Source organism: Nuphar pumila, chromosome 1 (genome assembly GCF_984573655.1).
Source record: "Nuphar pumila chromosome 1, dmNupPumi1.hap1.1, whole genome shotgun sequence".
Lineage (NCBI taxonomy): Eukaryota > Viridiplantae > Streptophyta > Magnoliopsida > Nymphaeales > Nymphaeaceae > Nuphar > Nuphar pumila.
The window spans coordinates 19341489-19446520 of NC_143249.1; the positions used below are offsets into that span (position 1 = coordinate 19341489).

Here is a 105032-nt window from a genome sequence, read left to right on the forward strand (position 1 = left end):
ACTAGATTTTTTTTGCGAAAGATCAAGCAAGTTGAGAACCATAAAGAAACCCTAGAAAATGCAAAAATAGCTTTGGGGTGCAAACAATCACTTTTTATACCACAAAAAATTACAAACATGAAAGAACATTTCATTATATGGGTATCATATATTTGCATAGTTAGTAATATATTTGCGTCTTTCTGCACAATTAGATATGTGATTTTACTTTGTTATTTGTTAAGTTACAATTAAAGGAGTTTCACATAAGTTATATTTGCATTTTGTGATCTCAAAAAAATAATGTAAGAATATACATTTAAGTGAGGCTTACAGAAAGGAGGTTCACACGGTATTCAGTGACTTTGGTATAAAATATATTATTTTACTAAGGTATTTATGAAATTGTGATCATAAAGAGGTTAACAAAACTTGTTTTTGCATGCTTTGTGAAGACCAAAAAAAATATGTGCAAACATGCATTTAAGTGATAATTAAAGAAAGAAAAAAGAAGGTTCGAACTGTTCCTCAAGATTTTGGTATAAAATATATGATTTTAATAGGTATTTATGATTTTATGATTAATAGAAAAGACTGCATAAATAACAAAAATTTTATGTACTTTTTGAGGACCAAAAAAATGTGTGAATATAAGATTTAAGTGAGGTTTTGCCTTAGCCGATAGGCAAAAAGATATATCGCACGAACTTCATAAAATTTGCTTGTCTGAAGAGTAAACAGATCCTAAAAGGTTTCTTAATTTATGGTTTTGAGCAGCAAGCTGATTTCAAAAATTTTAAAGCATTTGAGGAAATGTGTCATATTTGTCTTACATTAAGATCATTTTTAGTTTTTATTTCTACCTTCCCAATTTAAACAGGAAGCGGTAGGCAATTTTATCTTGAAAAGAGATACCCAATCAAAGCTAAACCGTAATTGATCAATTGGATAGTGAACCAAACCCGAATCATTGGCATCACTAGCATCAACTGGCATATGTTTCCAGCTTTAACCCAGTTCTTCAAGATTCAAAGTAAATTGAATGGCTCATATCATAGCAACAAGCACACTAGTTGGCACTTGAATGCTATTGTGCATATGAGTGTCGTCCTTGTCCTTGACCTAAACCCTCATTGCCCTGGAAGTGTACAATGGCAAAACTGACATCTCTCTATATATTTTTCTATATACTTCCATGTAAAAAATGACCAATATTCTCTCTCTCTCTCTCTCTCTCTCTATATATATATATATATATATATATATATATATTCTCGTGTTCCCATCTAAAAATTGACCCCTCTCTTAATATTCTCCCATGTAAAAATTGACCAATATTCTCTCTCTATATATTCTCTTGCGATATTCTCCCATGTAAAAATTGACCAATATTCTCTCTCTATATATTCTCTTGCGTTCCCATGTAAAAATTGACCAATGTCTCTCTCTCGATATTCTCCCATGTAAAAAAAATTGATGGTTACCCATTGAGGTCTTTCAAGCTGAAGGCCAACATTGAATGTGCTGGCGCATGAAGCTGCTGTTGCTTTAATATAGTTGGGTCATGTAAGGTTGCGTGTCATCAACTCAGAGTTTTACCTTGCACAGAAGCCGGTTCAACTCGGTTCTTGCTGAGGGATTTCTTTCGTCATAAAAAAAAAAATAACCACCATATATATTTATCACTTTCTCAGGCAAAAATTAACACCGTCTCATGTAAAAATTGACCAATCTCCTGGGATCTAGGGCATTTTGAAAAAAAACCGTACCAATGAGCTGATGAAGGCCAGCGTTAAAATCTCCCTACTCTCCTGTCTCCTGATCCTAAGTTCCCAGAAAGTTAACGAGTGTAGTCACCTTGCTGACCCCTTGTCCTGAAATACCACCTTCCCACTATCCCTACACCCCAAGCCACCATCACGACCCCCACTCGCATCTCCAACCTTAAATGCCTCCCCAATCCCCACTCGCATCTCCAACCTTAAATGCCTCCCCATTTCTTGTTTCCCAATTTGGTGACCTTCTGACAACTCGCCCATCTACCCTTCATTGTTTCCATCCACTCTCTCTCTAGGTTTTCTCTCTCTAGAGGCTTCTCTCTTCCTCCTTTTCTCTCTCTAAATGATTGATGTGGGCTTTGTTAACTAATGGATTCCTTGAGCTATGATGGTTTTGGAAGGAGCAGAAGGGCAGGGATGGATTGGGATTTGAAACCCACCTCTGATTTTCAGAACCCTATCCCCCCTTTGGAGAACGGGAGTGGATTCTCGGGGAAAGATGGGGAGCTGGTCATAGATTTGCATCTGGGTAGGCTGGCGGAGCGCAAATCGGCCAAGGAGAAGGAGGCTAGGGCCTCGGTGGTGGCGGCGAAGAGGGGCCGCGGCGCCTCGTCGCCGGTGGCGGCGTTGAGCTCCGGCAGCCAGGTTCCGCGGTGCCAGGTGCAGGGGTGCAATTTGGATTTGAGCTGCTCCAAGGACTACCACAAGCGGCACAAGGTATGTGATGCGCACTCGAAGACGGCTAAGGTGATCGTCAATGGCATCGAGCAGCGGTTCTGCCAGCAATGCAGCAGGTTGAATTTTGTTGGTCGTGTTTCTTTTCGCTTTTTTTTATGCCTGGGTCAAAGAATTGGTTGATTCTTGCACTTCCATCTTCACTCCCGTTAGAATCTGATTGCGTACTGTATGCTTGGTTTTTGGGTTAATTGGTATTTCTTTGATGATACTTTCATTTGGTTGTGGGTGTGGTAGTTGTATATGTGGTGTTGCTTGTTAGAAAATCCGTGTTTCTTTCTCATTCCTCCGTTTTTCCTTCCCTTTTGTTTTTTCCCCTCCCTTGTGTAGTGCTTCTGTGCTGATCTTCTAGTGATCCATTTAGTGGGCATAAACCAGTTTTCACTAGAATGTTTAACCAAATAAACTAGCAAGATCTGGAGGGTTTACCATTTTTGTCCATTTTCAACCACATCTTTTCATGACCTGGTTCTGTAGATTCATGTAGATGTATGTTCTTGTGGGATTCATCTGCACCTAGAGTTATGCTTTTCTTAATTCATGTGGGTTTCCAGAACCAATTCAGCCATTTTCCTTACCTCATGCGACATTTGATTATAGTGCATTGCTGGTTAGCAAGTGCAACCTTGAAGTAGCCTGGGTCATCATTGAGTGTCTAGAATCACAGGATGCTGTGATTCTTGTACATTCGCAGGGCAAAGCAAACATGCCCTATGTTGACTTTCAAAATAAGGTTGAAATATGTGAGTAAATGAGTTCTTATGGGGTCATCTATCTCTTAGCAGCCTCACATGCCAAGGTAGAAAGCGTATATTAACTTTTTCTTTTGCATTGTTGTTTGGTGTTGATTTTATGTTTTTGTCTCTGCCATTCATGCAGGCCTATCTTTGTTATTATGTAGTTGCTACTATACTTTTGGAACTTTTGAATTCACTTGTTCGGCTTGTTCTTCAAGATTGTTGACTTCAATTGTTGTGTGCAATTAGCATGCTTGTTAAGTCATTGTCCCATATGTAACACATGATAAGAATCACTTTTCTGATTCGCATAACTTACAAGAATATGATGAATATATTTTGTTTGCAGATTCCATTTTCTTGTTGAGTTTGATGAGGCAAAACGAAGTTGTCGTAAACGTCTTGCTGGTCATAATGAGCGGCGTAGGAAACCACAGCTTGCAATGTACTCTGGAAAATCTGGCAAGCTGCTTCCACTATATCAGGGTATTCTGTCAATATTTTTGAATAGTTTAATATATTTTAGAATAATCATCATATCTTTGTCATTCATGTGAGTAAAATTAATGAAAATGAAAAAAACAAAAATTGGCTCAAACCATAGATTGCTGGTTTCTAGATGCTAGATTTCTTTTCCATGCTGTCTTTCTGTTGGTCATCAGCTTCTACAATGGTGATTTGATTTTTCTATTATGTTTCTTTTAGCTGTGTTGTCTCGTCTTTTATTCTTAGAAGTTTTGTGCAGTCTAGTTTGATCCAATGATATGCTATATCCAAAAGACTGTTGATGATTCTAGCAGTTACCACACAGTATCTGAAACAATATTTGGTTCAAACTTCAAACTGTATCTGCTGACATTTGTGATTGAGATTGTCAGCGACATTTACATGAGCACCAAGGCTTAAGCTGGTGTTTAGATCATGCAATACAATTATAGTACTATAGAAAGATGGCAAACATGTTAAAGAATGGTTGAGTGACCAGTGTCCCTACACTCCGCCCTTGCCAAAAATAGCTTATGGTGACACCAAAAGGAACACAGAGTTGGAGGAAACTTTTTACAGAAATGGTATTGCATTGATGCTTCAAGTATAATTTTAAAGGGTATTTCTTTCTGCTGCATGTAGTCTATTGCCATTAAAACTTGATGCCAAAAGAACCTCTGGGCTTTCGCATTCTATTTCATGAGACGATAATGTCTTATGAACAGACTTAAGACTTGATATCCAACATTGTCACTGACATTGTTATTGGCGCCCATTCTCCCATTTGTTTGTGGTAGCTTGACATTTATACGCCTGCAATTGGACACAATTAATACAAAACAGTTAGTGAAATAATATTTGTTTGCTACAGGGAAGGATCACTTACCAAAGGTTTGGATTTGAACCGGTTATAGTTAGTATTTTTCTAGCCTGCCATGTTCCATCAGTCGGTTAACTGAGTACATGATTGTCAATATTTCTAGACTTTGATCATATTTATTATCTTTTCAGTTTTCAAGGACCACTTCGTGTTTTTCATTTAGTCTCAATTGCTGACTGATTTTGATAATCAGTTTCTTGATTGCATATGTACAGTAATTGCATGTGTATATTGTAACTCTTGTATTTCTTCAAGTTTATTTTATGTTGACATTATTCTATAATTCCATTATATTGTATATCTCAATATTTCTCTTCTGCGTTAGTTAAAACTCGGTTGTTTTCAAGGCTTATGGGCCTTCTGCCTCAAAGTTTAGCTTAGTCTGAGGTGGCCTGAGCTCCTTGAATTTTATTTTACCTTTTAAAGACCTAGCTTCCTGGTATATGGGTATGAAATGATGATGCCAAGTTGCTTTGTTTTGAACAAGGTACCAATCTTGATATGTTTTGGTGTGCTTATTGAAGATATGATGTTTTTGATATGTCTGACTATTTTGTTGTCACAAGCAAGTAGGCTTAGGAAATCATAGTAATGCCCATGCAGTATTCCGTCAATGTTAAAACGCATGTTACGAAAAACTACTTTGGTGGTGGCGAGAGAAGCAACTGGGCTTCGTGTGCAATTAGAGAGGAGACATGACCGAGAAAGGCAAATATGCCGATAGTAGATTACTGATCGACATCGCCCACCTTACTTGGCATCTGCAATAGCAACCAACTCAGTGTTGGGGATGATCCAAATAGATTCAAGTTCATCAAAGCTAATTTGTTTGATATTACAACTGGCAGTTGTTACTTGGATCTAGGGGTGCACACGAGCTGGGCTCAAGACGAGCTTAGGCTCAAGAAGTTCAGCTCGTTCAGAAAAAGGCATGTTCAAGCATGGCTCGAGCTGAGCCGAGCTTGAACAGCATGTGTACAAACTCAGCTCGAGTCTGGCTCGGCTTGGCTCAACCGGAGTTGATATTTTGAAAAAAAAAATGTTTTCAATGAAAGTTGGAAAGGTGGGATTCGAAACACCCACCTCTCACACAAACGTCTAACATACTAACCACTTGGATGAAACCTTTGCTTGTGTCTTTTGTCCAAACAAAATTATACATATCCTAAAACTAGCCACTGTATGACTATCTACCAAGCTCTAATGCTTGATCAAGCTCGGATCGTTTATATTTAACGAGCTTAAGCTTGTGTTCAAGCTCGGCTTGTTTATTTACTCTGACAAATCTGAGCTGGGCTTAAACAAGTCAAGCTCGAGCCGAGCTTGAGCTATCTTGGATCGTTGTGCAGCCCTGTTTGGAGCCTTGGACTGCAGGAGTAAGAAGCAATCTAGTAGAATCGAGTTGACCATTAGTTTAAGAGGTCAAGCAGTACAGTTGATGAGAGCCCTGATAAGCTATTAAGAGAATCTAGGAGGCACTGTGTTTTACTTTTTAGTTTCTTTTGTACATGTTAGATGCCTATCTATTATGTGAATTGGTATGTATCCAAGGGTATCATAGAATGACTCTAGGTTTATAACTGCCTATTTTGGTTGTTGAAGCTCCATGTTCTTTTCTGCAGTGAAACAGTCGTGGTTGTATCAACAGCTGCATTTACAGGATGTGACCATGGTCATTTGTTATCATGATTTTGGGCTTATAGAATCATTTTCATTATATAAGATCTTGATTCCTTGATACCATCTTTACTATAAAGACATGCATTTCCCAAAATTAATCTCTCTTCATATGAAGAGACTGGAATACTCCTTATGCTGTTTTTGCTTTGAGAAAAGCTGTTCAGAATCTATGGTGATATCCTTTTCTAATCTTTTTATTGGCTACTCTATTTGCACGTAATCATCAAACAAGGTCAGAAAATTTTACTTCTCATTGTATTTGCAATTTTCCTTATGAGCAGGTGGTAGGCTGCCCAACTACTCCTTACCATCCAGGACATCTTATAGCTGCCAAGACATATTTTCTATTGGTGGCTTACATGAAATTAAATATGGAAATGACAATTGGTGCAGCGCTGTCAAGGTAGAGGAAGATTTTATCCAAAACAGTCAGATGCAATTACCAGCCATCAATGGCATATCATTTCTGAAGTCCTCCCCGTACAACATGGAAAAGCAATTCTCTTACTTGCAGGATATTGAGACTACAGCAGGCAGTGTTTGTTGTGAAAACAGCAATTACACACAGGCTTTCACAACTTCACCCACCATTTCTCGATCAGTATTTCCAAAGGCCTCATTGGGAAGTGGAGCTTTCACAGGCTTTGATGTGGTTCCATCCGACCAGAGCTTGCAAAGAGTTTCAGACTCTGTTTGTGCTCTCTCTCTTCTGTCATCACAATCTTGGAGCTCATCCACACAGTCATCTGGAATGGCAATGCCTCCGGCTTTGATGATCCAAGGAGGGCACGTCCATTACAACACAGGTCAATTTCCAGACAAGCTTTTAGCCATCAGTTCACAGATATCCTCTAGTGTGGCTTCCAGCAGGTTTTCTTCATCAGGAATTAACTCTGGGGAAGACCACATTAGCACTGTAAAGGTTACTGATATTAGTGACTCTATCGACTTTGGAGAAGTTCACACTGATGGCATGCTTCAAGGATCTAACTTCCTGCCAGCCAAGGATGAACATACCATTGATTTGCTTCAACTTTCTTCACTGCTGCAGAATGCAGAGCATCACAGACAGGTTGAGCAAGAGCGGCAGGGAAATGAGGCATTTCATTGGAATCATGTTGCATAATCAACAATGTGGCCCATTTTCCAATTGGTATGTATCTTTCTAGCGCCACTTCCACACAATGACCGTGTGATTTAAGTAAACCTTTGATCCACAAAAGTTTAATTTTTTAATTGTTTTGGTTTTTTTTGTGTGAGATCACTTGTTGTATGATTGTAAAACCCTTCAAATAACGGCCTATTAGTGTTATATTTTCACCACTCTTAGAACCAGAGAAGGGTAAGCATTTTCTGGATTGCCATAATTTTGAAATTGTCAAATCCCTTGAATGTTTCAGGTTTTCTGTTGGTTGGGTGCAGATTATGTCTTGGACTATTGCAACGTACCAAACTTATTACTAAATATTGTACTTGGGGTGTAGGTACAAACAATGTATGAGCAAGGCACTTCTGGTGTGTTTTCGCAAATCTGACCCTGCACGTGTTCAGCATGGTCCATTTGCTTGGAATTGACACTTGGATTGTGTTTTTTCAACTGAAGATATGATTTTTTGAGCCTTGGATATTTATGAAAATTTTGGGCTGTTGATTTTCAAATATTATGAAAATCTGCCAGTGTCATAATGGGACGATCCAAAAGCTTATTCCTATAAAATCAAACATGTAGATCTCATCTATATAGTCAGATTTCAAAAAAGAAAAAAACCCTAAAAACCCTTGTTGATCGTTGTTCGCATCTAAGTCCATTCACACCTGTGCGGCTGTGCCCTACTCTTGCAATATCTGTAAAACTTGTAAAGCAACCTTGTTTTTTATTAATATTTTTTTGCTCTTGCGCAGGTATGAATGTCATGTCCCTTGCAACAAACACAGTCATCCTGCAACAGCTTTGCTATCAATTGTTAATAATGAACAATACTAGCTTGGGCAGGTCACTATTTAAGTTTCATTCAGTAAATTCTCCATTTTGGATATTATCTTTTGAGTAGTTTCTTTAATATCAAGACTGCAATAAAGCAGCAAGAACTAATTTTATGTTCTCACTACAAGATTTAATCTTTGTGAGTTATATTGCTGGGGCACTGGTCTACTGCATCTTTTCCATGGGGCATTGCACTTCTTCTGGTTTCAGAATGGTGCAAGAATTATGAACTATCATAAAGAATGCATCTGGGAAAACCGTTAGTTTTCCTGTAATAAACAGAATGTGAATCTTAACAGCTTCAGCAGGAAATTTGTATTGTCATTAGAGTTCTGATATTTCTTTAACTCTGACCTTAAATCTTGTTTCCTTAATCATGCATGGCCCTGAATACTGTGATAATATCTTGTGCACTGGTTTTCATTTCAATATATACCATTTGCTTCTCATCCATCTTTGGCTGCTTACTAATGGAATAATTTAATTTTATTGTGATCACATATTCTCATGGATTTACGACTTGCATGTTCTGCTGCTCAGCTGCTACAATTTGTGGCAAATTCTCATTTACATACTAATATGATCATGCATGGATAAGCAATTTTTCGACTAACATGTGTGGTTCAAGCTTTAGTGTGGCTGCATGTGCACAAGGGTGTGTTCACACACACACACACACACACACACACACACACACACGCACGGGTGAAAAATATTTGGTACTAATCTATGGTACCCGGACACTCCATTTTGCCCTGTGTACCCACGGATCGAAATTTTGGATTAACGAATTTAGTGTTTGCTACCCTAGTGGTTAAAGAACTACCTGGTGAGAAAATGTAATTTTTTTAATTTTTTTGCACATCTGACCCTTCAGTAGTGATCTACATATTAAGTTTAATAGAAACCGAGCTTTGGATCATGTTTTTCTGATGTATATGTCAGATTTTACAAGGATTAAAAATTCAATAACCTACAGTGTACCAAATTTTACAAGGATTAAAAATTTCAAAAAAACATATTTTTACGTTGAAAACTATTGAAAGGTTGAATCCTACTATTTTGACCATGTTGAACACATCCATAAGTCAGATTTGTTCAAACAAGCTCTCCCTATGAGTTCCAAATTGTTATCTCATATAGGAAAACTGGTAGCTGCCTACCAATTTTTTTGGCTTGTCACCAGACTACCATGAGCAAATGGGTGTTTCCCAGTTGGTTTTTGCAAATCTGGCCTTACAGATGTGTTCTGCATGGTTGATTTGCTCGAAAGTGACACGTATATCATGTATTTTGATAAAAATAAATATAATTTTTAAGCATTGAATATTTATGAAAATTTTAGACAGTCGATTTTTATACCTTATAAAAGCCTACCTGCATGTCAAAATCGAATGATCCGTGAGTCAATTTCTAGTGAGGGAATTCTAGTGAAGTTTTGCAAGTATATGATCTGAATAACCTACTCATCTCGTGTGTGTGTGTGTGTGTGTGATATTTATTTATGTATTCTTGGCAAAGGATCAGCCATATTTCATTTACTTTCTTGGCAAGCACCATCTTGTATGTTACATACAATGTGCCTGTGGACGTCATATGAACTCCCATATGTCCTCGTGGAGTTTAGTATGGCAAAAGTGATCCATGCATTACTCTTCGGTGTACCTGATGAATATTGGTTGATTCGGTTCTTCGGTGTCTTGTTGAGTTATTGTTTGTTTCAATCTTCTTTTTCCTCTTCACCTTTTTCTTTAATTCATTTTTTTTCTCTAAGCTGGCCTTTTCAAATATTTTTCCTCTCTTGATCTTCGTCAAAGAGACAATGACCATTTGGTGTAGGGTTTCAAAGGATCAGGTATGGCCTGATCCAAGCCTGTAGTGAGTCTGGTAGGGTCAGGGTTTGGTAACAAAGAGAGGGGTTCAATTAACTATTCGGGTTGGATCCATGGGAACAGCTTATTAAATGGGATGAATATGATTTATGAAATTTTATACCAAATCCAGGTCTGACCGGAAATCGAATTTAATATCTGTAATTTTTTAATGCAAGAATGTTCTAAAATGTTATTTTACCAGGTATGAACTGGGTCTGGTTTATGTAATCTTTATCGGATTCGGGTAGGGTTTTTTCTTTTGAAAGATCTGGTCAGATCCGGATCTAGACCTAGTACCAGCACCTCTTAACCAAATCTGGCTCTCGATCGACCCATTTTAGTGAGGTTCAACCCATTGACACCACCCCTAATTTGGTACATTGTGAGTTTATGACGTATGGGTATTATTTTAGAATTTTTTGATAGATGGTATTCGCCTTTTACATCATTATTGAGGGATGATCCAAGGGACAAATCTGCTAATGTGTCATATATTGTGGCACATAATTCTGATCACTCTGCTTAATTGAAATCATTCAAAAGTTATTCAAGACTTTTGTGACTTGAAAAGGATGAACATCATTAGGGGTGTAACTGGGTCAGTTTGGGTCTGGTTTCAGTATACCCGTTTCTGTCAAAGGTCTAAATTCAGGCATTAACTCAACCCAATATATGTAGGTTCGTGGGCTTGGATGTGATTAAAATGAGAGAGCCTTGGTTTTGATATAAATCGGGTTGGGTATTGATAGAATGGGTATAAATGTATTGTTTTTTAATCAGATTCGTTTTTAATCGGGTATAAAAGTTAAACCTAAACCACAATTGATACAAAACTGGTTCGGGGCTTGTCTTTGTGGGTTCTGGTATGAGATTGGTTGGTTCCATAATCTTTAGTATATAAATTGGTTCTGTTTCGTGCCAGACTAGGATTGGATTGGGTTTAATTTGCTATGTAACAAATTAGGTTCAAAGTCGATCCAAATGTTCTCTAAACAACTAAAATTTAGAAATCTTAATGTATTTATATGGCAGGATAGGTGTTAAATCTGGTCTAACTAGGATTAGTTAAAGTTGGAAAGGTAGTATTTTTATAGTTCTCTTTAGGACCAGGTATCGAATTTTGGGTCAATTCAGGTATATATTTAAAGAAAACTTAGACAGGTTTAAAATGGGATGGGTCAGATATGGGTTCGAGTAGAAGGCCGGTTCAGGTCTAGATCAGTTAGATTGCTCTGGAACCAATTGGGCCAGGTACAAAAAGGACTAAAGTACAAACGTGTTTGGATTCATACTTTTTTTTACCCAATAATTGCCACGTTTTCAAAACAAGCCTAAATTTTAGACCTGATCCGGCTCAACAGGACTATCAAAATCAATCCAGTTCAGGTCTAATTGGGTTCGATACATCAATTCAGGTTGAGAATCCCAACTAGGGTTGTCAGTGGTTTATGTTTGTCTCAGGTATCCGACCCGACCTTAACTCAGAGATCTGAGTATGGTCATAGATAATGCCGATCCTAATGATATTAATACTAATATTTTCTGATCGATGTCTCTTATATCACAGGGTTTGCGACTTTATCTTGGCAGCATGTCCGTATTAGACACGATTGGACATGCACTGACTTTGACACTGACATATGTGGTCATTATATAATATTATTTTAATGTTTTTAATATTACCTCAATAAAAATACATTTTCACATTAAAATGTTAAAAATAAATTTTAATGAATTAAAAATAAAATATTTCATGACCTCGTGTCCTATTATCAACAAAATTTCGAACTTGTAGGCAGGGATGTCAATGTTTAGGGTTTGGTTTGGAGCAACCAGATATGATTTGAGATGCTGATAATGGTAATAATTTATCTTTTTGAAATTAAAAATTTCTCAGAAAAAAGGTAGGGCTGGAGTCTCGTACGAAATTTCACAAACTATACCCTACTCCATATATTAATCAGGTCCTTTGATTCTTAACTGAATTCTGATTGACAGTCTTTTTTTTATCACCAAACCTTAATCCTACAAGGTTTAGTACGCGTATGGTCTACGTCAAACCTGACTCATTAATACACCCGTCAACTGTTCCATGAATGCATATTTAGACTTTGTCATGAAACTCACGGGGCAGGGTTTCAAACCAATGTTGTCAGTATCAATCAGGCCTATTCCTATCTAATCGCTACAAAATAGATACGATATGGACCTGAATCAGCTATTTTTAATAAATATATAAAATAACTTAAAATTAAAATTTTAATATTCTTTTAATTGTTATAACGTGTCACATTTTCATTGACATGCAATATTTTTTTTGACCAATTCAAAGTATCGACATCCAATACTACCAACATTAAGGCTTCGTTTGGGAGCATGTTATCATAGTATTTATAGTGTAATTAAATATGATTATTGTTGAGGTTGCGCAGCGAAAGGTCTTCGATTATGGCGGCAACTGAGACGTTGAGGAGTGGCAGCAGAAAGAAAGAGTAAAGAAAAAAAGAAGAGAAGGTGCAGATTATTATTTTCTACTTGAATGTTTGCTTCGAAAGCTTCATAGTATGATGTATCGCATATATTCATAGGGGTCGAGTCCCGTGTTTATATAACCTTCGGATTCTCTCTCTCTCGGCTCAGCAAACAGTTGAGAGAATATCGATGAGTTCAATGTTTTTGATAAACTTAGAGTTTAAATTTTAAATGAAAACAGTTATTTGTAAAACGGACTTAGCTTATACATGAGCATGCCTACTCATGGATAAACACAATGTGCAACGCATGGCCACACACACCAACATCTCTCACTTGGACATGAGACTGCTCAGTTTGCTCCCACTATTGTAGGCTTCCTTGAATTGATTACGGATTTTTCGTTAAGGATTTCCTTCGTAATCATATATCTCTTAATCTCATTCGGGCAACATGCTTGATAAACAAGTCTTCTGCAATATCCTTAGTTAAGAGATCCGCTACCATATCCAATGTAGGAAAGTAGTCTACAGTTATTTCATTGTTTTCAATCATATCATGTATGTAGTGGTATTTCACCATTATATGCTTGCTCTTGGAGCTATTAGCTCCACTTTTCATTAGAACATTAGCAACTTGATTATCACAGTATATCTGTACAGGCTCACATAATATTTCTATATTTAAATCTTTATTGAACATGTTGATCCATACTGCAAATGTCGTGGTTGCATTACACGCGATATACTCAGCCTCTTGAATATGCTAAGCCACACAACCTTGTTTCTTACAGGACCACACAACAACTCCTCCTCCTCCAAAGAGGAAGATATAGCCAGAAGTAGTTTTGTTGTCATCTTTTCACCCTGTAAAGTCAGCATCGGAGTGTCCAATCAAATCAACATTGTTAGCTTGAAAGCTCAATTGCAAGTTTTTAGAACCTTTTAGGTATCGAAAATTTCTCTTTACAGCTTGCCAATGAGGCCATCCTGAATTACTTTGATATCTGCTAACAAGACCTACAGTTAAGCTTATGTCAGGTCTTGTACATAGCATCACATACATTAATCTTCCAACAGCCCGAGCATAAGGAATTTTAAGATTTGGTTGGCTTTCGCCAGGACAGTCGCTTTTGCTTAAGTTTACTCATTTTGCAACAGGAGTTCCAATAGGTTTGGAGTCATGCATTCTGTATCTTTTAAGAATATGGTCAATGTACCTTTCTTGGCTTAAACAGAGAGTCTTTGAATCTCTGTTTCGGGTGATTTTAATTCCCAGAATATAGAAAGTTTCACCCATATCTTTCATTTCAAAGTTGGTATATAACAATTTCTTTGTATTGACAATCTTTTTATTATCATTCTCAATCAATAAAATGGCATCAACATATAGTGATAGGATACAAAAAAGACTCACACTTTTCCAAACATATACGCAGTGGTCTAACTGATTTGGTTCGTATCTAATTTTTTTATGGCTTTATGAAAAGCCAAATACCGTTGTCTTAGTGATTGCTTCAATTCATACAAGAATTTTTTTTAACTTGTGCACTTTATCATCATTTATCACATAGCCTTCTGGCTGAGACATATATATATCTTCTTTTAAGTATTTACATCCATCTGCCATATATCCAGGTCATAATGAACAACTATGAATAATATTATCCTGATGAACGTAAATTTAGCAACTGACGAATTGGTTTTTGTATAATCGATTATCTCCTTTTGGGAAAAATCCTTCGCTACTAGTCTTGCTTTAAATTTATCGATAAATCCATCTGCTTTATATTTTTTCTTAAGAATCCATTTACAACCAACAGGTTTTCTTCCCTCAGGAAGATCAGTTAAGTCTCAGACTTGGTTCTTTTCAATGGATTCAATTTCCTCATCGATAACTCTTTTTTATTATTATGTCTCTTTTCAATTAATTACATCAGTATATGAGAGATTATTGATCAATTCATCAAGATCTACTGAATAGCAGAGTTCTTCACACAAATACACATAGTAGTCATCCAAGTAGAATGGAGGAGCTCTAGATCTTTTACGACCAGCTAGTCCTCAAGAGATAGAGGCTTCAAAATCAGTTGATTCAATGCCTGACTGTTCCACAACTGGTTCATTACCTAACTGTTCTACGGTTGGTTCTAAGATTTTTACATGAGCTACAGAGATTTAAGTCTCGTTTCATACCAATCCATCTTTCATATTGAGTTTTTGGGACAATCTTACAAATGACTCTATTTAATGTATACATAGTTGTATTTACAACTTTATCTTAAAAAAAATTGGGTAGATCAGCACCTGCTAACATGGATTTTACAATGTTCAAGAGAGTTCTGTTACACCTTTTCAGCAACACCATTTCTTTGCGATGTTCTTGGTACGGTTTATTGCCTATTAATACCAAGATCTTTGCAATAATTGTTGAACTCATTTGAGGTATATTCACCACCTCTATCAGATCTCATAATTTTAATGTTTTTACCAAGCTGTCTTCCAACTTTATTTTTGTATTATTTAAATTTCTTAAGTGCCTCTGATTTATTTCTAATGAGGTACAAGTATTCATATCTTGATAAATCATCAATAAATGTTATAAAATATAACATGCCACTATGAGTTTGGACTCTAAAAGGTCCACAATTGTCTGTATGAATTATTTTTAATAGCTTAGTGGCTCGAATAACATTATGTGAAAAGGGTTTTTTTGCCATCTTTCCAAAAATATAAGATTCATATTTTTTGAAGTGAGATTCATTGAAGTTAGGGATTAGTCTTTGTTGTGCCAGATTTTTTATTTTCTTTAGGCTTATATGCCAAAGTCTTTTATGTCATGCATTCACATCAATAACTAAGGCACAATCAATATACAAATTTTTTTTCTTTATTTTCAGATAATTTAAACATCTCATGTTCGTTGTCAAATTTATCCTCAAATAGGATTCTACCATGTTTCCCCATAGTGACCTTTTCAAGAACAAACCAGACCTCAAAACCTTTCTCAGTCAAAGCTAGTACAGACACCAGGTTCCTCCTTATTGAAGGAACATAAAGTACATCTTTAAGTAACACACTAGTCCCTCCCACATTGAGTATGTAAGACCTAACTCCTAGAACATCACTATAGGAGTTGTTGCCCATATAGACCTTCTGCTCGCCTGGTCCTAGCTCTTTGAGATGGACAACTCCATCGATGGATTTGGCTATATGTCGAGTAGCTCCAGAGTCCACCCACCACCCTGAAAGTTCTTCATTCACAAAGTGACATTCAGATACAACACAGATGACTTCTTTTCCGTTATGCATTTTGCTTGAATTGTTGTTGTATCTCCCACCATTCTAGTTGCTTCTATTATTAAGAAATTTTGTCCTACAGTTCTTCTGGATGTGTCCCATCTTGCCGCACTTGAAGCACTTGACTTGTGAGACTTTGTGGCCTTAAGGTTTGAAACTTGCACTTTGTCCTTTATGAAACTTGCTGTTACCTTTCTTTTTAAAGTTATTTTGCTTAACACGTACTTGGCTATGAGATGGTGTGTCTTGAACCACCATCAACTTAGACTTCTTCTCCTTAGCTATGTGTTGTTGTTCTATGGCTAATTGTAGGGGCAACTCAGTCAAGTTTAAATTCTTTGAATTTAATCTTAACGCAGTGATCACTATTTTTCATAAATGTGGGAGGCTATTCAGTATGGTGGACACCTGCATTCTATCTGAAATTATATTTCCAGTAATGGCTAGGTCTTTAGCCATGACTAACATCCTATTTGCGTGATCTACCATACTATCACTTTCTTTCATCCTATATGAGTTGTATTGTTCGAGTAACAGTTGAATATGGACCTCGAATGTAGTATCATATTTGATGGCGATGGCCTTCATCATTTCTTTGGCAGTTTTATAATCTTCAAAGACTTTGATTAGATCATCGTCCATGTAGGTGAGCCTGATGGTTCTTGCCATCAGATCATCTTTTTGAAATTTTCTGAATTTGATTACTTCTTCTTGAGATGATTCGTCATTCGGTTTTTTTATAGACATACAAATGACATATTCCAGTCCTTCGAGAGTTAAAGCTAAAGAGATCTGACTTTTCCAAACAAGAAAGTTGGTCCCATTTAGCTTGTCTATTTTCGCTAATTCGGAGGCACAAACACTACTAGCTATTTTATACTAACTAATTTTAATTTAATTAATTTATGCCAAGTCAACACAAAGAAAAAAATCAAACGAAAAATCTTGTCAGACTAAATTATTATTATTATTATTTAAACTAAATTTAAATAAGTATTTTTAAATTTAATAGGAGCAAGGGGTTTTTTAAAAATTAAAAATTTATTCTGGTATTAAATGAGAAATATAACTTTTTCATTTAGTTTTCAGAATTTTCAAAGTCGCAAACCCTTTTTAGCAAACAGGTTTTAAAAAATATGTGGGTTATAAAATACTTTATTTTAACCCCTTTCCAAAATATGTAAAATATTCAGAGTCAAAGGGGTCTTTTTACCCCTCGGCCTATTTAAGGCCCGAACAAGGCGCAACCAACTCATATGCGTTGGGTTTTTATCTCTCTTCTTTGTCGAAGCTCCAGATTGATCGGAGACTGCAGCGGCGATGTCGACAGTTTTTAGCCGATTTCTGGCGTCGATGACCTGTTTATGCAGTTGGGTTTGACCCTCTCGGTGTATGCTCCCTTTGTCAGGAAACTCATCATCGCTTTTTTGTCGAGGCTACCAAAAAATCAAGAAAAATGATTTTTTGGCCATCCACCGACAACGATGGCCCAACTACCTGGTTGAGTTTGGTCTCCTTGTTGTTGACTCCCTCTGACAGAGGACTCTCGGTCTTTCTACTGTCTGAGCACTAAAAAATTAAAAGAAAAGGGTTTTTCGGTCGTTTGTCGGCGACGATGGGTCGTCTTCCTATTTGGGTTTGTTTTTCTCGATGCATGCTCTCACTGTGCTTAGATCCGAGGCCAAACCAATTTTTCTTGGTGGTTTGGGGGGTTTTCCTTTCTCTGTTTTCTGTTGTTTTGTTTTTCGATTCTCTGTTTTTTATTTTCTGTTCAGTCAGGGAGCAACAATAAAAAATAGGCCGAAGGCCTTTTGTTTCTAATTGATTAGTGCTGCCGGAAAAATGGCAGGCAACCAATAACTTTTCGGCGACAACAAATATATATTCTTATATATGTTTTCCTTTTATTTTATTTTCGTTGTTTCTTTGTTTTCGTTGTTTCTCTGTTTTTTCTCTTTTGTTTTGATGTACAAAATCGAATAGGTACGACTCAATTTTTCTACTTTTGAATTTTAGAGATGAATAAAACAGTCTGATCTCTATTTTCCCGATTGGGGTTTTTAAAGGCGAGCATAGAAGCAGGGTCTCTGATCTAGTGACCAAACAGAAAGGCTAAAGGGAGAGCATCAACTCTTACCTTTTTCGCCTCCTTTTTTTGTGATTGTTTCTTCGTTGCAGGTTGAAGGTCGCAGATACGAGAGAATATCCAGAACCTCTACTCTGATACCACTGTTGAGGTTGCGCAACGTAAGGTCCTCGATTGTGGTGGCAACATAGACGTTGAGGAGCGACAGTAGAGAGAGAGTGAAAAAAGAAATAAGAGAAGGTGCATATTATTGTTTTCTGCTTGGAGGTTTGTTTCGAATGCTTCACGGTATATTGTATGGCATATATTCATAGGGGGCGAGTCTCGTGTTTATATAGTCTTCGGATTCCCTCTCTCGGCTCAGTTGACGATTGAGAGAATATCAGTGAATCTGATGTTTTTGATAAACTTAAAGTTTGAATTTTAAATGAAAAAGAGTTATTTGTAAAACAAACTTAGCTTATCCATGAGCAGACCGATTCATGGATAAGCACAACGTGCAGCGCATGGCCACACGCATTTCATGGATTTGGTTGCGGTTTGAGAAGAGTTAGAATAAGTTGACATTTTAGGTTGGGAATCAGCCGCCTCCACCTCCTTCAAAATACTCATTGGTATTTGCAAATCACAAGTATTTTGGTGATTCTTAAATTTTTTATGGTTCAAAATTTTTGTCTCATTTACCTGAGTAAATATTTTATTTACCTATTTTACCACAATAAACAATAAGATTTTGCCTCAAAAAATCTTAAATTTGTATGTATATATAAATAATATATTATATATGTATTATAAAAAATATATATACATGCAAGCTAAGCCTATGCCCTAGCCCAGCCTAAAATACTATGCTACTGCCATATCAGGAGTAATTACAAACCCAAATTCATAATAGAGTTGTTTATGCTTCCAAACAAAAGAAAGAATCATTAACTCATTCCAAATCTTTTTAGTAGTTCTAAACTCTCTCCAACATGGGTTGCCAAAGAGAGGGTAATTGTTTCAAACACAGGTTCTGTATTTGGCTGAATCTGAATGGTTTTCAATTAGTGCTCCAATACTGCCACCTATTTTTTTCCAGTGACGACCTGAGAAACCAGCAGCAAAATGGTACAAGACACAGGGACACGACCTTATACGTGGCGGCACATCATTTATTAGGCTTCATCTGAACGTCCCATCACCGCCGTCCAGTAAAAAGCCGGGTCACCCGCGTGACAGGCAGGAAAGTTAGAGGCGGAGCTTTGGGGGGGGGGGGGTTAAATTTTTTTAAAGTTTTTGTATGATGTGATACTCAGCCGTGAAGCCAAGAATATTTTGCTGCCACGTAGACGATTGTACCCTCGGCTTTCCCAACGTGTCCTTTACCATTTCTTTTCCTAATTGTTTCTCACCACCTCGCACAAAACACGTGGCTTAATTACACTGGCTATTGGTTCAAAGATAATAAGTGGATTATTTGTATTAATAAAAATAGAAAGTTTAGCAAACGAAATTTCTGCTTAGCCTTTGCGTATGCGTTGACTATTGGACCCAACTTGGATGTTTTTGGAGCAGGGTAATGGATCCGCTTAGACCAAGTCTCGGCTCTGCACCGCTACACTTAGTTAATTGGACCAGGTATGATCCATTCAGGTCCACTTTAGGGTTGAACCATGTTTAGTTTTTTTTTTATGATGGATCTTTAAGCTTTAATCTTGGTAGGCTTGGACCAATTTGTGGCAAAAACCTAAGTTACAGGGCATGCAATCTCTGGTGACGTGACTCGGACATGTTATATTCACGACATGACATAGATGCGTGATTATATTATTTGAATGTCTTTAATATTTTTTCTTGTATATTTAAATTTAATTTTAATAAAAATGCATTTATATATATTAAAAACTTGGTTTTGGTCTTATTTTATCAGATCCTGTATTACCATATATGTTTCAGATCCATGTTCAACCTTTCATTATTGTATCTTATTTAGATTCATATCTAATGAACAAATTCGGACTTGATTTCGGATCAGGCATGGTCAATCCATATCCAATCTCTTTTCACCTGTAATTGGCAACTCTGATGTTGGGTGTGCTCACCTCAATACATAACACAAGTTGGAGATGCAAGTTAATTAAATTCCTAAAAATTAGGAACAAGATTCAATTAAGTATAAATAAGATTTTTTAGTATTTTAATATGCAAGGATACTTTTATTAAAATATAGCTAAAAATTATTTTAAAACTATTGTAGACAATAAAATAATGACATGTTGGAGTTTTTGTGAGCATGTGATACCTAGTTCGATCCGTCGATCCGTCTCACCAAGGACACGTGACCAAGGTATCCGGCCATTAATAAATGGGACGGGCCATCTCTGGGCTGGGCCATGCTTAAAACCCGATGAACTGAACTCTAAATGGGCCTGGGCCGGCCCGATGCCCACCCTTAATTCCTAGCATTTTAGAGCTGCGCCCTCAACCATTGAGGGCACGTAACAGACCTACGTAACAAATATCACCTATATTTTGGAAAAATCTTAGGGTATTGGGTTTCCACTTTCATGACCCGAACCGGACTACTTTACTTGTAATTTCAACGGGTTCGGGCCCTCCCTAATGGGTCGGATACCCGACCCGTATGCAGCCCTGCGCACCTCCCTTCCGTTTTATGAATACCGCTCGTGTTTCCCGCGACACAATTCAACCTCTTTTGTTTCATCCCCGCAACCTCCATTCCGAAACCCTAGGGTTTCTTTTTCTCTCTTCTGAGGGATCTCGGGCCATCTTTTCCGGTTTCATCTTTTTTCCGACGGAGAATCAGAACGTGGATGGGCTCGAGATCGTAGCCATCGGATCGATCTACCGAAGCCCGTGGGACAACAAGTACTGGAGCTGTTCTAGGGTTAGTGTCCAATTTAATTTGGAGAAATTATTGTTTTCAGGAGATTTGGCTCGAGTTCCTTTTGTTTTGCTGCTCTTAATTTGATCGATCTATGTTTCCCCGCGGGAATTATTCGAGTCGCGATCGTTTTTGTATGATTTTTTGTTCTGATCTGTGCGAAATTTTCTTTACCTAATCGATGATGCTTGAAATGCGCGTTTTTGCATGCGTGCGGCGTTTGTGTGAGCTCACAGAGTTATTTTCCGGCGCAGGGCAAAGTTCTCCATCCTTACTCTGTTGGTTATCAAGCTGTTCGCGCCTGTGCTGGTGATACGTATAGAATGGAAATTCATAAAGGACCAAAAGGGGCCAATGTTTTTGGTCTGTACTTATGCCGATTTCTTCTATATGTAGACAATTATGCTCGTGTGGAATGAGGCAATTCACTTCTACAATTGCTTTCTGACTTTTATAAATTTAGGTTGTTTTATAAGAAAATGGTTGTTATCCTATTTTTTTGTGGCAGAAAAATAACAAGCAACCACTGTAATGTGCAGGTTAAGGCAAGTCCTAAATCAGTGTCAGGACAGACTCCAGACATTGCATGGGACAAGTTTCATAAGAAAAGTCATTGTAGAATCAAGGTTTGGCATGGGAAGCGATTTTCATGCAAAATTGATGGGGTTGAGGTAATCTTTATATTTTTCCACGTATTGTCTTGAATAATTCAAAGCTTTGATGTGATCTTATGTATCTTATTCAAACAAAAAAAAGGAAACTAAAGATATGACTCATTTGAATGCATTTATGGGCTGTGTGCTGTGGGTTTTCAATGTAAGATTGTTCTATATTTATGTTGCTGTTACTACTGAAAAGATGTATTAGGCATAAAGTGCATGCAAGGCTTTTTTTGTTGAACGAGTGCGTTTACTTTCTGATTATTTTCCTGTTACCAACTTATTGGTTTCTTGGATGGTGGCATGAAGCTTTTTGGGTTTAGGAATCCCCTTGTCCAGAGATTGCTGCGCGAGCTTGTTGCAAATGAACATGGATTAGCTGAACATAGTTTTGTTCCTGTGAGTTGTTGCAAGGACTCTTCAGGAGTACTGAATGAAAAGCAAATGTCGGACTTACAGATCTGTCCAGATTTACTACTGGAATTAGAAAAGCAACAAATCAGTGGCAAGAAATGTAGGAAACAAAGAACTAGGGTTGTTCAACCTCGACTCAGAAGGCTGAAAAATCAAGACCTATCAACCGAAATGCATCAAGGTTGTAAATATGAAGGTCAGGCTGGTTGTTGTGGAGAGGTTGTGTGACTACAACAGTTTGATGCTGCATGAAATATCCGTCAAGGATGATCCTTCCTATAATGATCGTGTATCTGTCAACCTAAGAACAATGAATTCTCTTTCCCTAATCTGTTGGAAAAAGATGCTGGTGAGATTTCTTACTGAGAGCTCCGTTAAATCTGTCACTTCATTGGTTCTGTATTCTTGAACAACAGTTTCTTTCTTATATGCATGTTTCTTCCTACTTTTTCTTTTTCGGACAGGATTTTGAACCTGATTTCAAATGCATTAATTCTAAAAAAACTGTGTTTCAAGTTTTCTTTTTGCACATACGACATACTTCATCTTGAATATCAAAACACTATTATTCAGACTCAGTAACAGAAAGTCATTGCTTGTTCTTCTGCAAGGAAGAGATTGCTTAGTCAATGCAGAAAAAAGTGGCAAAGGAGAACTGGTGTTGCCAGAGCTGGAGATTCTTAAAAGAAGTGTCATCTTGGTGCCAGATTCCTTTGAGCTTGTGCACGGTAGATTTTCTATCTTTCCTTGTTATTTGGAAGGCGATCCACATGCGTTATATGTTGTCACAAAGATTCTACTATGTAGCATTTCTCTATAATCTTTGGTTTATAGTTAGTCTTTTTGTGCAGATAATACTGCTGACCCTGCTCTTGAAAGCATCAAAAGCCATCCAGAAGTTACAACTGACGAAATTGTAACTGTTGATACTTGCATGTTATGTCCTGATAGTATTGCAATTGATGTGCCAAATGAGGGCAGGAATGCTGATGATGAACTGAAGTTAAATTTGCAAACAGGAGATGCTCCATTGTCCATATCAGAGGAGGTGCTGACTCCTGTAATACCTGCTGCTAGCGTTCCTCTTTCTGAAGGATTGGCTTTCAAACTACATCCAGATGAGGAAAACCATTTGGGTCTTGGAACTCTATATTCAAATTCTGAAAAAAGTGATCGTGATGTTGTGGGTAATTAATTTGCTAAGTCAATGATGGAAGTTCTGCTTCCACAAGCTTTGCCTTTGCTAAAGCAGAGGTCTCCTAAGAAGAAGGCAAACTAAATCAGTTCATGTTAGAAAAGGCACATCTCGAGATTTTTATGGAATGAATATGTTGTTAAGGGCCATGGGGCTTTTAACAATGATGATGTTTTATCTGATGGTAATAATTGTTCATTGCTAATCTTTGTCTTTAGCTCTGCAGACAGCATATTCTTGTGTTTTGAGCGATAATGAAGCTTCTATGGGTAAAATTTGTTTTGCATTCTGCAATCATCAGTGAGGGCATCAGAAGGTACAAAGTTAGTAAATGCTTTGGTTTTGATGTTTGACAGAAAATGCTGTATGCAGATGTTGGCCCTATTATCGCAGATAGCTTTGAGGATGACAGGTGTTTTGATTCCATTACCAGTCATGCACTTCCAAATGCTGGCCTTGATAAAGTTAATCTCAACCCTATTGGAAACTGTGGATATGAACAGGAAAATGCCAACTTGCTTAATTGGGATTTGAAGACTTGTGCTGTCCAAAGTCAAGAGAGCATGGAGCAGATTTACCATCCAATAATGTTGTGGAGACTGGAGAATTCCATGCATCTGTCTCTCATTTGGTAGACCCAATTGGAACGTATGGATTCAGTTAACTAAAGTGGATCCAATCAATCGTATTGGACTCAGTAGACATAAATGAATCTCGTTGGATCGTATTAAATACTGACCGTTATATTGGACTCATGGATGGACCTAGTTGGACTATTGACTATATTGGATCAAGTTAACCAAATTAGGCACAGTCAATCATACTGGGCTATAAATGGACTGGTTTGAATTATAGTCGATATACTTGGATCCAGTCAATATATATTGGAATAAGTTGACATGAATTGACCCAACTGGACCATATTAGATCCAGTTAAGAAAATTTGATTCAGTCAATCACATTAGACTCCTGATTGAACCAGTTTGACCAAATTAGATATAATCACTCATACTGCAGTCCTGAATGAACCCAACTAAACTATACTGGATTCAAATGGATCGTTAAACGTGAACATATTTGACACAGTAGACTTGATTGGACCCATTTGGACTAGATTGATTAACTAAATCAGATCCAATGGATCACATTGGACCCCCATATACATGAACGGACTCAACTGGACCAGATAAGATCCAGTAGACCAAATTACATCCAGTCAAACATATTGGACTCTTGAATGGATCCAGTTGAACTATATTGGATAACATTGGGTCTGGCAAACCGATTTGTATCCACGACTCCAATTTAAGGCATACGTTATCTGTCCATTGTTATATAGTTTTATGGGTTTTTACCAATTGGTTCCCGCATTATATTCCATTTGCAAAATATTCCTTGCCTTATGCCATTTTGCAAATCAGTCCTCACATTTCTCACCCTTGTTAGAAAGTTAAAACTTGTCCTTGTGTCAATAGCTCACTGGTTACCAAAATGCTCATCATTATTCGTTAATGTGTATTAACTTTTTACAAATTAGTCGCTACCTTATTCACATTTTACAAATTGATTTTCTTGTAATCCGCAAAACCATCAATTTTTATGCTAACAGCTGTTAACTTCAAGGACTAATTTGCAAGGGTTAGTGAAAGGGCAGGAACCGATTTGCAAACTGGCATAGCCAGGGTCCGTTTTGCAATTAGGCTATAAGGCAGGAACCAAATTTGCAAAAAAAACTAGTTTTATTTGCCTCACTCTCTCTTGTTTTGTCGTGCAACACAGGGACACGTTAATAGGGAGGGTGTTGTGTGTTCTCTCCCGAAGACGCAAATGCCACATTGCGTGTTTGGGGGACCGAATGAGCGCTACGTATATAAGCACGTGGGGCTCGTATTCTCGTGTGTGTCGGCATCACTTAGCATTGGAGTCTGGTGCGGTTGCAAAGACTTAAGTACCCTTCTCCCGCCATTCTTGTCATGAAACGATGGTTCGAAAAAAATGACAAAAATGTTCTCCATTCAAAAAAAAAAAGGAAACGACGGTTCAAAAAAAAAAACAAAAATCCTCCATCCAGAAAGTCGAGGATGATGTTAACTCTTCAAAGTCCAAACAGCGAAACGAACCTAAAGCGCTCTTTCTTTCTTTTCCGTTTGAACTTTTCGTCATCATTTTGTTCTTCTTCCTTCTCCGTGAAACACTGTAAAACCCTATCTCTCTAGAGAAGAAATTAAGGGATGCAAAGAGTCGGTGATTCAATGGCGATTGTCGTCCTCTTTCTGTTAGCAGTGGCCAGAATGATGCCCTCGTCTAGCGGGCAACCGACTGCGACGACCTCTCCGCCACCTTCAAGAGACACCTACAACGGAATTTTCCTTCAATACACCTACAACCAAGTCTTTCAAAGTATAATCCGTCTACCCCTACGTCGGCAATACTTTCGATCAGGGCTATGTCTTGCAGGCCACCCTGACGTTGCTCAACACGGGCGTTCACACCTTCAAGTCCTGGCGGGCATTCGTCGGGTTCTGGCACCTCGAGGTCCTCATCTCGACCTCCGACGTCGTGCTCTCTGACAGGACCCACCTCCCCACCAACGTCGGGAATGGCACGTTCCTCTCCGGCTTCTCCATCACGGACCTCAAGACTGCCATCGGGATGGCTGGCGGCTACAACCTGATCACGACGAAGATCATGCTCAAGTGGGCGTTGTTCTACATCGCAATTTACTATTTACACACAATAGCAAATTATGAAAATCTTGTAAAGAAAAAAATTGGCAAATCGCTAAATCGAATAGTGATTTATGAAAATCACGTAGGAAAAAAATAAATGACAAATCGCTACGCAAATTTTGTAAATCGATATATCGAGTAGCGATTTACGAAAATCATGTAGCAAAAAAAAATGGCAAATCGCTAAACTGAGTAACGATTTACGAAAATCGTGTAAAAAAACCCCCAAAAATCGCTAAATCTAGTAGCGATTTACGACAATTGCGTAGCAAACAGAAAAACGATAGAAAGGGTGTTATGAAACTACGAGCAAGAAACAACCGAAGGAAACGATAAACAAGAACGATCAAACAAAACACAACGACACACAAATTTACGTGAAAAAAACTCTCCTCAAATCCGAGAGGGAGTAGAAACCCATGGTTGCACAGAGAAAAAACTTGATTGCTCTTTTTCGACAGTTACAATAGGAAAAAAAAGGAAAAAATTATACACGGCCCCAAAAAAAATTTCTTCCAGGACCCATACCAGGGGAGCCCTCGACCCCCCCCCCCTCTTGTAAGGACAAAAACTCTAAATTAGACTCCACGACTCATCAAGTTGAATCATGTTACAGTCAATGTGCATGTCAGTCGGTGTTTTATGGAGCAGTGTATGATCGTCTATTGGATGTGCACAGAGGCAGAAAGAGAAGGGAGAGAGAGAGAGGGTTGATGTTCATGGCCTTCTTCAGGGGGGATTCCTTTCTCGGATAATAGTGCAGTGCAGAGACTGAGTCTTAAATAATCATCTTTGAGGTATTTAAGTATTTGCAATAACTCATTTTCTAGAATCGTCATTTTTATGACACCAATGGCAGAGAGAGTATTTAAGTCTTTGCAACCGCACCGAACTTCGACACTAACTGATGCTGACAAACATGGGGATACAAGCTGCCCGTACTTACATGCACGATGCTCATTGGAACCCCCGAACACTGTGGCTAACGACGGTCTTCGGGGAGGAACATATATTAATAGTGTTTGTCAATAAAAATAATGTCATTGTGTCCTGACACATACTCAGATCCTTAGGACATAGAATGTGGATCCAATGTTGTAAGAATCAGTATCGGCCCAGAATCAATTTTCAAAATGATTCAGGAAAGGGCTGATTCTGGTTTTGAATTAAATGAAATTGAATGGGCCAAATTTTAACCATCAGATAACACACACCACACAAATATTAAAAGAATTTTAAAATTGTTTTGGTCTGTTTTTTAAATATTTAAAACAAGCCGAATTTGCTTGGTTTCATATATATTTTTTAAACATTCGTGTGAATCACAAATATTTACACTAACCAGAGGGGTGGTTGTGAGGGTACTGAGATGAAGGCGTTGTATCCAGCTCCGCTGGCCCATGGGTGTGTCCATAGCTTTCTCAGGTGGGCCTCCTAGGCTCCTAAGGTAGGGTGGTCGTGAAGCCTCACTATGGGTTTTTATCGCTACCGCGGTGGTTCCTCATCATAAAAAAACTAAAATAATCTTTAAGTTACTTTTGTGAGTTAGTGAGTTTAACTACCCAAGTTAGTTGTTCCAACCCTACTTGAAAGTCCAAGCAGCATAGGATCCAGGAATGTTAATGAAGTGGATTTTATTTGATATCCAACCAAATTTGATTTAGTTTAGTTGCATTTGATAAGCCAAAACCGTACCTGATTAAATTCAGATTATGATATGAATTTGATTTTTTTGCTGCCTAATCCAACAAATTGTTGAATTTAATTGATATCCAAATCCGTTTACGCATAAAAAAACACAGTTTTTGTAAGAGCTTTTCACCATTCAAATCCATTTAGCCGACATCTGATTAGTCGGATATGGTATTGGCTATATTCGATCCGAATTTAAACCATTTACATCTCTAATAGGATGTCAACCTTTCATATTTGGGTTCAATGTGGCAAATACCAGATTCGTCTAATCAAATGTTGGCTAAACAAGTTCAGATTCGGATGATTAAAAGCTGGTATCAAATCCATTTATTTACATGTAATCAGATTCATACACGTGTCAGATTCCATAGCAAAAAAATCAAAACCACATATGCATCATATTATAACTGGATATGGTTTTGACTTTTTAAATCCAACCAAACAAAATCCGATTTGATCAGATGTCGATCCATTGACGTTCCCGCCCGGCTTAAGGTTGCACTCGAGAAGAATGAAAATAAAATAAAATTTGGCGGGACACATCATTTAGCACCAAAGCTACCGGTAGTCGTCTGAAAAATTCCCGTTAAAAAAAAAACAAGTTCCCTCTCTTTCCCTTTTCTATCGTTTGTCCTTCTTTCGCTGGAAAAGGGCTCCTGTCATTTCCATTCCCCCCTCCCCATCGGATTCATCTTCCTCCCCAAAACCCTCAAAATTTGCGTTATTCTTCTTTTTCTTTATCCATTTTCTCTCTCCTTTTCTCCTTCACTTCAATCGAAACCCTAGCTAGGGTTAGGGTTTCGACTTTCGGATTTGCTCCAGCTTCGCGGTTTTTTTTTTGCCGTCGAAATCCTGGATAGAGTTAGGGTTTCAACTTTCGGGGCTCTCCTTGGCTTTGGGGAAGCTTCGTCTTTGAAACCCTAACCAGGGTTAGGGTTTCAACTTCGCGCTTCTCGTTGCTTTCATGGAAGTTATGTAGGGTTGGGGATTCGGGGTTACTTCTACTCCGGAATTATCGAAGATGCAGGCGATGGATCCCGGCGGGAAGATACTTCGGCTGGAACTGGAGAACTTCAAATCTTACAAGGGGCACCAGACGATCGGCCCCTTCTGCGACTTCACGGCGGTCATCGGCCCGAACGGTTCTGGGAAGTCGAACCTCATGGACGCCATCAGCTTTGTGCTTGGGGTGCGCTCGTCGAACCTGCGGGGCGCGCAGCTCCGGGATCTTATCTATGCGGCTGACGACCAGGAGAAGGACAGACCGGGGAGGAGGGCGTACGTGCAGCTGGTCTACGTGACGGGTGCTGGCGAGCAGGTGGAGTTCACGCGGACAATATCTGGTGCAAGCGGGAGTAGTTACAGGATCAATGGGGAGCAAGTGAGTTGGGGGGAGTACAACGACAAGCTGAAATCGATCGGGATACTTGTCAAGGCTCGGAATTTCCTGGTTTTCCAGGTATTTCCGGGATTTCCTCATTTGTATATCGTCTCCTTTGTTTCTTATCATCTTCATTTTCGCTACCATTGCCTATTCATCATCAAATTTGGAGAATGGGTTGTTGGGTGGCAAATTAATTGCTTTTCTGCATGAATTGATGAGCATATGTGGTAAACTTGCTGTGTAAACGGTAATTGCACTGTTGTGGACTGAAGACTGAGAAGGAAACAAAGCTGATTATCGATTTTTAAAAGCTATCTGGTGCCCAAGATAGATTGTTGGGTGCTGAAGTGGTTTGTATTTTCTATATGTATTGATAAGTAAAATAGCAAAATCCACTTTGAGAGATTGTCTGGTGCTTTTCTGAATACATTGCTTAAATTTATTGGTCCACTTTTCACTGTTTACATTGGGATCTGGCTTAAGATTCAAGGTCCAGCTTATCAAGCATAGTAGAAAGTGCCTCGATACGTTTAAAAACATCACGACTAAAATGTGATTTTAGGGCCATTTAAAAAATCGCTAAAATTATGATATTGTGAATGCATTTTCACTTGTTGGAAGCATCTTGGTAAACAATTCCATTACAATTTTTAGTGTTTAATTATTTGTCTTGATTTTTTTTTCAATGAAGGCATGACGAGAACAAAAAAAATTGGAAAACTTCCAAGAAAACAGTGGTAAATGCTATTTTAGCTTTCATTGCCATGCTGACAAACAGATAATTAAATGGGAATTCTGAAAAAAACTTGTCAAAATGTGGTGGCTTGGAAAGAAAAACTGGTTGATAGTTATAAAGAGAGGTAAATTCGGACGTAGATTTCATTATATTTCCTTGATCTGTTCTCCCGAACTCTTGTAATTCTTCAATTCAATCTTTTGCACTGATCGTCTTGTGACTGCCACAATCCTTCTTAATCTGAAGCCCAGTTTGTGCCTGTGCCCAACATGCTACCACCAAAATAACCAGATAACTGGCACCACAAGATCCAACCCACTTTGCTTTGAGGGAAGTTCACCATGTGTAGAAGAAAAGTTTATATGCAGCAATCATTTGCTGTTTACGGATCAAATGATTCCTGAATCCCATGGAGGAGATATCGAAATGCCTGTGTGAAAATATGTATTGCCTCAGATCGGTTGAATATTCCTCAATGTATACAATAGCAGGATAAGGCAAATGGAGTGCATAAGATGAAGGGTTTGCTGTAACAGATAAAATGGGAAACTGAATGTGGTGGTTCTGGTACTTTTCAGGTATTCTATCTGTTTCTTTATTAGGCTTTATGCTGCTTCCATTCTCCTTGTGGATGCAATGAAAACAAATTTGGCCTACTACACGTACTGGACTGCTATGTCACATGGGTGCGGGGGTGCGGCACTTTAAAAAAACTTGGGTGCGGGTGTGCGGCAAAAATATAAAAAATTATATATATATATATATATATAATGTCCAAAAGTTGGACATAAATGATCCTGGGTGCGTTGACTGCACCCAGGGTTAGGTTGACCACATCGGGTGCATGTGCGACAGGGGTGCGGTACCTAGTTGGAGAGTCCCTGTAACATAGTTGGACTGGCAGAAAGCTTCTTTATAATAGAATCATTTCTACCGTATTGGGTTACATCAGTTTCCCTTATTAAAATTTCAGAATGGTGTTATAAATTTATGACTATCCTGGCGTAAGATTCATGAGATTTAGTTACGGCTCATAGCATGCTTACTGGTATAATTTCCCCAATGATTCATCTAATATAATAGCATTAGAGATTTTCTTGGTGGTTAGATACGTGGCTAGTTTCTGTACCTCCCCTAATCTTAGCCTTTATGGAATATAATATTAGCAATTGCGTTTGTTAATTCATTTTCTAGGGACAAAGGGATTGAATTCAGTCATGCACCTTACAGCAAATAATATTGGAAAACTGAATTTACAGAGACCAGCACATGTGCAAATTTTTATGGGGTTTAATTTGGGATTTGGTAGAATACACAATAAATCACAAGTGGGAAATTAAGCTTTCAGAGACCGAAACATGCAAATTTTCAAGAGGTTAGCCTATGATTTATTAGAATGGGAATACATTTGGAATGTTTTTCATTTTCTCATCCTTTGGCTAAACTCGGGCGTGGTTTCAGTGCTAGCTGTCCATGATGTTTTGAAGTGCATACTATAATTTAAACCCTCTTTTGTGTAATGATTTATGCCTATGTTTTGGATGCTATAGGTTGCCTATAGGCTATAGCCTGTCATAAGACCATAGTATGAAGGAAAGAAGCATTTATCCATCAATGGCTAAAACAAAGAGAGTGAACATGCTCACGAATTCGGGGTTTAATGATTTTCCAGGCCTATTGCTTTTTCCATGAAGTCAACTTTCTATGACACCAACTTTCATTTAATTATCCAAGATATGTTTTTCCCAGATATTTTTAGCTACTAATTTTGCTTGCTCCAGGGAGATGTTGAATCAATCGCTTCAAAAAATCCCAAAGAACTTACTGCACTAATTGAGCAAATATCTGGGGCTGATGAATGCAAGCGAGAATATGACGAATTCGAAGAAAAGAAGGCTATGGCTGAAGAGAAATCGGCATCAGCTTATCAGAAAAAAAGGACCATTGTGCTGGAGCGGAAGCAGAAGAAAGAACAAAAAGAAGAAGCTGAGAAGCATCTTCGTTTACAGGATGAGTTGGTATGCGTGATTAGCATTTCTTTCATAGTTTATAATTGGTTTTCTCTTGTTATTTTTAACCAGATAATTTTTGGATGTGTTTATATTTGGCCTTTTGAATTATTTGTACTTTTTAAAGTTATGTGGTGCGATGAACTGGAGGAGTTTATGTCATTTGCTTTTTGGGTAGTGATTGTTGCAAATGTTGTCATTCCTGTGATTTTTTTTGCAATCACTCCAGAACTGTAGTATCGTCTATGTCACCTGGGGACTGGTGCGGGTGCAGGTATGGGTATGGAGGGTACGACACAACAATTCCAAAAAATGTGGGTACGGGGACATGGCTATATATATATATATTGAATATCACATAAATTCAAAAAAAACTGAGTATAATCTAAATATATATGCTGTATCTAAAATATATGTTATATACTGAAAATATAAAGTTATAAACTGAAAAAATAATTATAAATTATAAATCATGTTGAAGACGACTAGGGTTTCACGCAAATCAGAGAGAGAGAGAGAGAGAGAGAGAGAGAGAGAGAGAGAGAGAGAGAGAGAGAGAGAGAGAGAGAGAGAGAGTCGTTAACTTCTCATTAGGTTTAATCTCACTTAAATAGAGAGATTAGACAGAAAATAAAGCATATACAAAAATACCCTTTGCTACAATGAGAAAATACGATAGACCCATCGTATTAAATAATTACGAGACTACCCTGATACGGTGATTGTTTCTCAACACTCTCCCTCAAGCTGGTGCATATATATCAATGATGTTTAGCTTGTCACAACACTTTGAAAAACTTGAACTAGCCGGGGGTTTTGTAAAAACATCCACAATTTGGTTTTCTGAAGTTATGTGCTTGGTACAAATGTACCCAGTTTGTACCAAGTCACGTACATAGTGACAATCCACTTCAATATGCTTTGTCCTCTCATGAAACACTGGGTTATTAGCAATATAAGTAGCAGCTCTATTATCACATATCATCTCCATAGGTAATGAGACTTTTACTTGGAGATCAGTCAACACAGATTTAACCCACATCATCTCTGCAGTGGTTTGAGCCATAGCCCGATACTCTGACTCAACGCTCGACCTAGCAACAACAATTTGTTTCTTACTTCTCCAAGTAACCAAATTTCCTCCAACAAACACACAAAATCCTGTTGTTGACTTTCTATCAACAACCGACCCTGCATAATCCGCATCTGAGTAGGCAATAACATATAGAGAGGGATTTTGTCTAAACCATAGTCTTTTGTCAGGGGATAACTTTAGATATTTGAGAATCATCATTGCAGCCTCCCAGTGAGCCTTTGTAGGTTTGTCCATAAACTGACTTATCTTGCTCACGGCTAAAGATATATCAGGTCTGGTTACAGTCACATATAATAGCTTGCCAACTAAGGAACGATAACTGTTATTGTCCACATACTCTGATTTTCCATCAAACAGGTGAGCATTCGGATCCATAGGAATCCTTGCAGGTTTGGTACCTAACATCCCTGTCTCCTTCAGCAGGTCCAAGACATATTTTCGTTGTGACAAAACCAATCCTTCTTTACTCTTTGCAACCTCTGTGCCCAAGAAATATCTTAGTGATCCCAGATCCTTAGTTACAAAGTGTTTCTGCAGGTGGAACTTGGTTTCAGAGATATCTTTTTCACTGCTGCCTGTGATTATAATATCATCAACATATACTACCATAACCACAATCCCTGTACAAGTCTTTTTAATAAAAAGAGAGTGGTCTGAGGTAGATCTAGCAAACCCAAATGCTTACATGACCTCAACCAACTTGGAGAACCACGCACGAGGACTCTGCTTGAGACCATAGATTGCCTTGTTCAACTTGCAAACCTTCTGACACTCTCCCTGAGCTTTGAACCCCAGGGGTTGTTGCATGTAAACTGTCTCCTCCAAGTCTCCATATAGAAATGCTTTTTTCACTTCAAGCTGACAGAGAGACCAACCATGGTGCACAATAACTGATAAAACAAGACGAATAGTCCCAAGACGAGGAACGAGAGAGAATGTTTCAAAGAAGTCCACCCCATAAGTTTGAGTATAGCCTTTTGCAACTAGGCGAGCTTTAAACCTTTCAATAGATCCATCTGAGTTATACTTAATAGTATAGACCCATTTACAACCAACAATATCAACCTCATGTAGAGGATCAACTAAATCCCATGTTCTCCGAGAAAGCAGTGCATCCATTTCATCCTGCATGGCCTTCACCCATTTGGGGTCCAAAAGAGCTTGATGATGATTAAGAGGAACTGACACAACAGATAGTGCTAATACAAAATTCTTTATATTTTCACCAAGTCTTGCCTCAGAAACAAACTGAGAAATAGGATGAAGTGTACACTGCCTTTTTTCCTTTCGAAGAGCAATAGGTAAATCACCATCATCAATAGGCTCGTTAGTAGGGTCATGAACACTCACCTCTGGAGAAGCTGATGGCAAAGGCACAGAGTTGGGTGGAGCTCGATGTGTGTACACCACAGGAGGATTTTTGTAATGTGACGGAACCAGACTTGGAACGAGAGGCTCAAGACAGACAGACTCTAATGGAAAAGGAGGAACAAGAAGAGGAAAGAGATCATCTTGGCTAGCATGTAATATTGGAGAGGTACTAGAAAAATATGGGATAGACTCAAAAAATGAAACATCCGCAGTGACATACTGTTTCTGGGAAATAGGATCATAACAACGATATCCTTTTTGGTGTTTGGGATACCCAACAAAAACACATTTTATAGACTGAGGTGACAATTTATCTCGGTTGGGACCAAGTTTATGAACGAAGCACACACAACCAAACACCTTTGGAGAGATAGAGAACAATGGAACTTCAAGGCTGAGAATTTGAATGGGAATACGAATTTATTAGGTATCCCGCAGTTAGAACCACATCTCCCTAGTAAGACGCATGCATATTAAACTGAATCATGAGGCAACAAGCAACATTTAGAATGTGTCTATGCCTGCGCTCCGCTACTCCATTTTGTTGCAAGGTATGGGAACAAGAAGTTTGAGGTTGGATTCCAAGATTTTTGTAAAATTGTAATAATTCAGAGGATTTGAATTCAAGAGCATTGTCAGTGCGAACAACTTTGACACAATAATTAAATTGAGTTTTTATTTCAATAATCAAAGATTTAAGAATAATGAGGGCTTCAGGCCTATCTTTTAACAAGAATACCCAAGATAATTTGAAAAAATCATCTACAATGACTAAATAATAACGACACTTAGAACGACTAGGAATTCTACTTGGACCCCAAACATCAACATGAAGAAGATCAAACAAATTTTTGACTTGAAGGACTCTGCCTAGACGGAAATGAACTCCTATGATGCTTCCCAAGCTGACATGCTTCACACAACAAAGTAGAGGACGACGAGATATGAAGAATAACTCTATCCAATTTAAGTAACGGAAGATGACCAAGACGATGATGCCAAAGCAACAGACTAGAGGATGACTCAATTGCCGAATGAACAGAGTCAACTGGTTGGTGTAGATAATAGACTCCACCTTCCTCATATCCTCCACCAATCTTCTTCTCCGTCAGCAAGTCCTGAAAAGTGCAATAAGTAGGATCAAATATTACTCTACAATTCAATTCTTTTGCAACACGATTAACAAATAACAAATTTTGAGGGAATGAAGGGGCATGAAGAACATTTGATAACTGAAGAGTAGGAGAGATGAAGATATTTCCCTGGTCAACAATGGGAGAGGAACTTCCATCGGCAAGAACTACCTTTTTATGGTTAGCAACACTATTCAAAAATGAAAAATCACGTTCATTTCCACACAAATGTCTAGATGTCCCTGAATCAATAATCCACCGACTACCTATGGAAGATAATCCATCATCTGCAGAACATGCAACATCAGCCACGGGGGAACTAGACAGACGATGTGCCAACAAATCATCATACTCAGCACGAGTAAGAGTAACTGTATCACTAGGAGGATCAGCGGGAGACTCAGGTTTGGCGACTTGAGCCGTAAGAACAACTTTAGCTGAAGGTGCAAGAGATCTTCCATTCTTGTCAAAGCATCTATCTTCTAAATGCCAAAATCTCCAGCAGTAGGTACACTGGAGCTTGCCTCGTCCTCCTATGCCTCGACCACATCCACGACTAGGGATGGCATTGGGGCGGGGCGGGGGACAAGGTCTCCACCCCCGCCCCGCCTCAAGATTTTATCCTCCACCCTTGCCCCGCCTCCCTGGCGGGGATGGATTTTATCCTCCACCCCCGCCTTCATCCCCGTTTCATGTCCTCCATCCCCGGTTCAAATGGGGATGAGGCGGAGCGGGGCAGGGATATTGCGGGGAAAAGTGGTTGGGGCGGGGACAGGGCGGGGCGGGGAAAAGTGCACGTCCATCCCCGCCTCCACCCCCGGACGGGGATGGATTTTAACCTTCGTCCCCGCCTCCATCCCCGTTTCATACCCTTCATCCCCGGTCCAAACGGGGCGAGGCGGGGCCCTGCTTTCCCCCGGTCCACTGCCATCCCTATCCACGACCTCGTGTATTAGGAATAAAACCTCGACCTTGGCCATAGGAAACAGACAGAGCAGAAGTTTGTGATTTCGATTGGGATAAAGGAAGGGACATGGTAAGCCTACTTCGTCGATTATATGCCTCAACAAGAGTGGGAACATCTGAGCCAGTCAACATCTGAACTTTGGCAATTGAGAATTCAGCTGACAAGCCAGTAAGGAACCGTGCAACCATGGTGTCCTCCTGGTATAGTTTCTGTTTGTCACAACACAATGGTCTATGTGCGTTTAGTCTCTCAAAGGCTGCCTTCACAGAGGCATAGTACTGGGCTAGAGTTTGCTCTCTTTGTTGCAATTTATAGATCTCTTGCTCTACTTGAAGAATCTGACTAACATTAGTTTGTTGAGAGGAAGTATCTTGCAAATTATCCCACATTTGTTTTGCGGTGGTATAATAAATAAGCCCATCGGCTATGTGAGGTTGCACACTATTCATAATCCATGACATGACAATATCATTGTCCTCTTCCCATGTAGCATACTTTTCAATTTTATCTTTGGGCTCATTTTCCAACAAAATATGTTTTCTACGATGCCCTGAGACCGATATCATGAATGTACGAGACCATCTAGCATAGTTGGTCTCATCCAGTTTTACCGATGATCCATACGAAAATGGGTTTGCAAAGGCTTTATAATCAGCCTCTGTTTCAGACTTCATATCCGACTTCTGTGTTTAAGCCATGGGATAAAATAATGGGTTTGTTCCAAAACACAGGTACAACCACACACACACAGCCTGCTGAAAGTTCGGATCTGATGCACACCAACAACCAACTATGAAACCGACTAAATCAGGTTTTAATTTCACTGATGAAATCTGAGATACACGACCACCGACTATTGAGATCCAAAACTTGCAAATGTAACTTTGAATGAAACTTTACCTAAACCATCCACCTCAACAAAGGACTGCGACAGACTGCATACCACGACCATGATAGCCTGCATACCACGACCACACACCCAACTTCATATCAGAATAATATAGATCAGATATGATCTAATCCGCATCTGCAACCTTAGAAGCTACCACGATAGAGATGCGATTGGTTCATGTCAGAAGCCGTAGGCTTGTTTGACGTCCACACTACCACCATTGACACGATCAGAAGTCAGATCCAAAATAATTGGATCACCATAGAGAGGACGATATCAAGACTGCAGTTGGGGTCGATCGATCGATTAGAAAAAACTTTTCCCTGCTCCTACCACGCACAACTAACTTAGCTTCCACACGTACGCCAGTCCTTGTAGACGCTGTCAACGATCACCATCTGATCTGCGTTTCTGCTGGAGAAGGAAGACGTCAGATCAGACGCTGTACATGCTGGCTTCAGATATGCGTTTCTGCTGTACACGCGAGACCCAAGGAGGAAGACCTTAGATCAGATCAAACACTATATACGCTGGAATCGATCCACAGGTGGGTCGATTAAGTCAGATGCCCAGAATTGCGTCCAACTTTGATACCATGTTGAGGACGACTAGGATTTCACGCAAATCAGAAGAGAGAGAGAGAGAGAGAGAGAGAGAGAGAGAGAGAGAGAGAGAGAGAGAGAGAGAGAGAGAGAGAGAGAGAGAGAAGCATGTACAAAAATACCCTTTGCTACAATGAGAAAATACGATAGACCCATCCTATTAAATAATTACGAGAGTACCCTGGTACGATGATTGTTTCTCAATAAATCGAATACAGACTTTATGTACAGAGGGTAAAATGGCGTGTCTAGTTGTTGATGCATGTCAACACAGCGACACACGTGTCGACACTGGTTCAGAGGGCAAAATGGAGTGTCTGTGTGACATAGAGTATAGGTATGAAATGCTGTTTCATACACAAGAGCAGGCACCGAATGGGAGAGAGACAAGAAAGCTGCAGAATTTTCCAATAGCCGACTGTGGTATTGGGCTTCCCATTAAATACATGCTGTTACAATTACTAGGGTACGAAAATACCCATCATACAATAAATGTAAATTACAATATGCCATTAATGCCTTTAATGAACATGTGCTAATTAGATGAACTCGAATTGGGGTTGGATAAGATCCAAACCCAATCGTGAATACACGCTTCTTTTCATCCTCCCTCAAGTTGTACATGGTTTTGAACCATGAACAACTTGCCTTTCAACATCTAGAATCGATCCTTGATAAGCCCTTTGGTAAACAAGTCAGCAACTTGATCAGTAGTCCGAACAGATTCTGGTTCAATTTCCTTCTCTTCGACTTTCTGCCTTACAAAATGTTGATCAATTTCAATATGCTTGGCACAACTGTGGTCGATAGGATTGAATGACATGTTGATGGCACTTTGATTGTCACATAGGAGAATACATTTAGATATTGATTCTCCTACTTCTGTCAACAAATGTCTAATCCATGTTACTTCAGGTGTAACAGCTGCCATTGATCTATATTCAACTTCTGTGCTTGATCTGGCAATAGCTCTTTGTTTTCTACTGCTCCAAGAGACAAGATTTAGGTCAACGAAAATACAATATCCTGACACTGACCTATGCTCATCTTGATCTCCTGCCCAGTCTGCATCTGTGTAAATAAGAAGTTCATGCATGTTATGTTCATTCATACTCTTTTTGTACAAAAGACCATCCCCAATAGTTCCCTTTAAATATCGAAGAATACGTTTAACAACTTTCATATGTCCAATACGCGGTTCATGCATGAACTGAGATACCTGATTAACTGAATAAACAATATCAGGGTGAGTAAAAGTGAGATATTGAAGCATCCCCACTATCCTGCGATATCCTGTAGGATCCTCATACAAATCGCCATCTCTGGAACTGAGTTTCTGATGAAGTACAGTGGGTGTGCTTAGAGGCTTACAATCTTTCATACCTGCTTTGCTGAGAACATCAATAGTATACTTATGTTGGGTAAGTGTCATGCCTTCAATAGTTCTGTCAACTTCTACTCTAAGAAAATATCGCAGTTTACCAAGGTCTTTCATCTTGAACCTGTGGTTCATGAGTTCTTTGACCTGCTTAATGTATTCATCAGAGTTACCTGTAATGATTATGCCATCTACATATATCAATAATAAGGTAATTGTGTTGTTACATTTGAAAATGAAAAGAGAATGATCAAGAAGCAACAACAACAACAACAACAACAACTACGCCTTCATCCCAAAACAATTGGGGTCAGCGATATGAACCAAAAAAGAAATTCATTTTGGGTCTTCCACATGAATCCTTTTCCTCCAATCATTTCTATCCAATGCCATGTCCTCGGTGAGGTTCAAAGCATTCATATCCTTTCCTATCATCTCCATCCAAGTCTTCCTAGGCCTACCCCGACCTCTTTTAACTAATTTATTTTCCCATTTCTCCAACCTTCTAACTGGATCATCATTAGGCCTTCGCCGAATATGTCCAAACCACCGTAAACGATTCTCTCGCATCTTATTCTCAATGGGTGCAACACCTATCTTCTTACGTATCTCCTCGTTCCGAATCTTATCTTTTATTGTATTTCCACACATCCATCTAAGCATCCGCATCTCAGCTACACTCATTTTTTGAATATGATGTGTCTTGGCAGCCCAACATTCCGTACCATATAGTAAAGCAGGTCTAATAGTCGTCCTATAAAACTTTCCCTTCAACCGCAATGGCATTGAATGATCAAGAAGCGAACGACTAAAACCATATTTTTTTATTTCAAGAGAAAAAATGTCAAACCAAGATCGAGAGGCTTGCTTCAAACCATATATAGCTCTCTTTAATCGACACACATATTCTCTGGAGTTACCTTCTGCATACCCAGTGGGTTGTTCCATGTACACTTCTTCCTTTAGAGTTTCATGTAAAAATACATTTTTTACATCCAGTTGACTGATAATCCACTGATGTTCAATAGCCAATGATAATATGATTCGAATAATACCCATTTTCACAACCGGACTGAAGGTCTCATCATAATCTTGTCCTTGCTTTTGGGTGAATCCCTTGGCAACTAGCCTAGCCTTATATCGCTCAATAGTGCCATTCGACTTATACTTTATTTTGTACACCCACTTGGACTCAACTACATTTCGATCATGTGGTCTGAGAACAATCTCCCAAGTGCCACGTTCATGAAGAGCCTCCATTTCTTCATTCATAGCTTCAATCCGTCACTTAGAATTTGCTGCTTGATAGAAAGTCGTGGGCTGATCTTCTTTACCTAGAGAGGTTAAGAGTTGAAAATCCATAGTGAAATTCTCATAACTTACCCATCTATCAATAGGATGTCGGGGTCGAGCAGATCTTCTGGGAGCAAAGGATGGAACAAAAGCAGAAGAATAATTCATCTCTTGATTAGAATTAGGAAGAATCCCCTTCTCACGTCGAGAGTAAACAATGTCTTTATACCTTTCAGGTGGATCTGAAATGATACTTTCCTGAGTCGTCTGTACAACATCAGACATGTTTCCCTCATCTCTTTTATTACATTCTGAAGGACAAACATCATCAACACTAGAGAAGAGGTCAGAGTTCAACCAGGGGTGATAAACTTCAATTTCAGGAAGGGTGTCGACCTTGTGATCAAAATTCAATTCATCAAATACAACATTCCTGGATATTTTGATACGCTTGCTCACAGGATCATAGCATCTGTATCCTTTATAATCATCAGCATACCCCACAAATCTGCACTTCAAGGCCTTACCCTGAAACTTGTGTCGCATTGAACTGTCAACATGAACATAACATACACACCCGAATACTCGCAAATCATGATAATTTGGATGAACACCATGTAATGAAAGGTAGGGTGATTTGTTTTCCAAGATATTCATGGGCAATCGATTTATGATATGAACGACTGAATGAAAGGCCTCTGCCCAGAAGGTAACTTGAAGGTTACTATCATGCATCATGCTCATGGCACTCTCGACAATATGGTGATGCTTGCGTTCAACAATCCCATTTTGTTGAGATGTATGAGGGCAAAACACCTGTCTACGTATTTCATTTGTCTGGAGAAATTTAATAAAGTCATTTGAGGAGAATTCACCCCCTCCATCACATTGGAAACAAAGGATATTATCAGAGAATTGATTGTGAACAAATGAATGAAAATTTTGAAATAACTTGAATGTTTCAGACTTACATTTCATAAAGAAAATTCATGTATACCGAGAATAACTATCAACAAAAATGAGATAATACCTGATGCCACATATTCCCTTGTCGCTTTCCTTCAGCGAACGTTTCCCTCGTGTGAATATCCTTGTCACGAACAAAAAAAGGAGTAAACTCAACTAAGGCATTGATGTCAACAACAAGCTTAGAGACAAACAATATTTTTCTTGATATTCAGAGCATAAATGACATTTGAAAGAGCAAGGGAAGAAGTAGACATAGGAATGACAAAGTTTCCAATGCGAGAAATACGACAGTGAGACCCATCTTCAGTGACTATACTATTTTTACCAACATAGGGAACACTAGTTAGGAGCTTACCAACATCACCAGTGACATGAGTGGTTGCACCAGAATCGACATACCAAGTGCCCTGATCATTTTGCTTTAAGTTCAATTCAGCTAGAGCAGAAAGTAACAACTCCTTGACTTCGTCACTGTTCTTCAATTTATCTGACCCTTTGCTTGTCTCTGGCTGTTTACCTTTATTTTGAGGATTGAACCAACAATTTGCTTTGATATGCCCCCTTTTATTGCATAGAAAACAGGTCGGTATTGATCTTTGCCTTTGCCCACTGGGAGGAATATTAGGTGTAGGTAATATTCCACGACTTCCTTATCCATTTTTTTCTTGACTCCCTCTATCTCGAAAATCATATCTACCACGTCCTCGCCCATAGGCAACTCCTGTGGCAATAACAGTGTGTGCTCCACCTTGAGAATGAGTATCTTCAGAAAATCCCTTTAAGGTCATCTCATACTGCAAAAGCTTGGCACGAAGATCTCCAAAACTAGGTAAATCTGACAAACACAATAAGGAAATAACCATCATATGATAATCCAATCCTAGCCCACTCAAAGTCTGCTGCACCATATCTTTGTCACTAACTGCGCATCCCACGATGGCCAACTGATATGTAATAATCTTCATTTTGTTTAAGTACTCCATAATGGTCATGGAGTCCTTTCTTAACATTTGAAATTCTTTCTTCAAAAATAATATTCTGGCCTGAGAAACTTGAGAATATGTCTGAACCAATCGATGCCATAATTGCATTTCGGCGCAATCATTTGTAATTGCCACAAGCACTTCTTGTGACAATGTATAAGTGATATAGGCAACCAATGCCTAATCTCGCTTCATCCAGGATATGTATTCTGGATTTCTGACATAGGTAATAGAAAGATGTCCCTCACCATTCTTTGGTTCTTGTGATATGAACTCTGGAGGAACAGGAACAAAACCATCCAGATGTCCAGAAAGGTCCTGACTTCTTATGAATGGAATGATTTGTCGCTTCCAAGTTAGAAAATTGGAATTGTTCAGTTTCTCAAACACGAGTTGACTAAGAAAGTTTGAGGAAAGACCAGACTGAGAGTGAGGAAATGAGTCCATATTCTATCAAAACCAAAAATACAAGAAGAGATAAGAAATAAGAAAATGACTTTACGACAAGGACACAATTGCGGTTGAAATCTAATGAAAATCAGAACAGAAACTTAATATCAGAAAATTCTGCTGCCAGCCTTTTTTTTTTACTATTTGAATGATAAAACTGAGGCAGAAAACCAGAACTATGCAGTTAGAACCTGTTCTGAATTAGAATTTGATCTAAGAGACACGTTACTTTGAAATTAACGTGTGTATTTTCAGAATATGAGGGAATATAAACAGGCAGTGCGAAACAGAGAAGAAAATAGAGAAAGATTAACTAATGTTGATATTAGTTAATCAGGACAGACCTGGGATCACTTCCAGATCTGAATCTGATATGCAGGCAACTTGTAAAAGTATTTGACGCGATCCTATTCAAGCCTTGGAATCACGCAAAGATCAAATGATGTGAATTCGATCTTGCGCGATTATTTGTGCTGTTAATATATAAGATCACGTGCAACGACAAGTCAAAAGGGAAATAAAGATATGATAACGCGAAGAAAAGAAAACAAAGAAACAGGAAACATGATCAGGTAGGCTATGAAAAGAAGGTTGTTCAGCAAACAGTGAAACAGAAATATGTAGAGAAACAGGAAACAAAAATATGAAAAGAGAAGGAAAAATACTTTATTTTGAAGGATTCGATTGATTCGTTTTGAAGACAGGAGAAATGATTTGAAGACGAGAGTGGGAAGATGCTTTACCGGATGAAGGAGGAAGATTCTTAAGCTTGGATTTGTGGCTCTGATACCATGATAGAAATTGTGGTTCCCTGTTTCATACACAAGAGCAGATACCGAATGGGAGAGAGACAAGAAAGCTGCAGAATTTTCCAATAGCCGACTGTGGTATTGGGCTTCCCATAATACATGCTGTTACAATTACTAGGGTACGAAAATACCTATCATACATCAAATGTAAATTACAATATGCCATTAATGCCTTTAATGAACATGTGCTAATTAGATGAACTCGAATTGGGTTTGGATAAGATCCAAACCCAGTCGTGAATACACGCTTCTTTTCATAAACTTCCTCTCCCTCCCTCCCCTCTCTCCACAGAGAGGCATATGTTCCCAAAATGTGATTCAAAATCTAGGAAAAAGGTCAATGACCAAAGATAATCTTATATATATATGTGTGTGTGTATATATATATATATATATATATATATATATATATATATATATATATATATATATATATATATATATATACACACACACACATGGGTAAGGAACCCCATAGTGGAAAACTCTAAATTTTTATTTTTTTCACATCTGGCCCTCCAGATGTGATCTACATGTTTGATTTAATGGAAGCTGACCCTTGGAATGTATGTCAAACATACATTTTCTGGGAAAAAACAATAGCTTACCATGCACCTGTTTATGGGGGTTGAAAGGTTATGTTATGGATTATACAACATTTTTCTGTCCTGAGTCCTGACTCACAGAGGAGCTTGTTCCTCACATGATGCGAACATATATCATTTTGCTAAATTTATATGAAATATGGTATTTCATTTAATTCACAAACAGAAATCTTGTTTCATGGAATAGGCTTTCAGTTCCATGTATCCAACATGCATGGTTTGCCTACATATGTACAATACCAGTTCACTAAGTTATTACATAGTTATCATCTACATTACCCAAAATAGTTAATATTTAAATATGTGTTTCATCTTGTTGCTGGGCTTGTATTTCCTTACCTTTAACAACGCTTTGTTTTATTTACCCAAAGAAAGTTAAGACAGAAAAGAAAGACATGGACCTTCCCATTTTGGTGATACTCATATTGTCTAAATTGCTTTCATTAGGTTTTACTAATCAAGGATATGGTAAATGTCTCTGGATGCTGATATTATATGTCATAATTCTTGTTATACAGATTTTGCTTAGCTAGAGGAATTAATTAATAGATTGCTGCATGTAACATTTCACATATTGAATTGACACTGGATTTATCATTCATTAATAATGTTTCTGGTCTTATTTTGTGATGCAGAAATCTCTGAAAGGAGAACACTTTTTATGGCAAGTATTCAATATTGATAAGGATATTGAGAAGACAAACAAGGAACTTGAAAAAGAAAATAGAGCCCTTGAAGAAAAGTTGAAAGTACAGGAGGAATGTGGACTTGACATTAGTGAGAAGAACAAAGAAAATTCTTTATACCTGAAAGAGATGGCACAAGTTGAAAAGAGAATTGCAAAGAAAAAAGGTGAACTTGATAAAAAGGTTAGTGATTTTTCCCTTGAACTTGACCATCTGATGCTGATAATGCCATTATTTCTCCAAAGTGAACCTACAACATCAGCGTGTGCTTGTCTGTGCACTTGTTTGTGCAATTACTCTAGATTAATGTTATGAATATTAGTCTGACATATTGGATGGATTTTTGGTATAGCTAAGGCCATAACTTGTTAAAGGGAATCTAAGTAGTCATCCTTCAAATTCTCTCCAGGATGAACATTTGAAAGTGGCCGATATATTAGCTAGTAGATGGGTTCCAAGATGATATATTGGTCATTAGGATACTTGTCAAGTATAGTAAGTTTTCAACATTGAGTTGGAATGGGACTTGGGAGGATTCCTAAATGCAGTCATGTTATCAAGATTGTGGCCTTCCAGTAACAAAATCCATTAAACTAGTGGGACTGGAGTTCCTAATGTTAGATTAACCATATGCAGATGGAGACAAGAGTTGATGTCCATTTGACGTTTGATGGTATGGGTTCGGTGGATTTGTTAGATGGTAATATTTGTAATATTTTCTTTTATTGCCTCTTTTTGTAAATGTTTTCCCTTTCATAGGTTCTATCTATGTCAAACTATATTCAACCTTTATAGTCTGTCTTTCTATACTATATACAGAATTCATAGGAGAAATTACTCTATATCTTTACACATTTGATGCTCTTTCTTGAATCTTTTGGTGCTGATTGCCTCTTCCTAACTATGACAAGGTTATTGCTTTATTGCTGCTTCAATATTTGAAACTGAATTTCTATATAGTATTTAAAATTTCCCTGCCAGTCTAGTCTCTCTGTCTATCCCATAATCTTTTTTATAGTCAGTCTAGGGGATAACTCGGTGGGATTTGGACCCAAGACCAAGCATCATGATGAACAACTTCACCACTCGACTGTTTCCTTTGATCTCCTATTGAATACAAGATAGAGGTTAAAGAAGTCAATATGCTTGTTAGCTACTGTGTTTGAGGTGATATGTAGTGTGTCACCTAGTTCCTGATGACAAATTTTTTGATAGCCATTCAACTGAAGACTTATTGGGCTTATTAGATTGAAGGGCTATCCTAATGGGGTGTTTGGACCAGAGTTACCAGTTACCGGAAGCTTCTTAGATATGTAGGAAGCTTGCTTCTCGAAAACTCGCTTCGGAAGCACGATACTCCTTGCTTCTGAAACTTGATGATAACCTTGATTCCCCCACGCTTCTCCTATGCTTTCCACACACTTCATCTATTCTTCTTATATGTTCTCTTAACTTTTCATGTTTTTTATGTGTTTTCTCACTCTTCCCACTCACTTCCATGTGCTTTTTCTAAATTGGTAGTCATCATTTTTAGATTTTGTTAAAAATTTAATTCTTGCACTAAAAAATCATGAAATTTAATATTAGTCACTTTTATTTTAGTTTTTATTTGTGTTTCATTTTGATTCCCATTCAATTCTTATATATATATATATATTTTATTCCTTGCTTCATGCTTCCTATACACTTTAAAATGCATCGCTTCTCGCTTCCGCTTCCCATATCGTTTCCCGCTTCCTAGTTTGACAACCTTGGTTTGGACACACCCACTTATTCTGATAGACAGGATAAGCGGGTAAAATGCATCTTGGTCACATTATCTTGTTTATCTGGATAAATGGGTATATCCAAACACCACCTAATTGTTTTAGAATAATTCTCTTTAAAGTGAAATGCTTTCCTAATAGCCTAATATATTGTGGATATCCAATAGTATGCAATAATTTAGAAATCTTCTAAGGAAGGTGTCCTTCCTGTCTCATAGCTTTGTGTCGTTATCTTCTTTTTTGAAAAAACAAATTTTTTTTGCTAAGAGATTAAACGTGTGTGTGATGATATGTCACTAACATTTATAAGAAGTAAAGCTTTTGGCCAATAATTGGAGGGCCGATCCAAGTAATGGTTTTGAATCATTATTGGTATGTTGATGACCAGTAATGGTAACAGTTCCCCTGAATCTGAGTGCACAGCATGGCATGCATGTTTGTGTTTATTCCTTGCTGAGTGTTTTTTATTTTTTTACTGTTAATAACCTTGGCTGATCTTATTTGAGGTGATTCTGAATTTACCTTGTATTTCACGTTTCAAAATTTGTTTTATTTTGTCTTAAGGTAGCAACTAGAGGCAATTTGATTTCTTAATGAAAAATAAAAAATTGCCTTTATTTTTTGGCATATCGACCAGAAATTACATTACTCCCTTCTTTTGGAAATCACTTAGGTCGTACCAACTCTAACTGCTGTACTGCACCATTCCACATTATTGCAAAGCACACATGCTACATAAACTTCCTGTGCTTGATTTGAAACTTGTGTTTGTAAAAGTCTATATTTTCTGTTTTGTTCTGTAGGTGTATGTGATTGTTTTAAAAGCTTTGGTTATGTGTTTGGCTATGGTTGCAAACATTTCATATGGATATAGTTATTAGAAATTCTGCCATGTAAACAAGTTTCCTTAAACCTGGAAGTTAAGATCAATTTAAATATTTTGTGTTCATTTGCATTGGTCCATCATGGTGATCGTGAACTGGTGTTGCAGAAACCAGAGCTTTTGAAACTGGAGGAGGAGATCTCTCGCATTAGTTCAAAAATTAAAAGCCGCAAGAAAGAACTAGAGAAGAAGAAAGGAGAAAAGAAAATGCATGCTAAGGAAGTAGAAAGGCTTCAAAAAGAGTTGAATGATGTAACTACAGCCATGAATAACTTAAATTTGGAAGGTCAAGGAGGGGAAAAACTTCTACTGGCTGATTCTCAGATTAAGGAGTACCATAGGATGTAAGCTTTTGGTGATCATATGCTTTTCTGAAATATGCTACTCTGATATGATTTTATATTTGAGCTATAGGATCGTCACATGGTTATTTTACTTTCTTGCCATACTGTGTTCTTTAATTTTGATTTTTTAAGGTGCTAAATTACTAGCCATTTTGGAATTTGGATTATGGAGTTCAAATCTAGTAACTTTGTTGCCAAATTATAGAGGAATTGCTTTAGTGGGAAGGCATTGTTCTCTCTTTTCTAATTTATTTTTTACCTCCTCTTATTGGTGCATAAATTGCCTGTTGTGGATTCTTATGGATGCTGAGTCCATCTCGATCCGTTCACCTGCTTAAAGGCATCTAATGCTTTTGAGAACCTAAAAAGTATAATAGTGAGAAGTTCTATCAAGGTTCTATCATGCATTATCAAGGATAAGAGCTATGTAACATGGGTACACAATGAAGGGTAGAGTACCCACCCCAATATGCATCGACCTGGGTACAGGCACGTCTTGGATTGGGTTAGACTCAATTCACACTAGGGATCTCAATGGTTCAGGTTTGGGTTGGATATTCGACCGACCCGAATCCATTTACTCGGGTTTGGTAAAACATTATAGATCCAAGTTTTTAATGGGGTTGGACTTGGTATTAAATTGCTGAATCTTACCGGATTTGGTTTCATACATCAACCCTAACAGATGCTTATTGGCACTTTTTATAAGTCAATCCAAATGGATGTCAGTATTGAGTCTATTGACATGCAAACCAATGTATTTAAAAGTCACTTTACGAGGTATAAAACATGCCCATTTCATTAAATGCAGTAAAAGAAAACTTCAAATTTGTTGTGTACAGTATTTTTCACTATGTAACTTCAATAAATGCAGAAAACCAATTTTCAAAAAACTTGCACCACGTGTCTTACCATCGAAATGCTGTGTGCATAGGTAAACACAGAGACATTAAGTTTGACTTTCACAAGGAAATCCAAATTCAGGTCAACCGGATTCGGATTTGATTTTGAATATTTTACATCCGTATTGAATCCGAATCCAAATCTGATTGGTTGGATTTGGTATAGGCTATATCTGAACAGAATCTGGCCTGTTTACATCCCTAATTCACACTCAATACTGAAATGAAAAGTTCTATCATGCAACACTATCAAGGATAGGAGCTGTGTAACATGGGTATGTAAGGAAAGGTAGAGTACTCATGTCTGTATGTGTCGACATGGATACAAGACATGGGTCAGGTTGGGTTGGACTCAATTCACACCCACTAGAGGTAGAAATCATCTTTAGGGTTCATTAACAATGACCAGATTGCCCTTTACTCATAAATAATTCTCAGTACAACCCTAAGAGCTGTGTAACATGGGTACCTAAGCAAAGGTAGAGTACTCATGTCTCCATGTGTCGACATGGATACAGGACATGGGTCAGGTTGGGTTTGACTAAATTCACACTCAGTAGAAGTAGAGATTATCTTTAGGGTTCAGTAACAATGACCAGATTGCCCTTTACTTATAAATAATTCTCAGTACAACCCATGATACAAACAAAATTACAATACTACCATTGTCATGAGTTCTTATTCCTTTTAGGTTGGAGGTTAAGAGTTGAGAATATTAAGACTTGAAGATGGTATGTGGCAATATAGAAGATTGTGGGGTGACTAATGTTTGAATTCATAAAGCGGATCCTTAAACCCATCTCGTATCTCTTGCTACATGTGCATGCACATACATACAAATATCCACTGGCTAATGGTTTTGAGGCATGATGCCATATAAGGTGGCACCTTTGCTTGGTTTGCTAGATCTTGCCACTGATAGCCTTTTGAATGCATTTGGTAGAGTTCAACTATAGAGTAAGAAGTCTAGATTCTACAATTCACAAAGATAATATCAAGTGGAAATAATGGGAATAATCATGTTGGATTCAACCTTAGTGCATGAAAACATTAAATATAAAGTTCCAATCATGTTGCTGGATATTGATATATTAATTGTTGGCTTTGGGGGTTAGGTCTCTAATGATTAGGCATACACCATATCGTCATAGTTAAGTTCCATGGCAGTGAAGATATAGTTGACTGAGAAGTCTCTTTGAAAACCTAACACTAGAAATGGGATGTTGAGAGCTGCAAAGCACAAAATGATGAGGCAATGTGGGATGTGAATTGGAAGCATGTTAGATGGATGATTGACAACGAAACAAAATCTACTAAAGAGTGGGATTTGAATATATTTACAAAGAAGTTCTGACTTACTGATTTTATATAAAAAAAATCCAGTAGTTCTCAATGAAGTACATGAACACAAACAAGCAATGATCAAAGTTTTATGTGAATGAAACATTAACAAATTATGTATACTGTAATCTTCTTGTCATTCTAGATCTGTATGACATTCTAAAAGTTGTCAGAATGTTCTCTTTCCTACTTTTGATAAGACGAATCAAATGAAAGAGAATGCCATTTTCAGTTAGAAGTTAGAACTATTGATGCAGCCTTCAGCGGGCTGCTATAAAGGTAGCGAAGACACAGTTGCTGGAGGCGACCTCTACCCTCGCGTGAGCTTGATGGAGGCTGGAAAGGCACGACTGGATACAGTCGTAAGCTGATCAGGCTTTAAAAACAATGGAAACTCACCCAGATGGTGATGCTGAACTTATTTATTAAAATACCCAATGTCAATGATAGGTTGCTAATAAACACATTGAAAAGAAATGGTAAACAACGAACAGTAATCAAAGAAAAGGGGAAAACGACAGGGCAAGAAAAGTAAGGCTGCTGAGCAAAGAAAACAAGTTGTAATTAAATCTCCAAAGAAACTGCCTTCACGCAACCCTAAGCCATGCTTTTAAAGATGGTCATTGGATCCGGGTCTCGGGTCCGAATCCGGACCCGGGCCGTTGCTGAGCTGGGTCTTCCTTTTTCTGGAGTAAGTGCGCGTTATCTCCCTGCATCGAGTCGACTCACCGGTGGTCGGATCCTGCTGTTGGGTCCACTCGTGCCTTCCAAATGGTGGGTCGGGTTCCCTGTCCGTGCCAGGGTCACAGGGTACTGGTACCACCTGCTGTGCATCATTCTCCCCTGGTTGGGAAGAAGTCGGCTCCGACGACTTGTTGTCTCCACAGTAAGCATATAGATCAGATACATTGAAAATCGGGGAAATGTTCCAATCGTGAGGCAGTTCTATGAGGTAGGCATTCGAACCTAAACGTCGTAGGACCTGGAAGGGACCATATTTCTTAGGACTCAGTTTATTATAAGTGCCCACAGGAAAACGCTCAGGACACAGGTAAACCCAAACAAACTGACCAACTTGAAACTGAATGTCGCGACGACCTTGGTCAACGAAGGCTTTGTACGCTTCGTAACTGTCAATGAGTTTAGCCCGGACTTGCCTATGTATATCACGCATATATTCAACGACATCAAAGGCATCTGGGGCGGGGTCAGGGAGAGTGGACACTGAAGCTAGATCGACGACATGAGTGGGCGATCAACCATAAACCACTTGAAAAGGAGACTTGCCCGTGGACCTATTGATGGAACTATTATACGCAAACTCGGCTTGAGGCAAGACTAGATCCCAGGTTTTAACATTTTCCCCTACTATGCTTCGTAACAAGTTTCCTAAGGTGCGGTTCACAACTTCGGTTTGGCCATCGGTCTGGGGGTGGTACGCACTACTGAACTGAAGCTTGGTCTTCAATAAAGCCCATAACGATTTCCAAAAGTGGCTCATAAAACGCGTGTCACGATCAGAACTGATTGTGTGGGGTAGACCATGGAAGCGAGCGACGTCCTTGAAATAATAGGACGCTACTAAAGAGGCATCGGTGGTTCGCTTACACGGGACAAAAATAGCCATTTTGGAGAACCGATCAACAACGACTAAAATTGAATCAAAACGACGTGGCATTCTTGGGAGGCCCACGATAAAATCCATGGATACATGCTCCCACGACCGTTCAGGAATGGGTAACGGAGTATACAGACCACTGTTCTGACGATGACCCTTGGACACTTGACACACATGACACCCTTGGATGAACTTGACAACATCTTTGCGCATTTTGGGCCAAAAGTATCGTTCATCTAATAGAGCGAACGTCTTATCATGCCCGAAATGCCCTGCTAACCCTCCTTCATGTAATTCAGAAATCAACTGAAGCCTAAGGGAGAAATCAGGCACACATAATTTGTTCCCACGAAAGAGGTAACCATTATGAATACTAAAACAGGGGTCGAGGGTACGATCTGAAGAGATGCACCCCTCCCAGACTTGTTGAAAATCCGGGTCCGTGGGATATAATTCTTTGCACTGTTCGAACCCAACAACCTGCACTGACATGGTCATCAGGAGACTGTTCTTCCTGCTAAGAGCGTCAGCCACCTTGTTCAGGGTACCAGATTGATGGCGAATTAAAAAGGTGTACTCTTGCAAGAAGCTGACCCACTTAGCATGACGAACACTTAACTTCTTTTGACTATTCAGATACTTCAATGCCTCATGGTCCGTGTACAAGACAAATTCCTTATAAATGAGATAATGTCTCCAATAACGAAGGGCTTGTACAACGGCATAAAACTCAACATCACAAGTGGAATACTGACACCTGGCATGCGTCAGCTTCTCACTAAAGAAGGCAACAAGTCTGCGATTCTGACTCAAGACTGCGCCAATTCCCACCTTGGAGGCATCACACTCAACCTCAAAGACTGCACTAAAATCAGGAAGGGCTAAGACAGGGGCACTGGTCATTTTCTCTTTGATGATAGTAAAGGCTTTTCTCGCAGCAGGCGTCCATTGAAAACTAGTACCCTTGAGGCACTCCGTGATGGGGGCCATGAGGGTGCTGAAGTTTCTCACGAAACGTCGGTAAAAAGTGGCTAATCCATGAAAACTACGGATCTCTCCAATAGTCTTTGGGATAGGCCAATCGACAATCGCACGAACTTTCGCGGGGTCTGCCTTAACTCCATCAGCTCCTTAAAATTTCTAAGACCTGACGTAGTTGACTCAAATGGTCAGACAAAGATGAACTATAAATCAAAATATCATCAAAATATACTACGACAAACTTCCCTATACAAGGGCGTAGCACTTGGGTCATCATATTCATGAAAGTACTTGGGGCATTGGATAGCCCAAATGGCATGACTAACCACTCATACAACCCATCACGTGTCTTGAATGCCGTCTTCCACTCATCCCCCTCTCGGATACGAATCTGGTGATACCCGCTTTTTAAATCGATTTTGGAGAAAATGGAAGCACCAGCCAACATATCAAACATATCATCCAAACGAGGGATGGGAAAACGGTATTTGACAGTGATGCGGTTTATGGCTCGACTATCCACACACATGCGCATGGACCTATCTTTCTTAGGAGTGAGCAAGGCGGGTACCGCGCAAGGGCTCACACTTTCACGAATAAAGCCCTTTTGCAGCAACTCCTGGACCTGCCTCAACAACTCGGCATGCTCGGAGGGGTTCATACGATACGCGGGGAGATTGGGGAGACTCGACCCTGGCACAAAATCAATAGCATGCTGCACGACACGCATGGCAGGGAGACCATCTGGAAGGTCATCTGGCATAATGTCGCTAAACTCTTCAATAAGGGGTTTGATGTCCGTAGGAACTGGTAACGACGTACTCACTGACGGTTTAACCACCACATCATAACAATAACCATCCTCCTGACATTGGTTCAAGAAAGACCGGTAGGATACTCCAGCCAACCGGGGGACTCACTCAGGCTTATCTACTATGGGAAACCCCGTCTCCTTGATGGGGAGAAGGATTATCTTATGACCCTTAAATATGAACGAGTACGTGTTCCTTTGGCCATCATGAATGGTCTTGCGATCAAACTGCCAAGGACGCCCCAACAGGATGTGACAAGCACTCATAGGGGCTACATCACACCACACCTCGTCGTGGTAGTGCTCCCCCATGGAGAATCAGACTAAACAACGCTGGGTGATGGGAACCTCGTTTCCTTTCTTGAACCATGCCATCTTGTAGGGGTGAGACAATTTCTCGGTTCTCAGATTCAAGGTAGACACAACACTCTCGGACACCATGTTCTCACAAGCACCGGTGTCGATAATAACATCACATGCATGACCCTCACAGTTGCATCGGGTTCTAAAGATGTTGTTCCGTAGCCATTCGGCAGAGGTCGACTCACGGGGTGCAGTCAAGACATGACGGATGGATAATAGATTGTCGACATTGCCGTCAAACTCTACGACTTCCCGCTCATCCTCATCCTCAACCAAAGACTCACTCTCACTCTCGGATGCTGACTCCACAATACCTTCGACGAGATGGGTGCTCTTGCCCACAGTGGGGCACCTAGACACGACATGCCCTAGCTCTTGACACCTAAAACAACGGATGGTAGACTCATTAGGTTTGGTTTTAGACCAGGTATTGAATGCGGGTCCGGACGGATCAGGTTTGCTAAATTCTGCTCTAGGGGTAGACTTTGAATCCTCCTTCCTAGGGGAGCTCGCTCCCCTGGTTGGAAAACTCGACTTGGGTCGACTGGACTGTTCACTACGGGAGGTCCTATATTCTTGCCTTCGTTTCAACTTTTCCTCGACGTTCATGGCATAACTGCTGGCCTGATTTAATGTCTCAACCGTGATACAACTAAAGTCGTCAGAAATAACAGGACGGAGACCAGAAATGTACCTCGTGACCTGTTGGCGGGCAGTTTCCTCAATTTGCACCCGTAGAGAAAGACGATGGAACTCGGTAGTGTACTCCGCCACAGTACGAGTGCCTTGACGTAGGGCTAGATACTCCTTATAGGCTCTCTCAGCGTGAACTGAAGGCACGAATTTTGATTGCATCAATATCTGCATTTCCTCCCACGACTGTACACGCTCTAGCCCTTGCCGCTTCCTCGATCGCTGCAGCTCCACCCACCATGTCTGTGCTAATCCTCTCAACCGAGTAGACGCTATAGAGACACGACGGTGCTCGGCTACGGTGTGGTAGTCAAAGAAAAATTGCACGGCATATGACCAGTCGAAGAATTGTTCCGCGTCGAACCACCCTGCAAACTCTGGAAGGTCCAGTTTCACCCCATAAGTGGAGGGATGCTCCGCTGCTCTCGGTTGACGAGCTTCCACCATTCCTGCAGGATACTCGTTCCAGAACGTGTCATCATCCCACACTGCTTCATTGTCCTCTACGCGGTACTGCTCGCCTGGATGCCGGTGCTGACGAACTCTACCGAGGGGTGGTCGACGCTCCGGTCGTGCCGCTCCCTGCTGACACTGTCGCGGCCTGGTTTGCCCGCGGGTGGGGGCTGTCTGTGGCTGTCGTTGTTGCACTGGTATGTAAGGGGTCCTACTAAAGGTGTGGGGTTGTGTTGGGTCTCTGCCTCTATGTGGGTAGGAAAGGGGTAGTAAGGGTTTGGGTTATGATAATGGGGTAGGGTCGGGCGAGGTACTGGGTTTTGGATCGGGAATGGGTTATTGGGTTGGTTAGGGTTCGGGTATTTAGTTGGGTTGGGGTAGAACTGGGATGGTTCGCCCGACTGGATATGGATCAGGCCTAATCCTAAACTACTCGTCGGACCCAGATTGTGATAGGTCGGATTGGGGATCGAGTTGTGGGGATAAAAGGTTTTATTTGAACTCGATCCACGGTCCATATGAAAATGGGTCTGGTTGTGACCCGGCTCAAGATCAAGCTGGAGTTTCGTCCGGGTCCGATACAGGTTCGGGTCGGTATGGGATCCATTTTGGGATTCAAAATTCACGGGTTGGGTCGGATTCGGAACGAACTGCGAACCCAACCCAATTGGGTAGGCTGGGTATGGGGCTGCCAGACCCGGACCTGCTCCTGAGAACCCAAAGGGTGGTCCTCGGTAATCGGGTCCGGGTCCACTTACCATTGGTTCTTGACTGGACCCCGAGGGATCCGAATTCATCCACAGGGGATCAATCCCCTTAGCCCGTGAAGGGGCTGCAATCATGTTTCCGGGCGCAGGCGCTGGGAGGGTCGACAGACCCATCCCAGTCCGAACTGACGTTGGCGTGCCCCCAAGAGGATCCAATAGCAAACTTGGGCCACGCAGGTCGGGTCTGGCCTGCAGCCCCTGTGGTGGGGGTCGGTGCCTACCCTGCGTATGCACGACACTGATGGGAGGCTCTCCAATGGGCTCCAGGGTCGGAGGCGCTACGATCATACCAGGGTTCATTGTTGGCGTACCTTGCTGGAGCACTTCTCGATTGGTGGTCCCACGCACACCTTCACCAATGCCCCCCAGCAGTATCGCAGGCTGCATCACTTCTCGGTTGGGTGCGATCATGGCAGCCGTGCCGATGCTCACTGCACCATCACCCACGGTAGTACCCATGGGTTGTGCTGTTGCCGAGGTCGACCCTACCGTCGATTCCATGGCAACGAGTCGACACTCCATACCATCCATCCTCTTGGTGATCCCGGCCATTTCTTTGTTCATGCGCAGCATATTCTCTTGCATTTTTGTCATCATTTCCATCATGCGCATCATAGGCTCCTCGGTACTTACCTCTTCCCGTTCCTTGCCGTGTGCCGGATCGTTCCTCGCCTCTTGAGCCATGCGGCTATCGATGGAGGATGTCTGGGCTCTGATACCACGTTGATGCAGCCTTCAGCGGGCTGCTATAAAGGTAGCGAAGACACAGTTGCTGGAGGCGACCTCTACCCTCGCGTGAGCTTGATGGAGGCTGGAAAGGCACGACTGGATACAGTCGTAAGCTGAACAGGCTTTAAAAACAATGGAAACTCACCTAGATGGTGATGCTGAACTTATTTATTAAAATACCCAATGTCAATGATAGGTTGCTAATAAACACATTGAAAAGAAATGGTAAACAACGAACAGTAATCAAAGAAAAGGGGAAAACGACAGGGCAAGAAAAGTAAGGCTGCTGAGCAAAGAAAACAAGTTGTAATTAAATCTCCAAAGAAACTGCCTTCACGCAACCCTAAGCCATGCTTTTAAAGATGGCCATTGGATCCGGGTCTCGGGTTCGAATCCGGACCCGGGCCGTTGCTGAGCTGGGTCTTCCTTTTTCTGGAATAAGTGCGCGTTATCTCCCTGCATCGAGTCGACTCACCGGTGGTCGGATCCTGCTGCTGGGTCCACTCGTGCCTTCCAAATGGTGGGTCGGGTTCCCTGGCCGTGCCAGGGTCACAGGGTACTGTTTCCACCTGCTGTGCATCAACTATGTTCTTCAGTTGATGATAATATTACCCGTTTCAATAGCCATTTTGAGCACCTTAACAACCATGGAACCATTGTAATGTATTTTGTTAGTATTCTTTTAATTCTTATATTAACTGTTACTTTGTGTTCTTTGAATAACTGCTGGTATGCAAAATCAGTTCTTGATCACTGTGCTACTGTACTAGTTCGTTCTTGTTCATTTTTCATTGACATGTTCAAGTTTTATTGTGTCAGTAAGGAGGAGGCTGGGCTCAAAACTGCAAAGCTGAGGAATGAGAAAGAAGTTTATGATACACAACAACAAGCTGATGTGGAAGCTCTGAAAAATTTGGAAGAAAATCTTGAGCAATTAAGAAACCGTGAGAAAGAGCTGACTTCTCAAGAGAATCAAATGAAATCAAGACTAAAGCAGATTAATGATGCACTCACAGAGAATAAAAAAGAGCTAACGAAAGCAAGAAGTGAGTTGAGTGATATGCAAGATAGGCATCGAAAGTCTAGGTAGGTAGATTGAGTTACCTTAATTTTCACTTATATATTTTTTATAGATAAAATGTTTATGGAAATTCATTCTTGGTACAGTGCTTGAATCTGTTGACGGGTTCTGATTTATAGTCTGCTTTTGTTTGTGGAGGCACTTGATGTCACATTCTTGTGCTATAGTAATTGGTGTAAGAGATTAAAGTTGTTGGCATACTTGATGTTGTTACTTTGGGCTTATTTCTTCTAAGGATTCTGGTGGTGATTTTATTTTATAGGGTTGCATTGCATGCTATTTCATATTTGTTTTCCTTTTTTTTTAAAATCCTAACAGGGCAAAATATGACAACCTGAAAGCTAAAGTTAGTGAAATTGAAGCTCAATTACGAGAATACAAGGCTGATATGCATGAAACTGAAAGGGATAAAAGATCATCTGAAGCAGTTGAGAGTCTCAAACGACTGTTTCCAGGTGTCCATGGGCGCATGACTGGTCTTTGTAAGCCAACTCAGAAGAAGTACAATCTTGCAGTCACTGTTGCAATGGGTAAATTCATGGATGCTGTTGTTGTTGATGATGAGCAAACAGGAAAGGAATGTATCAAGGTAAGTACCTATCCAATTGAAAATGTTGTTAATTTTTATGATGCTATGGAATGAGTACTATGATTTGGTGTCTTCTCTTTTTACAACACCATAAATACGAAAACCTTAACAAATGCCGGGTGACATTTGCCCAAATGACTAGAATTGCATGCCATTGCTATGCAGCCTTTCCTCATAAGCATGAAGGGGTTAGAATTACTGGTTTCAAGTATTCCTAACTATAACATGCATCATGTAATTGCTCTGTGATATCTTAGAATATTAAAATCGGGTTAGTATTTATTCATCTTCTTCATTCTGCTTGTTTGTGTCAAGCAAGGAAGAAAGATGAAGAACAAGAGGGGGAGCCACAAGAAATAAGCTTCATTCAATAGTTATTAAACAAAGTAGTAATACAACATATAGGGGTAGACCCCCTTGCCTGAGACTATTTTGGACCAAAATGGCCTCTTACATTTACCATTACACTTTTACATGCTAAAATACAAAAAAACTGCCCCGATGCTTGCATAGTAATACATAAATAGACATTACCCCCAATAATGGTACACATTAGATTCTTTAACACTCTTCCTCAAACATGAGATGATGTAAACACAATCATTTCAAGTTTGAAGAGGAATGCCTGAAATACCTTAAAAGAAAAAACTCTTCATGAAGCAATCTGTAATTTGGTTAGCCATTCCAATTTTGGACGTAAGATAACCCCCTCCAAGTATGCTGTGCCAGCGAAATGACAATCTATCTCAATATGCTTTGTTTTCTTATAAAATTATGAGTTTTTACCTATATGAATAACACTTTGATTGTCATAATTAGGGATGCACAATGAGACGAGCTAGCTCGGAGTCGACTTGGGCTCGACTCGTTTAAGCTCGGCTCGAACTCGTTCGGATCTCGGTACATGTAAACAAGCCGAGCTTGATCAGGCAATCAAGTTCGGTTGAGCTTGATTAGCCCGATTAAGCTCTGTTTGCATAGTTATATAATGCATGGGATATAGTATATGTACATTTTATGTTCACAATTATGTCACAATTTACAGCTTTGCCCAGATGGGTAAGGTGCTATGTCACAGGGATTCAGCCAGACAGGTGCAGCACCCGCGTCGACGCGACGCGGGTGCGGCACCTGGTGCGGTCAACCCAACCCTGGGTGTGGTCAACGCACCCAGGGTCATTTTGGTTCATTTTTCCCATTTTTTGAAAACAGAGCAAAGAAATTCAAAACCTTAAATTGCGGAACCAAATCGCAGAAAAACCCTCAATCGCATAAACCCGAGTAAAGGGAAATCTCATAAGGCGAAACAAAACAGGAATGGGGTCAGACGAAAACACGCCAAAGAAAAGGAGAAGGATCGAAAACAGAAAAATACCTCGAGTGAGCCTATCAATGCTCATAGACAACCGATCTTCGAAAACCCTAATTAGGGCTTCCAGCATCGACGAGATCCCTCTCCCCAACACCTCGGCACTTTCTCCGACCGCCTCCGTACCCGGGAAGCTGCCGGGGATGACCGTATTTTCGGATTCCGTCGACGATTTTCCGGCATCATCGGCGTGTAGGGTTTCTGAGGAAGGATTTGCGTCCATGGTGGGCAGAGTTTTCCATGGCAGAATCCCTTGGAATATTTGAATTTGCAAGGAAATAAAAAAAAAACAAAAATTAAAATAAAAAAGTGAAAACACAATATTTTTCAGAAGCACATTAGGTCATGCCTTATGAATATGAACCAATATGAGAATTGAGAATTTTGTTGGGGCGTTCCCTACTAAGCGACGGGCTGTACTCTATAGGCCCGGAGGCAGTGATAAATGGGCAAGGGTTGCTAGGTCATCGCCCGGAAGCGATGCGTCACACTGGCACCCCGGTGTGGTGTCAAATAGGCAAGGTTTCCTTTACTTTGTTGGGCAGGTGGGGGTAAAGAAGTTAGTCCAAGACCATAAAATTAGGTTAGCCACTTGGAACATAGGGTCTTTAACTGGTAAGTTGGTAGAGTTAGTAGATGCTATGTGTAGGAGAAAAATTGATATTTTATGTCTACAAGAGACGAAATGGGTAGGTGAGAAAGCAAAAGTGATAGAACCTTGGGGATATAAGATTTGGTATACAGGAATAAATAGGAATAGAAATAGACTAGGGATTGTTATGAGTCGTGAGTTTATAGATAATGTAGTTGAGGTCCGTATGAAGGGTGATAGGATTTTACTTATTAAATTAGTATTAAGTACGGATATTATTAATATTATTAGTGTTTATGCACCTCAAGTAGGTTTAAATGATTCCATTAAGCGTCAATTTTGGGAAGATTTAGATGAAGTAGTACAAGGGATATCTTATGGATAAAAGCTTTTCATCGGCGGTGACCTTAATGGACATGTAGGCATTAGTAGGGATGGATTTGAGAGTATCCATGGAGGCTATGGTACAGGAGAAAGAAACGAAAGTGGAGAAAGGATTTTAGATTTTGGTTTGTCCTATGATATGAACTTAGCAAACACTTGGTTTAGGAAGAGAGAGTCTCACCTAGTAACATTTAAAAGTGGGGTTAATACAAGTTAGATAGATTTTTTCCTACTTAGAAAGAGAGATAGGGATTGTTGCATCGATTGTAAGGTTATACCGAGAGAAAGTGTAGCTACACAACATAGAGTCTTAATTTTAGATCTTAGAATTAGACAATGCTGCAAAAGGGATAGACATAGGATAGATCCTAGAATTAAGTGGTGGGCACTGAAAGAAGCTAAACAAGGTATGTTTGTAGAGCAGGTAGTTAAGGAAGCTGATTGGTGTCTCGAGGCGGATTCAGAATCAATGTGGAATCAGATAACGGGTGTCATGAGAAAGGTGGCTAAGGAGGTATTGGGTGAGTCTAAAGGCGGTGCACCTCTAGGTAAGCATACATCATGGTGGAACGAGGATGTCAAATTAGCTATTAAGGTTAAAAGAAAGTGTTATAGAAATCTAAGTAAGAGTCGTGATAATGAGAATTTGGAGAAGTATATGATAGCAAAGAAGAAAGCTAAAAAAGTTGTTCGAAGCGCGAGGGATATGGTATATAAGGCAGTTTATGACAAGTTGGATACCAAAGAGGGCGAGAAGGATATTTATAGGCTTGCAAAGATGAGAGATAGGAAATCGAGGGATCTGAGTATGGTTAGATGTATCAAAGATGAAACACAAAAGGTTTTAGTCAAAGATGAGGAGATTAAGGAGAGATGGAAAGATTATTTTGATAAGCTGTTTAATGAAAGTCGTGCTCAAGATCATGGATACTTCTCCATTCCTTTTCATGAGATGAATCATGATTTCATGCGCAAGATTCAAAAGAAAGAAATTGCATAGACTTTGAAGAAAATGAAATCAAGAAGGGTAGTTGGCCCAGATGGTATACCTATCGAGGCTTGAAAATGCTTGGGAGAGAAAGGTTTAGAATGGTTGACAAATCTTTTTAACAATATTTGACGGACAAATAAGATGCCTAATGAGTGGAGGAAAAGTACTTTGGTGCCTCTATATAAGAATAAGGGTGATATACAAGATTACACATACTATCGTGGTATAAAACTCATGAGTCATAATATGAAACTTTGGGAGAGGGTGATTGAGTTTAGGTTGAGGAAGGTTGTCATGATATCGGAGAATCAATTTGGTTTTATGCCAGGAAGATCAACTATGGAAGCTATACATCTTCTTAGACAACTTATTGAGAGATATAGAGAGAGGAACAAAGATTTGCATATGGTTTTTATTGATTTGGAGAAGGCATACAATAGAGTACCTAGGGACGTTCTCTAGTGGACAATGATGAAGAAGGGTGTTTCTCTCACGTACATTAGTATAATTAAAGATATGTATGAAGGAGTAGTAACCAATGTCCGCACTTGTGGAGGGGTGACAACCAATTTTCCTATAACGGTTGGGTTACATCAAGGATCTGCTTTAAGCCCTTTCCTATTTGCTATAGTGATGGATGAACTTACGAGATCAATTCAAGAAAATGTGCCGTGGTGTATGTTGTTTGCTGATGATATTGTTTTGATTGATGAGTCTAGAGCTGGGGTTAATGCTAAGTTAGAATTATGGAGACAAACATTGGAAGCAAGAGGTTTTAAGTTGAGTAAGAGTAAGACAATATATGAAATGTCGGTTTAGTAAGCAACGAAGTAGTGATGGGAGTGTAGTGAAGCTTGATGAGCAAGAAATACCGGTGGATGATTGTTTCAAATATTTGAGATCTATCATTCAAAAGTATGGAGAAATTGATGGAGATGTAAATCATAGGATAAATGTTGGGTGGATGAAATGGAAAAGTGCAACTGGAGTGTTGTGCGATCGTAGAATGCCATTGAGGTTGAAGGGAAAGTTTTATAGGACGACTATTAGACCCGCTTTACTATATGGTACGGAATGTTGGGCTACCAAGAGACATCATATTCAAAAAATGAGTGTAGCTGAGATGCGTATGCTTAGATGAATGTGTGAAAATACAATAAAAGATAAGATTCAGAACGAGGAGATACGTAAGAAGGTAGGCGTTGCACCCATTGAAAATAAGATGAGAGAGAATCGTTTACGGTGGTTTGGACATATTCGGCGAAGGCCTAATGATGCTCCGGTTAGAAGGATGGAGAAATGAGAAAATATATTAGTTAAAAGAGGTCGGGGTAGGCCTAGGAAGACATGGATGGAGATGATAGGAAATGATATGATTGCTTTGAACCTCACCGAGGACATGGCATTCAATAGAAATGATTGGAGGAGAAAGATTCATGTGGAAGACCCAGGATTATTTTCTTTTTTGGTTCATATCACCGACCCCAATTGTTTTGGGATGAAGGCGTAGTTGTTGTTGTTGTACATCAGGTCATGCTGAACATGAGCGTTTTTGCTCATGCTTGCCATCCGATTTGCATTTTAAAAAGCTCAAAAGTCAACAAAACCACATGGCATTCATCCAAAATGCAAACAGACGACCACGATGTTGACATGAGCAAAAATGCTCATGTTCACCATGACCTAATCTGCTTGCTATTTTTTCTATGATCAGGGTAAAAATAGGTCGGGTCAGACAAGTCAAAAAACCCAAATGATAAAAATGGCTTCAGTTTTCAGTTCTGGATATGAAAATAATTTCAGACTTGTATTGTGTGTCAGGTCGGGGTTTAGTGGGTTGGGTCTTTACCGGTTCCGGTATGAATTGAGTTAGGAAATAAATGCTCAGGTCCGTATCTGTTGGGAAGCAATTGGTTAAGATCTACACTTGTTTCGAATTTGGGTTGGGGTTCATATCTTGGCCTCCACCAACCCGTGGGTCTATAACAATCAGGTAAGATCTAACCAGTTCAATCCGTCGCTTCAGATTGGATATACTTGAGTTTTGAGTCCAAACTTCAAAGTGATGTCTGGACCATAAGATTGGGTCTCAGTTCTTGAATTCGAATTTGGCTTGAGGATATCTGGTTGTCTCCAAGGCTTTGGGGATATAAGTGGATCGGAATCAGTTATGCGTGGTGATTACCAAACATAAATTGGATACAATATAACCGAAAATTCAGAACCAGTTAGGGAGAGGTTCAAATCCAGATCCTGTTAATTTTTAGAGGGGACGTGAACTGGTCAGATCAGATTAGGGGCGTGTGGAACTCCAATCCGAATCACACTTTATTTCCAGAGACGGGTTTTGAGAATAAGATCCGAAGGGGTGTCTCGGGACCCGCACCGGGGGGAACCCCCGGATCCCTCTTATATATATATATTTTTTTGCCGCACCCCTGCACCCATGTGACATAGATGGGGACCCACGTGGCCCTCTTGTTCACCCGCGCAGGGGGAACCCCCGGACCCCCCCTCTATATATATATATACATTTACATTTTTGCCCCTGCCACACCCCCGCACCCGGGTTTTTTGGAAGTGCCACATCCCCGCACCCGCACCCATGTGACATAGGTAAGGTGTTTGCCTTTTATGAAGGAGGTGGGTAGTTCAAAACACACTATTTTCATTGCAGTTTACATTTTTTAAAATAAAAAGTGCTTGACTCGAACCAAGCCGAGCTAAGCTCGAGTTCCACTCGAGCCGAGCTTGAACATCTACTTTTTGTATTCGAGCCGATCCGAGCCAGCCTAAGCTCGGCTTGTGTGTATCCCTAGTCATAATGCAGTGGGTCAATCTATCTATCGTATCATAACTTTCATATCCTCTAATAACAGTCTCAACCACACAATCTCAGTATGCTACCTCAAGTCCCAAAATATATTTTACCCAAGTCTTTAATGGCAAAGCACTTTGCTAATCTAGATTTCATATCCTTGATCATATCTCTATCATTGCCAGCAATGATCATGCCGTCCACTTAAAGCAGAAGAATGCAGTGCCTCTTATTCGATGCTGTTACAAACAAATCATTATCATAAAAACTCTGCTTGAAGATCAACCTCTTAATTACTGAACTGAATTTATCAAACCATGCTTGGGGAGCTTACTTCAAGCCATATAGTGCTTTTTTCAACCTACACACTCTTTCTGTACAGTCATTGTTTCCCTGAGGTAACTCCATGTATACTTCTTCCTCCAAGTCCTCATTCATAAAAGCATTTGGCATCCAACTATCACATATCCCATCATCTGATTGTTGCAATTGCAAACAAAGTCTTGATAGTCATCATATGTGCTACTGGGGTGAATGTCTAAGCAAAATCTATATCATATTGTTGACTATATCCTTTGGATACAAGGTGTGCTTTATAAGATCTCTATTGTCTCATCCTCTTTAGTCTTAATCTTGTACAACCACTTGCAACTAACTATATGATAAAACTGCTGATGTGTTGACGCGTTTTGTTGAAGAAATCAAGAAAGAGTAAGGAGGGAGAACAAAGCCTTCTTGGGAATCGGCAACCTCTCTTTTTCTTAATGGCTGCGGTAATCCATCATTAAACTTAATAGGGTTACAATACTTTTTACATGGACGAAAGTGCCCTATATTAGTAATACATATTACGTTAGAGTATAAAACACATGAATGGCTATGGGATATGGATCTTCTATTGGATCCATACCCGATCCATATTCTATACCCTCCCTCAAGTTGTGCATGGGAGTAAACCATGTGCAACTTGTTCCTCAGATACCAGAAACGATTACTTGTGAGACCTTTTGCGAACATATCAGCAACTTGGTCTTCTGAAGACACATAAACTGGTTCAATCTCTTTGTCTGTTATCTTTTGTTTGATGAAATGTTGGTCAATCTCAATATGCTTAGTCTGACTCTGATGAATAGGATTGAACACAATTTGTATAACACTTCTATTATCACACATAAGTGTCGAACTTGAGATATTCTCTCCCATCGCTTTAAGTAGATGCCTGATCCAGGTCACTTCTGCTGTGGCAGCTGCCATAGATCTATACTCTTGCTTCTGTGCTAGACCTTGCCACGACCTTCTGTTTTTTGCTACTCCATAGGACACAATTTCTCCCAATAAAAACACAATATCCTGAAACAAACCTCCTTTCATCTGGATCCTCTGCCCAGTCGGCATCTGTGTAGGTCAACATGTCATGTTTTGGTGTTCCCCATGAAGATTGTATATATGTGAGTCCATCGCCCACGGTGCCTTTTAGATAACGGAGAATACGTTTGACGGCATCCATGTGACCAGTCTTTGGTTCATGCATGAACTGAGATACTTGATTAACAAAATATACAATGTTTGGTCTAGTAAAAATAAGGTACTGTAACATGCCCACTAAACTACGATACTTGCTTGCATCAGGATATAACTCACCGTCACAAATACTGAGCTTTTGATTGACAACACTGGGTGTAGGCAGAGGTTTGCAATCTGTCGTTCCTGCTTTGGCTAGAAGATCAAGAGTGTATTTGTGTTGAGTTAATGACATTTTTTCATCCTGTCTGTCCGCCTCTACACCAAGAAAATATCTCAGTTTCCCAAGATCTTTCATTTTGAACCACATACTTAATAAAACTTTAATTCGTTGAATGTGGTCTGGAGCATTACCAATGATCACGATATCATCAACATATATAAGTAAGAAAACAATAGTAGTATCATCCCTGTATACAAACAGAGAATGATCTAGTTGGGAACGAAAGAAACCGTCGTTCTGAATCTCTAAGGAGAAACTTTCAAACTATGACCTGGAGGTTTACTTCAAACCATACAAAGCTCTGGTTAATTTGCATACATATTCTTTTGGGTCTCTCTCTGCATAACTTTGAGGTTGCTCCATGTAAACCTCTTTTTTTAAATCCCCATGAAGGAAGACATTTTTAACATCAAGCTGACTAAGGGTCCACTCATGTTCAATTGCCAGGCCAAGTATAATGCGAATGGTTCCCATTTTTACCACTGGGCTGAATGTCTCATCATAATCTTGATCGTATTCTTGAGTGAAACCTTTGGCAACAAGATGTGCCTTGTATCGTTCAATGCTACCATCCGGTTTATATTTAATCATATATACCCACTTTGAACCAACAACATTTTTATCTCGAGGATGACCAACTATCTCCCATGTTTGACACTCATGAAGTGCCTCGATCTCCTCATTCATCACTTTAATTCATTTGTTAGATTGAATAGCTTAACAAAAAACCAAGTGGTTCCTCGTGTTTTTCAATCTTGGATAGAAAATCTGAAAATCCATAGAAAAGTTATCATAACTAACCCATTTTTCAATAGGGTGCCTTATCCTACCTGATCTTCTTAGTGCCTCTCTGTTATCAGACAATGCCACATGTTCTCCGGCAGGTACATTTGTTTGCTCTCTGGGTCTCCTGGTGTAAACATTTCCTTTGTATCTCAGACATTCTATTTGTGATGCCTCATCTGAAACCGTCTCACCATGTATGCTTTCTGGAACCAAAGTAGTATTAACTGCATCATGCGAAATAAGTTCAGCACTGAGCCATGGATCATACCAATTAGCAACTGCGTCGGTATGTTCACGATTGTGGTTGACTTTATTTCTCAAAAAACTATTTTCATCAAAACCAACATTTCTAGAGATTCTAATCTTCTTATTGGCAGGGTCATAGCACCTGTAACCCTTGTGTTCATCCACATAACCTATAAATTGGCATATGGAGGCTTTGTCCTGAAATTTGGTTCTCATGGATTTATCGATGTGTACATAACATGTGCATCCAAAAACTCGTAACTCATCATAATCAGGTAATAGGGAGACTATTTCTCAAGAATAGGCATAGGAAGACGATTTATCACATGAGTAGCAATATGAAAAACTTCTGTCCAAAGATTAATAGGCAAGTTACAACCATGCATCATACTCATTGCACTTTCCACAATATGTCTATGTTTACGTTCAACAATTCCATTTTGTTGTGGAGTGTACGGGCAAAAAACTTTACGATGTATCCCATTATCTTGGACGAAATCTAAAAATTCTTTGGAGGAATACTCATCACCTCCCTCACATTGGAGACTTTGAATATTTTGAGAGAATTGAGTTTTAACGTAGGCATGAAAGTGACGAAAAATAAGATAACTTCTGATTTATGTTTCATAAAGAATATCCAGGTAAAACGAGAGAAACTGTCAGTAAAAGATACATAGTATTTACTTTCAGAAGAAGAAGGATTGGGGGCTGGGCCCCAAACATCAGAACATATTATTTCAAAAGGCATGAAAGCTCTCTTATTTATTTGATGAAAAGGAAGTTCATGACTTTTGCAGACCTGACAACTGAGATACATTTTGTCCTTTAGTAATGAAGATGAAACAGATTCTGAAGGAAAACCATTGGACACTAATTTTTCAATAAAGACTCGACTACAATGACCAAGACGAGAATGCCAAAGATCTGACTTATTACATTTGGTTATACTTAGAACGCTTTTAGAGACATGATCGGACTTTGGCTTCAGGACACTGGAGGCTGGATCTTCATTGAAGATATACATGTTTCCATGTCACTCTCCTTTAGAGAACGTCTCCTTCGTTTGAAGATCCTTGACAAAGACAAAAGTAGGAGTAAATTCCACAGATGAATTGGTAGAGTCAATAAGCTTAGAAACATAGACAATGTTTTTCTTTATATTTGGTGCATGAACAACGTTAGATAAATGAATGGATGAAGACTCAGACAAAGAAATGAGGACATTGCTTACGTTTGAAATAGGGTGGTGAGTCCCATCTTCAGTTACAATATTAGATTTACCAAAATATGGGGTCAAAGTAGAGAACTTACCTGCATTGCCAGACATGAGCTGTTGCCCCAGAGTCTATATACCATATTCTATCATCATTCTGTTTTAAGTTCAAGTTGGCCATTGCGGACAAGAGAAGATCCTTAGCATCATCATTGACCCGAAAGGTACCTGCAATTCTTGATGTAGCAACGTTTTTATGATTTTTGCATTCTGTTACGATTTTGGGGGTTTAACTAGCAGTTAGCTTTGATGTGACTACGTTTGTTGCACTGGTAGCATGTGGGAACATTCTTCGAAAGGTGGACAATGAAATTTGGCGTAGGTAGCAACCCACGTCCACCTTGGATTTGTGCTCCTTTGCCTCTGCCACACCCCCCCTCTATAGGAGAGATCTCCTCGCGCACGATCAACAGTCATGCCTGTGGCAAGAACATGCATAGACGATTGCTCTGCTGAAGCATCAGACATGCTTTTCAAAGACACCTCGTACTGGAACAGTTTAACACGTAAATCTTCAAAACTGGGCAACGTAGGCAAGCACAATAAAGAAGTGACAAGAACATGATACTCTGATCCTAGGGTACTCAGTGTCTGCTGCACTTTTTCTTTATCTGACACTGGATAACCGACAATTGCTAATTGATTTGTGATGCTTTTGACTTGATTTAAAAATTCTACAATGGTCATTGCCCCTTTTTTTAAAAGTTGAAATTCACGCTTGATAAATAACACCTTAGCTTCTGATATCTGAGAGTAGGTCTGAGTTAGAGTCTCCCATGTAATGAAGTATGCGGAAGAATCAAGAATGCAAATGCATTCACAATGTCCAACAATGGACTTAGCACAAAGGCACAAAGAAGAAATCCACTAAGGGATAATACGAAAGGCCTTGTAACAAGGCTACACACATAAAATAAACACTCTTTTTATTAAAGAGGAGCTCACAAAAGCAATACAAACACAAGGGGGGAAAGCCCCTATTTATACATTTCAAGGGACCACAAGGGGGCTCCCAATAGAGTCGTTGGGAGCCCCCAACGGTCACAGGGCCCCAACGATTGTATGGTGGGGCCCCCTATGTGGCTTTAAAAAAGAAAAAATAACAAATAAAAAAATAAAAAAAAAGAAATGCAAAAGAAGAAAAGAAATGCAAAAAAAGAAAAGAAGAAAAATACCCCTATCGGGTATTATGTAAATAGACCATAATACCTCTATCGGGTATTATGGGTATTTGAAAAAAATACATATATATATATATATGTATTGATACATATATTTTAACATCCCACAATACTTTAGTTGTGTAATCATCAGGAATAGAAACTAATACTTCTTGTGACAATGTGGAAGTGATGTACGCGACGAGGGCCTGATCGCTCTTCATCCAAGCAACACATGAAGGGTTGCGAATGATGTTTGGCAATCTTCCTTCCTCTTTTGCTTCTTGTGTAATAAACTTTGGAGGCGTTGGAGTGGAGCCATCGAAGTGACTTGAAAGATCTTGAGTTCGAATGAAAGGAGTAATCTGCCTTTTCCAAGTCAGATAGTTGTTTGTATTTAGTTTTTCAGAAACTAGCTGCTTCTGGAAATTGGAAGAAAGACTAGAGTTGACTGAAGTATCCATTTGCAGACCTTGGAAATTTTTTATATTTGAAGTTGAGACGAATTAAGAACAAGAACAATGACTTTGAAGAAAAATCTGAAATCGAATCAGTGAAACAAGATTGGCGTGACTGATTTCAGATTGAGAATAGGGTCAGAATAAAGAAGAAACATGAGATAACCTACATGTCACAATCGGCTGGAGAAGGCTAACATAAAATGAATAGTGATCAAAACAAGCAGAAATTGCGTGAATCTGAGGAAAAGTGTTTGAAACTTCATCAGAATATGCAAAGGCCTCGATTGAAGAGGCAAATGAAGTAGAAATGATGAAGCTTCAGAATACCTTGCAAGATTTGAAAGATGAACTGGATGTTGCTAAATTAAATTTCGCTAAAGAGGTGGACAGAGGATTTAAAAGACTCAGAGACATAAAATCCTTTTTTTTTGTTTAGGGTTTAAAAGGAAAAACAAAGGATGTCACGACAGGGTTTAAAAGAAAGAAAAAAAAAACAGATGAGAGGAAGACGACAACCAACGACAACTGATCTGAATGTTATTTCAGATATGTGGAAGACACACAACAGATCTGAATGCATTCAGATCTGTGATATGAATGGTGAACCTTGAGCTGACGAAGATAGATGAGGCAAGAAGAGGCGTGACCAGATTCACGTGACCTGATGACAACCAGGAGAGGTCGGAAAGAAACAGTAAGAAGAAGAGGGAAACTAAAGGACAAAAATAATGAAACGTGACTTGATTCACGTGGCCTGTTAACGGCAAGGAGAAGTCGGCTTTTCACGTCACTGAGGAAGACCTTCTTATGCCCAGAAATTCTGCTGCTCTGATACCATGATAAAACTGCTGTTGTTGACATGTTTTGTTGAAGAAATCAAGAAAGAGTAAGGAGGGAGAATAGAGCCTTCTTGGGAATCAACAGCCTCTCTTTTTCTTAATGGCTGCGGTAATCCATCATTAAACTTAATAGGGTTACAATACTTTTTACATGGACGAAAGTGCCCTGTATTTGTAACGACCCCAACTCATCCCCTTTGAAAATGCGGATTTTTTTTTTCTAAAACAGTGCGGAAAACTTCCCAGAGACCCGGGGTCCTCACAGTTCCAATTCCAACTGGATAGCCACAAACCACAAAGGAACTTGCAACTAACATCTATAACTAACCATTACCTTTATTCATGAAATAAAAACTAATCTCAAAAATAAAGTGTCTGACTCAAGTAACTACTGATGACATTAAGCAAATAACAAGAACACTAAACTGAAAAACCGAAATAAAGAGCCACTCTGTCCACAAAGAAGACTGTCAAACTCGTTGTGACTCTCGCGCCCTCGCAGTAGCTGTCGACTTCACTGATCACCTGTTCCTGCGAAAAACCAATGAAGCAGGGTGTCAGAATCGAAATCCTGAGCACAGCTACTTCTTAATGAAACAAGTGAGATAAAGAGTCAAGATGAGATATCATGCAACAATTAATGGAAATACATACAAGACAGTTTATAGCAATTGAGAATTTATTCATGCAACAATCCTAATTGCTAAGCATGCACAGACAGTAAAGCAGTAGCATCTACTAAAATTTCAGCATGCAACAAAAATTAAACATTCAACACCTACCCTCATGTACTGAGTAAGGAAACCATTAAAGTATGCATGATCTAATGCATACCAGGAAAAATGCATGTCTTTTGTGCAATGCATGAATCATTTTATTATCTTCCATTAAGTCTTTTGTTTCCTTATGCATGCCTTATTAAATGCATACAACTTTAAGTTTCTCTTTTTAATTACCGTTGCCCGCGGATACACCAAACGGGTACAAACCCCGAGGTTAAGTTAGGTTCCCAGGGTAGCTTAGCACACAATTTATATTTTATTACTGGGTTCCAACTTAGCCCTCGACCGAATCACCTTCGGAATATTAGACCTCCACATCTAATGTCGGGGACACAAGGGACACCCCACGCCCACAAGTGCCACTTCCTTGGTACAAAAAACAACAGCTGTGTCAAACACACCACTCCCGGGTAAAGTGACGGACTCTCCCTAAAACCGTGGTCAGGAGAAGGAACCTCAATATCGGGTTCAGGGGACCAAAATTAGGCACACGGAGTTTTGTATCCTCACAGTCTCCCCAAGACCGGATTTCTAAGGTCCCCATTCTCCAGATGGGTGATCCCAGAAGGTATATTACACTGTGCTTTATTATTTCTTTTATTTAAAATTTAATTTCTTAAGTTTTGCAACATCATATGCAAAAAGAAAGATAAAAGCTCGCATCTACCTCGCGAGAGCCATCACAGGACTCCGGCCTGTGGAAACATATAGAACAGTGCAATAAAACTGAAATATTAATAAGTCATGATCTTTGCAATGCATTGAAATGAATGAGGGAAAACAATTCCACAACTCGGGTTTACCAAACCCTCGATGATTCATCATGATCACCGAAGCACTGATGCAAGAATCATAATCATAAGTATGCAGTGGTATTAACATGCCTGCAAGGGATAGGCATATACGTACCAAATTAACCCATTGACAATAAACATGAAATATGACATTCCCATATGCAAATTACACAACTCATGTTATACCCCATTTTTCGGTGCATATGCATGGTATGCGTATGCATGCCTCTTTATGCAATTATCACCACATATGGTTCTAATCATGAATTGTAATGAGATGAATAAAAGAGCATTCATGCGTTTATGTATATGCAACCACACCTGTTAAGTCCATAAATAAGTAAGCACTCAAACAACTTTGTCATGGAATAAAGTGTAAGCATGCTCAAACACACATATGAACCACATCAACGCCTAACATATGTGAAAATTAAAATTTCAGGTACATGACTTATTCCCAAGGTTTAACATGCCGTAAGAGATTTAAAAGCCTAACTTTACTAATTGCAGCCAGCCCTGTTTTATAATTTAACACACTTATATCACTAGCATGCTACAATACCCACATGAGAAAAATTTTGTATCTAACAGCGCAGCCCAGCCGACCCGGTCGGCTGGGTCTGACAGGGTATTCACAGGCCCCTTTTGGGCCTGTGTAAGCTGCCAGGAAGCCCCTCCTATACAGAAAAATTTTCTGTATAAAGTATACCCAAAAGTTTTCTCAAGGCCAGGGCCCAGGCCAGCACCCACTGACTGGGTCGACTGGGCCTGCCCCAGCCCTGCCAAAACCATCCACACACACCCAGCCAAGCACTTGGCTGGGCCTGTCGGTTCGGCCAGCAGCTGACAGTCAGCCGAGAGCCACTCGGCTGGCTGCCCGCCAGCCAAACCAACAGCCAAAACCTCACTAAAAACAGATTTCACAGTTTTTTTTTGTGGTTTTATTTACTTGTTATATTTATTTACTTGTTTTTTTTTTTTGAAAGAACAATGCCCAGCCCAGCCGACCCTGTCGGCTGGGTCCACCAGCATGTGCACAGGCCCAGTTTGGGCCTGTGTATGCTGTCAAAAAGAACAGCCTACCTGCCACAAGAAAACTGATTTTTTTTTTTTTTTATAAATGTTTTTGTTGCAAGCCTGCCCAGCCTAGCCGACCTTGTTGGCTGGGCTTAACAGCATATACACAGGCCCAGTGTGGGCCTGTGTATGCTGTCAACAAGAACAGCATAAAAGAATTTTTATTTACGCACACTACCTGTTAAAAATATCATGTGTATATTTTTTTTTTTGAAAAGGGGAAGAACACCCAGCCCAGCCGACCCTGTCGGCTGGGTCCAGAAGCATACACACAGGTCCAGTTTGGACCTGTGTAGGCTGTCAAAGGTGACAGCAAAACCCACCCCACAAAAACTGGATATATATATATATATATATATATATATATATATATATATATATTTGTGAGAACACATACCTGCCCCAGCCGACCCTGTCGGCTGGGTCCAACAGCATGTACACAGGTCCAGTTTGGACCTGTGTATGCTGTCAACAACAACAGCACCACTTACTTTGCAAAACTGCAATCTTCCCTTTTTATTTTTATTTTTTTTTGAAAAGGATACCCAGCCCAGCCGACCCTGTCGGCTGGGTCCAAGACATGTACACAGGTCCAGATTGGACCTGTGCATGCTGTCAAAAAGAACAGCAAAACACCTCTTTTGAAAAATCTGCCCCCTAGTATATCATATATATGTATCTATATATATATTTTTCTGAAACAACAAAAATACAGCCTACACGAATGGAATCACGGTGGAAATCGAGGGTCCACTGTTCCTCTATGGATTTCCACCAAAAGAAGCATGGAAAATCCAATCTTTACCCTATTTCTCATTTATTTCAAGAAAAAGTACCCGTACCTTTTTGGAAAAAGAAAAGAATAGAGGCTATGGGGGTGTGTGGCTGAGCTCCAATGCTTCCAACCTCCTCTTCTACCTCCTTCACTCCTCTTTGCTTTCTCCTCTTTCTCTCTCTCTCTCTCTTCTCTCTCTCTCTCTTTCTCTCTCTCTCCTGTTTTTTTTTCTCTCCAGCCAAAAGAAAGGAAAAGTGCTGCCGCCCCCCTTCCTTCTCCTATTTAATGCTGGAAACTCATTAGTGAGTTTCTAGATTTGGGTCTCCCACATTAGGGGGTTTCCAAATTCTATACTCCTTCCCTAATGTACATTTGGTTGACTATTTGACCCCCCCCTAATCCTAAAAGGTATGGAATCCTCAATACCCTTTTCTTTTTTTTTTAATTAGGGAAGAAGGCTAACCCTAAACCCTCGTAACTCTATTCCCGAAATTAATAAAAATCATTAATTTAATAAATATTTTTTTTTGAATTTTCTTATTAATAGGTATTCAAAAGTTCCCAAAATTGGTCATGTTGACCCTGGAGACTTTTTATATAATAATAACCCCAATTTAAAGCTCCCAGCTGAATTTAAAGTCATAAAAATGTCAAGCTTGGGTTTTGGATCGGATCCGGATCCAAGATCCAAACCCATACTCATACAAGATTTGGATTAAGACTTATATCCATACCAGATTTTTGTAGGACCCAGCTAGGACCCAAATCCATAAAAATTTGGATCCTATACCTTGGATTCAATCCGATCCAATTTCGGATCCGTTCCAACAAACTGCTAAAATCTTAGAAAAACGTGAATTCTGGGCCAACCGGAACTCGGATTTGAAAAAGTAAAATACCATTGTGCTCAAAATTTCGAGACGCATCCAATGATATATTACATGAATATCAAATTCCGAATTTCGCCCGAAAATAACCCGAATGTCGCTTGAATTTCGCTTGAATTTAAATGTTGAATTTAAAACTCTTTGCCACACATCGATTGGCTTGTATAGACCCTGTTGATGAGACTTGGGTCAAACCCAAACTCTAAGACCTCGGTCTAAACTCGAGCCTCAAACGATTTTCTTACCAGACTTAGCCAAATTTCAAAGTTTTTCATGAAGTGACTAAGGTCTGAAAACACGAGATCTTACAGTATTAGTAATACATATTACGTTAGAGTATAAAACATATAAAACACGTGAATGGCTATGGGATATGGATCTTCTATTGGATCCATACCCGATCCATATTCTAATACTATAGTCTTATCTTTTGGAAATTTGGCCAACTCTTAGACCTTCATTTTCTTCACTACCCTTAACTCTTTATTTGTAGATTGCTGCCACTTAGGCTGAAAAACAACTTCAGCATAAGATCTAGGTTCTTGATGCGAATTAATCAAAGCTAGAAAAGCTTGGTGGGTGATAGAAAAAGAATCATTGGATACAAAACATTTAGGAGGAACAAAAGGACACTTCTACTTAACTGAAGTGGAGGTAAATTTATTGCTTGTGCATCTGGATTGGTCTGAGGAACATTTGTACTTTGGTGGATTGCTTTTTTCTTTATCATGCTGGTCAAGGAAAGATTGAGTAGGTATCCCTAAGGTTTGTAGGTTATCACCTCGCTCTCTCTTAGGACTATTTGAGAATGAAACAAACAAGTAAAAGGTATGTCCAATATCATCAACTAGCTTTGTGGTATTATAATAAGTCATATACTCAACAACTTACACGTGTAGATATCCAAACTCTTTTACCCACATGATCATAACACTGATCATCGTTGACCTTCAAGATACCCTAAGAAGCAACATTTTGCTGTCCTAGGAGACGACTTATCTCTATATGGATGTAGGATCATAACAAAGTAAGTACTTCCAAACACCTTCAAATACTTATAATCAGGTTCATTTTCAAATATTTTCTTAAATTAAAACTTTTCCAAGAACACTTGAAGACATTTGATTTATCAACTGCATCACAACTCCAATGCTTAGTTGTCAAAAACTGCCTCTAGGTGCAAGGCCACCACCTAGGCTTATGTGTCTATGCGGAAGGACCTTGTTTTTCGATCTAGGCTGCCTAGGTTATCCCCGCCTAGGTTGCAGAGAGATGGTTGTTATTTTTAAAATCTTTTTTGTCGCTTTTCTTTTTCTTCCCACCCTAAAAACTTTCTTTTCTTGTTCTCTTTGTTTCTTCCTCTTCTTTTGCTTTTCTTGTCTACTTTCTTAATTTTTTCTTTTTCATCCTCCTTTCACCCCTCCAGCTTCTCTTTTTCTTCCTCTTCCTCTTCTTCTTTTTTCTCCTTTTCTTTTGTTTTTCCTTATTTTTCTTTTTTCTTCTTTTTCATCTCGCCCCTCCACTCTTTTCTTTTTTTTTTCTTCATTTTTTTTTGTTTACATGTATGCATGCATTTTTGACACACACACACACACATATATAATCTGTTTTTTTAGTTATCTATCTATGTATCTATATATCTATATATAGGGTTAATGATTAATCTAACATTAAACTACTTGTTTTAACATTATATGGATGCAACCTTATTAAAATAATTAAAATACCTTTAAAAGAACATTTTTAAAAATACATGACTACTTTTTTAGGTTAAAAAGATAACTTTGATAGATTCATATAGTTATCTTTTTAGAAAAGGTGTTTGACTTTTCAATTTTGTTCAAGTTCAAAAGGCCTATAATGCTCATAAAAGTAAGCATGCATTTTCAAAAACACATCTTTTTAATGGTCTTTTAGTCATTTTAATAAGATTGAATCCGTCTAATGTTATTAGTTAACAATAGACAAATAAGAAGAAATGAATAATTAAATAAACAAACCATGATGCAAGTGATAACCTCTTCAAAAAATTAAGAATAAATGAGCAATTAAATAACAAAACTACACAACCAACAATGTGAATAAAGTTCAATAATCAATATACAAAAAATAAAATCATGTATAAAACAATTAACTACAGCTAAGAAGAAGAAATCATGCAACTGATAACTGCTCAGTGCAAATAAAAGGCAAGTAGGAAACTACATAATTTAAGCATAATTAAAGCTTTAACAATATTAAATTCATATCCAAGTCATACTAAAATGTCATAAGGCATAATCAAACTACTAAGAGTACATGATAACTAAAAAACTATCTTCTAGGGCTTATTTGTAAAACATCAGGACAATATTTCTTCAGTTCTGCATCCAACTGCCACTCGATGATCTCTTTATGTTTGGCCATTTTTTTGGCAAGTGGGCCATCATCATCATCTTTAGAATCTGGAATAATGGTTGAAAGTCCTTTACATTGTTGCAATATTCTTCTTCTTCTTCAAATTGCTTCTAGTTCAACAATAACATTAGCACGAAAAGTGGCAGAAATGGATAAAAAATCACTTGAACGTGCATTTTAACGTAGATTTGCAATTTGTTATTTAAATCTATGCAGTAACCATGAATAATATAATCATAAAACACATATCTTAATCTTAATCCTTTATTATCAATACTTGTGCGGTATTGTCTAGGATCATCTCGTGAAGGAGTCGTCGAAAAATCTAAAATAAAATGCAGCAAAAAATGTAAACATAACCAATTAACCACCAAATAAAAATATAGGTATATAGATATTCAACAAGTCTAAACACACGTAACTAACTTAACTAAGTAAAAAAGAAATCAAGCAAGCAACTTAGATGTCAAAGGTGACAAATATGTAGCACATTCAAATGTATTTGCAAATATAAATATATACAACACTATAAGTTTATTAAAGTAAAAAATAGTCAAAGAACCCCAATAAATTTATAATAAGTTTACAATAACTTGAATTTAGTTCTTAGATGATGAACTTGAAAGTTCATTATCATCATTTGAATCATCTGAATCGATATATTGCTCTTCTTCAATTCTTCTTCTTCCACCCTCACCACCTTCTTTTCTTTGTCGAACCTTATATTTCTTAGGTCTTTAGTAACACACGTTCTTGCCCTCACCCTATGCCTTGACGCTCTGAATGCCTTATCAATAAGATCCCATGTAAGTGATGTGTCATCTTCGAAGACCGCCTCATCTTTACTTGACAACAAAATCCTTATCATCGATTTCTCTTAAAATGATGAGGTCGAGATCTCCTTTGTTCATTCACTCCTCATACCTTCGCTTTAATATCTGATTATATTGCACAGAACTAGATCATTATACTTGTGAAAAAGTCGGTTTCTTTTCCTTAATAATCTACAAAAGAAAAAATATAAGGTTAAAATATATACAAACAAACAAATGTTATTTAGTAATTAGTAGTAAATAATAATTTACCGTTTCAAAAATAATCTAGTTACGTTCGCAACTGGATACATCGCATATGAAGCCTAAGACTCGAACAACAAAGGTCTTGAGCTGGGGATAACCAATGGCAAAAAAAATCCACCAATCTACTATAAAAAAATCAAGTTAGATGTAATTAAAGTATATAAATTATAAAAATAATGCAAAGCGAGTTATGTAAAATTTAATTATTTTACCTAGGGTTTGCACTTTATTCTTCTTCTTTGCTAACTCCATCTCGAAAGGCCTTTTATCTGTTCTATATCTTATGAGTTGGTCAAATCGTGCTTCTCGATCCTCTTCGCTTCGAACAAGACAATTGATGCAATCATATAAGCCATTCTTTATGTCCTCATTAGACTCAGTATTTTCATACTCATAATATATGGTTGTATTCAAATATAAACCTGCTTCGTGTAAAGGTTTGTGCAATTGATTGCTCCATCCTTTATTGATTATTTCCCAAATTGGACCATGTCTTTGTTCATCATAGCACAAATTTACCTATTAAGGAAAACAATTGAAAGTAATTATTATAAAAGCTAAGATAAAATTTAAAAACAAAATTACAATGAGTAAAATATAAAAAAATTAATTTATAATTTTACCTTTATTTGTTCCTTTACACGGTTCATTTTTTCGTAAATGTAATCCATAGTAGGCTTTTCATTGCTATCAACCTATCAAAGTACGTCAATCAAAGGGGCCATTGTTTTCAGAGCACGACTCACTGCCTTTTTAAATTTTGAACTCAAAATCATGCATTCACATCTTTTACCAATTGATGTTTTAAAAAAACTACTTTTTGCCCAATCATCTCAAATAAGCATGGAGCTTAGACTTTTTTTGCAATTATATATGCTTTCTAGAGTAAAAAATTTAGTAGCAAATCTCGTCATTGCATACATATAAGTCTCTTTATGTTTGTGCTTTCATCATACTCAACACTTGAGTTTGTTTGTGTATGAGTACCACAAATTGCCTTGCTTTTCCAAAAGTGTTCTTCAACTTTTTTAATTCTCCTATATCTTCTAACATCATATCTATACAATGTGCAACACATGGAGTCCAAAATAAATGTTTTCTCTTATGCATCAACAATTTATCCGCTTTGACGTGGTTTAAGTCATTATCGGTAACAACTTAAACCGTATTCTTCTCTCCAACTTGTTCAACAATATCATTCAACAATGTAAAAAGCAAATTTGTATCTTTTACTTCATTTGATGCATCAACCGGTTTCAAAAACATTATTTTCAAAGGGAAATTAATCAAAAAATTAATGAGTGTACTCCCTTTTGTATTAGTCCAGCCATACGACATTATGTTGCATCTATATTTGGATCAATGCACTTTGTATTGGTAAAAAAACTCCTTCGTTTTCTTTGTTTCTTTATTCAAAAGTGGTTCTGACAACTCATGATATGATAGAGGCTTTATCCATGGTCCATATTGACCTATAACTTCAATCATATTGTAAAATGAAGTAAACTTCGATGTATTAAAAGTTATTCTGTCGTCATAAAACCTCTTACTAATGTACTCACACACTTTCTCTTTTTTTTTTGAAGTGATTCTTTAACGAGGTTTGTTTGTTTGCTTGCCTTCATTTTTTTGCATCACTTCGAAAGTACTAATCCGTATGCCCTTTTGCCTATGGTGGTCTTAAGTTGAATGCACTACTCGACTGATCTTCCATCTACGAAATTGCAGAATGTCCTTCGTTAGAATCGGAAGCTGAGAACATCCTTTCACTTCTTTCATATATATTAAATGTCTCTCTTATTTTTTTATCTCTCTTCTTCGATTCCTCTATGTACTTAGAAAGTACTTGCTTGATTTCTATAGTTGTTTTATCACAAGCCTTCACATTTCTTTCAATGCCAAGTAGATATTGCTTTATCCTGTATATGCCTCCTTTATAAGTTGATTCACACTATGGCACGTCACATAATTCAAATCTTGTTTATCCTTAATATAGGCTCACTCTCATGCTCGATCACCTGATTTCCGCTTGAAATTCTGCATACCTTCCAAATTTGGAATTGTCGAACTTGGAGGGGACCCGATAGCACTAGTAGAATAAGCCCCTTCCATTGTTCTAAAAAATGATAAGAATGTAAAAAAAAAACATGTAAAATTTTTAAATTAAAAAGAGTAAGCAACAAATAACATAAACTCGTATATTAATATATATGTTGAAATACATTAATAGTATATGTAATATATATGCTGCAGTACATAATATGCTGAAATACACATATATATATTCAATTACCCAAAACTTATCGGTATAATCAGCAAAATATGAATCTAGGCTTTCACAGAAACACATATTGACACATATAAATATATAATATATTACATAAGTAATAGTGTAAACATGTTTTTGGGCTTTTATAGAAAAATTCACATAAACAAATAAAAATTCAGAAAGTAATAACTATGCATGTATCAACAAAATTAACATGCTTTTGGTCTGCAAAAGACAAAGAAAATCAACAAAATTAATTATGCATGCTTTCACAAGGAAACAAAAATTCAGATTATACTGTAGAATATACATAATTACACACACACACACACATATATAAACTGTATATACATATATATATTCAATTACTCATAATGTATTAATATAATCAACAAAATATGAATTCATAGAAACAAATATACATAAAAATTCAGCATTTCACAGAAAAAATCACAGAAGCACACTAACACACACACATTTATATAACTGTAAGTGTGCATGTGTGTGTGCCCATGTGCATGTGTGCATGCATGTCAACGACCTTTTCTAGTCTATGTTTAAAGAAACATGACAATAGGATACGTAGGTGCTTTAGGTAACTAGAGTTTGATGACTGCAAGAAAAACAGGCAGATTAGGATGTGTCGACATGCACACACATACCCTCTTTAGCACACAAACACACACAAAAACCAACAACCAATAAAAAAAAAGGAAAAAAAATCTTGAATCCCACTGTTTGCCGCACAAGAATTTACGAAATGAGAGAGAGAGAGAGAGAGAGAGAGAGAGAGAGAGAGAGAGAGAGGGCATACCTTGGTTGGGTCTGGGTCGTCATCTTCTTCTTCTTGCAAAAACCAAGCGAAGAGAGGGAGAGTAGAGAGAGGGAGAGTGTGAAAAGGGGGCAATTAGGCTCCTCTTTTTCCCTTTTATATGACTTATGTGGGTCAACAAAAAAAACAGGATCTATTTAGGCTTACGCCAAGTCGGTCCCAGCCTAGGTGGTGCCTAGGCGCTAAATTAGGGCCCCACCATCGAAGCCTAATCGCTTAGGCGGTGGGGCTTCGCCTAGGCGCTGCTTTTAACAACTAACGTTTTAGGTGTTTTATGCTCAATTTGAACCATTAGATGTGTATATCGATACTTATTGAAAAACAAGTTTTGTTTCAAATTGATTTGATGTAAAAAATGGGAACATTTTATCATGAAATTTTAGTATGATATCAACTGATAATTTTTTACCTCTTTAAAATACACATTTCAGCATAAATATGCTTAATCAATTGCATGTTCTCCATTCAGCAACAATCATAAACACATCTAACGGTTAAGGAGTATAAAACATGTAAAAACTATGATTTTTGGAGGGTCTTAACAGTGACCTAACAAAATAGGAGCAGGATAATCCTCTTTCTTTCTCTCTCTCTCTCTCTATATATATATATATATGTCCATGTATATGCATGTATGTATATTATGTAATCAGATGGTGTACCCCAAGTTTTGATGTATGTTCAATATTATGTAATTTCATGAATTTTGCGACATATTACACTGAATTACACACTTCATTCATAGTTATAATCATATGTTTGTTATTAAATTTAACTATTTATTGTAAATTTTTTGCTTTTTTGATGTTTTATTGTTTTGTCTTCGCCTAGGCCGACTAGTTCTTTTAAGGGTCTTCCGCCTAGGCTCCGACTAGCGCTTTTGACAACTAAGCTCCTGTGGCCTCAACCCATAATTCCTTAGGCGTTCCATTATTGAATTGCAATGCCTTGGTGGTCTCAAGTATATGTCTTTTGTTTGGTAACTCCATTTTGCTTTAAAGTAAATGACACGTCTCTAATGCAATATTCCCTTTTCACACATGAATTCATGTAGGTTATGCTCAATATACTCTTCCCCTGAATCTGAACAGAAGGTCTTCAACATAGCTGCAAATTAAGTCTCATAAAAGCATAAAATCTTTTAAAGATATCAAGCATTTCACTTCTATTTTTCATAAAATAAATCCATTTATATTTCATATGGTCATCAATAAAGGTTACAAAATATGACGATCCTCCTCTAGACACAATAAGAAAATGTCCCTGTACATTAAAATGAACAAAATCAAACAAATTAGTAGACCCAACTTCCCTTATATCCAAAGGGGAGAGCATGACTTTTAGTTAACCCACAACTCTCGCAACACCTAACCTCATTTGGCACTTCATATTTACATTTTCTAAGAGCACCAGAAATAATATATTGCAACCTATAATTTAGACACATGACCCAATTGATAGTGTCATAAAACTAAGTACTCTAAAATTGCAGCACTCAAATTGGTCCCAATATCCTTTTGTGGTTTTTGGTCTAGATGATCTAAGAAGTAAAGGTGACCTGCCTATACTTAATCCCAATACTCCCCCTTGATGGACGACCCCGTACAAAACAACAGTTAGGAGTATAGATGACATCACAATTACCAACTGGAATTAGATTCATGGCAAGAGACTAGACTAGGTAAACTTTAGGAATATTCAATTTTCCATTAGGACTAGAAGCAGAGAGGATAGACCCAGCTTTGGAAAGATACATAAAGGATCAATCTGCAGTACGGAAGGCTCTACAACATCACTTATAGTTGATTAATGTAAACTCATCAGCTGTCATATGGCATAAAACCCCTGAGTCTAAGCAACCAACTTGAACCAACGACGGGAATACCTTCAAAAGCACTACCAAAGATACCAAAAGATGTGGCCGGGACCTAGATGGAAGACTGAGCAAGAAGCTGCTGCATCTGCTCAAGCTTCAAGTGCACGGACATCTGTGAGTCAGAAGTGGAAATGGTCACTGCGGTGGATGTGCTTGCCTCCTCTTTTCAAGTGTTTTTCTCATCATCCATAATACTGGATGTAGAAGCGCCACCGATTGCCCTCTATTTTTTTTAAAGCTGGCAGGATATAGAAACAGCACCAATTTCCTTTGAGTTCTTCTTTAGAGGTGGCAGGCTCTCTTCATATGTCTCAACTCCTTGTAGTAGGGACATCTCACACTACTCATGCCGCCTTAGTTATAGTTGATGGAGGCTTTCCATTACTATATCCTCATAGTTAGGGTTATCAATGGGTCGGGTACGCGACCCATTAGGTGTGCGGGTTTTTCCAGAACATGAAAATGAAATCCCAAACTTGGATCCATATAATTTTAGAAGTTTATTTTTACTTGCATATAAAACACTTGGGTCAGTTTGGGTACCCAACAAAAGTTGGATCCAGTTGAGTACTCGGCAACATTGATAACCTAAACTCGGCCTGCATATTGCTCGGGTCAGGTTCGGGTCTACCAAAATATTATTTGTGTCAACATTTTTTATGCGCATACCCGAGAATCTTGCATCAATTGATACTATCTCACCCGTTTCTCTTGTTTGTAGACCTGTTTTTAGCATCCTCAAGCATCTTTAGCTTCTTGAAATTTAGAAAGATCACCACGATTCTTTGTTCAACCGACTCAGGAATCCATGCCTTTTTCATTGTTCATCTTTCACTTATTCGTCAGCTTATCATAATCTGTATATGTGGCTTTTGGTTTGCCACTAGTCCCATTCAAAGAAGGCCCTGAGTTCCTTTTTATCACCACAGTGATGAAGTCCGACTAATATGCATAGTTGGTCCCATCCAGTTTTACTAGAATAAGCTGAATGGGCCCTCCTTTCTCTATACTCATACCGGCCCCAACTACAACCTTTAAGCTAAGTCACACAAACTCGGCTAAAAGGTTGATGCACCCGCGTCGACACGCCCCAACACGGGTGTGGCTTCAGACACAGTCAACTAAGTGTCAGACTTGGTCAACGCACCAGGGCCAAGTCCATCCACATTTTGGACTTGGTCAACTTTGACCGAGTCTATTTTTGTCCATTTATTGAAATTAATTTGGACTCGGGTTGGGTCCAGATCCGGACCCGACCCAGATCCAAGACGGTATCACACTCACAAGCTTCTTTATATTTTGGTAAGTTTGTGTTGTTACTTCAATAGAATTACTTTTTTATTTTTGCTTTAAAATTTACAATCTTAATTATTGTTATATATATATATATATATCCGTGTCCACATGTCCAAATTTTTTGAAATTGCTCCGCACCCGTGTTGCACCCGTACCCGCACCCATGTGACATAGCCTTTAAGTATGCTGCATGCAAAAACAAACACAACAAAAAAGGAACCAAAGGGCTGTATATAGAGGTAACTCAACAAAATACTTTCAAAACAATGTGCTGCACAGTTATAACTGAGCACAAGTCATAAATTGCATCACCAATATCAAGAAAAGACCCAAAACTTCACAAAAATGGGTCAGCTATTGTGTAGCACACCCACAACAACATGATATCTTAAATTCCTTTAAAGATTTCATGATAAACTGTTGCTACATTGCAGCAGATGCAGCCAAGCACCACTAAAACATCAAAACAGGGTTACCGCCCTATAAAACTCAGGCAAACTAAAAAATGGCCCTAGCAGTGTACTTCAATGTATTTCTTACTAAAAAATGACCCAAAAGCACCCATACCCAGGCATTAAAAGCCATTGATTGGATTAGAATGATCTGAAATATCAAATCTGGACTTTATGTACCACTATATCCAGAAAATATTGAAAAATTTGTAAAAAGTTCAATGCACCTCTGATCACCACGATTCTTGATTCACCTGACTTCTACAATTAAAGGATACTGAAACTCTACCTCATCCAAATCAGATCCAATAATCTGTATTGACGTTAGCAACTTGATTGCACACCTTGAGAGGGGCTTCAAGACAACAAAGGATGGAGCTCTCTTCCTTTCCCTCCCGACAATGAAATCACAAATCTTCGTTTAGCTTAGAAATGACTTTGATACCATATCAAGCAAGGAAGAAGAAAGAACAAAAGAGGGAGAGACAAGAAACTTCATTCATTAATTAGGAAACAAAGTAGTAATACAACATATAGGGGTAGACCCCCTTACCCTATACTTGAGACTATTTTGTACCATAATGGGCCTCTTACATTGACCATTACAGTTTTGAATGCTAAAATAACAAACTGCCCCTATGCTTACATAGTTATACATAAATGGGTATTACCCACAATAATGATACATCATATTAGATTCCTCAACAGTTGGATTTCAACGTATATTATCACCAACCATGCTGGGGGCAATGTTTTCACTTGAGCATGAAGGGGTTAAATGAATGTTGAGGAGTATTCCTAAGTGAGTGAAATTAGATCATGTATCTGCTCCTTCATTCTGACATATTAGAATATTATAACTAAATTAGCATTTATTCATCTTCTTGATTGTGCTGGTTTGTTTGATTCCAAAATCTATCACTAACCATGTTGGAGACTGCTTCAGATAAATAGCTTTGTGTGCTAGCTTGGCTTCAACATTTGTTATGCACTTGCGGAGAAGTTAAAATACCTTTTTTTGGACATTAAAAATTATTTTTGGTCATTACAGCGAAGTTAAAATGTCAATACCCCATGTTGATTGGTGAGAAAAAGTTGCATGAAGTTGACGACAAATGCTTATGTCCATGTTTCTGTCAATGTGGACAAATTATGAAATAATCAATATAATAGTCTTATTTTGCATCACATAAGGAGTGGACTAGGTTTGAGGTTTCCTTCAATGTTGACCTATCTATGGGCATCACCTGCTGTTTATCTGTGTCCTGTGTTGTGGGTATCTTGAATTCTGGACTCGCTTCGACGATGACCCGATCCAAAATTATTTTAGTGACTGTACAATGGGAATTAGGGCTTTATGCCCTTCGTCGTATATATAGCCACCTGTGTATTGCTGATTAGGGTTTTGAGAGCTGGTGATCAGATGCTCTACCTAGGGTTTGGGGCATCATTGTCTAACTTCATTTTATTTTGGTGCATTTTCTGGAAATCTGAGATTTGTGTGGCTACTCAGAGGGTGTTAAGGTGGGAAAATAAGGTCCGTTAATGGGTTTAGACCTGTTTAACCCATCCAAATTGTTTCCCCCAAATGGTGGGCCCATATTTGGCGTTGATGAAGAGTTTTCAAGTGATATAGGGCTGGTGGCAGACCTGTGTGAGGTTCAGCTCGTGAGTAGAGGTTTGTGTTGCTGCCTTGATCCTTTCACTGTGAGTTTTCAAGTGATATAGGGCTGGTGACAGACCTTTGTGAGGTTCAACCTGCGAGTAGAAGATTACTTCTCCTTTCACCTCTGGATGTAGGCTTGAGTGTCGAACCACATAAATATTGTGTCTTCTCTTGTTCTTTTCTTCTCTTTATCTTGTGGTTTGCTTCGTTTCGATTATGGTTTTCATAACATCCTGGGTTAGATCGATGTCAAGCACCTAAGCAGTTCATCCTGATGATCAAGCATTCCTAACCCTAGTTTGAGATGGGCATATCAGATTTGCAGTTGGTCCATAACCCAGACTTGAGTACTATTAGCTTGCTTGCATGCTTGGTCGGGTGACTCTGTCACCATGAATGCAAATAGTATTGTTTCTGGTCTGCATTATTCTTCAGCACTTACCTGTGCTTCATATCTTGTTTTTGCTTCAGCCAAGTTAGGTGCAAGACTTGTATGGATCTATATTCCTGGCTGGCCATTTGCAGATTTATGCTTTTTGTGATTTGGAGTCCAAAATTGTAGTTTCTTATAGCTACTTGATACTTCTTTTCACATGATGTTGACTTGTTATTTTCATTACCCCTTTATTTAATGGACTACAACCATATAAATATGCACACACACATATATCCTTTTTTAGTTTTCTTGTTCTTAACAATTATTGGTTTTCCTTGCATTTCAGTATTTAAAGGAACAACGGCTTCCACCTCAGACATTCATACCAGTACAGTCAGTCCGGGTAAAGCCAGTACATGAGAAGTTGCGCACACTGGGAGGAACTGCAAAACTAATTTTTGATGTGATTCAATATCCTTTAATTGGTATTCACATTTCTCTGGAAGTTATGAGTACTTCTATGAGATAGCAGTTTGATGACTCCTACATGTCTCACTGCTTGCATTTATTTTATGATCTTGGTTGAGATGCACTATGGGATCCTTGGCTACAGTCATAGCTTGTCTTTGACAATAGCTTCTGTCAACTACATCACCGAATGCACTTTTTGTTTCCATTTTGCTTGATGCATTAAATTTTTCACTAGATATTGTATGATCTTAACAGTTATACATTTGACCCCTTCTTGGAGAAGTCTGTACTTTATGCTGTTGGGAATACCCTAGTTTGTGATGGTCTTGAGGAGGCCAAGGTCCTCAGTTGGAGTGGAGAACGATACAAAGGCAAGCTCTTATTTGCAAATTCTTCTATATTAAATTGATACTTTCTGGTTTGGTCCTGACTCGTAAAACCTCAGTGGTAACTGTTGATGGTATTCTCCTTACAAAGTCTGGTACAATGACTGGAGGAATTAGTGGAGGAATGGAAGCACGGTCACTCAAATGGGATGTGCATACAATTAAAGGTTGGGTCATTTTGAGATTATTCTTTATTCTGAAATCTGGATCCTTTCACGCTTGATTTTACACAAGTTCCGTCATTTTGACATATTTTTCCTATTCTGCAGGACTTAAGAAAAATAAAGACGACTATGAATTGGAATTGGAAAAGCTTGGTTCAATTAGAGATATGAAAATTAGAGAGGCTGATGCATCTGGAAAAATCACTGGCCTTGAAAAAAAAATTGATTATTCCAATCTCGAAAAGGTTTGCAGAACAAACCTTCTTAAAAGAATTAGAATGTTAATAGTTTTTGGATTCTAAGAGGGCTTATAAAGTCATTTAAATTTGTCCCCTGTAGGGAGTAGTGATGCCTTTTCTTTAACTGTTTTGGACTTCATTCATTTTCTTTGTTATTTAAAGTGTGATTTCAATTATTTCTAGCTTCTAGCTTGGTGGTAAAATTCAACTTTTTGATGCAACACGTCATTCCGATCTTTTGATCATCTACCTCTCTGGAATAAAAATAACAGCAATTTCTGGGAATATGCAAAAAACATAGTGTTGCTGTCTTTATAAGCATTGCCAGGCCTAGAAGATATGTTTGGTAAACATGATGTTGCTTCATACTCATTCTTATTCCCCCTGAGCAATACCTTGGTCCACCCCAAGCCATCTTGCTGAGGCCTGTAACTTCCCTGCCTACGATTGCTGCATAGATTGTACATTTTGTAGTGGAGAGAGATTTGTGTTTGTAGCAATGTGCATGTGCATGTGCATGTGTGTGAACATGTCCGTGTGATACTGGTCTTTTGATGGTTATTCCTTCAGCACCTGTTGCCTATCTAAAGCAAGGGCTAGTTTGTTATCTTGCAATTAATATACACTAATTGATAATGTACATTTTTGGACTTATTCCTGGCTGTAGCTTCCATAACCTGTTGGCTCTCAACGAAACATGGTATTAGCGTCAGAAATGTTTGGCCTCCACTATTCATTTTAGTAAAATGTGTTGAGATAAGGCCTGTTTGCCCTAAATGCATAGTAACAAATATAAGATAAATACCCTCAGCATGAACCATGTAATTAATGAACAAATGACTAAAATAACTTGATGAACAAACAGCTAAAATACCCTACATATATGTATTTGCAAGAATACCCTTGCTTTGATAACTGCTATATGCACCTATATACACATGCTTTCAAACCCCCTTTAAACTCTACACTTATTTAGAGAAAGTGCGTAGAATTTAAATAACATGAACTTCAATTTAAGAAATAAATGTGACTTTACAAAGAAATCTGCTATTTGAATTTGAGAAGATGATGGCAAAATCAGCACATAATCCAGTGTTTCCCTCATTTACATAACAATGTGCACATTTGCCGCCAAATGCACTGAACTAGGTGCATTCATATAAATGGCTTACCATATCTATTGTGTGTTGTGAACAAGAAACGGTGAGATATGTTGACTTCCTATTGGTTCTCTGTACATGAAAGATTTGCTAACAATCTCCTTTCATGCTTCCTAAGCTTTACGATCACTTTAGTTGGGTGTTGACTTTCTTTCTGTCACTGCTAGGGCCATATTTTATGACAAGATCAACTACATGCTTTTGTTGGGAACATATACCCTTTTTTTCAGTATGCATGTCTACCTGTACTAGACAGTGAGACAACTTATCTGAGTCACGAATAATTTTGTTTAAACTTTTAACTCGGATTGCAAACAGTTCGGACTCAGGATGGGGCTTTTGCAAAATTTCTGTTCTGAATTTGACTTCCCAATGTATTTTCTGATCTGAAATCCAAATCGTTTGGATCCTTAGTTTTAACATGTCACATGGGTGAGGGTGCGACACGGCTGCGGCGCAATTTTAAAATTTTTGGACACGGTGACTCGGCTATAATAATAATAATAATAATAATAATAATATATCCAGTGTGTGCATATATGTGAATATTGTCCTCTAAAGTTTGGCACCAACATGAGTGTTTTTACAAACTTTGCAAATTGTACTTTTGCCCTTGCAGAAAGAGGGGTCCGGGGGCTCCACCGCCCCCCAGCCACCCATTTTTTTCTAGGGCTTATGTTTGAGACTCATGCTATATATATATATTTTAAAAAAATATATAAAAAGATCATTTTTTTTTTGTTTTTTGCCCTAAAAATGTACATTTTTGGACTTAGTCAATGTTGACAGAGTCCAAAACAAGGACGGACTCGGCCTCTACTCGTTGACCGAGTCCGGGCCGTGTCCGAAGCTGCACCCGTGTCCGCAGCCGAGTTGGGGCGTGTCGACTCGGGTGCGGCGCCTCCCTAGTCGAGTCTGTGTGACATAGGTTTTAACCCACATGAAGCTGTAGTACTGAACTTTTCAAATCTAGCTTGTGGAGCCTGTTTGAGTCTATAGGAACGTTCTGTTTGTCACAAGAGACTCATGTCCTGTGGGCACATGCAACTTGTGACACATTGTGACACTTTTTTAATATATTTTAATAAAATTGTAAAGTTTTTAAATTCTATTATTATTATTCAAATTAAATTCTTCTATATTATAAAGGAAAAAAATGTTTCCTACTTTTCATAAAAATCACTTATTTGCATCCCAAATTTGCTTCTTATCCATATCCATGTGACATACCCTTTTGTAGTTTCAAAAGTCAATTTTGACTATTTCTCGGTCCTAATGATCATTTCATAAAACTTATTCATTTGAATCCATTAAGGAGAGCATTCTTCATGTCTAACTGGTATATTTCTATTGTCTAATTTCAATAGCTGTCAGTAATGATTCTGTTGTAGCCTATGTCACATAGGTATAGGTGCCGGTGCCAGTGTGGGGATGCGGAACTTTAAAAAAACTTGGGTGCGGGAGGGTATAAATATATAATTTTTAACAGTTAACAGTAACACTAATGAAATAAAAAACAATTATCATAATATCATCAAATCAATTCATCATGCATGCAATAAATCAAATTAACAATCTACAATTCATCATGCATGCAAGGATTTTTCACTTGTGTTCACAGGAATAATTAAAATTTTTGACAAAATCAGTACCCAAAAAAAACACAATCAATTGAAATCCCTCTATTGAGTGAACCAATTAATCATAAAGATCTATATTTTTCTTAGAGGGCATTTTTTATGCAGTAGCACTGCATGATGCAGCATCGCTGCCACTGCTGACAGCCACCCATCTTAACATTTCTTGAGATGGAGACCATGCCCATCTTGAGAAATGCCAAGATGGGTGGCTGTCAGCGCCACTGCATATAATGTGAACACTTTCTTCTAAGGCTAAATCAACAATCTTTGATCTGCACTTGTCTAGGTTCCAAGATGAGGCCCACATCTATTATAAATAGAAGAAAACAACTAAAACAAGATACTTTAATTAGCTATTGGAGGGGAATAAAAGCTTCCTTCCAGATTGCAACTTTACATTTGAGCTTCAATAGGTGGCTTTCTTTTTCTTAGCCTTGGCAAAATTGGGCCATATCTTGTAGGAGATTTTAATGTGAATGGGACCCAAAGGTGGCATCACAATGGTGCTTTTGGCTAAAAACCAAAGAACTTCTGAAGGGACTAAAATAAAAATAAATAAATAAAGAGCTCAATTCAACAGATTATACAATCACCATGATAGTAACCTCTGTGATTAGCACCACCAGGACATGGTCAGGCCTAAACAAAATACTACCAGCTGTTCAATAACAGAAACCATGCTTGTGGCTCCTACCATGCATTGCAGTCCATTGCGAAAACTGACAATGGTGATTGGACCACAATCAGATTTCCATCTTCGATTTTCAAAATGGACGACAGATATAAGATTAGCCAGCAAATTTTAGTGCCTCTGAAATCCAGCAGCATAACGAAATTGAAGACCCAGCTCAGCCATGGAGGCCCAACCTTGTCAGAGTCGGGCACAGGTTTAACCGAGAGAGGTACAGAGAGAGAGAGAGGGGCAGGGTGGGGGTTTAGCCGAGAGGAGCGAGAGAGACGAGAGAGAGAGAGAGAGAGAGAGAGAGAGAGAGAGAGAGAGAGAGAGAGAGAGAGAGAGAGAGAGAGAGAGAGACATACCTCGTTGTGCCGCTGGGTTGGAGACGGAGAAGAGGATGCGTCGGGTTCGGGTGGAGGGAGGGCTAATTTTTTTTTGCCCTAATCCCCCTCTCGGCCCATTTCATCGGTTTTTTTTTAAGTCCAAAATTGAGCACTTAAGACTCTGGATGCATTGACCGCACCCAGTGTTGGGTTGACGCACTGGGTGTCGCACCCGCATCGTGTTGTGTCGACGTGGGTGCGGCACCCTGCTGGCCGAATCCCTGTGACATAGGTTGTAGCAATATGGATGATGGTCCAAAAGTATCTGCTATATCTATACCAAATTGTTGGTCTGGACCAAGAAACTAGGCCCAGATCTGGCCTAAGCATGATGCCTACTTGGTGGCCTGTCAGGCTATGTCACCTGGGAACGGGTGCGGAGGGTATGACACATCAATTTAAAAAAATGTGAGTACGGGGGCACGGCTATATATATATAAACTAAATTCAAAATAAACTGAATATAATCTAAATATATATTATATACTGAAAATATGAAGTTATAAACTGAAAATATAATTATAAATTAAATACAAACTTGTATGTATGGAGGGTAAAATGGCATGTCTGGGTGTCAATGCGTGTCGACATGGGGATACGTGTGTTGACACTGGTACTGAGGGAAAATAGGAGTGTCCGGGTACCATAACTCTGTGATGAAATACAAGTGCCAAAAAACGTCACAAAGTGACTACACGAATGCACAATCACATAAGCACAATGTCTCTAATAGACAAGATACAATATGCCACAAAGGGCAAACACTCAACACACACAAGGAAGAGGAGAGAACTCAGAAAATAATAAGGAATCTCTTATTGAAATGCTTGAAAAAACATTGAGGAAGATGGGGCAAAGTACCCATATTTATACAAAAAAAAACAGGACTCAAGGGGGCTCCCATAGAGTGTTTGGGAGCCCCCAGCGGCTCTAATAAGGGCCTCTTTACATTGTTTTAATGAAATAATAAAAAACAAAAATAAGAAAATAAAAAGAAACTAAACAATAACCCTAATGGACATATGCTTATTTTACATGAAAAGGAAAAGACTAAATTGCCCTTAGTGGGCATTACAAAGGACTAAAAGAAATTATACACACACACACACACACACACACACACACACACACACACACACACACACACACACATTTTAACAAGCTATCAGACATCTGACTTGGTGGCCACAGTTACTATTGGTTCTACTGTTTCAGGTAATCATTATCTAGCCAAGTAGCCATCTTTATTTGTAGGTTAATGCCATCTATATGCTTAAGATAATGTGGATGATACCAGACCTATTTTTGCTGCTAATCTTGATAATCATGAATCATCATTTTGGTACATAAATAGTTTGAGATTGTGCCCACATGCTTAACTGGATCTTATCTTGATTGTATTACAAAACTCCCTGTAGGTAAAATCCCTCTCTCTCTGCCCTCTGTTTCTAAGTGAAGATCTAATTCTATATTTTGTTTTCTTGGCTCCATCTTTCCAGTTAGGATTGTGCATTTTTTGTCTGCTAGCTTAACTGGTGGATTTCCCTGCAGAAAACTATTGAAGAGAAAATTTCTAAGCTAAACCAGGAAAGAATGAATGTGAAAGAAGAAATCAGTCGCCTCGAACCTGAGCGACAAAAGGTTATTCTGTTGTGCATTAATGTTTTGCAACTTGCACTAGCTATATTTGGCATCTGACATCTCTCATTTCTTCTTTTGATGCTACAGTTCGAAACTTACATCTCAAACAGAGCTAGAGACATTGTGAGGCTTGAGACAAGAATCAATGAGATTGTTGATAGGATTTATCGAGATTTCAGTAAGTCTGTTGGGGTCAATAATATTCGCGAATATGAAGAAAACCAACTCAAAACTGCCCAGAGAAATTCAGAGCGAAGACTTAGCTTGAACAACCAGTTGTCGAAGCTGAAGTACCAGTATGTGGTTCATTGTGACTAGAATCTACCAACTGCTATTTATCTTGATGATTTTGACTAAAAATATCCTCAATGTGCATAATCTGGTTCATTTCAGTGGGTTATTCAACATCAGTGACCTGATAGACATTTCTGCTCTGTGATATTATCTCAAAGAATTATGCCATTGCTGAGAGTAGTGATGTCGTCCAAGAAAAAGGGGAATGCACCTGTTTGAAACATTTTCTAACTCACTATAGAATTCTTTTCTTGTTTTTTGTATAAGCAGTTGTTATTCAGAGGAATATATCTATATATATGTATATGTATGGGTTAATCTAACATTAAATTAGTTGTGTTTAATATTACATGGATTCAACCTTATGAAAATGTGTAAAACACCCTTAAAATAATGACATTTATCAAAATGCAAAGTTATTTTTTGAGGTAGAAAAAGGTAACTTTGATAGCTTCACAAAGTTACTTTTTTGGAAGAGGTGTTTGACTTTTCAATTCCCTCCAAGTTCAAAAGGCCTATAATGCCAAAAAAGTAACCATGCATTTAAAAACAATTTCATTCATTCAAGGGTATTTTAGTCATTTTAATATGGTTGCATCCATCTAATCTTTAACATAACTAGTTTAATGTTAGATTAACCCTATATGTATATATACATATAGGTAGTCCATCTGTGATATCATGGTTGTCGTTATTTTCATACGCGGTGTGAGTGTGCATGTGTGTCAATATGCATGTATGTATATATGTACATGTGTACTTTTTTATTCGATTGCTTATCAATTTATGGATCCTACAGTTTTCACAAGTATTTTTGGGTTTTATATTTTGTGCTCTGCAGTATTATGTGTTAAAATACATGTAATCAATATATATATATATATATATATATATATATATATATATATATATATATATATATATATATATATATATATATATATATATATATATATTCAATCATACCTGATAAGGGTATTCCTGTAATTCTGCCCAATAGGGGCATTGTAGTCTTTTTTTATTTTTGCTTTTCTTTTTCTTATTTTCCTTTTTCTTGTATTTTTTTGTTTTCTTTTTTTCTAAAATGCATTTAATGCATTCACATTGGGGGGCTCAACTAAGTGTCGTTGGGCCTCCCAATGTGGTCTCTCTCTCCCTTACTTTTCTCCCTCTCTCTCACTCCTCCTTGCCTATAAATAAGTGGGGTCTCCCCCTTTGTAAAGCATGGCTTCTTGAAGCCCTTTCTTGCATTTATAAGAATTTATGTTTGCAAGCCATTGTTGGCTTTTGTGTATGTCCTTTTTGGACTTGTTCTTTGCTTTGTATATGTGAATGTCCATTGTAGGACATTGTTTTTATTTCCGCATATTTCGTTACATTATGACATACCTGTAAATGAGGTATTTTATTTATGAGTTATTTGACTAGTGATCCGATGTCTATTGTAGACTGGAATATGAACGAAAGCGTGATATGGATGCACCTGTTTCAAAGCTTTCTTCTTCTCTTAGTTCATTAGAAGAAGAACTGAAACAATTACAGAAGAAAGATTCTGAAATCAGAGAGGCGATGGAGGAAGCTGAAAAATACATGGAAGAGATGAAGACTGAAGCTGATGGTATTTAACTTTCTATTTTTCATTGGATCACAACAAACTGCTTTGAAAAATATATGCCAGCTTGCCCATTCTGACTTGTATCACTCGTTTTGTTATTTTTGTAATGCTACTATAATGGTGCTCCTAATGGTGGGTTTATATCAAATAAGGCAATAACCTCAAAAGAAGAATGGTTACCTACCAACTGGGGCTCCGCATGGTTGGTAGTTGCTGTCAGTGCACGTTTTCCTGTAGTCGGTCATTGCAGGTTCAAAACCCCAGTGGTAAGATTGAATATTAACTGGTGGGGGTCTGCCTAACCCCAACTTACCTTTTAGAAATAAAGAATGGCTACCTGGTGGGGGACATAGGTAAGTCAAGTATCAAAGTTAACAGAACGAAGAATCCTACTCTTCTAGTTCATTAGAGTAAAGTGCATTACATTCCCTACTGTTGCATCAGTTCAATAAATGTGATGTACTTGGACAAACTGAATGGTGGTATAGAATGCAGCTACGGAGTGGTAGGATTGAAAATATGTAAAATCAATTTCTAAACTTAAGGACTTCCTCTCATTGTATATCGAAAAAAAGTCCATGACCAAAGTTGGAGAGGAGAGGGAGTGCGCCAGAAAGATGCTGGGGTTGGTCAACAGATGGGATCAAAATGGCCCTGCCCTTTAACGGCAGTCAATCTTTGGAAAAAAAAGTTACAGGGTTGGATTGAGTCAAGATCAACTCAAGCTGGACCACAAGCCACAATGTACCAGGTAAGTGCCGTTGCCTGTACCCATGTCAAGCAGTGTCGACATGGATACGGGGCCCTGGGCACATTCATGTACCTGTGTGACAGTTTCTTAGGATTAGTCAACTTCAATCTTTGAGCAAGTTGTTCTAATGTTCTTAGACCACAGGAAAAGGCTTCATAATTTTTCCTCCTACTCCCTAACCCGCATAGGTCTACCTTGTCAGACTACGAAATATTGCTGATGTAACCTTTGGAGGCAATTATGAATTACTCTAGAACCTATTTTTGACCATGATGTCATGATCTCAGTGGCACCTTCAGCCTAGAAAAGTCTTCTATAACCATGAGAGAGCATCATGGGTGGTTACTTATATTGTTCACACCAATTTCTGTTCACAAACCCTTGAGATGACAATACGTTCTTGGAAACATCTTATGTTGGCTGTTTTTGAAAGCCTGGTTTTGTGTGTGTGGATAATTGTTCACTTCTAAGATCTCATTCGTTGTACTTTCACTTCTGTGATTTTGAGAACTGAAAGCTAATTTGTTCTTAGCTAAATACTAATTCATTTTGTTTTTTTATTTGCTCTTCCATCCATTTCATAGAGTGGAAATCAAAGGTTGAAGAGTGTGAGAATGTCCTCTCTGAGTTTAAGAAGAAAGGAAATACTGTCCTAGGCGACATTAACAAGTTGAAGCGTCAGATTGGGTCCAAGGTTTGATGCTGTTCTATGGAAGTTTTTTATGCCTATAAATTTGGCATTTTTTAAAAAAGGGAGCCCTTTAAAAAAAAGCAAGATCATATTTTCTATTTAATGCTTGCTTGCTCTGAATGGTTTAGCAAAAATTGGATCGGTTCCTTTTGTGAAGTATATGCAATACACAGCTTTACGCTGCATATTTGTTTATTTTATTGTTTCTTTTTTTCTAAGGAAAGTGTCACTTTTCATTTATTTAAGAATGTATGGTGTCACAGGAGACACTGATTGAACAGCTTAAGTCACACCAAAAGGATATATTGGAGAACTGTGAACTGCAACAGATTACCCTTCCAACAATTGGTGATCCAATGGAGATAGGATCTTCTTTACAGACACTAAACTTTGACTATAGCGAGTTAAGCAAATCAGGTCTCCGGGATATTAAAAGTTCTGACAGGGATAAGAAGGAAGCAGAATTCAAGCAAAAGATGGATTCCTTGACATCTGAAATTGAAAGAACAGCACCCAACTTAAAGGCTTTAGACCAATATGAGGCTCTACAAGACAAGGAGAAAGAGGCAGTAGAAGAATTTGAAGCTGCTAGGAGAGAGGAAAAAGAAATAACAGATAAATACAACTTGGTAAAGAGGAGAAGGTATGCACTAATTTCTGTGTAAAAAGTAACTTCAGTAATTATAAGAAACTTTGCAGTACATGTGTGTGTGTAGGGCGAGAACAATTTGTTTCTTGGTTCATCAGTCTTGTGGACTGTGTTCCCTCATCCCTGCATCACATTTTCCCTTGCTGTCGCTCTCTGAGTTACCAAATTGTTCATATTTTATAGAACTTGTGTTATTGTAGTATTCTGTTATGAATTCAGCTTTAAAGTATGAAATGGTCTTCCCATTTTCTGAAAAAGTGTGGAATAGTCTTCAAACTATGTAATGTGGTACTTTTACCAGGCTGCCGTACCTGTGTCTATATGGTATGGCATAGCTACTGGTGTTGGGTACTTCTGGGTACAGATCAACTGGGATTCACATTAGATCAAACCCGTTTTATCCATACATACGAAATCAATTGGATTTCCCTCAGTCAAAAGTACTATGTGAAAAACTTATGTTTTTTTGCTCTCTCCATCTCTATTAGGTATGAATCAATTTACTTCTGTATGAGTTGACATTATTAAATTCCAATTCTTTCCAATACTTCCAATACACACACACACACACACACACACACACACATATATAGCTGTACCCTGTATCCATCTTTTTAAAAAATTTCACCCCTTCATACACACTTGTATTTATTTGAAGATAGTGTTTGAAAACAAAATAAGAATTTGCTATCTATTTTTATTCAGGTATGACCTATTTATGGAGGCTTTCAACCATATTGCTGAGAATATAGACAAAATATACAAGGAGCTTACTACGAATAGCACACCAAACATGGGTGGGACTGCGTATCTAAGCTTAGAAAATGAGGATGATCCATTCCTACATGGTATCAAATACACAGCCATGCCTCCTTCGAAACGCTTCCGTGATATGGAGCAATTATCTGGTGGAGAGAAAACGGTGGCAGCTTTGGCTTTGCTTTTTGCAATCCACAGGTACAAGTCTATCTCAATTGGTATGTCTCGGTCCTAATGTAAACCAAGTTGCCTTTGACAATGTTAATTCCGCCTGTTTTCATGTTAAAAAAAAACTTTTAGACAGACGAGGAGATTGCTATCCAAGCAAACACCAACACACACAACTATGGATGCATATGGGCTGTTGCACATTTATACACTAAAAAAATATGCATGAATGTTGCTTGAAATTCCAATAGTGGTCACCCAAGGTATGATTGTGCTATTCATAGATCTGTTTATCGAATGTAGGCTGAGGAGGTATCAGTTGGTACCATCGTGACCAAATTTTAAATGGGAATATAAACCCAACATTTTTCTTGTAAGATTTAATTTTTACCTTATGTCTTTGTTGGCGAAATACCACCAGTAAAATTAATTAAAAATCGAATTTACTTTTTACAAATAAAAAATTTGGGAAAATAATTTCTGCCAATATTTATGTTGTTATCAGCTGGGAAATATATCAGTTTTTTTTGTCTGAAGGAAATGTCGATATGTCACACTGGTTGTTACCATCAAGGGTGATTTAGAAGTTTTGACAACAAGCCTGTTACTTCTCCAGCTTGTATCTTATAATCTAAAAAAAAAATTCTAGTGAGGCATGCACCTATATAATTTGCAAAATATACGTTTTTCCAACTATGCTAATGATGATAATGCCATGACCATTCCAAGTAGTCTTTCTTCTGTTTCTAGTGAGGCATGCACCTATATAATTTGCAAAATATACATTTTTTCCAACTATGCTGATGATGATAATGCCATGACCATTCCAAATAGACTTTCTGTTTCCGATTCCTTAATATAGTATTCTGTGGACTGCCTATAGTTATCGTCCTACGCCTTTCTTCATACTGGATGAAGTTGATGCTGCACTGGATAATGTCAACGTTGCGAAGGTTGCCCGTTTTATCTGTTCAAAATCTTGCACAAGGGATTTTGCTCAAAAGGATGACCAGAGGTTCCAGTGCATTGTGATATCCCTTAAAGACAGTTTTTATGAGAAGGCTCAAGCACTCATTGGAGTTTGCAGGGACTGTGAGAAAAGGTGAACAGACTTTCTCTCTCTCTCTCTCTCTCTCTATCTCTTTGTGAGATGTTAATTTGTGTTTATATTCTTTTGCAGCTGCTCAAGGACCCTGATATTTGACCTCACACGGTACAGGGAATCATGAAATGTTTGTACATTAAAATTGCAAAACAGAGTCGTCTTTTGTAGGTGATAAATGGTTTTTTAGTCTCGTAGAAGCTTTCAAAGTAGGCTAACCTGCAGTGGTTAAACTGACTATGTACATAAACCATAAATACCAATGTTATATTGTATTCTTAGACCATCCAACTGATGTCGGCCCATTACTAACATATCTGAGTTCAGTTAAGTGAATCAAGACGCTTTTCTGGATTCTTGAGGGTGAACATGTTATTGATTTGGGAACCTTTCAATGGGGGGTTACGAGCTTAGCCCAACAATCTTCTTTATTGTGATCTATGGATGGTATTATCCCCTGCAGCAGGGGAACCATTTTATAAAATGCAATCAAAGAGGGCACCGCCGACTGATTCTTGGAGTTATATGTAGGTTTTCTTTTGAGACAGTCAGTGTAGTTTCCACCTTGCATTGCACAACCAACAACTTGGGTGTTCCACCTGTTCTGGTAACACAAGCTACTGCTTTCTCAGACTCTAGCGGAGGTATGATCCACCAGTTTGGTGCATGTTGCTGCTGTCTTCATGGATGGTAAAACCCTTAAGGTTCCCCCTTGCCCATTGGGGATTACAACCCGGCTTTGACCTTGCTAAGGGGTGCTCTCATGGGTTTTGAACTTGTGCTGCCCTGTCAACTTGATGACATCCACAAGTCACCCTTACCAGATGAGCAGAGCCCTTGTGAGCAGCTTCACTGCATATTGTCATTCATGCATTGCCATTTATATATTTTGGGACCGATATTCCACCCCAAGAATGATCATTTCAATCCTCGGAGCGGCCTGTAGAATCACTGGTGAAGAGGCTTGAGTTCCTAACTTGTCAGTTTCTTTATGATGGACATTTTAGCTTAAGGGTCGATAATACACAGGCTATGACTGCATCATTTGTCCTGAGATATTGATGTCCCAAGCGTGCATCTGAAAAAATGTGGAGCCCAAGTCCAATTTCAAAAGGCGGACCAGCTTAGTCAATGGATCTAGACCCATGTTTTGTGTAACCTGAACTTTTCTCCTCTACGTCCACATGATTTTATATGCACGCAACCTCTTTCAAACTAAGGTGATATCCATCCATAGTGATTAGTCAAGAGAAACACGATAAGAAACACAAGTATCAATAAAGCATTCTATTAATCATAAAAGAACACTACAATTTATTATTGGAATCTTCCAGAGCAACAGAAATAAGATTACATTCATTAAATCCATCTTCAAAAATGAATTCAAGCTTAAAGATAAAGCCTGGAAAAATAAATAAAAGCTCACCTCAAAAAAAAGAAAAAGAAATGAAGGCAAAAACGGTCTTGAAATTAAAGCAGAATTTCCACTAGGATGTGCTCCTGCTTCTACTTTCCATTAGCAGCAGCCTCGGCCTTAGGTTTTCCTGAGGGATTGAGATCATCCCAAGCTTCAATCCAGGTGACCATGGCGTCTGCTAGCTTCAAGAAGTAGGGATTAACTGTCCCAAGCTTCTCCTTCACTTGTTTGGAGAGTTCAATGTAGCATTTCTGGACAGTGGTGCATTCCTTTGGTAGGGAGGCAGATTGGAAGAAGGGAATGATCTCCTCTTGCCAGAAGATGCCCTTGTACTCTTTCTTCAAGTTAACAAAGGGGTTGCTGGCTTTGCTATGCCAGATATAGGGCAATCCAGTCTTCAATCCGAGACCCAGATGGTCACAGATAACCTGAAGGATTTAATGTGACATTAGCAGCTTTTCCTAAGGAAACAGAAGGAACTAATTTGGGTCGGATGGGAAACCTACCAATGCAAAGATTTTCAGAGAGAGAGAGAGAGAGACTTCTCAACCCTCTAATACCGGGGTAAACAAACCCTGTAAGACTGCTGCCAGAAGTATGGAATATCCCTACTTACAATCCATGAACCTCTAAGCCACTTCTCAAACCTCTAATACTGGGCAAAGTAGAAAGTCATTTCTCCAACTTATCATGACAATAACAAACATGATCATGAAGCGACGAAAGCAAAAATTTTCACTCTTTACAGAGAAAACAAAGCTTGGGTAAACGGAAATGGGTCACAGACAGAAAGTACCAGAAACTGTAAGATCAGGTTTAAATATGCACTAGAATGAGCTGACAAAAGATGGAAGAACAACGAAAATTTTGAATTAATGGTAAAAGTTAATTTGATGGAAGAGTTTTTTTAATTACAACAAGAAGAAACTATTTTTTTCTTTCTGAAAGCAGAACAAATTTCCTCTTTCCTTTTGGCTCTTAGTTTACCTAGTTGTATTGTGCTTCTAAACAGGGGCAGAACCAAGGGGAGGCGAGAAGGGGCCCGCCGCCCCCCCAAGGATTTAGCAAAAAAGAAAGAAGTTAGATGGAGTTCATCTGCCAAACGCATGGCCTTGGCAATGTGGACCCTTCTCACAACCATGCTAGACCAAGCACCGACGCCTTCTCCTGCAAGCCTCAACATGCGGAAGAGGAAAGACCTTTGAAGATCCTTGAGCTGATGGTCAATTAGGAAGTTTCCATAGACGACGGACCATAAAGAGTTGCCTAAATCAAGAAGGTAGAGTTGCCCAGCATGATGGATTCGGTTTGGCTATGCAAAAATAAACCGGGTGGAGTTTCTGTGTAACGGACACAATAAGTATGCAGAATTTGTTTGTATCGAGTTGCCTAACCTATTGAGGTTTTTTCCCTTTACTCGACAGTGGAATGTCATCTCTCTTTTTGGGCTTTTCTAAATTCTAGCAGGTATTTTCTGTTATATATTAATCATTTTTCCATACAACAATCGTATCAGTTGTTTTATATCTTTAACGAAAGAAGAGCCAGAAAAATGTAAAACAGGAGAATAAGAGATCATGGGCATGACGTTAATTCAAAGTATTTGGAAAATGGATCAACATACTAATGCCAAAATTTTTATGCAATTTGTTCATATGTAAATATTATTGTCTACTGTATGTAGAATATAACCAAAAAGTCATAGATGCAACTTGTATCCACTCAATCTGACCTCATAGATGTGTTTCACATGGTTATTTAAGGACCATACTTTGGATCATCTCTTTACCAGGTAAAAATATAATTCTTTTTTCAGTCATGAGATTTTGCTATATTAGGGCCATTGATTTTTTTGAGTCATGAAATTCAAAATCTATTTTTTGCTAAAGAAACTATGAAAATCACATCCATAAGGTTAAATGCACAAAAAAGTGAAAAACATGTGAAAAATGCAGTGTTTTCCACTAAATTGCATGTATAAACGACACATACATACAAATAGAGTATAGCTGCCTCCTCTGATATGTGCCTACGACATGCATACAGAGTTTTTGGAAGGATTTTCTCATGTTTTTCTCAAAACTGACAGTTTATATGTATTCTACATGCTTGGCTTTATAGGAATCAACTATGTCTGATTCCAATACATGGGTATGTTTTTATAAGGGTTGAACATCAACGTCTAAAATTTTTATAAATACTAAGGCTTAAAAATCATGTTTTTTTAATCAAAAAACACAATCCACGTATCATTTTCTAGTAAATCAACCATATCAAACATGTTTACAAGGTCAAATTTGTGAAAAACACATGTTCACTCATCATAGGCACCTATGTCACAGGGACTCGGACAACTAGGTGCCGCACCTGCTTCAGGTGCGGGTGCGGCACCCGGTGTGGTCAACCTGACCCTGGGTGCATTGACCGCAACCAGGGTCATTTATGTCTTACCTGATTTATATGCAAAAGGACCCAATTTAAGTGGAAGTGGACCCCAATCTCATTCTAAATTGAAAAAATGCATATAATGTCCGAACCGTTAATCCATATGGTTTTGACATTTTTTTCAGCTATATCGAGGCCCGAACTGATTATACACAAACCTGTTAACCTATATAGGTCCATAGTTTTTAGGTGTACCTGAACCGAAATGAGATTGGGCCAGCTTTGGATCTTATTTTTAGACCTGATTCAAGGTCTGATAAGACCCTATCCAGTTACACCCCTGTAGATAACATGGTCAGATCCGGTCAGACCAGCTTATATTTTCATCCAGGTCAGAGTAGGTTTCCATGTTTTAGTTTAGCCTAATGCAATGGTAAGAGTCTTTTTTGGGCCACTAAGAGGTCCATGATTGGTCGCATGGAGGGCTAGACAATAGTTGAAGCTTGCAAATTGAAATGCATAACAAAACCATACCAAATAAGTTAGGGTTTATATGAGACATTGGGTCAAGTCAATGCAAGTCTGACAAAAAATTGAGCTTGCAATGCAGAGCATAGATTGACTCGATAGAGCTGCAACATTGAACCCGAACCATATGGGATATTGATGTAGAAGGGGAGCAGAAGATTCATGTCCATAAAGAGTCTAGTTGGATCTATTTTTTCATTTTTGGATTTCTTTAAATTGTATTTTGGATATTGGATCTATATGAGATCAATATAATTAAAAAGTTAGTTAAGACAGGGACTTATTTAATTAGAGCTTATCACTTATGTATTTGTTTTGATTAAGAATTCTCTTGTATAAAAAGATTAGAAATTCTTATATTTAGGAGAATTGAAGATGAAATAAATTTCAGTATGTTTTTTTATTTTAAGTTATTTTCAAATTTTTCTAGATATATAGT

At 38.5% G+C, this 105032-nt stretch overlaps 3 protein-coding genes across 3 annotated transcripts; all 3 read left to right on the top strand.

Annotated features, from left to right (window-relative positions):
* Positions 1-1990: 1990 nt before the first annotated feature.
* LOC149848232 (squamosa promoter-binding-like protein 13A) lies at positions 1991-8661 on the top strand. The gene is made up of 4 exons (XM_090010780.1): positions 1991-2551; positions 3579-3715; positions 6557-7428; positions 8178-8661. The coding sequence occupies exons 1-3, from the start codon at positions 2127-2129 to the stop codon at positions 7399-7401; spliced, it is 1407 nt and encodes a 468-aa protein (XP_089866906.1). The 5' UTR covers positions 1991-2126; the 3' UTR covers positions 7402-7428; positions 8178-8661.
* A 13479-nt stretch (positions 8662-22140) lies between these two features.
* Positions 22141-23941, top strand: LOC149848233 (uncharacterized). Its single transcript, XM_090003757.1, has 3 exons — positions 22141-22349; positions 22524-22678; positions 22802-23941. The coding sequence occupies exons 1-3, from the start codon at positions 22141-22143 to the stop codon at positions 23143-23145; spliced, it is 708 nt and encodes a 235-aa protein (XP_089859883.1). The 3' UTR covers positions 23146-23941.
* Positions 23942-28120: 4179 nt separating this feature from the next.
* On the top strand, positions 28121-100619 carry LOC149848234 (structural maintenance of chromosomes protein 1-like). Its single transcript, XM_089985918.1, has 18 exons — positions 28121-29028; positions 31471-31707; positions 44882-45115; positions 47690-47925; positions 57403-57669; positions 57983-58253; positions 87821-87945; positions 88207-88316; positions 88391-88498; positions 88601-88740; positions 94145-94234; positions 94322-94530; positions 95977-96146; positions 97479-97588; positions 97849-98228; positions 98940-99191; positions 100045-100263; positions 100342-100619. The coding sequence occupies exons 1-18, from the start codon at positions 28591-28593 to the stop codon at positions 100388-100390; spliced, it is 3645 nt and encodes a 1214-aa protein (XP_089842044.1). The 5' UTR covers positions 28121-28590; the 3' UTR covers positions 100391-100619.
* The last annotated feature ends 4413 nt before the right edge of the window (positions 100620-105032 follow it).

Bases quoted from the DNA above. Each gene is read 5' to 3' on its own strand.
- LOC149848232 (XM_090010780.1), top strand. From the start codon at position 2,127: ATGGATTCCTTGAGCTATGATGGTTTTGGAAGGAGCAGAAGGGCAGGG. The intron at 2,552-3,578 runs GTTGAATTTTGT...TTTTGTTTGCAG, and splicing joins TTCTGCCAGCAATGCAGCAG to ATTCCATTTTCTTGTTGAGT. The intron at 3,716-6,556 runs GTATTCTGTCAA...CCTTATGAGCAG, and splicing joins GCTGCTTCCACTATATCAGG to GTGGTAGGCTGCCCAACTAC.
- LOC149848233 (XM_090003757.1), top strand. From the start codon at position 22,141: ATGAAGGTCAGGCTGGTTGTTGTGGAGAGGTTGTGTGACTACAACAGT. The intron at 22,350-22,523 runs GTATTCTTGAAC...ACTATTATTCAG, and splicing joins TCTGTCACTTCATTGGTTCT to ACTCAGTAACAGAAAGTCAT. The intron at 22,679-22,801 runs GTAGATTTTCTA...CTTTTTGTGCAG, and splicing joins TTCCTTTGAGCTTGTGCACG to ATAATACTGCTGACCCTGCT.
- LOC149848234 (XM_089985918.1), top strand. From the start codon at position 28,591: ATGCAGGCGATGGATCCCGGCGGGAAGATACTTCGGCTGGAACTGGAG. The intron at 29,029-31,470 runs GTATTTCCGGGA...TGCTTGCTCCAG, and splicing joins GGAATTTCCTGGTTTTCCAG to GGAGATGTTGAATCAATCGC. The intron at 99,192-100,044 runs GTACAAGTCTAT...GACTGCCTATAG, and splicing joins TTGCTTTTTGCAATCCACAG to TTATCGTCCTACGCCTTTCT.